General features: G+C 38.6%; 4 protein-coding genes across 4 annotated transcripts; 1 reads left to right on the top strand and 3 right to left on the bottom strand.

Moving 5' to 3' along the window:
- Positions 1-37,124: 37,124 nt before the first annotated feature.
- Positions 37,125-66,446, bottom strand: LOC139729925 (WD repeat-containing protein 7-like). Its single transcript, XM_071640842.1, has 24 exons — positions 66,167-66,446; positions 65,273-65,467; positions 64,294-64,400; positions 63,050-63,128; positions 62,218-62,392; positions 60,982-61,049; positions 59,711-59,830; positions 58,834-58,979; positions 57,273-57,378; positions 56,287-56,455; positions 55,804-55,886; positions 49,477-49,648; positions 48,359-48,579; positions 47,768-47,963; positions 46,243-47,117; positions 45,081-45,262; positions 44,611-44,708; positions 43,136-43,498; positions 42,537-42,737; positions 41,991-42,177; positions 41,014-41,284; positions 39,790-39,972; positions 38,169-38,273; positions 37,125-37,310 (listed from the first exon to the last, which is right to left on the bottom strand). The coding sequence occupies exons 2-24, from the start codon at positions 65,429-65,431 to the stop codon at positions 37,125-37,127; spliced, it is 4,452 nt and encodes a 1,483-aa protein (XP_071496943.1). The 5' UTR covers positions 65,432-65,467; positions 66,167-66,446.
- A 3,553-nt stretch (positions 66,447-69,999) lies between these two features.
- LOC139729924 (transmembrane emp24 domain-containing protein 3-like) lies at positions 70,000-77,223 on the top strand. The gene is made up of 3 exons (XM_071640841.1): positions 70,000-70,311; positions 74,568-74,816; positions 75,780-77,223. Exons 1-3 carry the CDS (start codon positions 70,147-70,149, stop codon positions 76,008-76,010), a joined length of 645 nt encoding a protein of 214 aa, XP_071496942.1. The 5' UTR covers positions 70,000-70,146; the 3' UTR covers positions 76,011-77,223.
- A 4,957-nt stretch (positions 77,224-82,180) lies between these two features.
- On the bottom strand, positions 82,181-89,386 carry LOC139729923 (uncharacterized). The gene is made up of 10 exons (XM_071640840.1): positions 89,354-89,386; positions 88,611-88,697; positions 87,810-87,929; positions 86,858-86,992; positions 86,558-86,614; positions 86,080-86,166; positions 85,339-85,452; positions 84,239-84,370; positions 83,384-83,425; positions 82,181-82,480 (listed from the first exon to the last, which is right to left on the bottom strand). Exons 1-10 carry the CDS (start codon positions 89,384-89,386, stop codon positions 82,181-82,183), a joined length of 1,107 nt encoding a protein of 368 aa, XP_071496941.1.
- Positions 89,387-103,289: 13,903 nt separating this feature from the next.
- On the bottom strand, positions 103,290-127,823 carry LOC139729936 (uncharacterized). The gene is made up of 16 exons (XM_071640857.1): positions 127,656-127,823; positions 125,062-125,150; positions 123,773-123,856; positions 122,167-122,267; positions 120,331-120,443; positions 119,115-119,269; positions 118,330-118,426; positions 116,933-117,088; positions 113,747-113,835; positions 113,087-113,170; positions 112,391-112,491; positions 111,506-111,618; positions 110,569-110,726; positions 108,238-108,334; positions 107,219-107,292; positions 103,290-103,730 (listed from the first exon to the last, which is right to left on the bottom strand). The coding sequence occupies exons 1-16, from the start codon at positions 127,821-127,823 to the stop codon at positions 103,637-103,639; spliced, it is 1,773 nt and encodes a 590-aa protein (XP_071496958.1). The 3' UTR covers positions 103,290-103,636.
- Between the last annotated feature and the right edge of the window lie 2,465 nt (positions 127,824-130,288).

Genomic DNA, 130,288 nt, shown 5'->3' with positions numbered 1-130,288 from the left:
CTTATCTTTGGCAGTTTGCCAGTGAGCGTTTTCATTAATATTTACTCAACAGCCATCAAACGAATTTGACATGAAGAACGCATCAACGCCTTCATACATCTCATCGCTCATGCTTGACCAAAGACTCTTTTCACTTCAGTCTGTTTTCAACGGTTCCATGACATTGGCTTCTGCGACAATTGCCCCATGAAATATCTGCACGCGAAGCCAAACATAATTTCTACCTACAAGTATAACCATAGCTCTAATCCTAACCATCACCTATCACAACCCAAACCCTAACCCTAAGTGCTTGGAGAAAATAAGACTGGAGTAATACTGTAGCAAGAGCAAACAAATGTCGTGTCACCGTTTTCGACATGCCGACACACGAACCAGGTTTAATCAAGAACTGATGAAACTGTGACCACTATATTCTACAATGCATCTTTCTGGATGTGCGGTTTCTTGTCAGAAGGTTTGCGAACATATTGTTTTCGCTTGAAATAATCAATAGCTGACTCTCATTTCTGGAGTTAATCTAGTGCACGTGATGCAACTTTTCTTCTTCTTCTTCTTCTTCTTCTTCTTCTTCTTCTTCTTCTCCTCCTCCTCCTCCTTCTCGCAGAAAAATCGGGAGACAAGTATCCAGTGATCTGGTATCATAGCATTTTCGTCCATCACCAAACTGGAATTGGTCCCCAAAATCAGACTAACAAGTAGTGATCTAAAACATTCCTTGAAAGTATGATTTAAATCTTCGTTCGTGCCTTTTGTTTCCCAGTTACATGAATCACTGTTTTCATATTTCAAATGTGAATATAACTCGAATTCAGGAACTGACGTCTGGAGTTAATAGCTATTACCTCCTTTGTGCAAAAAGTATGGAAATTGCTCAAACATTTATCTTCCTTCACAAGCGAATTTCTGATATCGAAATCATGCCGTTGTCAAACGAGAAGTGTGCTGAAAGAAGACTATTGGCAGTTTCACTGGAAGTTAAAAACACACACACACACAACAACAACAACAACAACAAAACGAAATCCCTCCTCGCTCGAAATCAGGCTGAAATTTGGCAAGAAGGTCAATGTCAACGAAGTTATGATCCCTGCAGAAATTCTCAGGGGAGGAACATTATACAAATATGCGCAGACTTTGCCTCGTGGATTCATGGTCACGTGCTTGTATTTATCACGTGCTCGTTGTCAGAGCGACAGACGTGCTTGCCGTCTGCTGAAAATACGTTTGTACTGCAGCAGCCAGAATTTGAAATTAAATGTTCATGGCTACAAAAAAAAAGAGCTAGTTTCGCAAGGTGACATGAGTGAGCAACATTGTAAGGAATTCTGCCAAAGTCGTTAGGACATCAGACGTTAAAAGGAATACATCCGCTCTCTAGTCTGATCGCATGGCACAACAAAAAATAACCAACAACAAATGTTGTGTCGAAGACTCTTGTATCAGCAATGATAAGTAGGGATCGGGTATAGCCTTTATTAAAGTCTTTACTCACATTCCAGTTAAAGCAACATGGTCAAGCTATTTTACGACCTGTACCTACAGCAAATCGACCAAAGTGTAGTACGTCCTTTTGTGTGTGATCTGTTTTATTCTATTCTTTATCGTTCTTGTAATGTCAGTATCACTCTATGTGCAAATCTATGAGCGACTTAGGATCAGAGGACATGGCCGCCTTATTTGGTTTGCATAATGTGAGATTGCGGCAAATGGTTTTGTTTCATGGAAGTATAAATGTGAAACGTTAAAATTCCACCACTTGCCATATTTTTATCCGACTTTAAGAAAGTTTCTGCAGTTCTACTACTTTGATTTGTCCAATTTCTTAAAATTATACAATAGTCAACTTAAAAAAGAAGAAGTCGCATTTGGATTGAAATGTATGCATTGTAATCAGTCCTATCAGAGCCTTGGAGGTTGAAAGCCGAGGTATACACAACAATGAAATAAAAAAAAAAGTCAGTTATTCTTTCAAATTGCATTTCCGCTGCGAAATGAAGTACACATCTTGTTTTGCAAGTAGGTCAGCCGGTATTGAGCCATCAGATGAGCAGTGGAGGTCTGTCTGTTTCGATGTAAGAAAAAGACTGACACAAAGAGACCAGTGTCTATAAAGGAATATGACAAGTATATGCCAGGACTCGGAAAGAGGACTTTACCAGGGCACATGCACTCTGAAAAGGAGAGAAAGTTCAAGTTCTTGTCTGTCATCTCCAGCCTATCTAACCCCCTCTTGTCGAGTCTGCACTGTCATCCATCCACAAGTGGTTGGGAACCATGTTTGTAATTATGTTACCTGGCCCTCTCGCCGATCCAGTTATCGTATGTAGACGACCAGTGCCGAAAGTCATCCGTCTGGAGGTTCAGGGTCAATTATTTGATGGGGGGGGGGGGGGGATGAGTCATGCGATGCGAAGATGAAAGCGAGCTGTCTTCATGATCTTTTTCCCCCTCGCTGTCTCTCTCATTTCTCTTCCTCTTCTATACTTTCAAGACCATTTCGACCGTGACGTTATGCCCTCCCCGAGTTCACGACGACTTACGATCTCCTTCTTCTCCTTTTTTTTAAGAGATACCCCTCTGTCACTGTGCGACTCTCCATCTCATTACCGCCCCTCCTCCCCGCCCCCTTCTCTTTCCATTTTCCTTATTGTCTTTTCTGCCCCTTTAAATTTCTTTGCAAAAATACTCCACTATTTTCATGCCCTGTTATACTTAATATGACCGCTATCATTCTCCTTTTTCACGAGAGTTGACTTCGTGGGATGCACAACATATCTATAAATATAATAGAAGCGAAACTGCGCGTTATCATTTATGTTTCCCGCTGTGTTTTGTTGTCATACGCTCCTATTTCTGGTAGCACACCTGGTGAGTCCGAGAAACCTTAACAAAGTGCAATGATTCAGCTATAGCTTATTACACCCAGGAAGGAGAGGTTTTCACAACATTTCTGTCATTATTTTGAGCAGAAATGTTTTGTCGGGAATTCTTTATTCCTCGCTGTCGAAAACTTCCAAAGTCACTGAGTAAACATTTCCCTAAGACTAGTTTCTCACACTATGATAAAAAGATTTGGATAGCCAATAAGTTCGCTCTCTTTCATCGGTGAAAATGTTTTCCCCTATCTACTCGCTATGAAATTCAATCAATTCATCCATAAAAATCCTTAACACCTCCTATACAGCATCTCATCATTGAAACATCTACAATGGACACTAAGGAACAAAATGTCACTCAATATTCCCCCGACAATCTGGAAATTATTTGCTCTCCATCATCCCCTGCTATGATATAGCGTGTAAAATGTACACATTATGAATTCCCACAAAGTGTTGAGACATGCGATGCGACACCTCATTACTTATTTTCAAAATTACACAATATGATATGCGACTTGATCAATTTCAAGAAAGTTAGCAGCGTAACAAAGATCTTGATATTGAATATAAATATCAATGCAATGCATCATGACTCAAACATACAGATAAACAGAACCACACAAATTTCATTAGAATAGGATATACAATGATAAGTAGGCTAAATGGAATTTTAAAATTTCATGTCAACTATAAGAATGTCTGTCTTGAATATGTTTGTTATGCAAATTAGATGCAGTGATTCACTGCATCACAATACAACATCATTTTGGGTAGTACATCATTCATAATGTTTAAAAGATATTATGATGATTTAGCAGTGCACTGTACTACAACGCTACAAGCATTTGATGTGAGTGATATGCTACATTCTCTCCTTTTTTCTTCTTTATTCAAAAGTGAAGTTCACTTTGTTACACGAGTGAAGTCCTGTAATCTGAAATGAAATGAAATCTATGAAGCGAAGATTTTCATGCAGGTCGGTGCATTGGAGATTTGTCAGGCTATTATGTAGCATTATCACCTCATTTGCTTTACATTCCTGTGTTATTTTTTTTTACCAAAAGAGCTGTTGTGTGAGAACTTTCCGTGCAACTTTAAATTCACAATCATTCTTGATTCATGCCCTCAGCATTTGAATGCCTATACCTTTCTGTTTCATTCGTTTCGCTCTCTTAACACAGCCTTAGAGACTTCGTGAGAGTTTCATCTCAGAGTAAAAACAAAATGAATTGTATGGCACCGGGGAGACGTGTATGCATACCAAAGGGAAGATAGCGATTTCCGCTTGGAATTCTGTTGCCGCCATTCTGTTGCAGCAAGTATTTTGTGTCTTAACATGCTTAAGAAAGTCATCAACGACATCATACTTTGTGTTGATGTATCTATGTGCATGTGCGTATGAGTGCATATTTGAAAACAGACAGGGGGAGGGGGGAGAGGTCAATATACATAAGGTTTCTCTCTCGCTCCCTATCCGAGTCCGAGGAGAGGGTGGCCAGCCAGATTCTAACTTCGTCCACGATTGCTGTTCAAATCTGACGAAATAAAAAGGCCCGGGCTGTTCACCAACACTCCACGGTCACCATGGGACAGGATTTTATGTGTCTTGTCAACCCTGCCAAATCACACTCAGGGGGAATTTAAAGTTAATGTCACTGTCTTTTACAGAGTAAAGTCAAACAATTAGATCGGTAGAATTTTCATTTCATTCGGACATAAGTGAATACAAGATTACTTTTCTTCCTGTTCATGTAACATTCAGAAATTTAACTTGCAGACAATAAATTTCATGAAGAAGATCGAAAGTGTGATGTCAGAGTGTCATGCAGTGGGCGTCCTTTGAAAAGTCGTTTCCCGCACCTCACATAATCATATATAGGAATTATGTTAAGGAGAACGTTTTTATTAATGTGCATAAAACTGTCATTACTGGGATGGGGGCGTCAGATCACCTAGCGGCAAAGAAGTACATAAATGACAAAATGTAAAGAAAACAGGACAGCTGTTACGATCCGAGTTTGAGGAAGAAAGTAATACATCACGATGTTTTTACTAAAAGCGCGGGTAGTTATCGTCACCTGGGAAATCAAGTCTTTAATTCATTAAAGGCCCTGTTTAAGAATGTTTCTGCATGGTTTGATATATCCGAGATGCCCGGTCCTATATATTTTCAGAGCCTACACAACATTTTTTTTTTTTTTTGCAAATATGAATCAATGAAAAAAGTTTTGATGATGATGCGATAAACGTCGAAAGCTCCAAGAATGAAACTCTGTGAGTGTTCGGATTACCATACTCGATATTTTCCACCAAACAGTGGCATAAGAATAACTAAACAATCAAGTTTAACAGTTTATTCATATAGTGATATGTTCACAGACCTCTTGATAGTGATAAGAACGACGATAACAATAATAACTATTGGCATAATCTTCAAAAGTTTCGTCAGTTGAAAGTTTGTTGTTGTTGTTGTTGTTGTTGTTGTTGTTGTTGTTGTTGTTGTTGTGCTTTTCAAACATTATCATACAACTCAGTCAGCCAGGCAAAGTTATAATCTTCTTTCTAACTGAGACGCCGCAATGTTTAAAAAGCGTCTTTTAAAAAGTTTAAAAAATAGAGAAAGAGGAAAAAGTACGTCCACGTCATCTGGAGCGCTTTCGCTTGAATGTCATGTATGACGCGCCCTCTAAAGAAGATTACAATATAGATCGGATCTGATACAGCTCGCACACAATCTGTGTCGGTGGATGCAGTCTTATACGATAGCATCTGTAAGGCCGTCCCATTTCCTTAGAGGTACAGGTGTAAGACCCCTCCCATAACCCTCCTATCAAACTTGCACTGCATTTCACATGAATGTGGCATATATGACGTCAGGTAAACATGTGCCAAAATAATAGATGAAACAGTGAGCTAAAATTATTCAAGGACGAAAGGAACCGAAGGCTCTGATTTCTTTTGGTGTTTTTAATCATATCAAGATTAAACTTGTTGTGTTGAGTTACATTAATTTGACGTGGCTGAGAAGGAGGCAATCGAATACATGTACTTTAAAGGGATAGTACAGTATTGATGGAGATGAGAATTGGGCTTTTAACTTTTTGCGAGATACCAAGAAAACACTTATGATATAGTACAGAGCATACCATTTTGAGAGGAATTCAAAGTTTATTTGAAGAAAATCGGGTGTGGAATGACTGAAACATCCAAAAACAAAGTAAAACAAAGCGATCGTAATAAATTGTGGGTCCCACACTTCATTAGCATTGCTCTTTTTTTGGAAATCTGAGCCATTTCAAAACCAATTTTTATCAAATAAACGTTGAATTCCTCAAAGAATTACATGCTCTTTCATATTTCATGTAGGAGGTTTCTCATTATCGAGTCACCCAAAAATTTTAAGAAACCTGAAATTAGGTCTCAACCAAAACTGTACAGTCCCTTTAAAAGCAAATGATTACTGGACAAAGTCCCTTGAAAGAACTGGGTAATGAGGAAGAAGTGAAAAGTTTGATTGCAAAACGGGTTAAGCGCTATTTCAAAAAATTCTGAATTAAACCCATCATCAGATAGAGCAAAATACCACCTTTCCAATGATAACGATTCCAATGAATATCCTTAAAGGTATAAAGAAAAGGCCCATATTTTCTTATCACTTTCTTTTTTTTACAGATATAATCGCAATATCTCAAATTTACAAAAATGGAATTAACACATTTTGCGATGAATTTCTTCTAGCATTTACACCTGCTCTTGCCAATGGACTCGAACCAGGTTATTTCATGAGTCTATGATCTTAATATATCCACCAAACCACAGCAGTATTTTGTTTTCTCATGGACATATGTCTCATTGGACATGAGTCTTCCTTTTCATGTACTTTTAAGTTATAGAGCAACAGTACTAGAGCCTTTAATGTTTCTATGTAGGGTGTTTATATCCATTTTGAATCGTTGAAAATGATTCGCTTATTCACCACCACAATAGGGGGATGTTATGGCAGGCCTATAATATTACCGTAATTCGCGCTCGGCGTGTTCCTTTTGTCATCGGCTGTGATGGAGGTTATAGCGAGGTCAGTACTCAGTTGGAAACGTGTACCTCGCGTAACGGAGGCAATTCTGTATATTCGGACCATCCTGGTGGTAACTCGCTGCGGCGTATCATCGGAAGAGTTGCTATTTTATCTATCAATTAGTAATCATCAATATCACCAAGGTTACCATCACAATAAGCTATGGTATCTGACACTTTGAATGAAAACACGGTAAGCGAACAACAAAGAACAGAGTTTAAACTTGGCACTTGCAGCTGAAATAGTCGCAGATGGGGTAGATCACCCGTAGTATAGTTACCATGGCAGCAATAGTTGAAGCTGGACAGTGATATCAGGAGTAGCCATTTTTTTTCCAACAGTAGAGGAGGTTAAAAGAGCCAAAGGAATTAGCATGATGATTGTATACATAAGTGACAGAAGTAGTAATAGTTGTTGTCGTCGTTTTAGTAAGTAGGCCTATAGGTAGTATAGAAAACGTAGTAGTAGTAGTAGCAGTAGTAGTAATAGTAGTAGTAGCAGTAGTAGTAGTAATAGTGGTAGTAGTAGCAGTAGCAGTAATAGTAGTGTAGTAGTAGCAGTAGTAATAGTAGTAGTAGTAGTAGTAGCAGTAGTAGTAGTAGTAGTAGTAGTAGTAGAGGTCTAGTTATTGTTGTCGTTGTTGTCGTAGTCGTCATCGTCGTCGTTGTTGTTGTTATGTTGTAGTGATTGAAGTGGCTATGTTATTTTTTGCATCACTAATGGTAGTATAGCAGTAGCAGTGTAATTATGGTAATTTATAGCAGATGCTACATTCCGCGTAGGTGAGCATACGCCTTTTCTCTGCAGCTATAAGAATGTGTCTGCACTTGATTGCGGCGCGGGGACATATTAATGTAAACCTTAAGATTTCGCTCGTCCGTCGTGGCTATGGGGGCCATGTTCGGATATCTGCATTGATAGGGAAGTTCGTGAGGGGGAAATTTCGTCTCCCCCTGCTTTCTTTTACGTTCTATGCCTTTCCCTTGTAATCCTCAGTCGAAATGTCAAATTGATAGTTTCTTGGTTCTTAAATAGAATCAGAGTAAACCCAGTGGAAAACCCTCAGTCTTATGGAGCTTGAGGTCACATGAGCAAACTCGAGTGTTGTCCTTTTTTTAATGAACACGTTAGGGTACTACTGTGGTATTTTTGAGGAGGTCGATATTAGCTGATTTAATCAGGAATAATGACGTAAGACGCGACAGACACGACCACGTGTCTCATTATGTTCCCATTCGTCTTCGCAGTCTTCTCCACAGAATATTAAAGTGAAACAGCTCGGATTTCTATTTTTCTCCGAAAAGTGGATCACTCTTTCTTTTTCTTTTTCGATGAAAATTAACATGGATTTGCATTTTTTTAGTATTCATATCGTTCACAAGACGAGGCAACCCAATATTGTAATAGCACAAAGAGTGAGGTTCATCTTCTGATTCTCAAATTTAAATTCTTTAAATCAAGTTTATTCCAGAGTTTGACATCATTCACTGTTGTATTATATACAATGGTCTGAACAATAACATTAAACATTATTATTTTTCTTGGAGTAGCAGTTGATACAATGTAACTATTAAATGTGTGAACCACGCCATGCACAGCTCAAACAGCTGAGCTGAACAGTAATTTATTAGTCTTTTTCAAAGGCTCTATAGCGCTGTTGTCAGCACAGACTGTTGGTGAGCTAGGGAGCCGAAGCCGAGAGTGCATCAGCTGGGGTCCGACTCCTGGCTGGTACGCATATGTCTATAATGTCTACAGCGTGACGACCTTCTACTTGCTTACCTTGCAATTACTTAAGCGAAAAAAGCTCTTGACAAAAAGCTAAGTAGTTATTCTCTTATAATCTCATAATCACAAAACAGATGTTTTATCTATTTCCATTACTAAGGATTGTAAAAATCTAGCTTTTATCGTATACGCGAGTAGTTACCGAAGTTTAAATGTCCATGTCAGCTCGTCTTTGTTGTGGTTTAAGTACTCTAGAGCAATTTACAAAACGACAAGTTTCATGGAGTAGGATAACGGAAAAATAGATACAGTTGCTCCGAGATGTCAAATGGAGATATGATGCATCCATTCTGTCGTAATTCCGTAATTCGTAATCCTTTATACGTCTTCGCTTCCTAGCTCCGTGGAACCCGTAGCGGCGCGCGTCGGGGTCAGCAGCGGCCCTGCTGGGTCACCCTGCGATGCGTCTTGGGAGATATAACAGCGGAGAAGCGACTAGATTCCTGTCTGGGTTGATGGATCCCTGTCGGGTGCAGAATTGACAGCACCATCCGTTATCTCCTCCCATCCCCTCCCTTCCTCCCTTCCTCCATCCATTTCTACTTAGGGGGAAAAGTAAAGTGAGGATGGTTAATCTATAATTATGTACATTGCTGCATGTATCTAACACCGGTAAGCCTATTTTCGTGCTCTTTTAAAGTTTAGAACACTTTCTATCCCTTTTCTCCTTCACCTTATTTCATCCAACCCGAGTAATCATAAAGTATGTTACCAAGGGGGTACTAGGTGAGCCTGTACCTCCTCGATATTATACCAGTAACATATATCATTGTTCTTGTTTCAACACAATGGAGTGACGACATCAAAAATTTTAATGTTTTCACTTCGACACTAGTCGCGCTGGTTAGTGTCGACAAGTGTATCGAGGTTAACGCTATGACTTCAACGCTAATGGTCCACACGGCAGCTAGATCTAATCCTATAATAGAGAGAGTTGAAGTGAGGTATGGGGAACAATGACTGACATTAATTAATCATGCCTGCCTCGATGATCGCGATCAATCAATCATGTCTGCCTCGATGGTCGCGATCAATCAATCATGCCTGCCTCGATGATCTAAAAATCTAAAATCAATACTAGCGACTTAGGGTTTTCATGAATCGGGTATAATAACCGTCTCTCCTGCAGCGGGGTGAAGTTTCATTGAGGATCCGCCGCAGTTTGATGGCTGACAGCCGACTATTAGTAGCAAATAGAAGCCACGTGTAATTAGTATACCAGTGACGTAACGATGTTACTCAGTACGATCATGGAGCTCCATGGTACCGTGCACGAACTTAAAAGAAAGGGGATAATAATTTGCGGGTTTTCTATCGTATCATCGAAGCTCAAAGATCATACATTTCTACGTTTTTTTCCATTTTAATACAGGATACTGATATTAATACTCATACAGCATAAACCTACAAATGCATACAGACTCCTTGATATCGACAAGTCTCGAATCCAGTGCACGGTTTGCAAAATATCAACATCAGGAGTCAAAGTAGTGTTATTCACAATACACACTAAACTGATGTAGAAGTGAAAACATAAACATAATATACACACACATACACATGCACATACTCACTCATGCGATATGACATAATGTGATGTCCTTCGTCTGCAGCACATGTGGTTTGTTAACAGTTAAATTGCAACATCCTTGCAGAGAACTTCCTCGAGAATTCATAATGATATCATGACCTAACGCAACTTACATAAATGCACATGGTTAAATAGATAGACGAAAATGCGGCTTCATGACTTCCGAAAGCCGTCATTACAATGTCACCTCTAGTCTTAGCCAATTGATGATGGGTGTATGGATGGAAGACGAAAGGACGCTGGTGTGACGAAGAAATTATGTTACGTCTGAGGGATGTATATCTTGTATATCTATCTACTATATGATGCATATATTTATTGATCAGTTGTCATTCACAAAGACTAGTCAAAAAGTCATGACTCACTGCAATATTTGATGTTGTTTTTTGTTTGTCACCGTTTAAATCATCCAGTGAACGGAAAATCTGTAATGACTAATTGGATAAGTGACGTCATAAATCGCGTATGGGATATGGTTGGGGGAATTATCAATGCCAATATTAGCACTGTCGTCGACAAGCCAAAAAGAAAAAACAAAAGAAAAAGGATATTTTAGAATTAAGGATAACAATGGAAACATATATGTCAATATCAAACAGTAATTATTAAAAAACCCAAGGATATCATGAGAGAATATATAAGACAACTGTAACATAGCAAAATGCAAATTTAAAGGCGAGAGAGATTTTCACAGGCCCTCCCCCCCCCCCCGCAATACTATGACTTAACATTACCTTTAAAGCGATCGTCTACCTCTTCATTACACAGTTTACGCAATTTTGTTTCCTTCTGTTTATCAATTATTTGTCTGACTGCATTTCTCGGAAATTCGTTTTCTCAGGTAAATATGGTTTTATCGCACGTTTTGGATTCATCTTTAGTTCATATCGTTCGTCTGTAGTCGACGTTTACAAAAAAAGACAAAAACAAAACAAAACAAACAAAACACGCTCCCCCTCCCAACAGCATACACACATACACACTCTGCTGCAAACAGGATTAGCAACATGGCCTTTTTTAGGTCAATCAATCGATCGCGAATCGAAACAGTCGATTACGATCAACTTCCCCGTCAAGTCCATGAATACTTGACTTCGGATGGGATCAATTTGACGCAGGGATGTGTCGCCTTTGGTGGCCGCTATATATTCAGTCCTGTGGAGTCCCACAGGAAAGTTTGCAGAGACAACGATCAGAATGTGATTCCGAGTTTTCTCGATGCCGTTTTCTTTTCTTCAAATGAACAAGAGATAAACATTCTTCAGTGCTTTCTACCATCATCACATGCATGTTCAAGGAAATTGCACGTGTTATAGAATAACTGTTTTGAGAGATGCACGTAGAAACAAAAACACACGTGATAACACACGATTTTGTTTTTCATCGAGAATTAAAAAAAAAAAAAGAGTTGGAAAGATCCAAAATCAATTTGCCGATGTAAGTCAACTGAGCTTGACTCCACAAGGTTTATCGTTGTCTGTGAAACTGATACTTCCCTGACCCATCCATATTCCTACGTTTTATTTTGTGTTTCTTCTTTCTGTATGCTGCCCTTCCTTCTCCTTGTCCTTTCCTCGTACGTCGTCTTCCTTGTTTTCTGACTATCAACAGGACGCATTTTATGGCTTTTTATGTTTGCACTTTTTTTGAGGGGGGCGGGGAATGTGCCTACATTGAAGTTGTTTGCGTAGCGTAGCATCATGTGCATTTTTTTTCTCGTCTTCGTTGATTACAATAGCTATATAAGCTGGAAATGTAATGCCACTTTACATTAAAACAACGAAAAGTTGTGGTTTATTGCCATGGTTTCGCTCGTGTTATCTCAAATGTCCTTATGTCCTAGGCCACGTGATTGTGTTACAATTTCTTTTCTTGTTCCTTCGTACAAATGTAAATGTACATTTATTCTGTTTCATTGTCTCTTGACATTCAAGCGGTCGTAACTTATCATTATTATCTGATATTTACCGATTTGCCGTCTACGTTTTTGCTGCCTCAATTCAGAGCAACAGTCAGTCTTGTGGGCAAACCATGTACCTTAAAGGTCGTCGAAAAACGATGTATGCGATAACATTAATTGAAGTGTTCCCATTGTGTGACGTCAACTCTGAAATGTATACCCCGGCCAACACACGTGGCAGTCATATCAGTGTCGCGGTGAGGTTACGTGTCGTGCTATGTAAACCTGTGTCACAGCGATGATAAGATTGCGATTTATTCTTACCGGACCTATGCTAGCGGTGTTGTCTAGTTGTTGCTACCGTGTGTGTCTAGAATGTTCAGAGATGCATAGGAATACATATCAGGTAATCATAATTATTATGGAGGTATATTTAGACTATTTGTGCTTTCCTGTAATCATCATATGTGTTTTTAAATCAATGTGAAGTATACTCTCCTCTCCTTTAAGCAAAATAAATGTTCAAATACAAAATGAAATTCAAATGAAATTTTATTTCCAATAACACATGTTTGTTGTCGATACAGATTCAAAGAAGACAAAACGTACAATGTATTGAAATGTGATTTGAATTTTTTTTTTTGTAAAGAAATTTTGTCAAATCATATGAAAACTGAATGGGGCTTTTTGGCCACGGATAAGTTCATCGGAATTCATAAAGGAGTAGCTTGTGAGGAATTGTTATGAGTGTGTTGTATATATCAACACTATCAAATCTACAATATGAGCTTCCTTTCAGAAAACGAAAGAGAAGATTGAAGAGAGAAGATACCAAAGAGATAAAGTGACAGCGAGACTATTAAAAAACAGACCATGAAGGGAAATGTTGAGAAAGTCAGAGAGAGAGAGAGAGAGAGAGGACGGAATGAATTAATGAAAGAGCCCTAGATCAAAGTAAGAGAGAGAAAAAGGGCTGTGGAGGTGACCAAACCTTGTCTTGGACGCGCTGCCTTTCCTTTGTTGAGAAGCGCCTGAGAATGACCTTCACCTAAACTTGGAGAGTCGCTTCTGGTTGGTTGCCGTGACCATGACGACATTGGCGACAACGCTGGCTGTATTTCTCCACGGTTGATTAACCACGCTCATCTCCAAACAGGATGGACCGGTGGCCGGATGGCGGCCTTGTTTCCATGGGAACCGAAAATCTCGAAACCTCATCCACCGCAGCACATTCTGAGCTACGCCAAGCAATGTCAAGAAGGTATGAAATAATATAATTATGGTCAAGAGTCTGTAGAACCAGTGGGCAATGTCGGTCACAACATAAAACAAGGTTACAGGAAAGACAAAGGAAAGACAGCCATTTTCACTTCGTCGGAAGTTGATAATCTAATAATCATGATAATTGCGTTTTAGGGTCACTGGGAAAGACCTACCAAGAGAGAGGGAGCGAGAGATGGGGATGGGGGATAGAGGGAAAGGAAGGAGGGGAAGAGAGCGAGCAAGCAGGGGGAATGGGGAGTGTCCCGAAACCACTAAGGGTAAGGTTTCAGCTCCCTGCACATCTTTTCGTTACATAATAATCAATCAGGATGACAAACGTGTAATCAACAGAGGAAACATGTTCACATTGATACCGTGTATGAACATCTTTTGCTGTTACATTTAGTGCGTAAAAGAATCTCATTACTTTGCAACTGATGAACAAATTGCCCTGCATCGACGTAGATTTTCGTCAGTATAGGGCAATCTGTTCATCAGTTGCACTGAAAACAATTCGACGGAAGAGTTTCATCTCATTGGTTTTTTTTTAATGCAAGAATGCAATTAGCCCATACACTGTGTTGATTAAAAAGTACATTTTGCAAGTGATGTGATCGTTTCCAGCCACGATTTCGTCTTCCACTTCCTTTTTCTTGACATGATCGTACTGGGAGTTAGCGTTTGCGTTTTTTGCTTTTGTTTGTTTGTTTGTTTGTTTGTTTTGTTTGTTTTTGTGGGGATGCTTTTTCATGGATGTTTTAGCGGCGAACCAATCGATTAGATGATTTGTCAACTCTGCAATGTAGGGACGCCTGAATTGTCTATTTTTTGCTTTTGCACAATTTAATCTTTATTCAAAACAAAACAATTTATGGCGAAATGCCTTCATATCATTGGAATATTACACAACGGGAAGCAGCATTCACCATTAATACGTTGCTTTTTCAATAGGTTGTTCTGCCTGTCTCTTCTTTCCTCTTACCATCTTGCTGTGTCTCAGATCATCAGTCTTTCACTTTGTTTAGTTTTCCTTTTTTTTTACTACTTCTCTCCAAAAAAAATCGAGTGAAAATGTTCACTCTTTAAGGAGTGAATACAAAAAAAGAGTGAAATTAGAGTGAAACTGGAGTGAATTTTTAGTGAAAATGTTCATTTTCACTCGTTTTAGAGTGACGTCAGGGATCACTCCAAAATCTTCGAGTGATCCATGAGGTCACTCAAAAATGAGTGAAAATGAACATTTTCACTCGAAATTCACTCCAATTTCACTCTAAATTCACTCTTTTTTGTATTCACTCCTTCAAGAGTGAGTATTTTCACTCGCTTTTTTTAGAGAGTTCGTCCTGAAATAGACTCGTCTTAAATTTACACTCATTTCTTTACGACAGTACAACGTTTCTCTCTCATAATAATGTGAACTTTCTGCAGACTGTGCAGTGATCGCAACATGCCAAATCATTAACTGCTTTACTTGCTCTTGTTCTTTTTCCTGTCTGGCTTTGTTCTGGAAACTATCGGATGTGTACATGGGTAAAGTAGGCCTACACTCAATGATTACTCTTTACATTGTATAGAATGGCAATCTATTGCCTTGTCCTGTATTCACGCACACACACACATATGTTATGATATTCTTCATTTAAATTTCATTCAAAGTCAGCATCATTTTCACAATGAAGCGAGTATGAACAAAAATCAGCAGCTGTATTTTTCACTTGTGCTGCTGAATCACAACTTTGTGCAAATCATACCACGTATAAAAAAATGATATAGAACCTCATGGTACAAAAAAACACTATCTTGATCAACTTGATCAAGCTAATTAATATCTGCTTCACTACACAAATTGCACACTTGAGAATACAGCATTTCACCAACACCTGCAGTAAACTAAAATCTCATGATTGAATTAAGCGAACGAAATTCGTAACTTTTTAACCTTTCACCCTATGCCCGCCATAATATCTGCTTTTGTTAGGCCTGTATACACGCACACGCACACGTACACACGTATTTTTGTATTTGTATCTATTTGTCATATATCTGTTATCATTCCATCTCCTACTTTGAAGGTTATAATTATACCAATCTTTATTTCCGTTTTTCTCTCATACTCTCGCATTCTTCCTAGCCCTCTCTCTCTCTCTCTCTCTCTCTCTCTCTCTCTCTCTCTCTCTCTCGGTCATTCTGTCGCCAAGTGTGATAGAGCATGACAATGGCGTGGTCGCTCAGGCATGCATTAGTTCATCTGGCTGTCATCATCATCGCTATCAACGTCCCTCTCCTGGAGACCATCATCGAGGAGTCCCAGGAGAGGAGGACGAGGAGGCGCGTCTCTCCGATTGAGTATATCATCAGATTTCATGCCACGATTTCAATTTTCCCATCAGACATGTCCGCAAGCTCGTACAGCGTCGTCCACGTGATATTGGTACTGCATCGTATACGTGGGTCAAGGTCACTGCATCCAGTCAAGTCAAAGTAGTTGAAACAGGGTAACTCACATCTTGGCAGCCATGTTAGCAGCCATTTTGAAGGCCATTTCTCTTGCCACTTTGGCATGATAAAATTATCAGCCACATATCTATGTTCCTAATGAGTGTCAGACTTTCATCTCTTAAAGGGGAAGGCTAGTAACTGATCAGTGGGAATCAGTGGAAATGCTGGAAGATGATTGTTCCAATCCTTATGGGATTCATTCAAGAGTTCATTGTACATCTATTGTTGTGTGAAAATGATTTGCTTCAGAATGGTCTCATATTCAAGTAATGTGCAGTTTAATGCTTCCAGGTTAGCGTCCCTGGTCAGTGACGGAGCATTAATCTGCACATTACTTGAATATGAGACCGTTCTGAAGCAAATCATTTTCACACAACAATAGATATACAATGAACTCTTGAATGAATCCCATAGGGATTGGAACAATCATCTCCCAGCATTTCCACTGATTCCCACTGATCAGTTACTAGCCTTCCCCTTTAAGATGTTACAATCGACCCTTGAGTACGCTTGAAAACAACCTTGGAAACATAATTGGGTAATTCATAGATTTTGATATTGTGGCAGCAATTTTGGACGCTGCTTACTTGTTTACTATTTTGTCTGCAATTCGACAAATTTACTAAACTGGAATGTGAATAAGATTTGAATTGATAAACTCATCAAATTTAGTTCTCACGTCCATATGGCACATTTGTTGTTGTTAAAGATACGGTAAACATATTTCAAATAGAATATTCAAAAAAAAAACGAAATTTTTGAATTTTATCTGAAATTTGCACAATATCATGGCATTAAAACATTTACAAAAGATGCCAACACACGACGTAACTCAATGTATACCGATAAGGAAAAATATTTCAGTTGACGTGTGAAAAGCTATGAAAAGAGAAGGGCAAGCAATTTCGGAGATATGAACAAGCATGTAGCCTATACCTCTTCGATGTTGAGCGATGTTTGTGCCAAAGTTATTTACAAGACGTCTGGACAAGTAATCCACCGTAATTTCCCGTGGACGAGCTATGTCTCTCATCCCTCAACAAGATCTCTCATCCGTTAGCCTCAAATTAGCGATCCCTCTTTGAACTAGACTCAAGTGCATTCAGTCGTAGCTTGTACCATGGACCTAGGTCCATAGAGGACTTCAGTGAAAGCCATTAATGTGTCACGAGCATCACTGAATCCCCAAAGTCCATAGCGGAATTCACAAATTTCTCGTCGATAGAAATACACTGCAAGCGTGCGTGAGTGTGTGTGTCTGAGTTTGTGCTCCTATTTTTCCTCAACAGAAAAGTTGACACTAGAATATTCGTTGATTTATCGATTTTTTTTCAGCTCTATTGAATAAAATTTTAACATGAATAGGGGGAGCTACAGGTGTTCATTCCTTTCTTCTTCTTCTTTTTTATTTGTGTGTGTGTCACAATGCGATTTTACCTGTGTACATGATGTATGTCCTCCACTCGTACCTTGCATATCCAGGGTATTGTGTGTGTTTGAATTGATACTGTTTTTCGTTTCGTTTTGTTTTGTTTTCATATTGTTTTGCTCCGTTTTGTTTCGGTCATTTAATACATCATCACGATGCATTTGTTTACTTGTATTACATGTTCTTTTGTTATATTCGAAGTTTGGGAAAGTGTTAAATGAAAAACATTAGTTTGGAAGCCAGGCAAGTATGGGAGGATGGTGCACAATGAAAGTGTCAGAAACTAATGGGGACTGTCGTTTGGTTAATATACTACAGATATGAAGGATTAGCCTCTGTAAACCCGCACTCTGAGTGACCAGAAGATGCTGTTCTTATATTTCTTGATGATGATTTACATGAATTTACTGTAACACCATTAAGTCTCTATGTGTATGGATCATAAACAAACAAAAACAAACTTCAGACAACAGGACATTGTGCATTTTTTATTAACAGGAAATGACGGAGCACTTCAAGCCTCACAAACAAGTTCATCTTCTTTCACGTCACTTGAAATTGGTCAGATCTCCAACTTCCCATCCATGGGCTGATTGACAGAGAATTCCTCACATCTGGCTCCATTTTTCAAAATGTTCTCTGCTCATGAGTTTTACATGATTATCCTGAAATTGAGCCAGCGATATGTTTGCGTTCTTTTACAGACCGGAGGTTCACATTTTGATGAGTAGCTATGATTGACTTGCTCAAAGTATAGTTTTGGGGTCAAATAGGGAAAACGCATAACTACAAACATATCTTTAACTTGTTTCGGAACCTCACTAGCAAGCCGTAGATCATGCAAGGTTAGGGGTTGTACCACACATTTTCCTTTTCGAGTCACAAGTTTTATCCGTCGCTGAAATTTCTACAGCATGCAATATCTATCAGTAGCCGATTTTTTTTTTATGCCTCCGCCACGAAGTGGTGCCGGAGGCATTGTGTTTTCGGGTTGTCCGTCCTTCAGTCCGTCCGTCCGTCCGTCCGTCCTTCCGTCCGTCCGTCCTTCCGTCCATCCGTATTTGTGGACAGCATAACTAAAAAACCTTTTGAGGTATCCGAATGAAACTTGGCATGTATGTGTATGAGGGGGTGCAGTTGTGCCTACCAACTTTTGGGTGCACATGCTCAAGGTCAAATGTCAAAAGGTCAAGGTCAAATGCTCAAAATTTCATTATTTCCCATTTCCCCCATATCTTATGCAATGTCTAGAGATATTTTCTTGAAACTTAGTGTATACATGTAATACCCAATTAAAATTCTCTGATGAGAGTTTCGGGTCATGAGGCCAAAGGTCAAAGGTCAAAGGGCAAATGAAAATGTTAAAATTACACTTCTTTCTCCGTATCTTGGCAATGGTTCAAGATATCTTCATGGAATTTAGTATATATGCATGTATACTGACTGGCAGTGATTATCTAGGGAATTTTGGGCCCATTGGGTCAAAGGTCATGGTCAAAGGTCAAGGTCAAGTCTTCAAAATTTGACTATTTCCCTCATATTTTTGCAATGCCTGCAGGATTTTTTAAAACTTGGTGTATACATGTATTTATACCCAATAGAGATTCTCTGGGAAGTTTTTTTTTTTTGCCATAAAAGGTCAATAGTCAAAAGGTCAAAGATCAAGGGAAAGTGCTGAACTTTACTTCTTCCTCCATATCTCGGAAGTGGCTCAAGTACTTGTCTTGAAACTTAGTACATGCATGTTCTGCCTGACAGTGATTCTCTTATAAATTTAGGGTCATAGGGTCAAAGGTCAAGGGTCAAAGGCCATGTGAAAATGGTAACAGTTTACTCGCTATTCAATACAGAAATTGCACTTTCTCTCCATATCTTGAAAATTACTCTATGCATAAACTTATAAAAGGGTTAAAGTCAAGTAAACGTCCTCAAATTCCCAAATACACGCTCTCCCATTCATCCATTAAACCTAGGTCAAGGAAGGTGAGCATTCAACACATTTGTGACAAACATGTCATTTCAATATTTTGCCAATTATGTGAAACTGTCATCATCACACATTGTCCACATGTACTATAGACCTATTCGGAGAATCATGCATTATGGCGGAGGCATACCAGTCGCATAGCGACATTTCTAGTTTATATATAAAAAACAAAGCGTTATCGATATTATACTGGCTTTATGAAAATATCTTTCCCCATTTTTTTCTATTAATGAGTACAGGATAAAGATCTTGATGAAGCTCTCACATGTCTTCACTGTCGTCATTGGTGAAGGTACATAATCCATGTATAATGAGCAGGACTTCTGAATTCGATTTTCAGAGCATTTGGGAACACTTCCAACAAGTTTAAAATGGGTTTTGAAGATTGTATACCATCGTTTGTACTCCCCATAACATGCTAGATGATTGGTCGGTCATTTCTCATCATCTAGTTCTTAATTGGTGTCGCTGATATGTTTTACTTTTCATTTTGCCTTTAATCATTCATGTTTCCATGTTTTGTTTTGTCTTGTTTTGTTTTGTTTTTATTGTTGTTGAGTTGAAAGTCGACGGCCAATGATAGGTAATAGCTAATCCGGTTTACAATGAAATATAATAATAATAATAATAATCTGTAAATATGTTGTGTTTTCTTTTTAATAAGTACTCTAAATCATATTATGTTATTTATGGTTTCTTCGGAACGATCGTGAGGTTTCAGAAAGAAGTTGACGTTTGCAAACATGCAGACACTGACAGTATAATCATGGATTTTAGTAGTACTATAGAAGAAAGAAAAGATAATTATGATAGTGGCGGCGGTAGTAATAATTTCAGGTGTGGGAAATCTGTACTGTATCTCCAGTGGCATCAGGGAGGTTGTCTGAAGAGAGCCAGGTGCCATCATCACCGAATCTTCGGCACGGATCTTCCGCTGTCTTGATCCACTTACAGGTACATCCCTTATTCGCCCACCTTGTGACAATGTCCATATACATGACACCGAGGATGATATTTATTATGTTACGTTACACAAGACTAGCTGTCCTCCCTCGCGGTCGGGTCATCCTGTGAACGCCGAAACACGCCCTCCCGAGGACCCGAAAGCCTCGCTGGGCTCTTCGGCTCATAACAGGATATCAGCGAATTCCGACCACGAGATTTTTGAGGGAGAAAATAGAAATGGGTCCGTTTTATCGAGGGATTATACGTACTCAGGGGGAAAAGAAACAAAAAGAAGAAGAAGGAGCTAAAATCAAGAACAAATAACTTCCTTTGTTACGCTGACAGTGAGAAAATTTGCTATTTTTGCTGCGGAAGGGCCATGTCCACCGATTCATCTGCGACACAATTCTGCAAATCATGACAACGGCTCAAGCCAAAAAACTCTCTGTTCGTGTAATGTGGTATTTTCTTTTCCATTCCTTTACTTTCTTTTCCAGTGAGACCTTGCTCGAGATATTGAATCAGATTTGTACTTGTTTAGTTTCTGCAAATCATTCTGACAAGGAAATGTGGCATAATAATGCTAAATTGAACAGGTTGAGGTCACAATTTGTCACGTCTTTGCTGCATCTCGGTCGTCAATCTGTTGCAAGACTTTCTCTTACTCCAGCAAGAGAACTGTTCAGGAACTGTTATCACACATTGAAGAGATACTTCTATAAAAATATGTTATCAGATTTGCCCTATCTTTAAATTGATCAACTACGAGACTATACGTGGTGATGATGAAGATGATGGCACACAGTTGTGATGATGAAAATGTTAAAAATGTTTCTTAGGTGAATCATGTTCATGAGTCGAACTACGCGTATACATCCTTCAGTTTCGGATTTAGGTTTTCACCTACATGGTTTATTTTGCGTTTAGTGACTGATTCTCTTCGATTGTCGTGTGATGTTTGGTGTTTATACAAGAGAAAACAAAAATAACTGCATTTGTCTCATCACTTTTACAACTTGGAAAGCGTCTATGTCAGAGCATCATAGGCATTTTTACTCACGAATAAGTAGTAAAGTCATGAATACTTCAGAAATCAACGTGTAAACCCTGCACAATGTCATTATCATGATTTATTTAAAAAAAAATATTAAAAATACATAAGACTGATATGATAGTAGGACCGGGTTCGCATGACAGCCTCATACATCAATTAGGAAGAGGAAGTGTTGTTTAATTAGTGCCAGAACCACATAATCATGTAGGCCTATTATACACAACCATATAGGCCCTATCCACGCATAAAAGACTTGGCAAATATGTTCAAATGATGTAATTTCCTATCATATTGTGCGCTCGTTGTATGTTAAACTATAATAATTGACAGCTATTCTTCACAAAGCTCCGTTCTCTGAAATCTGAAATCACTCGCAGCAGCACGACGTGTCAGCATTCGATAGTGTACCTCGAGACGAAATCCCGACGGAGCTCAGGCTGTGAGAGATCGAGGCTTGATGACGAAGCGAGGGAGAAGGGGTATTGTTACCTAGACAACACCTTGAGGAAATCTGCGTGACATCTTCAAAATGTCATGGACAGATAGATAGGGTGTGTCTCGGCCGTTGAGATGAGCTCTCCAAATGAGATCATGTCAACGAGAGATTGTTCGTTTCACATTTTTCTTTTCGTTTCTTTTCCTTTCCCAACTCCAAAAGATCCAAAACACAGCCGGGAGACCTTTATTAAAAGTTAACCCTTACTCTCATGTCACGTTCATTACAGTTTAAGTTGGAATACTGTATCCAAGAGAGAAGGTAATGCAATTATGAATTAAAGACATGTTTGAATATAAAGGCATTACTATATCCCCGCCTCACATAACCAAAACGGTCTTCAGCTACCTCGCTCCCAAATAACTGCATGAGACCCTTCACATACAGAGCTGCATCAGCATAATCATAATGATATACTGCATATCTAATGTTTTTAAGTAAACTTCTTTTCTTTCCGCCTTTAAGTTTAACTTGAACAGAATCGAAATGTCTCTTTCATTATTTTGTTTTGCTTTTCTTGTGTTGTAATACTTGTGAACCTGACCCCCCCCCAAAAAAAAAATGCAGTTTATGTAATCACATGTTGCGATATGTTGTACCATTCTATCATATGCTTTATCTACAGCTGTATGTCACATTCTACTATATTCACTCTCATTCTATGAGTGTTATTATCTTCTGTATGATCGGAGTTATTGTGGTAAGTTTTTACTATCAATTCACTTCAGACGAGTCTATATATGTGGTTTCTTTTCGATTCATTCGCTGATGATCAGATTGATGACTATCAAATCTGAGAAGCTTTACTACAGAACGACAGCAGGATGGCTTTCTTCAGCTAACACACGTTATTTAAAAAAAATGATAATAATTGATATAAATCATACTCCAAAACTGCAAAAAAGATGCCGTTTCACGTACTTGATGAGGATTGACACATTTCTAATGATAATAGACACATGAGTCGGAAAACTTGTCTGTCACTATCAAATTCATAGTCAAAAATCCTAATTAAATTATGTCGCAATGGCAACTTAATAATAATTAAAGTGTTAATGTCCGTAATAGGGATAGAACATCCGTTGAACACTCTTTCTTGGAACAAACCGCAATGAAATCTCAAAGTCGGTGGTAATTGCCATTAACTTCGGAGGACGACTGGATGTTGCAACTAATCCGAACATTTATTTAGTGGGCTTGCGCTATATGATAAAAACGCCTTTTTGCCGTCAAAGATTAAGTTTCTCTGCTAATAGTTGTCTTCATTCAGAGTGACACGGCTCGGAACTTGGCCCGACCTCAGCGGAAATATGGCCATGATTGGGCGCGTAACTTCTCTCAGACAACTCCGGCTAATTCACCGTGACTCCTTTAAGACAACACATTAACCTCTGTCATTAACTCGTTTAACAAACATTAAATCCCAGGGGAGGATTAAAAAAACTGATCTCATCAAATCCAATGTCCTTAATTTAAGAGTGTTCCGGTCACTTTGACAACGTCGTGCAGTGAAAGCTTACTCGGAGTGATGTGCACAACAAAATAATAGCCTGCTTATCTGGACTGATACATGTAACTGCATGGACGTTTATGTTTTTCCTGCATTTCGTCGAGCTGCCCTTTGATATCTTCAAGAGAGTTTACTGCATGATTTCCTTTACTTTACGTCTGCGGTGTTCAGATTGAATTAAAACGAAAGTACCAAAGTTGCATGAAGTGTAATTTTCTATCATATCTTAATCTTCTGTGTAGGAAGTTTTTCATCCTCTGACACGTTACTATGTATCCACCTACTTTTGATTTCTATGTGGCTTAATTCGGTGCAAAACTATTTTGCAGCTCAGTTCTGTGTTGGTGTGAGATGTCTCCAAAATACATTCAAAGATCGCGTCACTGAAAAGACGTAAGATGTGAGATATATTTTATTGTTTCACTAGATGAGATAATTAAATTACTGCACATAAATAAAAAGTCTCATTACTAGTCATTATTTTTCTTTATTGATTCTTATCTTTCATTTTCTAAGCAGTGATAAGATTCGTAATCTTTCAAGATTCAAGATTCAAGATTCAAATTTATTTTCATTTTTATCAAATAAACAGAGAAATTATATACAATGTATAAGCAATTACAAAAAAAAAAATCTTAACAATTCCGTCTCATAAAGGTAAAAAACGGGGGGGGGGTTCATAAAGTTGTATCTCCCTCTCTTTATTATTTTTTCTTGTTTTCATCTGTTAGTTGGTTTTGTTTGTTGGTCTATAGATGTAGGAAGGGTCTCGCAGGATGCTGGGGAATTCAGGAGCGCCGAATTCAGCGGAGCCGATTTCATTTGCGAGACTTGTCTTGAATTCTGATATCTATCGATATGAGGTATTATCATAGACCAGGGCCGGATCTACTTCTAATCATATTGAAAATGATAACCATCCTGTAACCTGTAAACTTGATACTGTAGTGAAATAAGAAAATCCTCCCCGTTTCACGTTATACCGTCGCCCGTCGAAACGGCTTCGCTAGCCAAGCTGCGTCGAATGATTTATATACCTCACAGCGGAAGTCAACATGATTATTTCTTCCCCGAGAAACATTTCCTGATGAGAAGCAGTTGACATTTCTCTTCCTGGTAGAAAACTTTAGAAACTTTGGGAAGAATTAATGATTAGTGGGGCCGGGTCTAAATTGACGGTGACGGCGGAGCTAGAGGAGGGGAAAATGTCTATCGATGTCATGACTGCACACCGCGGGCCTGATGGAGAAAGGAAATTAAAGGGATAATATAGTTTTGGTTGAGATGAGAGATTCAGATTGTAACTTTTTTGCGAGGTAATTAGAAATCATTTATAAAATATCAAAGAGCACACAATTCTAAGAGGAATTCAAAGTTTATTTGATGAAAATCGGTTTTGAAATGGCTGAGATATCCAAAAACAACACAAAGCAAAGTGGTCCTATTATAAAAAGGTGGATCCCCCTTTTATTATTTCCTCTTTATTTTGATTATCTCAGCTATTTTAAAACTAGTTTTCATTGAATAAATCTGAATTCCTCTTAGAATTGTATGCTCTTTCATATTTAATAAGAGCTAGGTTTCTCATCATCTCACACAAGGAAAAAAATTGGAAACCTGAAGCCCCATCTCAGCCAAAACTATATCATCCCTTTAAGATCGAAATGAGGGAGACTTGAAAATAGCAGAGAGCAAATGTTACAACATTGAACCGGATTGTTTGAGCGTTGCCAAGTGGGCCTTTGAGTCTCCAAACAGATGCAGACGATTACGAATGCGACTACTCCCATTGAAAATATCGCAAAATTCGTCAGCAAGTAAAGGTAACATTCACGTGAATTATAAAAGGTGTATATTTGACTTTAGAGTCCGGTTAAATTGAACACCTGTCCGTGCTCAGTCAGAACGGGAAGCAGCATGGCATAAAAGCAAATGAAAAGACAAATTCCACTGACGAAAAAAAGAAAGAAATGAATGCACAGCTGAAAATGACATACTATACACACAAATTAATGTGAACCACCGCATTTGACATAGTTTGCAAAGACTATCATCACACACACACGTTGTTCATAAGTGTTGAATGTCTGAATGATAAATGACAAACAAATGTTTCTCTCCCCTACAAAGTTTATTGCTGATTCAAATTGTGTGTGTTCAAATGGTATTCCTTGATAATGAAACTGTTCTCCACAAAGTTGACAAAGTTAATTGCTGATTCAAATTGTGTGTGTTCAAAAGGTTTTCCTTGATAATGAAACTGTTCTCCACAAAGTTGAGGGTAGCGGATAATTCTGAAGTAGGTGTAATGCTTATTTCATGTTTAAGATAAGTATGTAGGAGCCAATACATACAACAGTCAAATATCATATTATGTCATAGCTGATTACATTTGTTCCATTCTTCATGTGACTGAGAGATGCTTTCAACACGTAGAGAAACCAAACAAACAGAATAAAAAGAACATTTTAGTCGTTTACTCTGCACTTTATTATATCGTGCACTGTCTTATAGCTGAAATTAACGCACTCTTTCCAGGCACGGCTGTCATTGTTGTTGCAATTCGGGAGCGATTCAATATAAAACCAAGGGTTAGTTACCTTGAAATGTGGCTCATGTGATAATAACTCTCTGATTTTTCGTTATATTTGAGCGAGATATTGACAATGCCTTTTAGCTCGTTTTGTATGTAATTTTCACATCTTCATTGGACATTGATCCACGTCTTTCTTTTATGGGCAGAAGATGAGATTTGCTTGTGAATTACGAAATATCAAATAATCTTGAACAGCCATTCACACCGAGGTTTGTTCTTTCCTTCGTCTTCGATCAAATAACCGTGCAACGCGAAAAAAAAAGAAAATAAAAAAAAAAAACCGTTTACTGTATTTCGCACCAAGATATCGAACAGAGTGCAATATCAGATTTGACACGCATTTTTTCATTCCTGAAAATGTAGTAATGATTTGAATAGTTGTTCATAAATGGCGACAGGACGGAAAACCATGTTTTTCATGTTTCCCCTCTTCCTAACCTCATCCTCTTTCCACCCTCTTCCTTGCGACGTTCCCACTCCATCCTCCTTGCTCACATCCCAGGGAATGAGACCCTCTTTTTCTGGCTGACCGACCTTCACTCGCGTGGGAGACGATTCAATTTCTTCTTGCTCTGTTGCTTCAGCCCTTTTTACACTTGTGTTTCTTAACCCCGGACTTTCTCTGACCCAGAACTATCGTTAGTCCCGTGCCAATTTTTTTCAGCTTTTTACACTCGCCAATTAGTCCCGTATTATCTCTTGTCCGGGGCTAAGGAGAAAACTTACCTTTTTACACTCGTATTTCTTAGCCCCGGACTTTCCAAACCACATGAATATTCATGATTACGCTGTGTACTGTACACGTACACGCACGCACCGGCAGCACTTGATTACCTCGTTTCTGATTGGTCAGTGAGGGTCGGACTTCGCCTCCGTCGCTTAGCCCAGGATTATTTTTTCGTTCTGTTTACACTTACTTGCATGGCACCGCAATTGCGGTGCTAACCCTGCTATTTTGCAGGGCCAGATAGTACCGGACTATCGGTGGGGCTAGCCCACTTTGGCAAAAACGAGTGTAAACAGAAAGTGGGCTAAGGATAGTCCCGTACCTACGGTGGGGCTAAGGCCCCCCTTAGCCCCACCGTTGGTACGGGACTAAGCAAAAATTTACAAGTGTAAAAAGCCCTTTAGTTGTTGTTGTTGTTTTTTTTTTGGGGGGGGGGGGTATCGAGATTTACTGCAGGAGTCACGAGGAGTTGAACTGTAGTGGGCCTTGAGGCGAAAATCTATTGCATGGTAAGGTTAACTAAAAGTTCAGAGTAAAATCAAACTAAGAGCACGGCGAAAGTTTCATTGCTAGAAGAACAGCATCGGAGGCAAACTTTAGAATTGTGAAATTTAACTCGTTTTCCAGAACAGGAAGATCGGTCACAGTCACTCAATCAAATTAGATAAAGTTTCAGATTATTGGTCTGACAAGTTTTCCATTCGCTTTAACGTAAAATATTTACAAATTTTTCTTCTGTGACATGCGTTGAAGACAGGGAAGGCAAATTCTTCCCATCTTATTGTTCCAGGGTTTTAGCAATGATTTAGCAATGACGATGACTTTGCAAAGGGGAGAGATTGCAGTTGCAGAAATTTCGACAAATAGAATTATTGATAGTAAAACCAAGGAGGTACTGAATGGGCTCACCTAGTACCCCCTTGTTAAAACTCCGTTTGTTTTGAACTCCTCAAATCATTCATTCTCTTTTTTTTTTTCTTTCTTGTCTATTCGTGGTCTATCTCTTTGATTCTTTCTCTCTTTGCAAGTTGCGTGAAAACACATGTAAGCAGACATGTTTTGAAAGGTATCCAGGAAGATAATCGAGATTTTTTTCCAGCATGGAATATATCCATGGTTACCAGTCGCTATCCTTCTTCGTTTGCCTCTGTCTCCCTGTTTTACCGTTCTCTCCCTCCCTCACACTCTCAGCCCCCCCCCCCCTTTCTCTGATCTCTAGCTCCCTCTCACTCTTTACTCCTCTGCATCCACTCCGCATCTTCTTCCATCACTTATCGCCTCTCTAATGAGTGGTCCGGGTGGTAGAGACACGACGAGTGATAAACTTCACTCCAGAAAATCACTCGTTCACCCCGCATCAACTCTCCACAATTCAGCACATCTGGTCCGGTATAATAGCTTCCAAACTGATCGCATGATGATCAAATCTATACAAAGGTTACCGAAAATTGGTGTAATACTTGCTCCAAGTCGTTTCAGACTGCCCCCAGAAGAGTAATTGTCAAAACAGTTCAGCGATTAAATCAATGTCCACATCATTTTATCGTCTGCTTCATTTCTCGTGCGAATTAAAGGAAACCAAAACCCGAATATAACTTTGGACTGAGTGAAAGTAACATTATTAGTAGAATATATTATTTGAAGTTTTTTTGAAATGTTTTAAGTTTCAGTGCAGTCACTGCTGGATAAGGACACTACTACAGTTCATGACGTCATTGTGGACAACAATATAAAGAAATATATGGAGAATTCCACGAAATTTAATTTTTCATGGAAAGTACGCGTTCCATCGACATGCTACTGACACATGTTAAGGGGAATGTCATTCCCTCTGCTTTCTGAAAGAGGCAAGCAAAGTGCTCTTTCATAATGCTAGAAAAGTGAAAATATGTTGAATTTTCTGTTATTTTCTATATATTTTTGTCCATAATGACGTCATGAACTGTAGCAGTCTCCTTGTTCAGCGATGACGGCACCGAAACTTTAAAAATTCATAACTTCTGAACGAAATCCCCGATTTTCCTCAAACTTTCTCTGGTGAGTTCAACTAATACTGCCGTTTTCAGAATCCATATCTATATTTCGGTTTTGGTTTCCTTTAAATGCAGTTTGAGTTTGAGTTCAGAATAGACACACTCATCTCGACGCCATGCCTTATCCTAACTTCTGAAGGAATAGCAAAGTGGCGTCATACAAGTGAGTGAAACGTTCTTCCATCTTGGAGTTGACTCTAGTGAGTAGAGTAACGCAAAACAGGTAGAAGTTTTATCATGCCACGTTTACACCATTGTTCCCGGGGCCACCGTGGACGAAACGGAATAGACGTAACCCGTTCCATCACGAGATTCGGAAATCCCTATAAGGACCTTGTACAGCCCCCCCCCCCCCCCCCCCCAACCGCCCAAGGGTTTGCTGTATTCAGTGGGTTAAGTAGACTGTCATCACTGTATCACGTTTTCAAATTGGAGGGTCGGGTGCCAAGTTTTTGAGTCGCTATGCTATGGATAAGGAAATCTGTCCGACACATCACTTGCGATCTTATCTATCCTCATCTGTTCTCGACATTTTTACTACACATGAATAATAAGCTGTAAAGTAAGTTGAGAGGGGAAACGGTTGTGTTCAATGATCGGTCATGTTCAATGATCAAGAAGTCAAGATTTTTGCGCAAAAACAGAAGAAGAAAAGAAGAAATGATCATAATTCGTCTTCACCGAATCCCAGTTCCACTCGCCTCCTGCAAATCTCTTCACCCATGGACTGTGGCCTAGGGTCCATGCTCACACACTGTTCAGTCTTCAGAGCAAGGATCTTTCATTGATTGTGACAAAACGAACAAACAGCGATGCGAGCAGAAACGATCAGCTATCCCATCATTCACGGAACGGCAGACGATGGGAAAGTTGAGACAATGATCACGATTAGACCTCCTGCAGCGAACGCGGCACGAATGTATTTGACGGTGCCGAACGGGGCAATATTCTTAGCAATCAATACGTGTAGATACATTGCGAGGAGCAACATTCTACTTTTGTGTGGTACATACAAACTTAAAGGAACCTACTCCGCTGAATCTGATGAGTGTAAAACAAAACGAAGAATTGTGAATGTCATTAAAATTGGACCCCTCCCCACCCCCTCACCCCTTAAAAAAGAGAATAATGGAACTTTCACTTTACAAAGAAGAAGGAAAAAAGGTGATACACGGTCGGGATCCAGCGGGCTAACAATAAAGATGAGGAAATAAGCGCCATCACTTCACAAGACTCCCCCTGGTCTGCACATTAAAAAAAAATAACAATAAAAATATATACATTGTATATAATACGTTTTGCCAATCATTTAGCAAAGGCAACCTCGCTTTAAAACCATTTTCAGCCGAGATTGTGTGATTTCTTCTCCTCATTGCGATCAACAAAAATCGAGCTTCTTTATGGTTTACTTCAGAATCACAGGACTTTTTTATTAAAACACACACACACACACACACACACACACACACACACACACACACACACACACACACACACACACACACACAACTTGGAATTCCGCCTTGCAGGTATTTTGTTCATCATTTAAATGTTCCCCCAAAGAATCAGTCATAACTAACATGACTAAGTGGACACGAATCATCCATTATTGCTGATGATGCCCATCGCCATCCTACGGCGTGTGAGGAAAAGGAAGACCAGGCTGCGGGAACACAAACGTCTTCTCCCGCGGGCTCTTCCCCCATTCCCGCTGAGAAGAGATACTAGTACCACAAGCTGTCTCTCACTGCTGCGACACTGGCTTAAAGGAATGATATATAATTTTGATTGAGATGGGGCTTCAGGTTTTTAACTTTTTGTGTGTGAGATAATGAGAAACCTCTTATGAGATATGAAAGAGCAAACAATTCTTAGAGGAAATCGAAGTTTATTTGATGAAAATTGGATTTGAAATGGCTGAAATATCCAGAAACAAAGAGGTGGAATTCACCTTTTAGGACCACTTTGTTTTACCTTGTTTTGTGATAGGCCTATATTATACTTGTGTTGTGATATCTTATACTTGTTTTGTGATATCTTAACTTTGAGTTTCTCTTCGAATTGTATGCTCTTTCATATTTCAGTGTTGGTTTCTAATCATCTCGCAAAAAGTTAAAATCTGAATCCCCATCTCAAGCAAAACTACACTGTCCCTTTAAACCTGGACGAGGATTTGTTTTCCCCCGACACTTCATGTTCTCACCTTTATTATGTTTTGACGCCTGTTGGAGAGGTAGGGTAGGGGAGCAGGAGGAGGAGTTTGAAAGGGGAGCGCATCGGAAGCCACGGTCTAGACCACTGATGGGTATTATTGTTGTATTCTACAAGTCATCAAAGGCAGCTGGCGATCGCCCTCATATGAGGGAGTGAACTTCAAAATTTTACAGAGCTACGAGTGCAGATTGAGAAGGCCCTGAGAATGCCGAGTCGTGGGGTGTGTCACAGCACATTAATTCTCTCAGGACCACTCCTTCGTATAGCATGTAATCAGCCATATCTTGCACAGTAAGGATGTCAGTGGTAACGGCAGTTATTAGCTAGAAGAGGCATAGATAAATCGAAAGCCACATGGATGGACAGATGAACAAATGAAAAGATGAAAAATTCAATGGACGGATGGATAGATGAATGAGCGCACGACTCAATGAAAGAATGAACGAGTAGATTACTAAATGAATGAAAGCATGGACGGATGGATGAATGAATGGATGGATGGATACCAAAGTAAATGGATGAATGCGTGGATGCATGAATGAATGAATACATAAATGAATGAATAAGAATTAATGAATGGATGGTAGATGAAAGAATGAATTGATGAATGAATGGATGGGTGGATGGCTACATGGATGTACAGGCAAACGAGAATGCATACCAGGTAAGGCATACACACAAAAACAAGGTAAAAGTAGATGCACTGATACTAGTAGTAGATAAATAATCAATACTTGGGAATGGATAGACCATAACACAAATAGGTGAAAAGTTGATGAAGATGTTTACATGGATATATTGGTAGATATAGATAAAGAAAGTTACCATATGAGTTACCCACATTCATCATGCATCAACCTCACTCAAACAAGTCTCCCACCACATTCAATTCTCCTCATCACAGACACCATTATCACACTGCTATTGCTTCATATACGGAGACGTAAAAACAGAATGGATATAGGGGCAACATAATTATATCTTTATATATTCAATACAATGTATACACACCTGTTGATATTCTTTTTTCACATTTACACGGTTTCTTACAAAAGAAAAAATTGCACAAAGCATAATATTTCGTCTATCAATGAGCACGATGCTTAATAATGCCTTAAGACTGTACGTATCAACACAATTGCATAATTGAAGGACTACTGAATGCATGGGTGACCACTTTTATAATATTATTCTGTTTTGCAGTGAAATAGGATATAAACACGTGATCAGAAAGAATTCTACAGCTATTCATTGGTTATCTAAAAAAACAAAAAACAAAAAAACATTGAAAGGTTGTCAATAGCATGTGTAAGCATTCCAAAGACATTTTTTTGGACTCATGAGATCTGAACGCTAAGGGCCGAGTCCCATTAAACGTCACTTAGTGTCTGTTACCCATGGGTGAGCCGAACTCACTGTGTGACCTCCTTTTTCCTTTGGAGGGAGGGAACATATGCCATCTATGTGGGGGAATACATATAATTTGAACAGTTTCTCTCTCTTTCCTGTTATTCACAAATTCACAATTTCAAATTTTGCCATGTTCATATAATCCTACACAGCATCTATATTGTACCTATTATCATAATCATTAGAAAAGAGCCCTAAAACATAATACAATTTTTTTTTGGACAATCCTATACTCAAATCACATAGTACTCGCATATTATATGAGGCTTCATAAGTAGTACTTTACGTCCATTCAATGTATACTTATTGTTTTATACTTCCGGGAAATATTCACAAAAACAGCATCCTCTTAAATTTCATTAACATTTGTACATGAGGTCATCTGTTAGTATTGTCACATGGCCAACCTACCACCTCTGCAAGACAGCAAACAAAATTTACCTTCCATCATTCTTCTGTATTCAGGTCATCTTAAACTCCATAAGAAAACAGATATACATTGTACTTTCATGTTCAAATCAACAGATGATAAAGTGCATAAAAGTCCATTTGCACAAGAAAAGTCAAATCATATATTCATAACTGTACATAGTTGGGGATATGTCATAGTACAGTATTTTGTATACCTCTTTGTCTCTTTGGTTTCTGTTTACTAAGTATAATAAAACATACAGCATTTTCAGTTTTAAATGTATAAAAATACCTGTTGACGAGCATGGGTTTACCAAGACCTGTACCACCAAAGCTCTCCTTAGACAAATGACACATTTTGACTTCAACAATCCCTAACTCTGTTTAAAAAAGAACCAAAAAAAAAAAACCCCACGAAATTGTCACTTATGACCACTAATTAATGATTAAGAGTGACATTATACTTTATGTTCTTACATACATCTGTCTCTGTCAAATTGACAAACAATACAAGTCGAAACAGAGAGTTACAAAAAACCAAAAAAATCAGTTTGATTTCATTTCATTGGGATAGAAATATGAATGGGTTCATGTGCTTTCAATATTTTTTTTTTCTATCCATTTTCAATGAGACAGAAAAGTCTGAAGTACAGCTTTATGAATTAAGCACAGGTGACATGCCTGACGTAAGGCACCTCCAATTAACCTGCAGTTACAAAACAGTAGCATCCATCACTGAAGCACAAATGAAAGATGCCCCCTAAAAAAAGACAACAACACAACACCTCTTTATGGCATTTGATAAGGAATGACAGGATCTGTAGCATTAAGGGGAAACTGTAAATTAAAGAAAGGGCTACAAAAACTGACCCTATCTAAAGCACAATGTCAAAAGTAAAAACTTTATTCTTCAAATAAAAAGTCACATCTCCATAATTACTAGTAAAATGAATGGCTAATAAAACAAGAGAGAGAATGTCTACACAACTTCTGGAGTGAAATTTTTCAAGCATCCACCTCAAAAGTCCGAGATTGGTGTTAATGCTGAAGGACAATACACTAAACCATACTGATGCCACAGTGAAAACCAATTTCAACAATATTTTCCTTTGTGTCCCACGGAGTATTGAATTATCCCATAAAAATGCTATTCTGTCACACAATGCACAAAATTCAATGCCTAATGATTCCACTCCCTACGGTACAAAGTAATTAAAAATGAAATGATTCTAACCATCACTTAATCTTTTCAGACACCATACCAATTCACACCTAAATTACATACTATAAAACAAGATCTTTTCGCGGCATGAAAGTTTCGCCAACTGGAGCGGACGGTCTTTTTCGTGGCATGAAATTTTCGTGAGTTGCCTCTAACATTCAATGCATATAGTGTAGACAAGAACTTTCGCGAGCATTTTATTTTCGCGAATCTTGGCTCTCGCGAAATTGAAATGCACACGAACATTCCTCATTTTACAGTATTTTCTTCACAATATTCCGCTTCATATACCAGGTGCATTACTAATTACAGAAATAGAATGAGATACAGATTTCCCACATACAGTCAAAACACCTTTGTCATATTCAGCAGGATACAGATAAAGACCATTTTCAAGAACACTTATGCACAAGTTGAACGGAGTAATCAATAGTACAGTGGAATGTCGACTTCACCAAACATTTGGCTAACATAGTCAACTTTGGGTTTAGATGACTGGTTTCATCTTAGAATCCTCAACCATGTACATACAACCCCATACTACTCATACAGCTAACAAACAGAAAAGGCAAAAATAGCAGCATTACCTCCACAATCATCTTATAATGACAAAGTAAAAGGGCAGAGCACACATGACTACTAGACAATGGTTGCCATGGAAACACATCTACAACATCGGAAAGAGTGCCAAATTGTTCATCTGCAGAGCGATGAACTTTTGTGGGTGGTGAAACATACGTCACAATGTGAACAATGGCCACACCTCATTATCTTCTTGTGCCACTGGATCACAAATGTTCCCACCCCCAATAAATTCTCATACTTACTCTTTTCAGCTATGAAGTATCATACATGTCTGTAATGTACACATACAAATTGTACACACATTATATTATCCATATATCTTATTGTACAGTTTCTTTGATAGAGTTTCTCGCAACATCGAGTGACATACAGTCCTGTGACCATTACAAATGGCAGCATCCATTACATTGCAGACAATCTAGTATCAATACTGAGAATCGACAGCTTGGGGCAAAGTTTGACATACAAGCAGTTTATTTATTCTATTGGCAGGAAACATCTCTTCCGCACAGAATTTGGAATGAACATCATAATTTCATCCTAGTTAACAGAACTTTATAACACAGTCCACAAACAGTACGTCTGTACTCTGTAAATTGATCATCGTCACTCTGAGTTGTTTAAGTTATGGCTGCAGAAAAGTCTCTTATTCTTTGTCATTACTTGCTCCTAATAATTTTTACAAAAATCTACTTTTCACCCCTTGTCAGCACTTTCCTGTAATATGAGTATTCACTGCATGCATATGATATTTCTGTGTGGTCAAGAGATAATTGCCTGGACAGAGCAATGTGCCTTGATGGATCCAGCTCACAACAAACAATCTTGTAACAGAAAATACATAGGGAAGAAAAATAGGACAGAGACATCAAAGCACATTATATTCCATCATTTTCTTCATGCTTACTCTGACATGGAAATACAAGCAAGAAAAAGCGAAGAAAAAAGATCCAATCATGTATTGCACATGCTCATGTGTTTACGTGTATATGTGTGTGAGTGAGTGTGTGTGTGTGTGTGTTTGTATTTGTAAGTAATGCATTAGTATGTACATGCTGCAATGTGTTCCTCACAAATCTGACTATCCTACAAAGTCCTGAGCATTTTGGGCAAGTACCATGTAGCATTCTGACCTTTGGCACAAATCTGGTCAATGCAGGACCAACAACAACAACAGCCACCACCAACGTATTTGTACCTACCTGGCCTACTAGACAGTTCACTCAATTTTATCCTTAACCCCTTGAGGACCAGCAGATTTTGCTATAACATGCATTTCCCATAGACATCTGCTCGAGCATACAAGGGACAAGTCTTCAATGAGTTTCAAAGGAATGTAAAAAACAAATGATGACACCAATGCATGAACTTTTCCCGCCTTCCGCCAAATTATTCTCTATCCTCACTCGAGCTGTAGAGTCTGTCTCCACAAACTTTGACAGTGCAGGGGTGCATCGTTACTGTTTTCACATAAAATGCATGCATCAGAGTCACTCCTGTGTATTATATCCAGGATACCTTAAAGGCACATGGTCCCAGTGGTTTAGTCGAATGCGTACGCGGGCACACGGCGCAAGTTTCCTACAGAGACCCATGCTATCGATTCCTCTGTAGCACTTATACACTTTGAACGATTTCCCTGAGTCCGAAGAAGTCCGATCCACTGTAGTCAGCGGTCCGATCACAGTTCGGCTCATGATTAGGCTGAGGGGGATGACAGCTTTAGCAAACTTCTTTTGTGATAAGCACATAAGCACGCACCCTCGCATCACTACTGACTGCATGATGCGCAGAGAAGACAACGAAGGCAATGTTACCTAGCGACACCTCCGCGCTTTACTCATGATAACAGCTCAACTTCGGCAATCTTCGCATCAATGCTAACGGTGATCGGTGTATCATCCAACTGCGCCCTCATACCCACCGGGACTATGCGCCTTTCAGCTACCTTCCTTTTATCTCTACTAGTACTCTGACACAGCCAAATCCTTCTTGTCCTCAAAATTATTCTACACAGCGTCGCCACAGTTTTCAGCTATGGTTGTTATCTTGTAGCCAAAATGCTGTGACATGCCGTCCTTTTTTTTCACACTTTATGATAATGATTTAAAAAAAAGTTAAGAATCATTAAAAATATTTGATATCTTCTGGCAACCTTTCTTAGACTGCCCTGAAATTCAGATGTGCATTTCGTCTGCTGGAATAACATGAAGCACGAGTAGTTTTCCCAGCAAAAGGACTAAATCTTTCTTCCACTTCCCTTCTGGAAGACTGCAACCACACAGTGCACTGAGTTGTTGAAGCAACCTTGCGGTGTAATGTAACGCCGCATCTCCACATTCCGTACACATCAAGTCATTTTAAAGTTCATCATCTCAGCGATCAAGAGCTGCATGAGACTAGCATCATCTCCAAGCCAATGCCAAAGCTGGGGGGGGGGGGGGGAGGCGAATATATGGGGAGGGGGGAAATACCATGGAGGACAGAGATAACGCCATCCTTCCCCATCACAGGCTGAACTTGTCCATCGTGCCGTCGATGTAGCGCAAAATGGCCGCCTTGCTGTGCGGCCACGTCACGGTCACCTGGCGGAGCTGGTTGGCGGTGGAGCTTCCTGAGAAGGGCTTGGTCATGTAGCACTTGACGCACTTGGTGGACGAACTGATCATACCTCCGAGAAGGGAGGCTCCGGACTGGTGGGAGAAAATGATAAAAATAGTGGTTCCAGGAAATTTGCTCCTGTGACGATTGCTCCCGTGAAATATCTGATATTAAACCAAACATAGATTCCACCCACAAACATCACCCTTACCCAAATCTTAATCCTCACATCACACTAAACCTAAAACCCTATCACAACCCTAACCGCAAGTCCTTGGAGAAAATAAGACTGGAGCAACTGTCGCAGGAGCAAATGTCTTGTCATCCAGAACAGCATGGGTGATGCTAGCAGGTCTCCGTTTCCACATGCAGGGCAGACATAGAGAAGGTTTGTAAATTCACATCTTGGTCTGTATGGCTGTTGTTTGTTTGTTTGCTATCACATTGAAAATTTGATCATGTCAATGATATGAACCACATACACACACATGCACATACATACACCCTCTCTTTCCCCTGCAAAACTGTATACTCAATTGTTACCGTCATAAAGGAATTTAAAATGGCTTAGGATATACTGCTTTTGTAGCATTCTGGTTTTTGTTATTCATGGTACAAACTTCATTTCATTAAGTACTGAACAAGAAGTTGAACCTAATCAAGGTATTCAGAGAGGTTCTATAACATTTGCTCCTGCGACAATTACTCCCATAAAATATTTGCACACTAAGCCAAACATAAAACCTACCCACAAACATAACCCTAACCCTAATCCTAATCCTCATATCACACAAAACCTAAAAACCCTATAACAACTCTAACCCTACGAAAATTAGACTGGAGAAATTGTTGTAAGAGCAATGTGGTGTCACCATTTGGAGATCATGTACACCTAAGTCCTAACTGTGTACCCTAGGCTAACTCTCTCTCATCACAATTTGATAACTCACCTGCCAGAAGCAGAGCTTGGTGTCGCCAAAGGCGTAGGAGGCGAGATGTTTTCCGTCTGGCGAGAACGAGAGGGCCGTCACCGCCGTCTGGTGTCCAGAAAGTATCTGGGAGTGGGTTCAATGAAATGACAGCCACAACATGAAATTATTCTTCTGTGATTTCCACAGTTAAACACTGATTCTGATATGGACAAGGTTTCAATGACATCATCAAGCCATGGTGAGGGGCAAAAGCTGCATATGGGGACACCCATATGCGTGGGCAAGCGCATAAGCGTTACATTCCATGTCCCATCATCGCTTGTGATTTTATCAGGCCAGTCAGGTAAGCTGGTATGTGGTATATGTACCATGCGCTAAAGCTATGCATTTAATTCACACGCGATTTGTTTTTGCCCCTCAGGCAACGCCTCATTTCATGTCACGGAACCTCGTCTATAGTTGAATGTGTGGCTGAGGAACAGTTATTAAAATCATACATTTAATGCAACACAAAAAACCACCATTTTGTTTTCACATAGATACAATGCCCTTCAGAACAAAATGGACAAACAGACATCCCTTGAAAGGCAGCTTTGTTACACAAGCATTATGGTATTTTACAACATAATATGAAGGAATTGCCAAGGTTTCTTAACCCTAACTAGGCCGGGCTATTTAGGTAGTTGATAGAGCCGGAGAGGCCTCCCAGGCCCCCCCTCCAGATCTCGGCCGTCGACCGCGCGATCGCAGCGAAAATTGGTACACACATTGCCTATGATGTAATCTAAAATACCATGAAGTTAATTTTTGAAAAAAGTTATTATTTACGCTAAATTATGCTAATTCATGCATAATGATGCATGAAATCAGACTATTTGGTATCAATCACAAAATAAAGCTCAAAGCAGGCACATTTTTTGTGTATTCTTTTTAGTGTCCTTATCAAATGTGACAAAAAATTGTGATATCAGAAAAAAATTCTTAAGTATTTTATTGGTTTTTTTAATTTCTTATGTATTTCATTGTTTTTTCGATGAAATTTGTCCGCGACATCGCTCCGAACAAGAAAATATATTATTCATTGATTTTAATCTATGAAACACCAAAATAATCATGCTTTTATGAAATTTGCCTGTAAGCACAGTTTGCATTGAAAATGTACATGAATTCACGTTTTTGAGCAATTTTGGGTCTGACATGCATGTACGTACAAATATTTATGCGTAATTTCGGAACCGCGCGCCCAGGCGTCGCAAATTTGGTGTCAAAAGATGCGAGAGACTTGAAAGAAAAAAGTCATGAAACGTCGCGGCGATAGCTTTTTGCGATTGCGATACATCGCGCGGAACGTCGAGGGGGGGGGGACCTAGTTAGGGTTAAAGCAGTTGGCAATTCTACATGCATAACTCTACTCACAAGTAATTGATATAAGTTTGATTAGATCTCAATTCTACACCAAATGTTCTAACAACCGAAGACTGTCCGGCAAAATCACAGGGGGCAAAGGTACCTTGGCTTGTATTCATGCATGAATTAGTTGTAAGGTCTGCTTTTATATTGTCCTCTTTTTCTACATTGAAATTTAAGAGCATGCCATGGATAGTACAGCAAGGATGGAAGGGGGGGTGGGATGACTGACCTGCGCCTTGCCACTCTTGAGGTCGTACATGGTGATGGTTCCTGCCTTGGCGCCCACGGCCAGCCGCTTGCTGCTGGGGCAGTAGCTGAGCATGTTGAAGCGGCAGATGAGTGGAAAGACCTCCATCAGTCCCTTGGCCTTCACCTGGGAGATCTCCAGGCAGAACACCACGATGTCCACTACCTGAGATGGACGTCGGAAAGATAAAGGAGAGATGGGGATGGATCGAGTAGAGTGGTCAATCTCTTCGGTTCTGGCGATGTCTTTAAAAAAAAATCAAAGCTGTTCCACCTAGAATCTTTCAGTCATATTCAAAGAAGATATAACAACTGCGAGGCAGTGATTTCGATATGTAACTAAACCAGAAATGAATGACGCATAAAGTTGGAGGAAAAGAACTTATTGACTGTGTCCTAATCTGGGACATATTTGACTGTTTCAGATTATCAAGCAAAGTTGTCCTTAAATATCACACATATGAATTAGAACATGTATTACTTATTACCATAACAGTTATCATAACACTAACTATGTAAAAAATAACAAGCTAAGTGAAACTAAATAAACAGTAAACTAAAGGGGACAATAACGGAGAGCTTATTGAACTGTTTTTATTCCTTCTTGGCACACAAGGAAACATTTTGAATTTGTCTTTACCCTTGATGATCACCACAACTTACAGATGGCAATGCTGCTCTGCCTTTTCTGCAGCTGCATGCAACTCTTTATTATCTGAGTTTTATCAATTCACAATTCCTCGTAGCATAGTTCCAGTAAAACAACATCAAGGGAGCATGTTGCTATACAAGTAGAAATTTTCTCACTCAGCCAAGTAAGATAAATTCCCCATGTTTTTAATTCTGCTAGCTGGATCAAAATATTAATATCAACTATATCATATTATATAGTAAGCAAAAAATTTGTGTGCTTTTACTTTGGTGGCACTTTCATGTTGTGCAAAATTTGTGAAATTTCTACTTTTACTGTAGCATAGTGCACATCTATCATAATGAAATCCTCCGGACCAGCGGATTTCGTTCATTATATCAAAATTTTGTAATAGCTGAACAGCAAAGTATATGAAGATATATAGATCATACTTTTGGGACCTGAATTTTTACTATGTTGTAACGAGAGTTTCATTATAACAGTGTTCCTCATAATGGGAGTACATTGCATTAATCATTCACAAAAGCAGAGGCTGTATGCCTGCAAAGTGGTCACCTCCACTAAAAGGTCGGCGACGTCGTTCTGCATCTTCTCAATGAGGAGCTCGATGATGCGGAGGATCTCGGCCTTGGCCTTCTGGAGGGGGCTGGTGTTGAGCACGCTGGCCGGCACCTGGGCGTTGGAGGCCATGGCCTGGTGCCGGGCCACCTCCTTGGCCATAGTGGTGATGAAAGTCGCCGGGCGTGCCGTGGCGATGAGGGACAGGGCGTGGTGGGCGCTACGACAGGAGTCCGCTGCTGGAGTGATGGGCAGGCCACTGGAGATGCTGCACATAAGGGGATGTCCATTGGCATGGAATGCATTCAGACAATCCAGTATTACATAGAGCTGATGTTGACACATCATCTGGATTTATTGGCATGAGATTAATTCTTAGACCAGGATCACATAGCAATTTCATCATTACAAACTTCACGCTCTCGTACTGCTTAGTTATACAAAACCAGCACATGGTAAAAATGATCAAATGTCATATGTGCTGTGCTGGTCATCTCATAGCAATTATACTACCGCAGTAAAATGAAAACCAAAGTGATTCTAAAAAAATTTCAAAATATCCTAATGATATCCACTACCAGCAGCACTTTCTTGTTTTATTGTAAGATTATTATCAACACTGCTATATCCATAATCAAAATCATCATTGTTCCCATCATCATTATCAATATCAATGACCACCAAATGGACAATTTTTATCAGTCAACATCATCATTACCACCATATCACCTGCATCATTTCTTTTATCATCATCAACTCATGGTCAAAATTGTAGATATACATTTGTATTACCACCTTCCTCATCATTATCACTGGCTCCACTGCAACTCCTTGACATCTCTGTTAACATCAATAGAAACATCAATCTTATCATTCCTTAAATCAGCATCACCGTCACTATCACCATCTTCTTTGTCATCATCACCATCATCACGTTGCCATAACATGAGCACACATTCATCCCTGATCCTCACCAAGCCGAGTAGAGGGTTGGGTCACAGCACAGCTCCAGGAGACCCAGCAGGACGGCAGACACGTCTATGAAGGGCTCCCACACCGTAAAGCCCCGCCCCATCAGGTCGATCCCCGCCCTGCGGATGGGTGTGTGGGCGGGCAGCTTGTTGCTGGGCGGCTGGAGCAGCAGGAATGCAAGAGCTTGGGCTGGTTTTTGTGTCAAAAAAATTGAAAAAAAAATATATGTGTACAAATCTGATACAAATTCTGCAAAGGTGCCTGTTCTGACCCTCAAGAAGAAAACACTATCACATCATATCTATTCAAAAGTAAGAACTGTGAGGCTTGTAGCCATTTCCAATAGGCTACTCCTAAAAGGAAGTGATTGGTAGATGATTTTCTTTTTTCTTTCCCCCGGGCTCCACACATATACACAGCCAAACACATATATAACATGCTTCTGAACATTACTAGGTCATCCTCCAATGACAAAAAAACATAACCAATGTTTTATCAACTTCAACTGCTTCCTCCATGAGGAAACAAAGTTACACAAAAATCCCTACCTGTATGTCTCGCCAGCGAGTAATCGGAGAGCCCAAAGCCCTGCTGGATTGGACGATTGCTGGCATTACTCGGCGCCCTCTGTCTGCTAGGCTGGATCTCCGCCCCAAACTGTGCCCCCATCACTCCCAGCATCACTATGGCAGTGGCCTGCTTACGACGGGATTCAAACGAGGATGATACCTTGCGGATTGGAGAGTCACCTGAATGTGTGCAGACGTTTACAAGAGAAATTATACAAAAATTGATAAATCCATACATCATATTCACTGAAATATATATCTGGAGTCTAGCTACTTACTTTCAAGAGGTAAAATGACTTATGGAATCAAACAAAGATTATCAAGGACATATGCATGATTGGGGAGCACAATAATGTAATATTATGTTTTTTTCTAAAAAAGCTTCAGCAGATTAAACTTTCTATAATGACAAACAATTAGGTGAAAACAATAAGAACTGCTAATTTTTTCTTCACTCTCTACATCTGTCACACAGGGGACTCTTAGCTCAGTACCAATTATGCAAAGAGGGTTTTACAAACGTCCATGTCTTACTGAACTTCATTTCCGAATGACATCCCTTTTGCAATTTTGCACACCTGATAGAATCTCTTCCTCGTTTTCCACCTCGGAGCTCTCGCTGCTCCCTGAGTCCGGGTGATCCCTGCCCATCCCCCCGCCGGCCAGTGGACTCTGCCCGGTCTGCATGGGGGCCGTGAGGCTGACGGATGAGTCCACGTAGTGGGGCAGGTGGGGCGCCCAGAGGTTGATGATCTCCTCCCGCCCGTCAGTGCCGATGCGCTGGAGCTCGGCGAGCAGGAGGGCCTGGCTGGCAGAGCGCACCTCCAGACACCGGTCCTGCCACCGCCGGGCCAGCATCTCCAGGTGAGGGGGCTTGTAGTGCACGCTCCCCAGCAGGTCGGGCAGGAGGACGCAGTGGAGGGCTGCCAGGAGGCTCCAGCCTGAAAATGCAAAGGGCATTCACCACGGGGTTAACATTTACATTCAAAGAAATGACAAACTTCATGACTTGATGAATGGAATACTTACGAATAAATCATCAAACAAAACCACTCCATTACTTAATGAATTAATGATGGAGTGATCATGTAAATAGACACAGCAATCAATGCATTCAACGACATATCGAGTATGACTAGTGCAACACAAAAACTCACTTTAAATCCATTTGTGACCGTGCACCACAAAACAAACAAAAAGTTGCACCCCTTGATTTTACGCAAGGATTCAAGAAAGGTGAAATGGGTGAACTGAGTCAGTTTTGAGTTTTCCATATTTTCTGAAAGAGCTATTCTTCTTCTACATTATTCTTGAGTTTGGGATCATAAATTGAATGGAAAAAGCGGGTTTTCACTAGCTTTTCTACAACCCCTTTTTTGGTAGAGTATTGTGATCAGGTTTTTCTTAGAGGCCCCTTTCATTTCTTGAAAATCCTTTGCACCCTCTTCACTTTCAACTCAAATAACTTTTGAAAGGATGACGCTACTACTCTGAAAGTTGAGAGTTATCATGGTCAGAATGTGGTAATAGACCATGCTCAATTTCAGCTTTATCTGATAATCCCGTAATTGTTGGTGCTACAGTGGTTAACATCATGTTTTTGTCCCATTCACGGTACAGGTAACACGGCTTAGTAAAGATGAAGCACTTGAATAGACCCTGTACTTAGAGCCTCTTTTCTCAGTTCACACTTTCCAGAGTGTGTGCATTCCTTCCAGTATTTATATAGGTTAGGAGAATCCATTTGAATTGAGTTATACATCATCTTAAAACTTAGAGTCTGCTCTTTTAGAATCTGCCCTTAACTAAAATTCCATGTCTGGCGACTTTTTGTTTGTTTTGTGGTGCAGGGTCACATTTGTTGTTATCAATCAGATGCAGCTTCTAAGGGTCTTCATACTTCTCTCTTGCAGATATGACTATCAATACAAGATTTCCATATCTGAAACTAATACATTTTTCTGTCTGACTTGGATTGTGTGTGGACTCATGGCATAGAATCTTCACAGAACAAAACAAACAAATGAAATATTGACAAGATAATTGTGCTGACCTTGCTTGATTTGAGCTTGCTCTGGAGTGAGGTCAGCCAAGTCATCTGTTCCATTCTCCTGGCCGTCTGTCTCATCCCTTCCTCCCTTGCTCCTGGATCTGTGTGTGACAATGTCAAAGATAAAACAATCTTTACACAATATTGAAAATTGCCTTCCATATTGAACAATCCTTCCAAAACATTCTGGGATGCCAATAAATAGATTAACACGCCTGGCAATAAGATGTAATGTTATTGATCTCACAGTAATCATATTCTTTGCCTGCAAAGGTAACATGAATGCTTCAACGGTTATCCTTTCATCTTATAACCAAAGATGAAAATTTCCTTACCTAGCATCACTTCAGTGCTTGAATTTTTACTCTTTAACACACAAATACCTTACAAATCTTTTCACCCTTTTCAAGAGCAGTTTAAGAACAAAACTTTAAAATCACTCGAGCCATCCGGTCGTTGGTACCATGCCATACCTCTTTGCCTTGGGCTTGCGCAGGTGTGACAGCATGACAAAACTGGCATTGTTCATTCCCATGAGCGTGTTGGCCACGGAGATGACAGACAGGAGGTGCTGGGTGGTGACTGCCCGAGACAACTCCCAGTGGCCCAGGTAGCCTGGCTTGGGTTTGTCTGGGGTGGTCAATGAGGGGGGCTCCTGCAGGGGGAAAATTAGGGCCAGCTGTAAAATATTTCCTCATTTTCTCTTTGTCCCATTTTTAGTCTGACATTGTCAGACAAAACTACTCAAAGGCTGCTAGTAGTAGGGACTGAAAGGAATATTTCCAGCACATTACAGGACTTTCAACCTCTGCAGACATAAAAAATACTGCTGCACAGTAAAGAAAAAAAAGGGGGTACATATATTTCAGCTAAATCATGGGGAAAACTACACATACCTAGCATGCCTGGTGAAATTCAAAACCGAACAGAACACATTTTCAATTTAAAAATCACATTCTTTTATAAGAAAAAAACCCAACGTACTTTAATGTTGTGAACACATATTAGTTGTCAGCTCTGAGATTACCACAGAAACATGTCAAAATTATTCTACAGAGTGGTGGAGACTAACAAAGTGTAAGGTGTTATTAATACGTAGCCTATCAAAATATACTTTTAAAATGGCTAAATCCATATTAAAATGAGTTTGTTATATGCTTGAACAACATTGTTTGCATTAGTGAATTTCTTCCAGCACTGCTCACGTACCTAGCTGCACTTGATATTGAGTATACAACCTCACATGCAAATGTGGAACTACATTCATTCTGACACTGTTCTGTTGCCATATTTGACATCTATTTTTTCTTCTTACAACGATACCTTCAAATCAGCATGGAATTCCAAAAATTTTGACAGATAATCACTTGATGTAAAAAATTTTACTCATAATGATCCTTATGAACATATATATCTAAAGACAGAATGAAATACAATCATGTACATTATAAAAGAACACCTAATTCCACTACACACAAAAGGTTAAAACGCCCTTCCAACAAAACATTGACAAGTCCACTATATCAAGACTGCTGGTAAAAGACAAGATTTAACATCAGTTCTATTTTCATGATACAGCAGAAATCCTGTTAGACACGCACCAAAAGGATGAAATTATAAAGCCATCATGCTCACCTGGTGGCTTCTTTTCTTCAATTCAAGGGCTTCCTTGGCCGACATGGTGCTGGGATCTGGAGAGTGGGCTGGTGTGGCCTCCTGGGCCATCAGGTGGTGCCAACCAGGCAGCATGAGAGACATGTGGGCACCATGAGACAGCAGACCAAAGGAGACGGGACAGAAAGGCTTCAGCAGTCCCAGCTTGTGCGCGCAGATGTCATCAAGGGTTGGGTCCAGACCCCAGGCGTGCAGGCAGGACATGAACAGCTGGGCGATGTCGAGGGTCAAGTGGTTGGACTCCAGGGTCAGGTGCTTTGGCCCCTTGCGCCTGGCTCCCGTGTGCGACTGGGAGGCCTTTGGTGGCCGCAGCGACCCCATGTCGTCGGAGTCCGAGTCGCTGTCTCTCATCTGCTTCTCTATGTGCTTGGAGATGAAGCCCACCACCTTCTGGGACAGCTTGGGCGATTGTCCCGAGCCGGCTTTGGCCATCTGAGCCGCCATCTTAGCCATCTCCCCCTGGGCGCCCCTGTTGATGATACCCGGTATCAGATTCTTGTCCGTTAGCAGCTGCACGATCAGGTTCTCCGCGTCGAAGAAGAGGACGTGGAAGTCCGGGTCCTTCACGTTGGACTTGATGGCCTGGATGGTGAGGGCATGAGAAGGATCCTTGTTTGCGATGTCCCCGCTGTTGGGGACGTTCAGCATGGAGCCCTGGGCGGCAGCCAGGAGTGTGCGGTGTGCTGCATTCTTGATGGCCGTCAGGCTGCGTCGGCGGAAGGCCTGAGCGATGCTCTGTGCTGGGGTCAGCATCATCTCTGTTGTGATTCCCGAAGCATCACATGCTTCAAGTATGTCTTCAGCTGTACTTCCTTCTGCCACCCTATCCAGATGACCTGCAAACAAGAAAGTTATCACTTTCACTAAGACTTATTTGTCATTTCATATGATACTCAACCAAAATCCAAATGATTAAAAAAAAAAAAGAATTCCAAGGAAAGAAGCATTGAAACTGAGGCACCTCACTGTAAAATAGTTATTGGTGCTGATCACCTCTGTACCGATAATCAAGGAATCCAAAGCTTATTACCAGTTGCCTATACTTGCTAATAGTCTTCAAGTTGTAAACATATATCGCAGACACATAATATTGCATGTCTCCCAATACACTCGAATCTGACTTTACGCATTCAAAACTTTCAAAATAATTCTACAATCTAAACGCTATTTCACAGTATGAAACTACACCAACCTTGTTACCTACATCTAGCAGAAAACCAAATTCAATTTGGTTCAGTGGTCACAGTGAAATGAGGATCTTTGTAAAGCATGTCATGGGTCCGTTTCTTGCAAATTCAGCACCCGGATGCTCTTGGCATCCATATGAATGAAAATATTTTACTCACAAATGACAGGGCAACCAGTGCGGTGTCAGAGAAGGTGAAGAAACAAGAATCTTTCCTTTGTACCCATGCTCTGTGCTTGTGCGTACTGTGTAGCAAATTCCCATAAAGAGACAATCGAACTAAAATTGCGGCATTCTCACCCGTCTCCATCTGCCAGACAAACACACTGTTGTCCTCCAAGCCAACGATGAGGAAGTCCTCCGCCGGCCGCCACTTGATGTGCCTGATGGGGAACAGGTGTCGGCTGGCAAGGAGCATGCACTTCCTGTCCCTCAGACTGAGGAGGGCCACCGAGTGGTCACTGGCCACAGTACACACACAGGTTAGGACACGAGCCTGGAAAGATGCACGGCCGAGAGAAGCATACATTTGAGATACAGACCTCTCTTCGATTAAAATTATCCATTCAAATGAAGTAACTCTGTTTAGTTGCCTGTTGGGGAAGTTAAGAAATAAGGCCGATCAATGTAACTTACGATAACTTTAAATAGAAGAATCACATTACAATACTAAAGCAATGGTCAATATCAACATATTCTTGATGATTAACTGCTTTATTCCAACTGTCTTCAAGTTTACAAATGCACATCAACTTCTGCTGATGAGCAGATGCCATGAAATATACCTAAAATGGTCTGATAATAACATGGTGTCTACCATGACTTCGATTGCTCAAAGGATCAACACAAGCTGTATTCACAGTCTGTCCTAGAATGAGTCAGAATCCTTACATTGCACTCCGCTGGTGGTACGACGATCCTTGTGAGCTCCCCACCATGGACACAGAACGTGTGCAGCATGCTGCCGGCAAAGATGTCCCAGAGGCAGACGGTGAAGTCGACCCCGCCCGAGACCAGGTAGGCGGGGTCGTAGCGGGTGTGCTCCTGGTTGGGGTACATGAGACATGTGATCTTACCCTGGTGGCCACGAAGGATGCGATGAGGGGGCCAGCCTAGGATGGTCAAAAATCACACAATTTGCTCAAGTTGTTAGGCATAATGGACTGGTGACAACTACAAGCATAAATGTTTTGACCTAAATCATCGGAAGTAGCTATAACGACAGCATAATGTAATGGAATCCAATCTCGACCAGAGAAAAAAGAAAACATTGATATCTGAAAAGCAAATTTCTTGACACACAAACTCATTGGTCAGACCTATGATGGCACTGAGTTAAAGAATTGCATTTTTAACCACTTTAATTTGTGAATTTGTATATCTACCTATATATCATGAGTTCCGTGAATATGACACATGCGCAACACTTTCACAAAATACCTTCTAGGCCCTGGCTCAACGAACCCTCCACAGTTGCAAGTTACAACATCTGCAACTCCCAACAACTGCAGCTACCATGGCAGCAGCCAGACAACAACCAACAAGCACTAAAGGACTGAGGATGTTGCCTTGATACTGACTTGAATTTTTAGAGCTATGCAATAAGAGCCAACATCCTCAATGAAACAAACACCATGGCCCCATTTTATAAATCGCTACAATCAAATCAACTTTATATGCTGCAATGGCAAGTGTCACGGTAATGACAAGAATCCTGCTTCCTGCTTGGCTGTTGCTACGGGAAGTTGCCATTCTAACAAAGAGTTGTTATCCTAACATCTTCCATGAAATGAGACCATGGGACCCTGGTAAATGGTTAACTTGTCCTCCATACAGACCTCTTCCTCCATACCTGCCTTTCAATAACCAAATGCCAATTAGTCCTGCATAGTATCTATGGGAATTTCAAAATCTTGTACAGAACAGGTTGAGAGAATGAAAAGCAAAAGAGAACAAAGACAAAAACACACACGCAACAAAAACAAAAAATATGATGGAGAAGGTCTCACCCCTCCTGGCTGTGTGAGGGCCTTCAAGGAGTTGAGCAATGGCAGTCTGCACAGCAGGAACGATGGCAATACTCCCATCCTGCCTCCCACAGACAATCCAGCCCTGGCTGGGGATATAGACGCTGGCTGTCACAACCAGATGCTTCTCCTGGGTTCCGTCACTGGCCAGATTCTGAAATTACAGAGATTAAGATCACTATTAAGAGCATATGTGTGGCGCTCCGACAAAATGAGTCATAAGTCGCACGGGGAGTTTTCCCGTAATGAGCCGAAAATGAAGGGGAAGCACTGCTCGGGTCGAAATTTTTTTATAACGGATTTTGATTCTTTGATGTTTTATCTGTTTGTACAGAAACTTTCAGCGTGTAAAAATGAGTACAAGTGTCCCAAATCACAGTTTTTCTGAGACAATTTTTTCGGTTACATTTTTTTTCGAACGCTCGCCTTTGCGTTGCGTTTCGCACCTATTGTTCTTGTCCGATCGAGACTCCGCCTCCGTTGCTAGGGTGTATGCTAATGAGGCATTGCTCTTGAACCCATTGAAGACAAAACAAAGCATGGTGCGCGCGTCAGCGTCGGCGGCCAAGCGGCGAGGGCTTTAGAATTACGCAATAATAGTGAGCTGACCAAGGCTATCGATTGCACGACCAGCGGGTTTCGTTGGATACATGCACTCAATTTCATGAAGTGGTGATTGATGTGATGCACAAATCGCGCTAAAAAAAAAAAAATTAATTCCAACAAACGATCACGCAAAATGTATGATACTTTATCTATGAGCTAATACAATGATCACAATCGAGCTTGAAACCTCTTTATGCGTGTGTGTAATTTTACAACGGTTATGAATTGGCCCCATTAATGAATTCATTCAAATAATCATAACTTTTGTTCCTTGGTATGTGACTTGCTGTTTAAAGTTCATCTCTGGAGGTATAGTAAGGCCTAAGTTGTCAATTATTCTCGTTTTTATAAAGTCAACAATTCGTGTGATAATTCGCCAAATGTATGTAATGCGTACTTTTATTTCCCTGGTTAATAAAACGTATTGCCCTATTTCTTATGATGGTTTGGGCCGTGACGGCATGGAGAAAAATCGGAAGACAAACATAATTAATGCCCAAATAACTTGTGTTCCCTTTGTAGGATATTCTGACTCTTGTCATCTGTGTCTTTTTTAGAAGTAGGACGTATTTGAAAAAGGGACAGAAAGCTGTGTCGCTACTCAAAAGTGTGCTTCTTCATTTTGTTTTGTTTTAGAATCAGAATGTTTGAAATGATAGCTGTTTGTCGTGTATTGCGTGTAGCTGACATGTGAGAGGTCAAGTCTGCAAAGAATTTGGCTAACAGCTTTGCGAAGGAGTAGCACTGATTGCCCATTGAATTGCGTATTCTGAGGAATTTCGAATGAAAGAACTCGGACGACACTGTTCACGCCTTGTATCCGAGTATTACAAACACCGCATCAACGAAGCCTTAAACAATGAAAGGTAAACTTCCTGCTATCAAGGGGTGGATAATCACGCAACCAGTATTCTTTCTTCGCCATTGATAGCAGCATCAGTGACGGAATGGAGCAACAGTGTTGGAGGATCGGCATTATGTCTGCTAATTTGTAAAAGAATTTTTCAGTCCCCTTTTGTGTTCAGGCCCACAGTCAGGGACGCTAACTTAATCTATCTCCTACAAGCTATCGTTACTATCTTGAAACGTGAATTTTATGAAAGGCTAAAAGTGATCGCGGAATCAGTTCTTCTGCGTGACAAATGCAGGCTTTTATAATAGCATACCAAGCTTTGAATCGTTTGCCTGTATAGAAAGGGCGGGGATACACACTTATCGCAATCATCCGGATTTGAGAGTGATACACTCTACTTCTTTTCTTCATCTTTCCCCCGACAAAGACCATGGTAATTCAAAACAAACAAACAAACAAACAAACAAACAAACAAGCAGTTGCATTATATCAGAACGTACAGAATTTTTGTGTTTCATGTATGTATACAATTTTGTAGGTCATCTCTTGATGTATAGTAGGCATTTGTTGTCCTTTTTACAGCGTTTCCTAATAAATGCCTATAGCGAAAACCCAACACAACTTTCATCAAGGAGGGAAGGGAACTTAAATTTAAATATAACATAGTTTACAGAAATCAGACATGTAAATAAGGCAATCATATACATCCGCACGGCCGATTGTAATCTCTTACTTTGATCATCAAACATGATCGCCTGCATTTACGTGCTTTTTTCTAATTTCTTGAACTTTGCCTAATTTTCTCTTTTTTTTAAACAATTGCTCGAAACATTTAAAAATCGTAACACAGTCTGCTATCCCACAACATGATATTCCATTTTATTCGTCACTTATTGTTGGTCGGGTGACGCCAAATGTTGGAATCTCGAGCGATGATATACGGCATTTTGTTTGTTGGTTTTCGTCTCATCGCTCAAAAGAATTTTGACTACAATTACAGAGGTATCATCTACAAGACATAACTGATGGTTTACAGAAGTGATCATCAATTCAGTAAGGATTAGTCAAGTCATGAATTCACTTTACCCATCATGTCTAATCGAACTACGACATTATTTGGGTAACCGCGCCTTTTTATTCTCATGGTTCAAACTAATTCTTGACATAATCAAAACAAATAATTATATAATTTCTCAAAATACTCAAAAGATGGCCTAAGTCAAAACTTTCTACGAAGATTGCATATACGGCAATCTTTACTAGCCTAAACAAGCTATCAGTTCCCCCTCTGACGATGACTTCGATTGCGTTTTGAACTTGTATCGAACTACTTTCAAAACAGCTGTATTACCTTTATAGTTCGATTAATAAACCAGTCTTTTGAATTCATAACCAACATTCGTAATCGTAACCATACAGTAACATAATACTGCATGTCAATACAATTTGGAAAATGTAAATGCTATAATAGCAGCGCAAAATAAATGCGTAACGATTATCTTCATACATCCTAATTCCTAAGTGATGTCGCTACGAAAATGACACATGGTTTGACGACTGCTTCAAGCAAATAAAAGTAAAATGAAATGGGATATACTTCTAATGATAGTACCACGCCGTACAATGCATTTCACTGTATTTGGTAATGTTTGGTTACGTTTCTGTGCGCTTTACGTACGGAAAATAAAAGGCAGATTGATGCTATTAACATGCTAACACACAACGCATTCAAAATGTTTTTTGAAATACACCGTGTACAATAATGTTTTAGTATACGGTTTGAAACTTTGAATTTGCGAGTCCTTTATAAAGTTATAAGCATGGTTATTACATTATCAAGCAAAAATTAAAGTATTTAGGGATTCAGATTTGCGCAGAAGACTAACAGTGCTATATATGGCGATCGTTCGCTACAGAGACAATCCTCTTCAATAGATATACAACGCAATTCTGTTTTTATGAATTGAAAGAGAAACGAAAAGAAGTCAACTTTTTAACTTCATTTCGCTTTCTCACCAATTGAACTTGATTTGATCTGCCATGCATGATATCGCTGTGTGTTCTATTAATTCTATTAAATTATTTAATCGGCGTGCTTGTTTTTTATGCAGAATATCACAGGTTTAATTCATTGAAGTTCATAATGTTTGTACATATGGCGTGTTCGTTGTTTTGTATTTTCATTTTCATAATATATCATGTGTCCATTATCTGATTCGGAGCATGTACTGGGAAAATGTAATGTCTCCTGCCGGTATGGATAAACTAATTTCTAGTCCCTCCCGGCTTGAAATGGAAATGGAAAAAAAACAACAACCGAAGTTCGACTTTCAGTAGATTTCAACCGTTTTGTATAGTGCCTGATTCATGTAATGGACACAATTCTTTTGCACATAAGCAATCACACAACTTTCGGGAATAGATGTATGTCTTAATGATTGTATATATCTCGTGGAAGAAAACTCGTCTCATTGCCTGAATCTTAGCTTCTTCCTGTTCAAGCTTGCGTGAAAGAAATAGTTGAAGATCAATCGCAATTATCAAGAGAGGCACATCCTTAAAAATAAGCACAGGAGTATTGAGACACACTACGAAATAAAAACGGGCCTTTTATCACTATTGACAACGCATGATATTGAAATGCTTTTTTTCCCCTTGGGGAGGGGGGGGGGTAATACAATGATTATTCTGAAGGTTCGTTAATCACACAATGAATAATATGGTTCGCTATTAGCTTACATTCGTTAACAAGAAAATTAAATGCGGTTCCTTTCCGGTGGTTCCTTTACCCGAAAGTAATCAAGCAATCATTTTTCTAATAAGGTTTGTGAATACAAAACAAAGTGAAGAAGGCCTAAGTATTAATTCCGAATATTTGTCAGTATTGCTATCTATACTCTACTTCTCAAATGCAGAAAGATTGTAACTGCAAATGCGATGTTAAAAAAAATAGCTTAAGCTACAAGTTAATGGTTTTTTATATGCTATGGTATTACAAAAGTGACTGAGAATAAGAAGTATATTTATGATACAATCATTGTAAACCCAACGTGAAGCTGTCAAGCCTACATCAACCTTTGCTTCTGTATACGTATAATATGTGCAGCATTGGCAAGCGTGATAAGCAATAATTACTGTGCACGCAACGCCTATAAAGGAAATGTGCCTAATATGGCGGGAATTTAGAATGTTACGGCTGTATACAGCTGCAGCAGAACAGACGCGAAAGCAGTCTTTGATGCTCTGCAACATTACGACCATGTGCGTAATTTGAAATTTGAGGGTTTTTAGTACACGCAAAGAACACGATCTCAAAAGACGACTATCGTTAATTAACTTCATTGACTTTTTCTACCGATGCTGTCTTTTGAACCCCCGCCTACAATAGGTTCTCAGGTTCTATTTAGGTATTGGTACTTGCTATAAACGCATCCTCTTTAGTTTCCATTGACAACAACATGGGAGGAGAATGGAAGCGATGAACGCCCTCGCTAAAAGACGCTTCTCGTATTAAAAGACGCATTGCGTGCCCGCCTGCAATAGGTTCTCAGCTTCTATTTGGGTATTGGTACTTGCTAAATGCATCCTCTTTAATTTCCATTGACAACAACATGGGAGGAGAATGGAAGCGATCAACGCCCTCGCTAAAAGACGCTTCTCGTAAGACGCATTGCGTGCCTTTATTTTCTTTCTACTGTTTCCTATTGTTTGTGAGTTAAACACTTGCGGCATCAAACCACAACGCAGCCGACACACAACGCGTACCGACTCATTCATGCGGCGGCAGCGGCACGGACACAAACGCGCCGAAGTTTACATTCGGGCTGCCGTATTGGTCAGAATCGTTAATGACAGACCTGCCCTGCGATTGGTTGATTATCTTACATACCCAAGCTATCGCCTCATACGGTAGTGCGTGCGATGGGGCGTAAACGCCGTCGCTAAGCAGGACTGTTGTATTGTTTCGTCCCGTGAAAGAAACAGGTTATGAGCTTGAACATAGCCTGAACTTTGAGAGCGATTTTCTCCGTTATTTAGAAAATGGACTGACATCATAAACGTAGTTAATATTCGTTTTTATGACCTATAGGAATGTCGAAATGAGTCGTATTAGATATCAGTGTAAAGCTTAGAATCTGTTGAATTCACATATAGGCATAACTACGATTTCATTTTTTGTGACTTTTGACTCATTCCGACGGAGCGCATCACATATAGGAACACAAACACACACAACAAACACACATGCATGCACGCTTACAGACACGCCAAAATGCAAACAAGCACACACATAGAAACACACCCAAATGCATGCTAACTTCTAATTTACACTAGGTGGTCACTGTAAGCTCATGACACCAATATATTTCATATTGAATTTATCAAAATGGAGAGCTTGAAGTTATATTCATTTTCGAATTGATGAAAATATTCCTTCAAGTGGTTTTTTATTGCAACTGATCAACAAATTGCCCTAAATCAATGTAAATAATGTACTTATTTACGTCGATGTAGGACAATTCATCGATCAGCTGCAACATCCGTTTTGTTGTCATTATCCAAGGAGGCAAGTCAAACTCAAGCCATCAAAAGGCAAAAAGCTGCAAACTTTAAATACATCACTTAAGTACTGAATGTTTAGTTTGAACTTGGTAGATGTCTTATGTTCAATGTATCATCATAAATAAAGGTAACTGTTAATATTCTTCATATCAATGCTTGGCTGGATTTAACCTCTTTCAGTTTCATGTAGACACATTTAACAGTATCTATTAACCTATCCTCAGGATAAAAATCACACAACACCAATAGACAGGAGAAGTTTGGTGAAATGAGTGCTGATCTCTTACCAGTTGATCAATGATGCCGCTTGGTTTGGGGTTGCATGACTCCCAAGTAGCACTGAGACTATTGCTGGCTGTGGGCGGCATCACTAAAGAAATAAAATCAATGCAAAATGCCTTGACATTACATTGTCCCCACTAAAGCACATTTTATCATACACGAGCATGTTTATCCTAAATCATTCACATTATTTCCACAATACCACAAAATTTCTTTAGACATATCCATTTTAACAAAAATATATCTATGATGGTATCTTGTTACATTTCACATAGCATTTACATTAGAGAGAATTTAGTACACAGATTTAGCATTAAGGGTATTTGGTAATGCCAATAACTCATTATCATTCATTTTCTAAATTGTAAAGATACATTTTATGTCTACCACAAAATGGTTTTCTTCAAAATATTTTTTCATATATTATACATTCATCATTACGGCAATTATTATCACATCTCTATAAAATATGCCACCAAAAATCTAACCTGGCAGAGTATCAAATTCCTCTTGTTTGAGGTAGCTAAGCTCCTTGTCCGATACTTCCGGAATCTTCCAGATGGTGACCCTTCCCGAAGAATCCCCACAGGCAAACAGCTTGTAGAATGGACCCCGTCTTCCGTAGAAGAACGTCATGGCAGGTGAACACGACAATGGCTAAGAAAAAACAAGACATTAAAAATCTATTTCAAAAAAAAGTGTATTTCTAAATATCTGAAAACACAACTACATTACTACAAAACACAAATATTTCAACACAGCAGATAGAAACTGATTGTATATCAAATGCAAATAATCAGAAAAATAACAAGTATTGCTATGAAGACTCAAATGACTGTACAAAAACAAGACTCTATCAAGTAAGGTTTACTACCTTTGTCGAATACACTTCAAATTCTGTCTGATTACATAAAAGTCTTTTTGAAATTTGTCTAGACAGCTTTCTGGGCATAAAGGAGAACATTAAGTTGATTACCATTATTACATAATGACTCCTTTAAAGTAAGATATCAAACATTCATATATCTAAGAGATTCGTGCACTTGCATTACACACATGAAGTAGCCCTAATTATACATAAAGACTGAATACAAGATTCTATCCTTCATTACAGTTCTCCTTTTCACCTAGCCTTTACACAACGCTGCACACTGGCACAGGTCAGACTGTCCCTGACCAGTTTTTGTGTTGAGACTGTTACGGAGGTTAACTTGGCCTAACGAACCATCATAACCACCGAAAATCCCCAGACTCTCAAACAAGGTGTTTGGTCAATCTCGGTCATCTTGTCGAACTCTTTATTTTCATATTCCTCCGCGGAACAATAAAGTGCCCAGAAATGATGGTACAATGCACATGTATCTCTAACAAGACAAGCTGGATTCCGTGGCTATGATTTATGGCTTATCATATACAAAGAAATACCTTGATCATGCAGGAAGCACAAAGAAGGGACATTAAATTCTTGACATACCTTCTCAATGGGAGCCTCCAGCACACAGTAGAGGAATGGTTTGGTAGCTGGGGTGCCGGGATTCTGGCCAATGCTGCTTCTAAAATCATCGCTCTCTGGAATACAACTAGGTGGGAAAGAAAAATAAGATGTCAAGTAATCAAGTAATAAGTGGTCCACACAGGATGAGGGTGTGCCTTCCCCCACAGTATCAAAGGAGCTTTAGCATTTAAAGGGATGGTACAGTTTTCGTTGAGATCGGGATTTAGGTTTCCAGCGTGTTTTGATGATGATTTTTTTTTAGATTATGAGAAACCTCTTATGAAATATGGAAGAGCGTATAATTCTAAGAGGAATTGAATGCTTTTTAACATTTCATAAAAAGGTTTTTAAGTATCTTGCAAAAAGTTAAAAGCTGAATCCCCACCTCAACAAATACTATAGCCATCCCTTTAAGCTGTGAATTGTGTGGTCTGGTACATTCTCAATATAATATTTTGGCTTATTCTGATAAAACTAGAAATGTCGCTACAGCGACTGGTTATACCCCCGCCAAACAACATTTCATAAGCTTTGGTCAAAACAACATTTCATAAGCTTTGGTCAAAAAACTGAGGAAGTAGTTAAATCCGCAAGATCTTTCCTTGATCTTCTGCCATTAATATGCCGTTACCATGGCAACGTACTTTCGGGTACTGTCGAAAAATGCGTCTTGCACATCTACAACCAAAGGCACACATCTGTACCAAGTTTCATGGAAATTGGGCAAAAACTGAGGAAGTAGTTTGCAACACAAAATTTTCCATCATTTTGGCTCATAATATGTGAGCTGTTACCATGGCAACATACTTTTTGTCACTGTCAAGAAATGTGTCATGCTGACCTATATCCTAAGACAAACATTCAATATGAATTCCATGAGAATTGGAAGAATACTGATGAAGCAGTTTTGCCATGAAGCATTTTGCCCTATATTTTACCAATAACATGCCGTTACCATGGCAACGCACTTTTTGCCACTGCAGAAATATGTGTCTTGCACATTAACATATTCAGATGAACATCTGTACCTAATTTCATAAAAATTGATCAAAAACTGTGGGAGGAGTTCGCGACGCAAGATTTGTACCCATTTTTGCCCATAATGTGCCGTTACCATGGCAACGTACTTTTGGGTACTGTCAAAAAATACATCTTGCACATCTACAACCCAAGGCACACATCTGTGCCAAGTTTTATGGGATTCGGTTGAAAACTGAGGAAGTAGTTCGCGACGCAAGATTTGCAACGGACCGACCGCCCGACCGAACGCCCGACCGCCCAACCGACCGCCCGACCGCCCAACCACCCGACCGCCCGACCAGCCGCTGATTCCTATATACCCCCTTCAAACTTCGTTTGGCGGGGGTATAAAAAAATAAACCACTGTCCCAAAATATGCAATCTAAGCTGTGGAAATCCACATTTTTTTGGTCTTGTGTTTGATGTTTGGTGTTTAAGGGAAGTTTGTTTGTGGACAATCACACACACACACACACAAGCACATACATGCACACACACACTCACATATCATTTCACTCACTTTGAAGGAAGCTGATAGAGATATCCCTTTCCCTGGTTACTCCAAACCAGCACTCGGTCGGCCGCGATGAAGTCGCCCCCTGACCAGTGCTGCCCTTTCTCACAGTACTGGACACAGAGCTGAGAAAAGTCCCCAGCATCACAGATCTTGGAAGAGAGAAAAACAAAACATAAGAACAAATTTGCCATGTTCAAAAGAAATGTGACACAGACTGATCCAAAATTCTTGATTGGACTAATAAAGATACACCCTTTCTACAAAGTTTTACTACTTTTTCAATGTCAAAAGAAAAAATTGTTATATTCTGATTCTGATTTGAAACAAAACAAGTGAAAATATCTCTGAGGCAATTCATAGATACCTTTTACTGCACTCCTACAAATCCAATACTTTAAAGAGATGGTGTTGCTCTTTCTAAGACTAAGAACAAAAGCAAAATAATGACTTGGGAAACTTTTCATCTGGCTTTGACCTTGTCAGCCAATCCTTGCTTCTTCTGGTTCCCTTTCTGTAGTGATTGGCACAGATGATTGACCTGAAACTAACTGTCCATGAATAAGTTTTGAGTAGTCCTCTTTATAATCCTTGCCGTGTCACAATGGCCTTCACAGAGATTACTGTACTGAAACTTGCTCAGTTTGTCTGCTACACTAAAATTCCTGCCAAGTATTGGGGGGGGGGATCAACAGCTTGCCAGTGTTACTAGCCTGGTCATTTATGGTCATTACAACACCAAACATCAGGAACTATTATGAAGGCTTTCAAAACAAGAGAGCTTTTCACTTTAGAGTGGCACTCAATGGGAAAGTGTACTACCAGTACAGGGGGATGGAAGGAGTTGCGAGGGTTGGCGCAGAGGTTGGCCTTCTGTTCTCACCTGCCACTGCTTACTGCACACCACCAGGACAGTCCTGAGAGTAAACGCACACACAGCCAGCGACTTTGCGTTCCGACAGCGGAGCTGCTTACATTCCTCCTCATACTTTGGCTCCGTCTCCTGGATACAAGCAATCAATGTCACACCAAAACAGGTTTGAAATTGCTTTCCCACACATGCAGCAAAGGAGGAACAAAGTAACAATGAATTTCAACATTCCTGTAAATGGAAGTGCATCTACCTGTGATACTTCATCTAATTACCAAGCCATACTACAGAAATAAGGCAACCACCAATACGAGGATAGATTAATATTAAAAGGAATCATTCTTGTGTTTCTCGGATCTTGTGCTGTAAAGGCAGCCACAAATGATACTCACAAGCCCAAATTAAAAAAAGAGTTTACATCAATTCCATAGTTTAACTTCATTCCACGGACTGAAACAGGTACAGCTGTACACATGATATGTGTACCTTGCACATGTGCATGTATTCATCATAAGATGTTGGTCGGCATATGCAATTTTGCGCACATTAATGCATTTATGTAATCAGCATTGGCATAAACCATGGGCTAGACTGCAAAGGCTACCAGCTATCGGATACCATCTGACCAAAGTAGGCTGGCCTTTGTGTGCATGAGGGGCCAGTTGTCATGATGTAGTGCACTTGTACATCTATTCCTTCACCTTCTAAAATCACATCTGACTTTAACAAAAAAGAAAATAATCAATTAAAAGAAGAATTTGAATTGTTGCAAGATTTTTTTTTTTTTAAATTCATGTTCCATATTCCACACTTAATATTCAGGTTTCATATTCCATTTGATTTTGAAATAAAATATGTTTAACACAACAGTCAATTTCAGACATGATTTCACAAATGTATAAGGACATATAATATAATGATGTGTAATCATGACGTGTAATCAAGATGTATTTCTTGATAAGGTAAGAGTTTACCTCCGTAAGACTGAGGTAAAGGTCACAGAGAATTCTTGGGCATTAAAAAAAAAGATATTTCTCCAATTACCAGTAGCCAGAAAAAGGAAAAAGAAGATGATTCAGTACAGGCTCTCATACTAAGACAAGTGTCCATTCATATCACTTGCCCCGAAGCAAGTTGTAGTAGCCCCAGACAAGTGTGTATGCAGCACCCTGAATTGCTCCTTATTCTATACTCTGAAAATTGTGACATCTATATGCTGCATATCAACCTCCCTAATGTAATTTCAATGATAATATGATTGCGGAAACAAGATAAAAATTTACCTTTTCATTACTGCACAAGTTCCAGACCTTTAGCATACCAGAAGTTGAAATACCGATCACTACATCCTCTGCATCAAGAGAACAAGGGAAAAATTATTAACTTCTTTACTATCTTTGGTACCCTCAACACCAATCATAAACTATTCTGTCCCTGAATGTCATCTTTTAGACATCTCATATGTATTATCTACTATTCAAATAAATATTTCCACTGAGTAATATGTCACCCCAGGGAATAATTTCCCTGCATGAAATAAGAATGGCAATTTTAGTTAATGGAAATACATTTTGAACAAAATGGTGTGCAATTCTATGTAATGAAATTGTTGCATAAATTACATATAATATAGCAGTCACACCAACGTCTATAACAAATTGCTATGGGATACCAGGAAAACTATTCCCTGCACCTCAGCATTTTTTTTCTTTCTTTTCAGGGTAGATTTTTACAAGACCCTGTACCATGGTCAAAGCAAACATAATTTTAGATAAATTTTGCATTCTGTTGTTCAAATAAAGTATTGCTTTGTCAAAATATGGACACAAGTGCGAACAAATTTGACTTCTTAGCATGGTGAACATCAGTGTTTGTGATGGCATGGACTAAAAAATTAATCTCATTTTGTCATCCAACAGATCCATCACATGACAATGAAATGAATTTACAGTCATAAACAATTTCCCACATTAAACTACATGTACATGGAAAGCTTTAATGAACATAATTACAAATACATTTGCCTTAAAATAAATGATGAAGCCATCTAACAAGCCAGTTCAGAATTATATTCTGCTCTTGAGCCGATAAGTCATCCAGGAAAAATGAACATGAGACAAAGAGTTGAAATTTATAAGCATTATCATGTCGGTTTCTTTAATGTTGCAGTAATACTATAGAACATTTCTAAACATTCAAGGGAGCTTTTTAATATCAAAGCAAGTTGGATTGCATAACTGGGTGATGTGTAGCTTTACAACCATTGTGTTTCAATGAGTTAAAATATGGGATCATTTGAACCAGCACTGACCACAAACAGGTCTATTTGGCAAAAACCCATATCAGCGCTAAATTATTATCATCATTTACTCTGCAACATTCTGTCAATAGTCTGTCATGATGTATTTCTCTCAATCTCATGATTTCCACATGGTACATCTTTGACAAAAAACGGCTGACAAGAGACAAAAATGAAGTCTTCAAATGTAGAAAGCAGGGCAAATTTGACCCCGTCCTACCTTGTCTCTTCAGGGGACGGACAACGCAGAGGGCGGAGATCCAGTCCGGAGCGACCTTGGAGGACAGGGTATAGAGCAGTTCCAGGCTGGAGGCATCCAGTATGTGTACATCAGGGTAATACCCCTGACAGATGATCCGCCATTCCCTGCTAGACCCCTGGGTCACCTGGTATGGCTGGGCGGGAAGTGTACAGGTGCACAATTTTGTTTCATTTAGACTCCAGGCATAGACAAATGTTCCATTTAAACAACAAATAAATTTACAAACTACATGTATATGTTCTAAATATAGTTTTGTTGTTAGTTGTTACCACATTTTTCCCTTGTGTTATTTTTTTTCACCTATAAGCCCAAATCTAAAGAGGAAGTTTGGACTTAAATAAATCATTAATGCATGGTTTCCAAGTAATTCTTCATGTAGTATACAGGGCTAGGGGAAATATTGTAATCCTCCTAGATGAACTTTGATGTCATGGAGTGCATGAAACTAAATACGTCTAAACATATACTATGAAGAAATATTTATAGAATGATTACAGTCATGTTATCAGAAATAAACAGATCCTTCTCATTATTTTACTGGCAGAGATACAAATGTACTCCTGCATTGTCAAGCACAGCACCGACGGTTTTAGTCTCAGACAATCATGACATATTTGCTACTAATATTTTGAATTTGTCGCAACATATAACGAAACCTCGACAGTTTTTAAAGTCCTCATTACTCAGCTTTTGAATTGGCCTCCTTACTGATATCCAAATAACACAACATTCTGCGTTCATGCCCAATGTTGTTAAAGGAACAGACATATAAATGAGCCAGGATATTTACATGCATGTTGAGATGTACACCAGAAAGTTTAGTTTGCTCTATACATCTTCCGTCACAGACGTCCCACAAGAAGATCTCTCTGCAAGTGTTAAACATACGCATGGGGAGATAAATATTATGAGCATAATTTGCGATAAACAATGAATTTTCTTTTATTAATCTAACACTAAATGCGTGGGTTCATTGTAAGCAATGCACAAGATACAGAAATCATGCTTCCCAAGCAACACTTTTCATCAATGCCAAATCTACTGTGAACTACATTAGAAAAATGTTCTGTTAAAGGGGAAGGCTAGTAACTGATCAGTGGGAATCAGTGGAAATGCTTGGAGATGATTGTTCCAATCCTTATGGGATTCATTCAAGAGTTCATTGTATATCTATTGTTGTGTGAAAATGATTTGCTTCAGAATGGTCTCATATTCAAGTAATGTGCAGTTTAATGCTTCCAGGTTAGCGTCCCTGGTCAGTGACGGGGCATTAATCTGCACATTACTTGAATATGAGACCGTTCTGAAGCAAATCATTTTCACACAACAATAGATATACAATGAACTCTTGAATGAATCCCATAAGGATTGGAACAATCATCTCCCAGCATTTCCACTGATTCCCACTGATCAGTTACTAGCCTTCCCCTTTAAACATGGTTGACACATTCATATACTGTATCACTAAAAAAAAATTACATATTATTATCAAGTATGTCGCTTACACTGCACATACACTGTATGACAGATTTTTGCAGTTTCACTTTCCATACAAAAGGAACCAAGAGTATTTCTCATAGACCAAATGAGAAGTAAAAATAATTCAACTTGACATACATTGTAGTAACAGAGATCATTCTGTCTTTGGGCAATAAACATTGTATGACTAATATCTAAAATCTACTTTTGACTAATATCTAAAATCTACTTTTGAGTACAGGCTTTAACCTTGAATGAAATAAGTCTCCTCAAATATGAACTGACAGTGGCTTTTTGGAGATGGAGATTCATACATGGCGCTTCATCTTGTGCTGCAAGTACTGTATGTGTTACGAGTTTTCTATTTCAGTGGTGAGATTTCATCGACATAGTAACAACTTATGCATGTATGCATGTTTTGATTTGATGACGAAAGGCAAATTCAGCAAAGCAATGAATGAAGTGACTGAAACAGAGGGTGAAGCCTTTCACTTGTGAAATGACAGTACATTTGTGCATTCCAGTCACAAAAGGACAACTTCTGACATGTCTCACCCATTCTCAGCGGCACTGACAAAGCTGGCTGACTCCCAGTTCTCATTGGCCCGTGCAAGGCACGTAATCGACGAAGAGTGTCCAAACAGCATGTTCCTTGGCACAACCTGAGGAAAGACAGTCCAAAGACAAACTGACACAACTTAAATTTATGGAAATTACTTGTGATGTTCTTAATTCATTTACTGTACATACATTTTATTGTCACTTAGAATGCTCAAACTTACCGGTATACTGTACCACAGCATAGCTAAAAAAAAAACATTATACAACATACTACCATCAGGCATAATTACTAATAAAACAATGAAGCAGGTCCTAACGAAATGATTGGTTGAGAGTGTACACATAACAAGACACTTATTTTGCCTAACATGTAATCTTGCTTATGACTGGCCATTAGCACTTTTGTGTCGCGATGAATGATCGGGTGAGATTTCATTGTTTTACATATTTGTGATGTGGGTGAGTTATGAAAGAAAACAAGGATCTGCATCATCATGTTATAAAGCAAATAGTACACATCATTTTGTTTGGGCACTAGTATAATTACCAACACTCAGTACCTTGGAAAGAGACCTAACATCCTCAGCTAAGTGTACTGCCTCAAGCATGTTTAATTGACAGTTCCAAACTTATGTACAATGTACCTTGTGTAGGTAATTCTTACTACTGCTCTCACTGGTGTATATTATTTGTATGAAAGAGCTTTTGCTTCTTCTAAAATCACTGTGTTTCAACAAATAGCCAAGAACAGAGAGTTAATGGCCAATTATTCTAAATAATCTTTGTAGATGAATACAATGTGGACTGTATCATCTATGCGAAAAGCAACACACAGTGAGAAAAATGAAGCAACAAATTTGCATTCCTGGAAGGCACAATTGCACAATACATCTGAAACTGTTTGAAAGTGGTGTTTAAAATCCTCTTGGGGAAAAAAACAAATCCTTCGCCCGGCGAAACTCATATTCCAGACCTTCATGTTATCATTGAGGTCCCACAGAATGATCTGTCCATCGTGACATCCCGTGATAATGGTTTGCTGGTCACTGGTCACTAGTACAGCAGACACACAGTGGGTGGGAGCCGTCTTGCCCCACAAGACGATGGGCACCACAAGCCCACTGCTCGTCATCTTGGAACCGGCAGAACGGACCTGCTTTGTCCTGGCCTTTGATGAAAAAGAAAACACACACATATCAACACATATTAGTAAAACACACAGATAAACTGGCAAACTTAGTTCATAGTTGTATGAAATATGGTATGGATGGTTGTATGAAATATGGTATGGATGGTATGGCAAAGCTCCACTGTGAATGGATTTCATGGAGAGAATTTTTTCAAGATTCAGTAAATTATGAACTACATGTAGATCTATGGTATGGCCATTTGGGGTCTGTGTATGGTGTAAAAAGCGTTTGCAGTTACAATATCGTCTGTTGAGAATGAGAAGGGCGTTGAGTTGTCTCGAACACTATGGGTTTTGTGACAACTTAACGCCCTTATCATTCTCAACCGACGATATAATGACATAATGTTTAATGCATTTGTAAAGTTAACCATGACATGGCAGTGCTGCAAACATGAGTTATTCTTGGTGAAACAACTCACCATTGACATCGCTTAATATCTCTTAACCTAATAACACTCCAGTATATAACACAGTAACACTCAGATTTAACACTATTTTAGTATTTAGAATCATTAACACATCATGATTTACTTCCTGGCAGACTCGCGACCAAAATTCTGTCACCAACACGGAACACACGATGACAGACACTACTCCAGTGTAGACTAGAACTTTGAGGATCTAGTAGACCTCTACTACTCAACTAGTTGTAAGTAGAGATCAAGAGGATCTTACCTTGTGAGTGTTTCTTGTTATTGTTTATCCACAAGAAGACTGTGTCTGGTGTACAGACCGTCTACTACAACAGCACAGAATCGGATTCGATTCCACCAGTCCACTACATACTAACGTTAGTAGTATTCCACCACCCTCCGCGTCAAGATACAAGACCGACCGAGCATCAATCGAGCGGCGAGTTATCTACGACCTCCGTTAAAACGATGTTCTCTTTGACCATCAAAAGTCGCAGAAATTGCTCGAAAACTCAGAGTTGTCACTCACGCAGCATCTTCTGGTTGATACTACATGTAGGTTCGCTGTCAACCTGCTAGCGCAACGCTGCGCTACTATACTACATACGCTATGGAGGTACACGGACGGACGCGGACGGAGAATCTCACACGATCAAGACTGTTCTGCTGGCACATGACAGGCGCGGAGCAATGTATGAAACAGCAGCAGCTACCGGCCCATCCCCGCCCCCAAAAGCCGTGTGTGTGGTGGTGTGTGTGTGGAGATAGAGAGGGTAGAAGAGAGAGAAGGAGGGAGCGAGCGAAGTGTGTTTAGTGTAGTGTCGGTGTGTAAAAGCTGCTCACGTTACTAGTATCATAACCAATGCATGCGCTAACACACGTTTCCCATGAGAATGATCTCTTCATCCCAGATAGGAAACATCCTAAAGATGACTGATTCCAAAACAAACGATTCATGGATGGAACTACACCGTTGCAATACCGGTAGTAGCAGAACCTGGGAGGTGACAAGACCTGAAGTCGTACCCCGTCGCCGATGACGCAAACAAGATGATGTCTGAATAATCATTTCGGAAGGCGGCGGGGGGGGGGGGGGGGGGGGTGGTGGCTGGAGGCGGACATGGGGGAGGGACTGGGGGCTGCAGCCCCCCCCCCCCCCCCTCCCCCCGTTTTGGGCTCATTAAAAAAAAAAAAAACACGTATAGGGCCTCCGGGGGGGTGGGTGAACCCCTCCCTGAAAAACGTTCTCCACGGCCCCTGTGTGATGATCAGGGAAGTGGTTCTCTCCCAAAGAGATTTTTCTCCTTCCCTCTTCCCACCTCCCTGGGATGATCATGCGTTCTTTCTCTGGACACCTGCAAAACCCGGACACCAAACAGGCAACACATCCCCGCCCACTCCTGCAGGAGGGACCTATGTCAAGCCCTGTATAAAGTCTCCAACCGCCCCCTGGCCCCCTTCAAAGTCGTATGTGCATACATTGCCTATATACACGTATACCTAGACTGTCGGGCCCTACAGCGATGACCGGCTTTTCTTGTCCAACCAAAATTACAAGGTGAATCACCACATCAAAAAGTTTGATCTTTGTGATATAAGTGTACTGGACATCAATGAATTGTGCAAATAGGACCTCACTTTGATAAGTTCACCCGATTCATTTGTGGGTTGAGGGAATGCAACGATACTAGATATATAGACGGAACACATCGGTGAAAGTTTGAGGAAAATCGGACAATATGTTCGAGTTATGAATTTTTAAAGGTTTTGTACAGCCATTGCTGGGTGAGAAGACTTCTACAGTTTATGATGTCTCATATGAAAAGTGATAAAACATAAAGAAAGTGTTGACGAAAATGAATATATTCACTACATCCTATATTCACTTTTCTACAATAACAAAAAAAAAAAATGACTTACTTGGCTCTTTCAGAAAGCAGGCCAGGGAAAAAATATGGGCCAATGGGACATCATCCTTAGGTCAGTGAAGTCGATGGAATGTGACATGTACTTCACATAAGAGATGGAATTTGTGGAATTCTCCTTATATTTTCTTTATCGACGTAATATGAAACGTGACATGGACAAACTTTATATAGGGAGTAGTCTTCTCATCCAGCGATGGTAGCACTGGAACTTTCATAACATTGTGAACAGATTGTCCACAGTTTTTTCAAACTTTCATTGATGTGTTCTACTAACAAGACTAATATTGCTACATTCACTCAATCCACACAATGGCGTATATATACTTGCCCTTTAGATACGTCAGGCTATCGTTATCTATTTTGATGAATTTACTGACTGGAGATATCAGCCGTGATGGGGAGACGTGGATGACTATAAAAAAAAACATATATCTTGAGTAATGTGCATTATGCCGTTAGAATCGACTGTATCTATACCTATTGCTCTGCTACGTGATTCCACAAAGATTGTTCTGGGGGCATTTAAGCGTTTTGTGAGATTTTTTTTTATAACAAACTTTTATACGCTACTAAAATCCTTGGATCAGATTGGCTAATAGAACAAATTTGTCCGACAAATTTTTCGTATAAAACGCTTCATGAAATTCCCCCTCCCCCCATTTCTGTATATAGCTTAGGATGCTTATTGTTGGCAGAATATCGGGCACCCTATTATAGTCTGGATCTGCCCAACTTGTGATAATTTTAATGTAAATACATGAGTATCCATTTCCCAACTCTGTTCTAAAAATTCCTACATCACCTTGGCAACACAATACACAATGTTGATGATGGTCATGAAATTTTAATCGTACCTTACAATGGTTATAAGTCATGAGTAAACCAACTCCCGATTAGGTTCTTCCAGCCCAAGATGAAGAAAAGTGAAGGTGGAGTCACAGATGGCGTGTGGGAAGCAGTCCATTATTATGGTACAAGACAAATTCAGGAAAAAGTCCACAAACGTCGATAATAAGCTAAAGAAATCATCAACTCCGTATCAGGGCAATTCATACCCCCCCCCCCCAGCGAAAATACTTAACCCCTGGTAAATATTGGTTAGAGTGAGGTTTAAGTGAAGATTAGGGTTATATAGGGTTAGGTTTAGGGTTAGAGCTTGGGTTAGGCCCTAGGATCAGGTTCATGATTAGGATTAGGGTTAGGGTTAGGGGAAGGGGAAGGGGTAATTGCCCAGGGGTGATTGCCCTATAAAACCCCATCAGTGCATGTGCTATAAGTGGAAAACCTGCATCAGATTTTGTATCACCTGCATCCAGCACCCACCAGCAGTCTGAAAAAAGTTACCCAGTACCAAGGAGAAGGCCGTGAATGAATCGTCGATAATGAATTGTCGCAGTATTTGAGGAAAATCATAGGCCTATATCTTGGAGGTGTAATATCAGGTTCGTGCAACTTGAAATATACAACTCAGAAATATCGTGATCATTTTAGTTTGTTTAATAGGAGCAATATTGTCAGCAAACTCCTTGCAAACCAAAACTTTATGAATCGTAGGTCATTATACAAACAGTCTTCACTCCTTCAGTTCTGTTGAGCTTAGAACTCATGGTAAGTCAACCTATGAGCCCCGGCAGTAATTGAGTTAGAGTGATAATTGCAGGATATCATATTTTGGGGTCCAGGGCAATACCCCCTGAGCAATTACCCCAGACCCTTCCCCTGACCCTAACCCTAATCCTAATTCCTGAACTAATCCTAACCCAAACTCTAACCCTATACCCTAATCTTTACTCTAACCTTATCACTAACCATGCAGTATGTAGTCCTTCGGGGATCTATTGCCCTGATCTACGCATTTAAAGCATATAACATAAGATTTGTAGCTTCATGGCATAAAGGCCGAATCGGAACTTGTGAAAGCATTGAACTTGGGCTATTAACATGATTGTTGTATACACGGACGTTATCGGGGACTGGCGCCAACTCTGTGGCATTTGGGCTTGTCACAACCTACGCTAGTTCGTAGTCTGAGTACTATTGGCGATTACTGGAAGGCATGTGGCTCCTTCTCAATTCGTCATAATACATGCACCGAGTGCAATGTGCTTTTGCTCGAACGCCAATACAGATCTGCCACGTTGGAATATACCGCAGCTGCAACTATGTCACCGGATCATCTTAGCCGTTAGCAGAGAAAAGGAAGAAAAATGATATTATTTAAGGCCTGATCTTAGTTGAAGTTTCTGCAAATACGAGTGGAAGAACAACTGAGAAGTTGTCCTAAGTGAAATACCAGGGAAGGTTTGCAATCACGATGTCGGAAATACCGTCTTTTTTCATTGTCTTTGTGACGATTCTCGTCCTAACGTTACTTGCTGCTACGCATGGAGTGGAATTGACTTTTGAGTTGCCAGATAATGCGAATCAATGTTTTTATGAAGACGTGGAAAAAGATGTGAAGATAATCCTGGAGTATCAGGTACAGTACTGACCACTGAATGTCTATTATTTTCATATCGGTAGTGATAAGAAGACGGATATATTCGTTGTTGTGTAGATCTGCAATCCTGCAGTTGGAACAGCAACTAACAGTCCCACTAACTACTATTCATGTTAAGTAGAATCTAGATAGAGGGCAGTTACACTCGCGACTCGCAAGCGCTAAGCGCAAGTGGACAATTGGAATGAAACCGCCCATCTCCTGCTTATTGATCGCGTTCTTTACACAAACAGCATCTGTTCTGTAAATAACACCAAGGCATCAAAATGACGACAATGCTATAGAACTCGGAACTGAAACAAAAAGAAAGATATGTTGTCAGATTTTTAAAAAAGGGATAAAAGTGACTCGGTGAGATAAAATTAAAAAGATGACATAAATTTACAAACCGATTATCCCAGGCCACTGGTGTACATTTTCTAACACTGAGTAACAGTTAGTACTGTATACGCTATATATTTTGCGGGGGTTTTATTTTCGCGAATTACGCGAGTCGGAAACTATTCGCGAATTTAACGACACGCGAAAATATTACCTTCCAAAATGAATCCCTTGCCTTGATGATACGAAAATTTCAGTACTAGTAGTATACCATGTCATGGCTTACCGAACAGACCATATACTAGTAGTACTGTACTGGCTAAGCTTGTTTACGTACATATAGCACGTCCACGTCTACTTTACGAATACTGTAGAGAGCCAATCCATTATCGCAAGGGGACCACTCGTCAGAAAGCTAGCGCGATGGACTTAACCACTTCAAAAATGTTGAATTCTAACTTACTAGACCCTAGTTAGCAGAGTTTGGTAAGTTTTTTTCATGCAGTGTATAACTAGTATCATTCTTATTTGCTAGTAAGTTGAAAATTCACACTTTCTTTGCCACTTCATATTTTCTCTGGTCCCCCAATCGCGAATTTAACCACTCGCGAAAATGTGTGACAGCGGCAATTCGCGAAAATTTATGTACGCGAAAATTATAGCGTATACAGTATGTGAATGCAGTAACGTTAGTGGTCCACTACTCATCCACCATTTTTTTTTTTTTTTTTTACTTTTTACTTTTTACTTTTACCTAAAGTTACTTTTATTATTACTTTTCCGGAACAATGGCAATGCTGTACGTTAGAGCCTGTTCATCGATCAGTTTTCAGCTGCTCTTGATCCTTCCAATTAATAGATCTATATAGCCTGGGCTAATCTCATTTAATCCATCACCCTCGGCCTCGCGCAATGGCTGTCATGTATAGAATCAAGAGTACGCATGGGACGGGGTGCAATGCGCTGGAACATTCGAACATGAATACAAATCAAGAGAAATTATGAGGGGGTTACAGGTACAGGTAAATAACCTAAAGAAACAGGAGGAAAACAAATTGAAGAATATCCTAACTAGTTTAGACATGTCTTTGCCATTCACAAGATTTACATGCTTTATCAATGAGAGAACAGGTGGTCGATTAAAATGATGAGCTTGCACCAGCATACAGTAAAAAATGTCACTTGCGCGTTTGTCGCCGAGAATTCCACGTGTACGATACGAGTCAACAATCTTAGCCCGGGATATGAATCTAGTACTGTATTTTCTGCTATGGTGAAATGAACTTAAGGGGAAACTGAGGAATGTTTTCTGAGATACAAGGTATTTAGTCAAAAAGCGGTCAATGAGTAATATAATACAGGTCCAAGCATACTATAGCACATTGGTATCTATTGTTCTAAATTGTAAACTCCAGTAGGCCTAGTAAGAGTATACATTGTACCTGTGTACTATAGAGCGTCCCATGGTTAGAGGAGGCCTAACTTAAACTGTTTTTTACAAAATTCATTGACTTCAAGCTTCTAGAAATTATCCATATCCCGTATTTTTGTAGAGCACATGCTGCACCATTTACCCTCTAAGTAACTTGATTTCTTTTACAAGTGCTGTATCACTCTATACGTTGCGAGCTGCCCGTAATTCGACCATAACGCTGTCCAAAATTCGACTGCCTGCTACATGGAGAAACTTTATATGGTTTGTGCAGGGTGAAACTTTGGTGCCGCTGCCGATACATTCTAATTCTATAAGGTTGTAGTCCACCTGTTGCGTAACTGTCATATATTTAGGTAAAATTGTGCGTCCACAGTAAGCTTTGCAGTGAACAAGAAAGAAGTCAAGTGTCAAGTTACTGTATGGGTGTGTTATCTCGGGTCAGGTGCTCTGATTTCTGCTCTCATTTGGAGAGGATTTCAACGTCTTTTTTTCAGGTTTCTGTGTCATCAGCATACAGTGTATTGTAACTCAACTGATTTCAATCTCTGGAAGATGCAGGACATGTCTTATAGAGGATTATGATTGATTTTAATAATAATAATAATAATAGTGGCTACTTGTATAGCGCACAGGTCCACTTTTCAGTGCTCATGGCGCTTCAAAAATGAAAAGATATCATATATTTACATGCATATACATATTCAAACATTTCAACAAATAAGAAAATGGTAAACAAAAACAAATATATACCAAATAAAGAATACAACATATACCAATTAAAAATGCAATATTGATCCAATATTAATGGCATACAGCAATTACAGTCCTCAGTATGAAAGGAACAGATAAGTTTTAAGTTTGGATTTGAATGACTCTGTACATGTAGATGACAGTTCCCTTAACTGAAGAGGTAACTGATTCCACAATTTTGGTCCCATAATGGAAAAAGCACGATCACCATACCCATGTTTTACTCTGGGTGTTTGGAGTAAGAATGTATCTGATGATGAACGTAGCCTTCGTGTCGGATTGTATTTTACCAGATAATCGTGATTTTGTTTGTGCTGTTTTTCTTTATATGACTGCTCTTGGTTGCCATGAAACACAGAATATTGATCGATATTCAGTTTTGTTTGCGACCCAGTTATATTTTTGTCTCTGGGTTTCAGATTCTATGTGTAAGACATACAGTTTGTATACTGTATAACATTTACTGATTAGTATTTCACAGTTTTTGTTTTCGGATGTTGTTTTTTCTGTAATTCATGCTTCACATTATTTGATAGTATTAATGAATTTTGATATAAATGTACATTGCACAGTGGTGTATGTAATACCACACAAGGACTTCTCAGAGAAAGCACTGGGTCATGGAGTCTCAGGGTAATGGTTTGGGGCCATGGAATAGGGCTTGGGTGCAAAGAATACATTATCATTTATTTATTTATTTTTTTTTTGTGCTGTTGAGATATACTCTGATAACACTTTTTTTGTACACTGGATTAATATTTTTTTTTTTTTTTTTTTTTGGGGGGGGGGGGAACGAATACCCATTCGCCACAATGATACACTGTATTTCTAGTTTGTATGTACAATAATCCACCTGTTGTACATGCTGAATTTGAAATTGTATAATTTCTTTTCTTTTATGTGCAACTACTCCCTGATGTGCTTCCTTAAGTTGGTTGGAGAGGCCCAAGGGTCATAGTGATTTTGATTGCTTTTTTCCAACCCGGCTCCTTAGGGAAGCTCAACTGGGAAAGCCTGACACTTTGTTTTCTTGTGTTTTGCTTGTTTTATTTGTTTCTCTGTTATCACTTGTATTGTTTTGCAAATGCCAAATAAATAGATAATGATAATAGTCTTCAAACAATCTTAACACTTGAAATGATGTGATGATTAAACATTAAACATTAAACATTAAACATTAAACATTAAACATTAAACAAACATGCATGTCTTGCCAACCCTATGACCTATGACTGAATTGAATGTTTTAGATTTTGTGATGTAATATTTTTAATTTATTATATATTGTATTTGTTACTGGAACATACAGTTGTACACAGAAAAGGAAAGAAGGAAAAGAATTAAGAGAACTTTTCAACAAAATACAAATATGATAACATTATTGAGCATTTGCAATACGTCACACTGCCTGTTATATTTTAGTTTTTTGGGGGTTTTTTTGTATTAAATGTATGTATTTTATGTATGTATAGTATAAAACTCATGTTAAGTTATTTCATGATTTATATTCTTCATTTATGCACCTCTATCTTTATGTATGTCCGAAAACAAATTTTATGTATATTTTATACATGACAATAAATTATCTTGAATCTTGAATCTTGAATTCTGCATACTTTTTTACTTTAGTTACTGTTGATACCCCAGATGACATGTATGTTCCCATTTCAGTGAATCTCACTCTAGAGGCAAATTAATTATCCATGTTTCTCTTTCATGCACACAACAGGTTGTGACAGGTGGCCAGTATGATGTCGATGCAGTATTGAAGTCCCCCAGTGGAGCGGTGGTGTACAAGGAGAAGAGGAAGCAGTATGATACCTTCACCTGGACCGCTGACCAGACAGGCGTAGTGGAGTTCTGCTTCAGCAATGAGTTCTCAACGTTTGCCCATAAAACCGTCTACTTCGATTTTGTCGCTGGGGATGACGACCCCCTGATCCGAGACATTGGGGCCCATGCGACAGCATTAACCCAGGTGAGTATCTTGTCCTGGCCGTCTAACTCACAACTTTAAAGAACGGAGTCATTTCAGCATCCATCAATGTAGCAATATGACATTATCTGACACACTTATTTGAGAGCTCAAAAGTATCATCTTCAGACATGATGATGAATAGATGTCATTTGCTGTTTTGAAGCATGTTTGAAAATAAGACAACTTACAAACTTTTATACATCCCAGTATTCAATTTTGGGCTGCAGCTTCTCCTTGGCATACAGAGGCAGAAGACATCTTTGGATGTCCAAGAGAAGGGAAAAAAATATATATATGTATTTATACACATTGTATATTATGATGAGTGACCTTTATATTTTCTTGTGGATTGTACGCGGGTAGATTGAACCAAACTTGGCCACACTTTCTGATAGCAAAACTTGAGAACATGGTTAGATGAAATTGTCTACAGATTTGCGGACATGATATAAAGTGCAATGTACATATCTGTTGTACATTTTATATTCATTTTGAAGAATTGTATATTTTGAATAGTTTGATACTTTGCAATACAGGTATATGAAGATATAATCTACCTTTTAGAACTGGGGAAAATCCTCTCAAATACTGAGTACATTTTGTCGCTCCAACCGTTGCATGTACCCTTTCTACATTGTGAAAATTTTGACAGCAATATCTGTCCTTACTTTTCTTTGGTATGAGGAATGTTCATGTCATTTTAAACAAGCAATCACATCCTTTTGTCTGCAGCGCTATGCAAAAACCCAGTTTCTTGATGTACATTTGCTATCTATCATTCAGTTTTCCTCCGTGCTCCTGACCATCCATTGGCTTCAGTGTTTTGGTTTCAGCAACAGATGGGTTTGCTAAGCATAGAGCTTGTTCATACATGATGTACACACACATATACAGTTTGTACTTTTAGTTTTCTGATCAGTTTTGTTGTGCATATTCAATTTTTTGTTTTCTGCACCTTTGCAGCTGGAGACATCGTGTGTGACAATCCATGAGGCTTTGAAAGCAGTCATCAACTTCCAGACACACTACAGATTACGGGAGGCCAAGGGCAGATCGAGAGCCGAGGGCCTCAACCAGAGGGTTCAATTGTGGTCTCTCGGGGAGTTTATCTTAATTCTTATCATAGGTATTGGAGAGGTCATTGTACTCCGTAGCTTTTTCTCAGTGTCGAAACCCAGGGCTGGTAGGATATAGTTTTCCATAGCTGTGCATTTGTCTGTGTGTTTGTTGTTTTGTGTCTTGGTTAAAATGTCCACCTCCCTGTACTAAGGCCATAGATATTGATTTACTGTTTTGGTCTTACACGTACATCTATATTTTTCACCATATGAATCCAAAGTGTCAGTGTGTAGCGGTAGAAGCTGTAGTAGTTAGAGGCATATGTAACTAAGCAAGAAATTCAGATGAGATTTGCATACTTTATTCTGTACAGTGTTGCTAGATGAAAGATAAATCCTCATCTTTTTTTTTCCCCATCTATTTTGATTTTTTTCCCTTTCATCGAATGCATGTTTTCACCCGGCCAGTAAGAGGCTCTTTCTTAGACATTTGAACAGGGATTGGAAAACATTTGTACAGAAATTTTGTAAAGCCAAAATATTGAAACTTCACAGAAATACTTTAAGACTTTATTATGAGACATCTCTCTTTAATTAGGAGATATACTGTAATTGATGTGTTAATTTAACCATAACTTACAATGAGTAGAAACTGTATTGATTTTGGCATGTATTGTGAAATGTGCCTTCAGCAAATCATTTTTGACAAAAAGATCATGACAAAATTATGTTAAGGGTCACATTTCAACATCGATTTGTACAGCATCTGAGGTCACTTTGTCACAAGATGTGACGCCAAATTGATTTACTGCTTCAAATTTGAGAAGAGTAGTATGTTCACATTTCTGAGAGGATATGGTGGTTTAAATGTCTAACATGTGTAGACGTATTACCGCAAGAGCCTATGTGTATTGTTGTATTGTGATTCACTGTGCCGTGTGTATGCAACAACAACAAAAAAAGAATAGTATTAAGTGCAAAGAGATGCCATGTCATTCTATAAAGTGCTTGTTTTCTTTTAGTGTTATGAGTATTATCATGATTCATAGTGTTTCTTGTTCACTACAAAGTTTATAAGGAATATACCTGCCCAATAAGTATGCACTAAATACCATATAGATAGATGTACAGTACAATGTTGTATTCCTGCAGAGTACAGACTGATTTTAGAAATGCAGTTCCTGTGATATAAATGGTATAGTGCAGCATAGTATCTTACAATACAGAAGAAGAATTATTCACCAGAGACCACAATTGCTGACTACTCCAAAAGCAGGTATTTCAGGTGTCAGTGGGTGATTTCAACTTTGGTGCTAGTGCTAGTGCTATCTCCCATCCAACTGCCTTAAATCGAGCTCCCATCAGTAGGTAACGGAGCGATACCATCAAAATTATCGATCCCAACACCAGGTGCTAGCATCGCACCACGAAGTCCGCGAGAATTGTGTGACGAAAAAAATTATCGCGCGTGATTACAATCAAATATTAAAAGATGCAGCCATGACTGCTTAGTTATAGATACATAATGAGGAAGATAGTATAAAATGCCACAAATTTCGTTCCTTTAACAAAATACATTTGTACAACGATCTCAATTTTGCTCCCAAGTTCAGATTTATGTAGCCATGTCCAGAGCATTCTTGTACGTTACATGGGGGACCATTATATTAGCATAGACTTTGCACATAAAACGTGCATCTATTGCAGAAGTGAATGCAGGTCTAGCAGGGCAACGCAAACACCAGCACTGAACTTGAAATGACGAAGAGGAGAATTCCTAGGGCTAGTGTTAGTCAGTCAATGGGGAAAAAGCACGTAAATGACTAACACAAACAACAGAACTCGGTTCAGCAGACGACATTCAACACTGAACCAAGCACCAACTACCAGAAATATGTCATGATTTTGAGATCAATTCCCAACACCGACGTGATTTCAAGTTCGGTTTTATCGCTGATGCTAGTGCTGAGATAGCACTAGCACTGAACTTGAAATCACCCATTGTGTGTCAAGAAACTAGTTTCCTTACATCGCCAAGGAACAAATGCATTGTTGGCCACAATATTACATATTGTATGAACTTCACGGTTTTATGATGTGTCGAAGCTACATGTATATATGCATATTTCTTTCTCTATGGCATGGTGTCGGGCAAGCCTGAAGTGAACGGTCGAAAATCTCCAGTTGCATGAATGTCAAGATATACATTTTTGTACTTGCAAAGTGTTTCTCTAGATACGGCTGATGTGATCTTTGGGCAGGCATTGATGATATCATATGGACACTGTCTTGGTGGGGTTATGTGTAAAATTTTGGATACACTGCAGAAAAGGCACTGAATGCCAGGGTCCTTTGTAGATTTCCATTCCTGTTGCCTGAGTATTGATGTTCTCTGATAATTGTCTGTAATACACATTTCAACTTAGAACATAAAGTGGTTGAGGGGTCAGGGATGAACTCTTATTTTTTTTCCCTGGTGGCCCATTTGGGCCACTTAAATCTTAGAAAAGAAATATTGGTAGCCTGAAAAAGACTGTATGTAGTTGCCCAAGTGGCCCATTTGGGCCACTTAAATCTTAGATATGAAATATTGGTAGCCTGAGAAAGATATGTAGTGGCCCGAAATCAAAGCAATAGAAACAATCTGTTTTGAATCTTTGTTGTTTGTTCGAGCCACCAAAAGATGAATTTGGTAGCCCGACACCAATTTTAGTGGCCCTGGGCCACTGGGCATTGCTAATGTTGAGTTCGGGGGTTACATTGTGCATGTATGTTATTTTGGTAGATGATGCATATGCAAGCAGCACGATCAGTGGTGTCTTGTCATAAATATTTGTTGTGTGTTTAAAATGTGTGTAGTTTGGCTGATTGGTCTGTAATTCTTCTTCACTGTTTGCTTCTGTGGTAGAAGAAAAAGATGAATCTGATATTATTAGTGTCTTTTGCAGTCTTTTCAGAGATGTAAATGTCATTCTACCTTGTTTGAAATCATTTATTGAAACTTGTAAATAGACATGGAAGACACCTATTTTGTATAGTAGGCATGGAAATGCAGTTGTGTTTTTTCCCCTTTAGTGTAATTGAGTAGATGTATCTAATTCTTTGTGATTATATCTCATAACGTACACATGCTTTGTAAATTCCAAGCATTTTTGGCATGTCAAATTGTTCCTCGCTGTTAAAGTGATTGCAGAACGTGAGAATGTGACAAAAGTGTATATAGGTACAAGGAGGGCAGTTTGTATGGCGAGTTCAATGTCTTTAGCAAATCCTTCATTTTAATTCACCTCTGTATTGATGACTATTTGTAGAGCACTGTTGTGTAAAAGTAAAAAGAAAGAAAAGACAGAAAAGGCAGAACTAGAAGGATATGTTTGATGAAGGTAATTGTGGTAGAGCACATTACATGAAATACTAGGTGGTGTTACAGTTACATATGTTGTGATTTTGATTTCATCTTTGTCGGTGTAGGGAAGAACAGCTCTAGGGCATAGATTTTAGGTTTGCTTTTGCGAACCTGTGTATTGCAGATGTATCATAGTGTTCTAGAATGGCGCAAGTGCACAGACATGGACCAAATGGGACTTAGTCATATTGGGCTTGTCACCCATTCAATGCAAATCCCAAGACGGGGTGACAGGTGGAAAAACCCAACAGGTGTCTAGGTGTTGATGTTGTGTATCTCTAAACACCCCCCCCCCCCCATCTCCCCCCCCCCCCCCATCTATCTCAAGGTCATAAGGGTTCATATTTCCATGACCTGAGCTGCTTGAGCTGCTGTCTGAACCTCTTGGATACATTTTTTTTTTTCATTATGGGATGAAAACTCATCCACAGCATAGAGAAGAGATTGTTTAACGAAAGGGTAGAAGTCATTTTTGGCATGTATAATGAAGAATAAGACACCAGTAGATAAAGGGAAGATGGTGGGGGGGGGGGGGGGGTAGAGAGGGGCTATCCCTTGCCTGTCACACTTTGAATGAAAGAACAAAAGCTCACATGTGCTTAGCTGGTCCATATCTTCTGTGATCTGTGAAACACATGCTGTTTCACCAATGGAGCATAGGACAAAATTCAGCATGATGATAATATACTGCATGGGAGAGACTCAATATGGGGGGAAGTTTTGCTTTTCGTGGCAAAGACCTAAAAATCTTGATTGAATCATTGATCACATTCTCACGTCAAAAGATTCCTCAAGGTTTTTAACCAAAGAGCAGGGTCTGTGAGATGTTCTTTCCTTCTTTTTTTTCCCCTGTACTTCAGATGCAAGCATGGTAAATGTACAATTCAAGTCAAGTCCTGTGTAACAACCATACTGTCTTGACAAACGTAGCTAGGTCATTTTACACGACTTGAATGATAAATACATGTAGCAGGGAATGTTTTCAGCTGATTAAAGATGAGATGATTTGGAATTTGAAATTCTGTCTACACTCATTTCTTTGGTAAGTGTCCTTCTTGGAGCATTTTTTAAAGTCCTGTGGTGAAATGATTATTGATCACTGGTACAAAATGTATATACAAAAGTGTACAGTATAGTGATTAGCAGGGACACTGGTCGTCGTGATCTGTAGATGAGTCAGTGTAAGTACAGTGCACTCCCGTTATAACGAACGCGGTTATAACGAAAATCAAACGAAAAACAACGGCGCAACAATTAAAGCCCAAACATTATCCGCTCAAACATTATCAGCCCAAACATTAACCACTACAACTGTATTATATTTTTATTGTTCCAAATTTGTTCGATTATAATAAAATTTCGATATAATGAAAGAAAACTGCTGGTCCCTAGGACCTCGTTATAACGGGAGTCGACTGTAGAACTCGAATACCATTGCTCATCTTCCTCTCCATCACTCCCCCCCCCCCCCCACACACACACACATACATACACACACACGCGCACAAACTCGTGATTATTCTAACCCCATCTGTTTACATGTATTTGAAAAAAAAAAAAAGCATTATGCTGATTCCTGCCTTTCCTCTTGAGAAAACAGATAGTTGTCAAAGTCCAATTAAATTCAAGGCAACTCAAGAGGGTCTGAATGATCAGAAATACCGTTTACGTCTGAATGAACAGAAATACCGATCTCGAATGTCTGGCAAAGAATCACATTGAATGTGAATTTATTTGTAACCCTTGCCTGTCATATATATTTACACTTTTGAAGAAATCCAGTGTTAATGCAGACGTTTTCCTTGACAACTTCTCACAGGCCTATTTTTTTTTTTCGTATGCAATATTGTACGAGGACATTTTATCGGAGATTCATTGGGACATGCACTTGTGACATCATAGCTTTTGCCAAACAAAATTAAATTGATAGACCCGTGCTTCTCAACCTTCTCAACCCAAGGCCCATTGACTCCATTACATTTGAAGCTCAGTTAGTTCATACATTGCATACAGTTTTTTTTTTTTTTTTTTTTTTTTTTTTACTTTGGCCGATATGGCGGCCCATCTGTGAGAGCTTCGCGGCTGCCTGGTTAAGAAGTTCGGATTTAGACCAACATCACTGTTTTGTGAAGATGTATAGTATAGCCTCAAAATTATTACCATCTGTCCTATTACATTGTATACGTCCTACTTCAATGAAACGTCTAACCTTGCAGTTGGTCTTTTAGGTATTCCTCTGCTTATCAACTTAAAATGGAGTTAAATATTGGGCTACAAGTAGATCCCTGCTAAAAGTTTCCGGGAATGAATATCACTTGCACATGTATTGGAACATCGCTCTGGCGAGATCCCATCTCCATTGTAGATTTCATCATTTCTCATTCAGCCCTGTACAGCGTCCGACGTTAGTTTTACATAGCAATTCGCACTGAAGAGACGGCTCTCTGAAACAATAATTATCCATCGGTCTGACGAATATCGTCTGTGTGATCTGACTTTTGATTGTCAATCTTCAAAATCTTGTCATTTCCTGCCGTTGCAATCACAGTTGTTACTAATTGCCACATTAACGTCTGTAACCACCCCCACACAACTACATGTACTCTTTATCTTTGATGTAGTAGCATACAAAGTGTAGTCTAATCTGATGTTGAACTTCCAACATCCAAACATTCAAGTTGACGAACATCATCAGCAGTTGATATACGGGATGTCGGTCAGCAATTAAGTTTTATTTCATGTTTATGTCAACTGTTTTTTACATCGCGGATCCACATCGCGCACGCGTTAACACCATGCAGATAATTTTGTCTTTCATGTTGTTATCGCAATCACTTTCCTCTGCAATCAATGGCGGCAAAAGCAATGTCCATGCCATCGGCCATCCAGAATCGGTTCTTTTATAATATCACACATGTCGTGGAGTTTTTTGCGGAGTCCTTTCCCTCGCCAATTTTGTCCTTCTCGCTCTCGTCGTATTTTCCCGATTTGTTCTCCGTCTTGTCGCTCACCGTCGTACCGTTAGAATTGCTGAGGTGCTCGTTGGCCGTCTCGCGGTAGACGAGCCCCCGCGCGTTGTTGAAACTCGCCACGCTTCCGCTGTCCCAAGCCTTGATCTCTTCGACCTCGTGTTCGTTGACCGTGGCTATGAAGATGCGAGGAACCTTCTTTCGATATCGTGGATGATGATTGAGTTTGGACTGGGGAAAAAAAAAGAACGGGGAAAATTATGGCACTTGACTTCAAATATCAGAAATTGTCCACATCGTCGTAATTTTCCTTACCCGGGCAAAACGTGGCATATACGGTTTAATACATATAGTAAACTACGATAGCATTTTGTATCTTGTATCCAGCGTCATTAGAGGGGTACATCTATAAGCAAAATAACTAGGTTGTGTTGATTCGATTAGTATTTACATGTATGTATACTGCCAATTGAGCCAATGAGGTCAGATTTTACCTCGGGCCACCGTGCAAAGAGCAGAACAACAAATGACAATTACATTGCAGTGTTAGAACAGACATCGGTGAATGCCAATCGCTGCGTTTAGGTGAGAGACTTTGGATACCTTTTTGGATTTTTTTATTATCAGTTTATAGTGATTTCATGTGCACGTCGACTGGCTCGAACGTCAAGACGTTTAAAAATATGGTCTGCACTTCCAGATGACCAGATCGGTTATGTCGACTGAGAAGTGATAGCGTCATGTTTCATGCCACGGTATTCATATCTTCTTCTTCTTTCTTTTTGTTCTTTGCATATGTTATAGCTTGTAACACTGTGTGTATAATGCGTGTATTTGAACCTATGTGGACCCCTTTGAAAGCCAGCCTTTGGCTGACGTGGGAGTTCCACCCCATGAGTGGAAAATAAAAAAATTGAATTAAATTGAATGCTTTGTCATAATACACGTAATCGACATATGCGTCGAGTCGTCTCCTCAGCAAATATTGTGCCATTTTGATAGGGTTCGGTAATTGTATTAGACAAGAGAAGTTGGCGAGAAACTCGACGCTATGTCTCTCTCTGTCCACGTCACGTATCCATCGGCGCAGTGATGACTTCAAATTTATTAGATATCTTAATGTATAAGACTTACCTTTGGAATATCCTTGGCGACAATCACTTTCGGCTCCATCGTCTAGAAAGACAAAAGGGTGATTTTAGATGACTTAATCTTGAAAGATTTAACAACCGTATTAGGCCTACAGAATATCAATTTCGTCATGATATTAAACGATCTGTCACGTTTTGTTTTTAATGACCCAGCAACGTACTTCACCTTCACCAACTCGTGTAAAGATGATTATTAGGGTAAAATAGTGATTCATAATAATTGTAAACCGACAAATCTCATACTAGTAAGTCTTCTTCCGATCAAGTGATATCCATGTTGGCTGTTCAGGACAGATATTCATACACAAACCAAGTAATTATATCATTGCAATTTGAAATCTACTGAGGACCCAACGCTGTTTTTCAAAAAAAAAAAAAAAAAAAGAGATAAATATTGGGGGCCCTTATTACAAAACCACCATCACCACCACCACCCACAACAACATCAACAACAACAAAGAAATGTATCCGTTTATACCCGTCCGGTTTTTTGTTTTGTTTTGTTTGTTTTGTGTTTTGAGGGGGGATGAAAATCGTGCTAACATTTGTCATTATAAGATTAATCACGCTGGCCATATTATTTAGAGCTAAGTATCACTCCACGGTTAAAAGAAGGGACTACATTTATATTGTGCATAGGACAATGTGTGCATTTTTTTTTTATTTGTTATAATACCATGGTATAGTCTATATTGTGTTCGATGAATTATCCTTCCCAACTGGGTGAAAGTCAAATTGACATATGTACCGTCTTGTATCATGTATTTTTCTTTTGATGGAAATAAATTAGATATTGAATTGAATTGAAAGGACTATGATATGATATTAATTTAATTACCGTCTTCTCCAGCTCGTCTTTGATGACGTAAATGAGAGCGTCAATTTCCCGACACGGCGCGCTCGCCTGCAGCTCCTCGGCCGTCGACAATGCCGTCAGTTCGACGATCTCGTCATCGCTCTTGTTGAAATTCTGCCGGTGAATAAATGTTAAACATTTTCGTTTGCATTTTGCATAATTTTACGACATAGATATACAGTCTCAGTTCAAAATTTTATTTTGTCGCATCTTATCTCAAAATAACTCTATTTTTCAGACACAATTTGTGTGTATCAATCTTTATACTTTACTGAAGGTTTTACATCTGTTTCTCTGTACATGACGACACGGTAGTGTGCGTCTTTTTTTTTTTTACGGCGACGTACTATTATCTCATTTAGTGATTCTGCGGATGATAGCGTGCTAAGTTTTTTTTTTTCCTAACTTTGATTCATTGACGGATACAAATGAGACGGGAGGTGTTTCATAAAGATTTTCAATCGATCTTAAATTCTAAGGTCATCTTAAAATTAGGCTAGACTGTGTGACTTCAATAATATTCTAACTTTTAGTATAAAATCATAAGAGTGAACATTTTGGATAATTTTTCATTCAGGTATAAACAAAATTAAGTAAGAGACAAAGGATTTTTTTCTTTATTTTTTTATAATAATTCTAAGCGGATTCTGAAAACATTAGATAAAACTGAAAAGAGAAACCAATGGCATACCATAATTTTAGTCGATCTTAACTTTTTAATTCGACTTAAATTTTTTGTGAAACACCCTAGTGTCATTGGCACATTCAGCGGTATGACCCAACGTCACTTCTTCAGGGGTCGTTCTCCTTGCCTATTCTTTTTCATCCTCGTTCATTCAAATTAAAATTATTACTCGATCGCCAGCACCTCACGTAAGACGACGATTTTTTTTTTTCCAGAATAACTTAGTTTCAACGCTGCTCCTGTATGTACCATAGTTCTTTTAAACAAGTATATCAAAAGCAGATCGGTTCTTCGATAGATGCATAACTGCGTAACGAAACAAATTACATGTACATCAGTAAGGGATTGATTCACAACACTGTAATTTTGCCAATTCGAACAATGATTCCAATATTACCAGGCAAATGGTGTCGCATTCAGCGCCTCTTTCCAACAGGTGTGACGCCACGGAGTAACGCCTTCTCACAATAGCAAGGATTAGAATTGACATTGCATAGCCCGTTTCTCCATCCTGGTGAGGTAAAGACATAGCGAGAGGGTGAGACGGTCACAATTATAAAGAGTGAGAGAATTAAGAGAATATCTCATATCATGAGAATAGAGAAAATGTCAATTAAAAATCATCAAATGAGGTTTAGTATAGTCGTAATTTGCAAACATGCTTTATGTGAGCTTATCGTTCCACTTGCTCTTATTGTGCGCAGGAATACAATTATGCTCTTAGGAAGGAGTTGAATGTAATAACAATAAAAAGAATAATGATGATAATAGTAATAATGGTAATAATAATTATATACATGTATATAAACATATATTCACTAGTTGCTATTAGCATGTCTCGCTTTTCAGCAGGTCTTCGTACTCTTTCATAATACGCAAGAAACAAACGTGACTCTATTTGGCGGGATTTGGAATTTCTTGCTGTCTACTTCAAAAGCACGAACCTGAAGTGCTATCATAATTATGTATACATGGTCCTTTACATAATGCATAGATGATCATAATCATACAAGACACAACCGCGTAATGACATTAACAACATGTTTATTAATGCTGCGAAAGTCACAAGATATTTCGATGTAAGTGATTTACCAACTACCAATGACTACCATGACCAAACACGAACGTCAGTACTTACCGTGTGTACGAGATTGACGTCCATACCGTGTGAGAGAAGAATGGTTACCGAATCTACATCTCCCTCGCGAACCGAATCCACCAGCACCTACAAGCAAATTTTCGTAACAGTCATTCTTCTTTTTCTTCCTTTGAATGCATTAATCTGTCTTTCGTATTTATTTCTATCATTTTTGTTTGTTTGTTTTTGAACGGGGATACTGATGCGTGTCTTCTTTCTCAAATGGTCCAAAACAGTGATTAACTATCCTATAGTCTGCTATAATATGAACACAAATAACAATAGGAGGAAATTATTTTCATTACATATATATATATATATATATATATATATATATATATATACATAGTTTAACATGCACAAATCACATGAATTGATCTTTGGTTTATCAAGAAATTAGTTCATTTGTTAGACCATATATGTGTGTTATAACAAGCCCCTAAAAATGAGAGGCTAATAGTATATTCAAACGTCTTACCTCGTTTGGCAAGTCCTTTGGCAATTCGACTGGAGCAATCTTCACTGGCTCTTTGTCCTATAAGATGAGAACATAATAAAGATACACTTGTTATGAGCAATCTGATGTCGATACCATAAGATCACATTGACATTATGAAGCAGCACAATAATTGTTTTGACTATGTGACAAAAGTTCCCAAACCAATATCACATGTATACTATATCAATACAGCCATTTCTTCTTCTCTTTCTATATACAAAATATGTGCTGATACATAAATGTAGATAAAGATATATGTGCGTATATCACTGTACTTACCTTAATGTCCTTAAGCCCATCTTCGAGGGTACTGAGCAAAGACCCAAGATTGTTGCTCAGTGTAAATTCGTAAAGCATCCGTGTCGTAGCCAGCGCGGAAATTTCATACATGCATTTGTTCACTCTGTCGTAGTTCTGTAGTACAGAGAAGAGGAATAGCAATTTTCAAGAGTTAATCTGCAATGCGAAATGTTCATCTGATATTTGATAAAAGAAACGTCCAATCAGCTGACGGACGACGTTTGTGTTACTCATTTTCGCGTACTTGTATAATCACCTTCTGGTTAGTTTGTAATACCTTCAAATCACTCAATGACATTATACGGTATATGATGTAGCAATGTTAATTAAAAACGTGTTTGTGGACTTTCTCTTCATGTCCTAACCATATAATATTTACCTGGAACACTTTCGAACAATAATGTAAGTAATCTAAAAGATATACTGCCAAACCAAGACACACTTTCTAAAAGCAGATTTAATGCAATTATTACTTTTGTTCGCCCTGGCCCATGTGTTGCTCCCCAAATCACAGATAAACGTCGGATTATGTCAACTGTGTCATTTCCATGTGTGTATGTTTTGTTTGGCTAAATAAAATATGATGATGGTGATGATGATGATGATGATGATACTACTATCGTACAACCACCACCACCACCACCACCACTACTACTACTACTACTACTACTACTACTACATGTACTACCGGTACAACTACCACCACCACCACCACCACTACTACTACTACTACTACTACTACTACTACTACTACTACTACATGTGCTACCGCCACCACTTCTACTACTACTACTACTACTACTACTACTACTACTACTACTAATTATAATGATGATAATAACAACAATAATAATAATACTGATAGTAATTTTAATGATAATGATAACAAAAAAGTGTTTCAAAGTAACCAAGACGACTGCATCACCCTCACCAGAAAGATAGTGTCGATGGCCGCTCCTGCCTTGATGAGTAGTTCAGCGATCTCGATCTGGTTGAGGGAGATGGCGAGGATGAGGGCCGAGTGCTGACTCTTCCCGCCTTCTGCTTCAGCCTGACGATGGGGGGCGAGTAGAAGGTAAACAAGAACGGAAGTACTATTATTTACTACTCTTATTCTATCGTATACAGTTAACTATTTCGTACTCAAGAACATTCGTAATTTTCTCATGTTATATTGTTATTTTGTGTGGAAGAAGAAAAACATTAAATAGACTTTTGAAAAAGAGAGTTTAAAAAGTAACTTTAGCAGTTGGCACCATTTTACGATTTTCTTCATCAAATTGGCAGATCTAGCACAAGGTATTGATTGCATCATTAAAACTGACAAAATAATATATATTTTGTTTTTGGCAAATGACGTCGATTATGGTAGACTCGTCTCTCTGGGAAAACTCTTTGTAGGAGAACGACACTATGTGCATTTTGTAAACTCTTTCTAATCCATCTACATGCAGGGGCAGATCCAGGAATTCCACCACTAACATGCATGAGGAGAGAGAAAATGTAGTTTAGAGGGTTGACGGAAAGACGCGGAGCTGTAAAGTAGAAAATGCGCTCCATACTACAGATAAGAGAATATGATATTTCAAATGAATTAGGAGGCAATAAAATGATTTCGAACGGATTGATCGGTCAAACTGGGATACAATACTATGTAGAGACTTTAAATAGATGAAAGATTTAGACATAACCAGGTGAGAGAGAAACAGAAAGAGAGAGACAAAAAAAATACCTGTTCCACCATGTTTGGACTTGCACCAGCCTTCAGCATACGTTCCAGTGCTATGATATCTCCTTCCTCTATTGCACGCTTCATAGCCTGTATGAAAGAAAAAAAAATCACATTAAGTAACAAGACATCTCGATGGTAAATCTTACAGGAAACGAAGCAACGTTTAGCATACATCTTTATCTATATACTATTTATAATATGTACATCTCTCTGAATCACAAAATACAGCACCGGTTTCTTGAAGAGGACGGAAAAATATATGAAAAAAAAAGACTGCGGCAGCTGATAAAATGGGTGAATTCTTTGTCTTAATAATGGCATTTTCAAAAGACTGCATATCATCAAGAGTCAAAGAATATGCAAACTGAAGGAGCAATTGATCAAAACTCTATAATCTAAAACATATCTGCTGGTACATCGAACAAAGAGCAAAGTTGAGGTTGTTGCCGCAGTTGATGAAATTGTGATTTGAATGAAGACAAAGTGCATATAATGCTTTGCGAGAAAATTTCAGTTTATAGAATGTATGAAGGGAAAACAATGAACGGAGAGAAATGACTGGCTAAAACAAACAAAGCTGAAAGAGTTTAAACACGAACTGCACCAAAGGACGAATCAATGAAGAACAGAAACAACATGACAATGTGTTGTATACCCTATACCATGCTCCAAGAACAATCGAATTAAAAAAAACCCTAAAGTCCGGAAAAAGAAGAAACGAAAATCCTGAAAACAATACTCACTGATGAGAGGAGAGGAAACTTTGAACTCGTCATCTTTCGTTGCTTTAATTTGTCTCTTCAGAAGTTGTTCTTGTTGGTGTTGCCTTTCCAATGAGAGAGAAACATCATGGCCGAGAGTGTGTCTTCAGATCAGCGTTCTCCACACATCATCCGGGACACTCGAGATCTGTAAGGGTGGGGAGCATTAAAATGACACTTATCGTTATAAAGTGGTATTATTTTACCGACTCAGACTCTATCACAGAATATGATATACGAGAGAGTCAACTCTTTCATGTCTTACAAGCCTTCTGTGCCGCACGCTGTTTTCCATGACTCGACTGCAGTCATTTTTTAAGCCATTCCATTTTCCTAATTCTTTTTGATAGTGGTAATTTGTACCAAGACTCCGTGATTTAAATCTAGACTTTAATGTTGTTTCTACCCCTATAGTCAAATTTTTCTATTAAAGTCTCTTTCGGCCACCTTCATATACGTAATTACTATGTAGACAACCCTTCACCCACTTTTTACTCTTCCACATTGCAAAATTTGCAAAATTGTGGTATAGGCTATATTCACGCTTACCTCTATAGCTGATATAGTCGGCATGCGGTAATTAGGGTCCGTAAACAAAAGTAATGATAATATTCAACAGTCCTTATAGTTAATATCTTGAGTGGTGACGACAGATACTAGATATTCTGAAATTTTGCCCTTTTTAATGTCCGGAGACAAGCGATTCGTATCACAACTTTGAAGGATCCAGGTGAAGTTTCAGAAAGTCATCGAATGCGTACAATTTCAATTAAGCACGGCCCTGCTTTGTTGAGTAACAGAAGACATTGCTGGGGAAGTGGAGGTGACACCTATTCTTACAAACGACAAGCGAACGATCGATGAAACTACATTTTGAACTCTCCGAATTCTCATTGATTTTGCTGGGGGTACCGAAGGTCAGAATTACCTGTAAGCCGTGGTTCAAGTAGATGACTACTATACACAGAACTCTAAGTCACTGTCTTCGTTGTATTACGAATCGATTTCTTCACACCTATACAACGGCCTATAGCAACGGATGTGCCTATACGCACGTTGCAATTTGATCATAGTTTTATGTACAAGGTTATCCATCACGTGAATGCAGACGTAACATGAGCGCATTAGTGTATAAAATTAATCTATCGACGTCAGCTCCAAGGATCTACGCATCTGCAACACAATGTAGGGCCTACGATTGATAAAACATTGACATCATCGCATGTTGCTGTTTGGTTTGAGGCTGGAGATACTCATGTAGCGACACCAGCATCGTCAATAGCAAAACATTTATATTTGATTACCAGCGCGAGTCAACCAAATGAATAAGTTAACAGCTTATGTTTGATAAATGAAGTGGCAATGAAGTTTGCTTTTACATGTATTGGGAGGTGTGGGGCCTACGTAGACAAGAATGGCAGACAAAGTGTGTACATGAAACACAAGGGAGAGTGACATCACCTCTGTGTGTCTATGTGGTGATGAAAGACAAGCTGCATCTTAATCAGTTCTATCAGAGGGCTGAGGATGATGTCTTTTTACCTTCATAATCATATTGCTTACAATTATTATATTCCATTCAGTTGTCGGATTCTTACAAATTTTAATACTTCAGTTTTTTTTCATACTTTTGTGATATACTCTATGGTATACGAATATTGTATCCTGTATCTGTAAAGCATTACATCATTGTGCTAAAGTGCGAGTTTTTCTAGTACAGTTTTTGGATTCCTCCCCGTTTTAATTAGTTTTCTTTGTGTGTCTTTGCTTGCTTCTGAGCACACTTAATTTTACCAGCAGCTTTTGTGGGTCCGGTCGTTGAAACAAACGCTCACACTCGCTTCAAGTAGAGTTTTACCGTAAGATCCGTATTAAATGCATGGGTTACGAACCCCTGTGCTGTAGTGAGTCAGGTAATTCAATTGAAAATGCACTGAAACACAAGTGCATGATACACAAAATAACTCCTGAATGTAGAATTGAGTCAATTGTACCAATGGCGTTGTGTGAAGACAACCACCAACGAACGCTCTACTCTGTGTGATTGAGCGATTAATGTCATATACCTCCTGTTCTACTCTGTACGTTATACCCCAATCAATATCATATCCAAAGTTTCCTTTCACACTATATTTCGTGATAGCAAAATTAGAATCTGCTATTTTAGGATAGAAAGGGCAGGCGCCGTTTGACTCTATAAAAAAGGAACAATAATAACTTTAGTCGTGGTCTCCCTCTTAAGCAAATTACCGGACTTTGTTTTCATTTCCTCTCTCTTTTTTTTTTTTTTTTTTTTGGGGGGGGGGGGTTGGTGGAGGAGGGGTTGTCATTAACAAAGATTTGAAATCAGGTGTGTCATTATAGTTAAGGCCTATAATTCCGTTCGAACTTATGGATGGAAGTATGTACTCAAAATATGCATATAAATCATCTCATATACTGCTCCCATATCAACAATCGAGAACACAGGTTCTCTTGCATAATAATTTTTGTATTATAGTGGTGATGGTGATCAAGGAGAAATCTTTCAAAATATCCAGTAACGAATGTCATGAATATCTTTCGATCCTGCTACCAATGTCCATCCATCACATTTTCAAATGTATTTGTCTCTTAAAGAAAACACTAAAACACACGCAGGCACGCACGCACACACACACACACGCACACACACATAAAGTGATTTTAAAAAAATCAAATAACACTTGTAATTGTTACCCACACAACAACTCAATCGATCGCTGATAAGTGTATGTTTGGTCAGATCCGGCTGGTGGCTTTGAATGTCCTTCAAAATGTCACGCTTTGTTTAAAGGAGAAATGCTTGTCGATAGCCCCCCCCCCCCCCCCCCCACACACACACACTTCCGAGAATTGTGGCAATCACTGATATTGGTGTACAGGGGGTCGTTTTAAACAATGTGACAATGATAACATTGTACCTTCCTTAGGAGTCATGTGTGTATGTGTGTGTGTGTGTGTGTGTGTGTGTACGCGTTGATATCGGTGATTATTTTTTATTTCTATATAACGATACATAACACCTCATCTACTACTCCGGATAGTTCTTTTTTTTTAGATTAATCAATATGAAAGATTATATATCATAAAATTATTTACGATCTCGTAGTCTAGATCGTTATCGACATTCAAAATTTCTATGCTATGATATATGATATACCATAAATACATATGTAATAAAATCCTCCCCCACAAACACATACGCTATATATCACAGGTATCTGAATGATATGAAATATTACCATCCAACTGTTAATTTTAACTGTCAGCCGACCGGCATGAATCTGTCAATAGGCCCTATAGTACGTGCAGATTGATGGTCAATAGATAAAATTCCAATACTAGTTTAGAAGAGGTGCAAGACAGTAAAGATGATGTTTGTTCCCCTTAAACACTGGACCGCTTTACACTCCGTTCCAAACTAAAAAGATATACTCGTAATGCACCGTTTTACCCTAATCCCATTGTTGGAAACTAGGGATACTCACAAAGCAAGGTATATGTTAGCGCACTTTCAGAAATTACTCTCGCACTAATTCCTGGGCAAATAAGACCGAAGGATAATCACTATCCTTGCAAACACTTTTGTCGGACCTGAAAGAGGATTTCGAGAAGGGATAAGTCCGTTCGAAAGGTCATTTATATCCTATATAATAGAGAGAGCCCAGATGCGGCAGGGGACTTAGGGAACCTCTTTGTAACAAGCCGAACATTTCGTTACTCTGCCTTCATGATGTTCGGGTGCAAGTGACGTAACAGTACCAACAGTTATACATCATAAAGAAAGAAATCAACGTCTATAATTATGACAGTGATGTATGGGGATCGTTATTTCAATGATTTCGCCACTGCTTCGCAATCTTTAGGGAGTGATATCGAACTTTCGTCTGTTCATATACACAGCATTGTGTGTAATTTTGTTTTTGTTTTTCTGTACCATTCAGGTTGATAAATCAAACTTTTCACATGACATTGTACACTTATACCAATAACATTGCACTCAAAATTACAACAAAGCCGTATTGGTAGAATCGTGGATTATGAAAATAATATCATATAATGTTTTTACTTTATAGGTCATGACCTGTACAAGACACCCTTCCCAACTCCCCATTTTCAACACAACGAAGTTCGATTTTCCGGGAATTGAAATGCCCTCATATGGTGGCAAAATGTGTTTGTTTGTTTGTTTGTTTCTAATGACATGACATTTCTTGTCAGCAATCAGCTTAAAGATTATAAGTCACGATCTTCGAAACCAGAAAGGAATCACTTATAACTATCCAACTTTCAGGGTCAGACTCTGTTTGACTCCAGACCTGTGGATCACCCGTATAACCAGTCGGTAGTCCAAACAAACTTACCTCGTGCAGGAGAGAATAAAGGGAATCCTTCACGGAATAGTTCGCCAAATTCACCAAGAGTGTTGCTTAGAGGGGAAAAGTTCTTGTGTCCGTATACGTCGGTAATTGGTGTAGGTTAGTTAGGGATCTCGTATAGACAGTCAAGAAGACAAGTGTGTTTCTATGGTGAAACAGGACAGCCTTTGAAGTCTGCTTACTGCCCTTAATGGTTCCATTCACTGGGCCCCCTCTGTGATGAGTGCTACAAAGCCTCACGCCCTTCCCCCTTTGTGGGCCAGGACGGCCGGGACCATTCATAAACACCCCCCTGTGGATTTTTACTCTCCGAAATCGATAACGGTATTGTGGTTGTCTTGGAGTTAACGGGACATCTCATCTACTGGCAATGCATGGTCCTCGCGACGCGTTCACACCTCCTCCGAAGTCCCCATTCATTCACCCGATCCTTCCCCCGAACTTAAGATGTATTATAGCAACATTGATGAAGAGATAATAGTGTATGTCTAACATTCATTATATTCGAAAGAATGCTGCATCGCTCTGAACATGTTTCTGCCGAGTGCTGAAGATTCATGGACCCCTATATAGTGGGTCAGCTGGTTTAGCTGTTCAACCTTCGCGTACATTGATTTCTCGGTATATAATTCCATCTCATTAGATTAAAACCGTCCAGCTCGGAGATCGCATTGGATTACTCAAAAGATGGTTTGATTAAATTCGCCTTCTTTTCTCATGTTAATCAGAGCAGCGAGAGTGCCCGCTGCTCAAGAAGATCTGCAGCCAAGGTCCTCCCACATAATCTCCTCGCTTCTATTATCATACGAAGAGAGAAAGGTGAAAGAGAAAGAAAAGAAAGACACAGAAAGACACAGAAAAAGAAAAGAAAAGACACAGAAGCATATAAGTGGTAAATTATTTTGAGAGTGTTTGATACGAGAAAATAGAGGAGACAGAGAGAAAAAAGAAAGGGAGACAAGGATAAAGAGAGGGGAAGACATATAACAGTCAGTGGAGTATATATGCGAAGTAACCTGGACAAACATATACGTATAGATCACAGAAAGTATACTTTTCATTAATTGTCAGTCAAGAGCAACATCCTCTGAACTCTGCCATCCACAAAAGTTTTGTGTATGTGTGTATGTGTTTGTTTGTTTTGTTTTGACTTGTACGCGTGCTTGACAAGATATTCAAATCATGTCAGTAACAGGGTGCAGGTATATTACAAATGACTCATTTCAGTTGTCCTTTTTTTTGTAGTTTAAGAATCAAAATAGGCCCGAATTACGATGTGTGTTGGTTTTTTTTTTATCAAGAAAGGTATGCAATGATATACATTGAATGCACATGTACCTCATGGTTTGTATCATTGAGCTTGTTGTAAACTAAACAGTTAATAAGTAATCTATGAAATTCGTGATGATTTGAATGAAAATCAAATAGAAATCACGGGAGGAAAAGTTGAATAAGCAAAAAAAAAAAAAAAAGAGAGAGAGAAGTAAATGGTAGGATGAAGGACTTCAAAGCACGCGACGACAATATGCCCTATCGAACGCAGGAAGAGATTTGAAGAGTTTCATCGCAAACGAGTTAACTCCATTTTTGTTCATTTGAGATATATGAGATTAAAGCTACTAGAAACGAAAAAAAAAAGGGAATAAGAAAAAAAAATGGTATGGGTCTACATTCAATCATTACCTCAAAATAACCCTTCTTATGTAATAATTAAGTGAGGAATCAAAGGAAAGGACTCTACTGGTTTTGTTGCTCTTTTATCTGATGAAGGACTTACTTTAATGTTTAGAAATGTCGCTCGACCATTTTGCGATCGAAACCTTCATTCTGTTGTCGGACATAATTTTGTATAGCATGACATCTCCAAGCTTTGCTCCATTGACAATCAATTCGTGGAAAATGCCACATTGGAGATGGAGTCCGTTTTAGACAGAAGAATTGTGAACACTTTGGTATATACGGTCAGGAATATTGCTAAATGGTAGTCGACAAAAAACACCGCGAAAACGCCGGAAGCAAACGAGGTTCAAACAATCTAGTAACCAATCAATATGAGGCGAGAAAAAAAGAGAGAAAAGAAAGAAAGAAAGCTTGAATACTTTGACAAGAATAGTAGCGTGTCTAATAATAACACTTGTAGCGATTTTGAGTTCACTGTTGAGGATAATGCGTGTCAATCAATACAATTGAGCAACGTCGTTCTGTTTGATTGCCATTTAGCTACCATGGCAGCAATGAAAGGGAATGGTGTATGTTGACACGTCACAAGAAGAATGTGTAAGATGTCTATAAAATCAGCGAGAACAGATATTACTGGTGACATAACGTTTAAGTTGACTTGTCAATTAATTTAGTTTAAATTCGAGTTGGAATCGCGCGAGTTGGGAGCTGTTAAAGAGATATTTTGAAGCTCCAACACATAAAGCGTGTGGTGCAAAACGTTGTCGGTGTTATAGGAGCATATCTATCAAAATGGTAATTACCACTTATTCAACTCTTTTCATTAAATCATGAAGCACTACTTTTTTTTCATGAAAGGTCACTCTAAAATAAGTCACAAATTTTAGATGCATTGAATGAATTCGGGAAACAAAACCCACACACAGCAACAATCGTTTGTTTTCGTGTTCCATGTCCAGTGAACTCTGGTAACGAAATCCTAAGACCTGCCAATTTTTACTTTTTTGTTATGTTTTGTGTATGAAATGTTTGTTTGTTGTTTTCATCAGCCAATGGGGTCGATGACTTATATACATGTGTTCTATTTGATATTCTTAATCATATTCAATTGTAAACTTGGAGAATAGTCGCAAAACCGTCCGTAAGATCGTGTAACTTCTAAAGTATGATACAAATCTGAATGAATGAGGTAATTATGGTTATGCACACCATGGATTTAAGTTATTCATAAGCAAACTGTAAAGTCTTTCTTTGAAACATTAGTCTTCACGTCATGAAATTTTCTAAATTCGACAATACACGTATACACAATACAGATACCTTGTCTCTTCGCAGGGTCGTTAAAAATAACCCCAAAACAAACGCAAAAAAACCCCGAAGTTTCGATAAATTGTCCATGCAATATCCCCACACTCTCTTGAAGAATGTCTCTCCTGACTGGCGTCGATGATACGTTTTGGGTCATGCCGCTTCGCGTTGTACAACTGCATAACAAGTGTTTGGTTGTTGTTTTTTTGTTTTGTTTTTCTAACTCATGCATGTTTGTCCGCTCACGTCCATTCTGTACCAGGAGCATACGAGTCCAATTAGTAACGATTATGTTTGGCAAAACAATCGGGGAGCAGTCAAGGAGAGCGGAGACACATGCCGAAGAATACGAGGCGAAGAAAGGAGCCAGCAGCGAGAAAGACTCCCGCAGAGGTGCGCCCGGACAACATGCCGGAGGATGTGGTCTCGGATACGGGCCGTTATCAATTATTCATATGGATTGGGGCGACTCATTCTGCACAAAGGCCGAATTTATAGGCTGGGCGTTGTTAACGAGGTAATGGTAGGTGCGCTTCCTCGCCTCGAAAGATTTAAATATCGTTTAACGTGGACTATACAAAACTACATTTTGGATCAAAAATTCATCCGCTAGTGATTGGCTGAAAGAGCTTCACTTGATTAGGTCCTATAGGTAATTTCAGTTATGTTAGAATCTTGGCATGTTTGACATTCCATGAAGTACTACATTGTATTTGCAAAATGACGTCACTTCTATGACGACATTCGGGGGCTGCGCCCCTCAGTGAATAGTTCCTTTCTCTGCCCAAGCAGTTTTAACCAGAATCTCTCAAGGCGAAGTATATTTTATAGGGCCCTCCTATACAGACATTCTTTGAACAGGCCTGCTTTATAATTGGTATAATTTTGTATTGCTACCTGGACCTCAAACAAAATAGCTTGATAAATCACAGCAAGGCAACGCCATTCATAGCGCTGGAGTTTCATCACAAAAGAAGACTACAAGAGAGACAAAAGAAATAAAGACAAATAGATTGAGATATTAGGGAAAGAAAAAGAATAAAGCATAGTGACCACCAATCAGAGGAAATCTCATACGGTTTGCGCCATAATAAATGCCTTTCCTCAGCGTATTTTGATACAAACCAATCTTTGTTCGCAGAAGTCGAATAAACTCTCTCGATGCTTAACTCTTTCATTTTTTTTCAGTAACGCGAGCAACTTCCGATGTTAATTGCAGTTCATTGAATATGATGTGTTTATTTACAGTAGATTTCCAGTTACCCTGTTTTTTCCCATTATACGCTAAACATTGCTGCATATATAATAGAGTGTATGCCTGCATTTCTTATTCACATTTCACATATCATGATCACACGGCATATCAAACCAACACGGCAGATCTACAACCAATATTTCGGATCTTTCAATGAGAGATAGGAATAGGATAGTTAAACAAGCATATAGGCCTACTATTTCCGCATCAGATTAATACGAGAATCTTTTTCGCTCTCGGCGCGTAAAGAAAACTCGGAGTATACGCACTCCTTCCAACGCAGAAATTGGTTTTCCTTGTGATATTTCTCTCCCCCCCCCCCTCCCTCCATCTCTCTCTCCTTCTCTCTCTCTCTCTCTCTCTCTGTCCCTCTCTTTCCTGTCTCTCGTCCCTTTCTTCCTTCCCTGAAAAAAAAATACGAATAGAATTCATGTTTATTCACGTATACGACACGTTTATATGAACATTATTGCTCAAACTGAGGTTTTTCTCTTTCATATGACCACTTCGTCCCTCCTCATGTGTGAACAAAGGTCATTCTGTATTCCGTGTGTGTGTGTGTGTGTGTGTGTGTGTGTGTGTGTGTGTGTGAGTGTATGTGTGTGTGTGTGTAAATTTCATCTCATCGAAATTATATATGGCACGGAATTATCTGTCACTTGCAAACACACACACAAACACAAACACACACGAATACACACACACAATTTTTGCAGCTTTTGAAAAATGTTCTACATGACAGTTACAGAGCAAAAAACAAAAAACTATCTTTCCTTCCTCATCGTAAAAACAAACAAACAAAAAACAAAACAAATCCGAATTGAGGCAGACATTTTAGACGTGATGTTTGCAATTTTAGTGTTTTATTTTTAATTTTGCCGTTACTACTGGCAACTTGGTTGTATACAATATCAATGCCCCTTCAAGATGGACAGTCCCAAATGGTTAAAAGGAGACAAAAAGTGTACGGTAGGAGCAAAGAGTACAAGCAAGCTGTGACATCAGAACTGAAGATCGGCAGTAATATGCACGCGCATTTAGGTATGGTATATCAGAATATTAAAGTACACGTGTAAGTATACATGGAAAAGACTCGATACTAAAAGAGGTACAACGTCCCAACAGTATTTCAGGCTTCATGATGTCGGGGCAAGGTTTGGCTTGCTATAAAAAGTGCCTGTGATCACATCATTTGATTTTGTGGCATCACGGACCTAACACTTATTGCGTGATGCCGCTTGACATTTACACTGAATTTGATATAATCATAGAGTACAGTCAAATGAACGATACTGCAGAAGTTTCATTACAATCAGATATGGAAGAGAAAGTTGTGAAGTATTAAACATGTCACTTTTTTTTCATCAAACAGTGAGATGGGTCGCGATCCTGTGTGCTGATTATAGGTGATGATGTCATCACGTAAACAACACTCAAATTGATTTAGACATGATTTCTAACAAAAGAATTATATTCATACATTCATATATGTATTTATTTGGTTGGTCATTTTAGCAACTACAGTTCCTGCTCCCTATGAAACCACCATTACCAGGGTCTTATACACTGCAATCATTTGATACGAGTCATAGGCCCTACAGAACATTCTAGTCAACATTTCAAAAAAGACAGAAGAGACACTAAATTTCAGATTTGCATGCACATTAATGGAAAACTAGTACTTGTATGCGGTGACAAACTCATTTGTAGATGTGGTTGTAACTACATTACAGGGAAACCTCGTTACAAAGAGGATCTAAAAACAAAAACAAAACATGACAATTAGATCTTGTTATATCAGGTTTCTCACAATATCAGGGTAGGAAAAAGACGCCCTTGGACAAGATGTTTTTACCAACTCTTCATGTCCCTTTTGAACCAGGTGTACAAACTTGGGTAATAATTGGGTAATAATAATGACAGGGCCCTCTGGTAGAGCAGTGGTAAACCTGAAGAGGCTATACCCTGGAAAAAGAAGACCTTTACTACATGTTATCATCATGAAAATGAAGAGCTGGGACCTGCAAATTCACTGTCTTGTTATAAGAGGGTTTTGTCATATCCGACCTCTTCATCATAAGGTTTCACTGAACTGCTTGATGGAATATATGAATCTTCTACCATTCTGTCTGTTTGAGTATATTCTATAGAAAAAGTGACACTGCACTTCAATTCAGAGCAGAGTCTGTGCATTATATATATATATATATATATATATATATATATATATATATATATATATATATATATATATATATATATATATATAAAACCTACTAGAAGTAGATATTACTGACAGTTGCAAGCCACATTATCATAAAACTGTAGGTACCACCATAAAACCCTTTGCTTCTACTGGTCATACACATGCTGTATTCACACGTCTATATAACAGAACTGTAAGCCAATGTAGAAGTACTGCAGTTGTGTCAGCCTTTCCAAATTGGGCATATAAAGCAAATTCGAACAGGAAATATTCTATATAATACATTTTGAATGAAACTAAGAAAAAATAAACAAGTACTGCCTATGCCACATGAAAATATTGCATAAAACTATGTAATCAGACTTCAATACAAAATAAACATTATCAGATGTTACCTTCTTGCATCAAATCATGTACTTGACAAGCTGTGTAGCATACTTTCACATAACCACTAACAGAACAGAAATAAAATCAGATTTACGAACAATTTAATGCTAGGTGATTAGACTATCCAGCTAATCCACAAATAAAGTCTATCTAAGTGCTATTGCCATTCACCCTAATGTCATTTGTACATCCATATGTATAGATACATTGGTAATCACCTTACTACAACACACACATATACATACACATCTGCATACAATAAAACAAATCAATGAAAAGGAGCCTTCATCAAAAATCTAAAATCCCACCAGATCAGCTCAATGGGGTTTTATCAAACACACACCAGCACTTGTGCCTCTATTGCACCTAACATTGGGAGAATTTACCTCCACTGCATCAATTGCATTTCAGCCAACATGATACTCATTGTACTGTTATTAATGACAGTTCCTGAAGAATTTCTAACCAAGTCCAGAATTTGTCACTCAGCCAGTGACCATTGGAGTACTGCATTTGCTTGAAGAGCTATGTCTAATCTGTTAAGTACAGGTTATATTTGTCAGGCACCACTACTTTGTTAGAACTGCACTGACTCCAGAACTTTCAACACACATTGTTGTTCTATTTTGAATATGAATCTAAAAATAACAAAGAAAAAATATACAAACAGATTTATAACTGTGTAATTTGACTGTTCATACAAAACAGGATTCTTAGTCTAACAAATTTACATTGCTAGCATACATTGAAACTACTGCCAAACACACACACACACAAAACGGCAACAACAACAACAAATCAAACTCAGGGTAGGTAATAAGTTTCAGAGGAATTCAGTTGAGCATTACAGTACAGCCTTCTTATCGTTAATTTACATTACAAGATTTTAATTCACTTAACTGATACGGCTACTCGAGTAGCAAAATACTTTAAGATGTCCTTATATCCTTGTTGAACATTTAAGATGTGATTGATATGAAATAGAAAAATAAGATTATCTGGCAGACATACATGTTGCAGATAATTTCCTTTAGTTTGCTACTGAAGCATTTCTGTGAGGATAGCAAGACACACAGTACTCTGACATAGAGAAGAAAATCAAGGAATGTTGCACAAAAAAGAAATGCTGATATCGCTAACAGCGCTGCTAGGAGCAAGTGATATTATCCAAAATCAATGTGGACAAACCCCAGGCACTTGTACAAGGAAGAAACTATTGCACTGTCAGCCTACATCACACAATTGGTCTGGAATGTGCAGAAGTGATACACAGTGTACTACACTTGCAAGGTGTAAGTAATGACACAGTTCATCTCTGCTTCAGTTATCTTGGGATTGTTTGCACAAGACCAATTTCTTGAAGAAAACAAAAATTATACAAAACTGTATCTGACATTTTGTGCAAGTTGTTTTATACAACAACTAATCTAACAGCCATATTCATATCGACTAAAAGATTTGTGACGAGTTTTGGATTTCACTCATCTTTCTTGAATTTATATATTTTAATTTTTCATCACCTACTTTTTCATGTCTATACAACTATACAGCCATAAGATACTACAGATATATTGAGGAAAATGATATCTTTGCAAAGGGATATGATGTGTACCACTAATATTCATTAACATTTCTCTACTAAGTTCTATGAGGTTTGTAATCTCAAACACTGTTGGAAATGTTTGCACCAACATTGTACGAATATAACAACCTGCTTTTTTACATACTTTTATAGATATATTGATGTATACTTCATGGTCAAATTACCTCAATATGCACATTTTGTGCTGATAATTTGGCATAATTTAAAAAGTTTTGACTAGAAGTCTTTGATATGTTTAGTCTTTGATATGTTATAAATGATATGTGTATAAAATTCTCCATAATATGTCTGAGGTAGATATTGGCAAAATATGGTAGATTATCTCTTACATCCAATGCCTTGCTGTCATTTCTTTGCTTTATTTTCTCTCACACACATACATGTATACACACATTCACAACCCCTTCCTCACACACATAACACAAATACACCCCCCCCACCCCACACACACACATAACCACATGCTCCATGACTAATAAGTATGCTTATATCCTAGAGCTGATTATGCGCAGCTATTCTGTTCACAAAATACCAGTAAATTCACATTTTCTACTAACACTAACTCTACAGAGAGATCACAATCTAGTCCAGTAATATATTGCTGTCTCAAAGTGCTGCTGACTGATACAACCACTCGACACTAATACATATACATGTATACATAAATTGAGAGTCCACAATTACACATCTGCATAAGATTGCTACATTGCTTTAACATGCCATTTGCACTACAAACTTGCAGTACCCTTGGTATAACCATAAGGCCTTTAACTTTGACCATGTAATCTCAATAGTAACTTGTATGGCAAGTTAAAATAGGGAGGTTTGCGTAGTAAGGTAACTGTGGTCAGTGGCCAAAAGTTAGTGCAGCTGTGTATATAGTGTGTGTAAACACTTTCTGTGTAAAAAAAAAAAAATAAACAAATGTCTAGCAAAAAATGGTGCTTCAAAATAAGTCATACAACATTTCAAGACACTAATGCACTAGGGATACATCATCCTAAATGCTGATGGGCAGCCCCTGAGAAATACATCGGTAATTTTGCAAGTAATTTTTCACGTATAACATGAGAACATGTCATGGTTGCATCACAGAGAGAACCTTTGAAAATGCAAATTTGGTATGAACACTGTCAATAAGCATCCATGACAGTCACTCATCATATTTCCTTGCTGAAACCTGGATGTCGTTTAATCTGCACATTCGTTTCTTTATCCTGGCTCCCTTGAAACTTTTGAAGACATACAATCGTATTACAAGACTCCATTGGATAGCCATACCTACCATCCAACGTGGGTTTTTTGGATTCTATGTATTCTTTGGCTATCTTTATTTTTTCCCCTACATTAGGCGAAAGACTTTGATGAAAGACCACTTTGATGATGGTGACTTCATTCACACAAAATGCCTCTGACCCACTCCTCTTCAAATGATGAATGCCATGACTGTAGTAATGCTGTTCACCAAAAATTCACCAACCTGATGTGTAGCACGCCCTCTTGAGGTAGTCGTAGGTATTCTTCACGGACAAAAAATGAGGAACATGGGAAAGTTTGCTTTCAAGTGCTTGCAGCAAAAACAAAAACAAAAACTCAGTTGTACCTGTCTTCTATGGCAAGGTAATTTGAGTGTATCTAATTCCTCCAGGAGAGCGAAAACTACTTTTTCATTTGTTTTAAAATTGCCTTAACCCTTTGAGGATGGGGTGATTTTGCTACAGCATGCATTTCCCACAGAGACCTGCCCAAGTATACTTGGGACTCATCCTCAACAGGGTAATAAGAAAACAAAACAAAACATAACATGGCCTTTTATTAAAGATGAAGTGCATTAGTGGATGATATGAATATTATCTGATGCAGCAAGATAATATCAATGCACTTTGTGCCCAATACGAACAAACTTTGCTTCTCCCTGTTGACTTTGAAAACTTAATTTATATGGCCGTCATATGAAGAGCTGTACATATCATCACTAGATAAGTAGGGTTATGTGAGAGGTAGTCGAGCAAGTGTGATAATTTTATGTTGCCAACTATCCACTTCAGAGATATGGGCATCTCAGAATTCACCAGAGTCTTAAGATTTCTTGTGAAACACGATATGTCAAATTTTATTTCAAAACAGTATGGTCAGCTAGATATAATATCGTACTAATGTAGTTTTATGAAAATAGTTTTTAAGTTGACCTACAGGGAAGTGTGGAGAAGATTGGACAGTTAAAGACACTAGGTCAATTCAACATCCTAAAGTGACAAGTTTATTGAAAAACAAAAATCAGTTTCAAGGTATTCTTAGACATTGAATTTAGGACTTATCCCACAGACATTCATGATATTGATTTTTTTCTAGCTATCCATCAATTTATTTATCAATCCATCCACTTATTTCTCTCTCTCTCTTATTATCCATCCATCTATCTATCTATCTATCTAGATCTACTGTAAAAGTGGAAATTTGTTTGAAATTTTGAAATTTGTGGAAAGTGTTGAAATTTTCGTGCATTTCGCGCAACCAGAAGCTAGCACGAAAATAAGAGCATGCTATTAAACATTTTTGCTTGCCATATGTTCCAGTAGTTAAAGGACAAGTTCACCTTCATAAACATAAGGATTGAGAGAATGTAGCAACATTAGTAGAACACATCATTTAAAGTTTGAGGAAAATCGGACAATCCGTTCAAAAGTTATGAATTTTTGAAGTTTTTGTGCAGTAACCGCTGGATGAGAAGACTACTGCAGTGTGTGAATAACTTAGATGTCACATGCATACAACAATATAAGGAAAATATAAAGAGAATTTCACAAAATTTCATCTTTTGAAAAAAGTACACATTCGTCCGACTTGTTACCGACTAATGTTATGGGTAATATTATTCCCCCTGCCTTTTGAAAGAGGCAAGTCAAGTGCTCTTTTATTATGCGAAAAAAGTGAAAATATGTTGAATTTTCTTTACATTTTCTTTATACTGTTGTACGCATATGACTCACAAGCTGTAGTAGTCTCCTCATCCAGCGGTTCCAACACAAAAATTTTAAAAATTCATAACTTTTGCATCGATTGTCCAATTTTCCTCAAACTTGCACTGATGTGTTCTACTAATATTGTTGCATTCTCTCAATCTTTATGTTTATGAAGGTGAACTTGTCCTTTAATGTCTTGTTTCCGTGGAATTAAAAACACATGAAACTCTCTTTACCTGGCTGAGCACGAAAAATTAGTCGCGCAAAAATATCTACTTTTAACGTATCTATCTATTTACCTATCTATTTATCTCACCATACATTTATTACCACCCTACATACATGTAAGCATCATCTCCTTGTAACCATGAAACATGAACTTAATGATTTCCACATACATAAAGTCGTAAATATCATGCATAACAAGTATGTAGCTGTGCATTTACACATTCCATGAATAATGCATTGACTGTGCAACAATTTTATTTCCAGGCAAAAATCAACCAAACCTAAAGTAAAGCAAAAACAAAAACAAAAGCACCCACACCACAAACGGTTGTCAAACTCACTTTCATAAGTGATGTCCAGTATACTGAAGGGCCACGTTCTTACAACTCTTGTTTCCTTTTTAAAGCATGCGAATGAACAAAAGTAAACATTTGACTAGCCAAAATAGGAGCAAAATAAACACCTTCTGCAGAAATTCAACATTTGATTAGCCAAAATAGGAACGAAATAAACACCTTTTGCAGAAATTAGGCTTGAATGAAGCTTTTGTACTTATGATATTAATGCTTCTGCTACAATTATATGCAGTACCACTCCATAATTAAGTTGACTCCAACAAGGACAGTAAACATGGAGAAGAATTGAAACTTCACTAAAATATGACATAAAATATGGAAATTATGTGATCTTAAACTTTAAGCAACAGTTGATCACTGGGAGCACCGTTCTGTAAAAACATGCATCAAACTTTAAAACCCCTGACTTTTCTCATTCTACCTCATATTTTGATATGACTTTTCCTACACTGCTGGTTTTTACTACAATTGTGTAAGTCAATTTTGAATGTGGGGGTACTGCACTCCACTCACGTTAGCCCTCTTTTACCAAGAGTATTTGACTGGTCAGCTTTTTTTTTTTTTTTGGTTATACATAGTGCTCACAAGATATCAAAAGTTTTTGTTAGCCTAGAAACGCTGCTCACAAGTTTTCTTAAGCATGCTAAAAAAATAACAACAGCATACTGCACTGATTGCAAGAGACTTGCTTTTCCTAACAGCACAAAACTCATCCAAATGAGAAACAGCTGTTGCTCTCATGAAGAGAGATTGATTTATTCGTGGAATTCTAAGTCATTCTGAGATAAATGTGAAGCAGAAGCCAAGAGAGGGAAAATGATTTTACTCATTAAATCTAAAGTTAAGTTTTTATGTAATTCATTGCTAGAATTCTACATTGAAGAAAATGTCTCTTTCTTTGGAGTCCTAAGTTTGTCAGTTACCATTGTTCATTTTTGTTGGACAATTATAGAAAGGTTCCAGGTCATTAGATTAGGAATTGATCCTTAAAACTGGCAATACAGTTAGGAAAAATTAAAGTTACGATTTCTGTCTCAAAGCAGGACATCGGTGCACTTTTTCTCATTGGCGCAAAATGAATGAATTCTACTCGTTCAATCTACTCTGTCCCACATATAGGATATGAATGAATATTCATTCATGCAAATGTAATGATATTCAGCAATCCAGGATTGATGGATTAAATCACCAGAGGACAATGAAGTGCATGTATGGGTAAAGTGATAACATGAAAAGAGCAGGAAATTGCTGGGATGAATGAAGTTAAGAACTTGAAAAATAAATGGTGGTTGCAAAAAAAGAAAAGAAAAAAATGAAAGGAACTGATGAGGGGAAAATGATAAAGCAAATATGATACTGTACTTAGATTTTCATAAGAAATTATGATTAGCAGTGCCGGAGTGCTGATTTTTCTTTTTGTTTTGAATTCATGCAAATAGTAATGAAAGAATATCATCATACCTGGTGTACCCAACGTCCGAGTCCAGTGTTCTGAGGCGAACCTCCACAGGGTAATGAGAGCTGACGGCCATTGCCTGTCATGAGCCAGAAAATGTTTACAGTCTGATGAACAATCATATCAGCGTGTGATGAGAAAACATAACTCGAGACATACGATCTAAGACAACTAGCATACCTGTCATTCATTTCTAAGCCACCATAGCACAGGAAATTCTCTTTTTTTTTATCCTGTACTTGTGATATTGGGGCAGTGAACCAATGCCAATGTAAAAACTTAGTATGCCCACCAGTTAGATTCTGGTTTACAGCTCAAAAAACACTGGGCACAACAGTGGCAGTATTCATGGACACATAAAATTGGGACACATAAAATTGTAAGTTAAGGGGAAATTCCAGACCACTTAAATCTAGTCTGAAATGAAAGATTAAAATTGTAAAAGCACAAGCATGAAAATTTGATCAAAATCAGATAGAAATTAGGGAAGTTATGAAAACATAAAGTTCTGCAATTTTTGCAGAACAGTTCTGGAACAGTTGATGAGAATGTAAAAATATATTAGCTGATGATGCCATCACCTCACAATCTTCCATTGATCATGTTAAAAAAAAAAAAAAAAAAAAACGATAAAAATTCATATTTTTTGCTGTAAAAGTGTGACACACTTCACAGTTATGATCACTCAGATATATCACCTGGGGTGTAAGACTTGCACATAATTGCATTTGAAAAAAAGAGAGGAAATTTCCAGATTATGTTTACACACTATATGGCAAGTTATGAGGTGATGACATCATCATCTCACTCATTTGCATATTCATATTGACTGTTCAAGAAATGTGCTTTGCGAAAAATCAGCAAAACTTCATAATTTCAAAACTTCCTTAATTTATTATACAATGTTGATCAAATCTTCATGGTTGTGCTTATAAAGTTTTCTTCTTTTTCCATCACACTAATTATCAACTGCTCTGGAATTCCCCTTAAACAGATGCAAAACATTCAATGATTATGGTCTTACAACAGTCTGGTTGAGTCCGTAGGCCTGGTCGAACCGAAACACTGAGGCAGAATGTGGGAGCACACCTCTCTTGAACTCATCCCCAGTAATAACAATTCTGGTATGAAGAGATCATGCAACAAAAATAATATAAGGACTTCAGAGCAACTGAAAGATGGCATGGTAAATCCAAGGTTTTTCTAAATGAGTACAACTCTTGTAAGTCATTAGGTATGGAATCTAAGACGAGAAGAAAGTATCTTTGGCTAACCATTCACAAGGAGAGAGACCACATCATCATATGATAACAGGCTTTCAAGCGGGATAATGTAAAAAAGTAGGAATAAAGTAGGAACAAAATCTCTAAAAAAGTAGGAAAAAGTAGGGACATAAGAGGGAAAAAGTAGGGCATTAAAGAAAAAAAAGTAGGAATAAGTCAGGACATGTGCAGGCTTTTTGGAGTAGTTTTCGTCGATACTCACCAGAACTCTTGATGTTACATGTACTTAATTTGTACTCACAACCCTGCTGCCTCAGCCTCACTTTTGCTCCTGGGAGAGCCTGGTAATTTTGAGCGATGATGAGAGCTGATTGAGCACTGCTCCAAGTCCTAGGCTGCAATATCAGTGGGATCAATCACATCTGCACAGGAGCAAAAGCTGAGGCTGGCAGCAGTCTTGTGGTTGATTGGTGTGTGTTATCCCTCTTTCATGCTGAAGAGGCTCTCCCCACCAGTAAGAATCTGCAACTAGAGTCTACTCATCATTTCTGAATATAAATTATTCAAGTAGCCTTGCACACTTTTTTTTTGCGGGGTTTTTCACCAAAAAAGTAGGAAAAAGTAGGATTTTGAGCAAAAAAGTAGGAAAAGTAGGGACAGCAGTAAAAAAGTAGGAAAAAGTAGGAAAAGTAGGGCCACTTGAAAGCCTGTGATAATCAGTAGGAATTTCAGAAACATAAACACGAATTATTAATCTTTGTTATTACATCACCAAGGAGATTTTGTTGGCGATGATATGTTCGTTTGTTTGCAAAATAACTCAAAATAACTCCAAAAAATGGGAACGGATTTGTATGAAACTTGCAGGAAAAGTTGATGATGATGCAAGGAACAGATGATTAAATTTCACTAGTGATCTGGGAATTTTCATGAATTTTTGAAGGATTTTTAATCTTTTGGCAAATAGGGTCAATGAACTTGGAAGTTCAAGGTGCACATATTTGAGGTTTGCATATGCCCACTAAAGCAGGTGCTCTGCTCCAGGCACTGTGCTGCAGGAAGCTGATGAGGTAAACACAAGGCTTCTTCATTATTAGCAGGATTCACACTTCCACAAATCTCAAGATCTGGATCGAGATTGTTATCCCATTATTTTGTTTGCATGAATGTGGCTACAGGCATATTGGGCGACTTTCAGCATGCGCGTATGGGAGGAAATGAGCTGCATGGCAGAGGTCTGCACTCTCCGAGTGCTTTTTCTAGTTTTAACTGTGAAATCTGAAAACTGAGTGCAAGGGCTTTACCATTTAGAGTCACACAGAATCAGAAACTATTGAAATGTTGTGTCAAATGAATCCACACCAGTATACAAATAATGAATGTTTATGAGTGCAATGGACAGAATATTTCATGAGGTGAGAGATGTAACGATCCATTCAACGAGTGAATAGATCAAACATTTCATATTTCACCGAATGAAATATTCTGTCCATTACACGAATGAAAAACATTTATTCTTTGTTTTATATAACGCCTAAAATAGATCCTCGTCATTTGATGTTTTATCAATTTAGAAACAAGAGAGAATCTGAAATCATGCGAGTGCTCACTGAGCGCTTTATGCTAGTGCGCTGTCGCATAACCTTACACACTGCAAACGCAAGCGTTTTACACGCATAGTGTGCCGGGCTCTCAGCGAGCGTGCAATGGAGCAAATCGAATGGATCCAAAATTGCACGATAAATGGAGCCACATTTGCACGGATGATGATGTCATAGTGAAATGGGCTGAATGATCAATGTCAAACAACCAATCATATGACAAGGATCTTTTTAGGCGTTATATAAAGAGCTTTGACCACTCTCGTTGGGTCCACGGGCATTGTCAAACCCAAATATTGATGCAGAACGAGGGGATACAACCCTCTCATGCTTTCCCTAGTAACACTGATAATGATAGTTGACCCATCAGATGTCTAGAGTTATAAGATGTGTGGCAATGGAAAGGCACATATCTCTCGTCCATACTAAACAACATTTGTAGTAACTGCACAAATTGCTGAAAAACATATTCTAGCAGGAACAGAGAAGAGCGCCTGACGTAAATTTGCACAAAGTTGGAGAAACCCTTACCTGTCGTAGGCACAGTCCGTGTTGTCAGTCACCGTGGTGTCTGCGTCGTCATCGACGAGCCAACAGAATCGGCTGTCAGTCTTCAGACGAATATCCTCCCAGCGGCTGTTTGGCACGTATGCACAGTCTGCGGCTAGGTCTCCCACAAACATCACATTCTAGCAAATGCCAAAGCGGAATAGAGAGATGTCATATTTGAAGTGATCTAATGATCACTTCTTCCCTCCCCCCCCCATATCAATTTCTTCTCTGCTCATTTCTCTTTATTCCTTCTCTCTTTTGATAGTATCTTTCATGCTCTATTTTACAATGTCAACTGGATATTTCCAAACAATATATTCCAGGTGGGCTTCTTTACAGGGAACTTCAACTCTTGTATTTGATATGGACACTTTAATATGGAGTATGTGCGATAAAAAATGAAAGCTGATCAGAAGTGCGGTGAGTTAGCTCAGTTGTTCCGCTTTGCAATCCAAAGGACCCCGGTTCGATTCCTGGCTTCCACTGAGCAATGTTGTGTGTAATCATACTGTCCCCTCTAGTAAGAGGTAAAACACTCTGTCCCTCGGATAGGACATAAAATGGTGGTACCATGTGTGAGAGAGTCACAACTCATGCATGTAAAAGACCCTGCTTCATTTATTCATCGCAAAAAACAGGGTGTTTAACCCGGTGAAGTGGTCCCGCCATACATCCAAATGGACCCCATGGAAGACCAGCTAGTGAAGCTGAATACGGGCTATCCAGCCATCTTCTTAGATGGAAATGAAATAAACAAACAAACAAAAGAGAGATGAGACAAAGCATGAAACAGAAAGATAGAAGTGTGCATCCATAGGTAAATTGACAGATTGTAGAATAGATTCATATATACTTGGTATATGCCAATGACTAGAGTTGGATCCTTTTGGACTCAAGAAGACAATATTTTTCTCACCTCTGTGCCATACTGCTGTCTAATAGCAGAGACAGTGTCCACCAGTGCATCTATCTCCTCTGGAGCTTGGCTTGAAGAGCTTTCAAGCCCAGCAATGACAAAGTCCTTCAAGTCTGAATCAACGAGAAGACCATATGAAAAATTCAGAGGGCATCTTTCCCTCACCTCAGCAAACCCTTGTATGCAAGGATGCCACTATTCACACATCAAAATCAAGGAGATGCTTATGCCACTGTTTACTATTCGGCAGCAGTGATTAAAAAAAAAATGTTTGAATTATCACATTTGATCCATAAGTATAGTTCATGTGCTTCACAAAACATCCTACCATATAAAATTTGGCAATAAAGCTGTAAATATAAGGACATATCACTAATTAACTCAATAAACCGTAACTGAAGATGGTTTATTCTCGAAACGATTGTTCACATTTTGTATATTTAGCAATATTCAACATTGACTATACTACTAAACATTTTTACATTAGTTGTTTCTATTCCTAACTCCCAACTTAGAACTATTTTGAAGCGCTTCAGCTTTTTTTTCTTCATCTGGCATTGCACCTAAAAAATCACGAATTTTAAGGCAAGTGAAAAAACTGTTTCATTTTTGCAACAATTTTGCAAAATAACATCAGCATTGGCATCAAATAATGTAGAAACATTGTTTTGGATTACATAACTAACTGCAGAGTTTTCTAACTAAAATCAGTATTTCTTGCTTTACAAAATTGAGTTAGATTTTTTAATATCTGCCAACTGAGATACGAGGTGTTGTCGACCAAGGGACGACATACTTCTTAGAAGGTAAAAAGCGATGAAAACATTTGTGGAACCCTTTCACATCCTAATCTTCAGCATGATGTCAGAATGGGGATAAACTTACAAGAATTCCTGGATCTGAAGTGGGCCATGAAGGGTTCTCTCTGGAAGACATCGGCGGTGTCGTCATAGACGGCACTGCTGATGAGTTCCACTTGGCTGGGTCTGTGGAGGTAAAGAATGCCAAACAACATTGACATCGACAACCTGAATCACAAAAATCACTATTGCATGACAATACTTCTTTTCAACCAAAGAGAATCTCTTCTTTTACTTCTTTTCAACCAAAGAGAATCTCTTCTTTGTCGAAAGCTCTTGCTTCAACAGAAACTGTTCAAACATTGTTTCTGTATACTGACTGCAGGTTTTAAAATTTCTCCCCCCCCCAAAAAAAAAATAAAAAATAAAAAAAATAAATAAATGAATGTTTCATGTTCGTTCACCTTTCTGAATTCTTGGTATAACAACCTAAATGACAAATCATTTGATCATCCACTGTACATCATGACAGTTACTGCAATAGCAAGTATTGACTGTCTGAAACATATTCATGAAAGGCAAGTTGTGACAGAAAAAGAATTTGTTTCACAGGAATTATGAATAGATATTCAAAATGAAATCATTGGAAGATAAGAAATATGCAACTGCATTGAATGTCTGAACATTTCAGAAGCCCTCACTTAATAGAAGCCCTCATGAAGAAAATGTCCTAGCTTCTCAGCAATTCTTCAGAGAGATATTAAAGCAATTTGAGCATTACCTGTAGAAGTAAGCATACTGTTGCATCCTCCTTGATGGTCCAACGCGCTCACTAACAATACTCTGAAAGGCATCAGTGTTGTCCCTAGAAGAACACATATAATAGTGTGACTATCACATGCACATGACATTCTGCTATGGCTGTTGTCACTAGCGAAACACCAGAGTTTGCTCTCACTTTGATTGCATAGCACTATAAACAAAGCAAAAAACAAACAAAACATGGAACAAATTCTACTATAGGGTGATGTGTTTGCATATGGGTGCAATAAATCTTTCATAGTTGCAACATTCTTGCTGTTTGCTTTTGTCTCTTTTCTTAGGATGAATTGAGGTTGATAACTGAATAAATGAACATAAGAACAACCCAAGTCCATTACAGAAAATTCAGAAGAAAAAAAAACCCAAATTTTTAAATTTTTCAGTCAGAGAATGTTATGTATACAAATTGAAATGTCAAAGAGTCACTTGAATGATCATCTATATTTGCATTCATTTGAAAGGGGTCTCCAAAGACGGCAGCCCAATTTGAACTTGGGCCGTTTTTACATGCAAGTATTCAATTACTTTCTTTGTAAATGGAGGGATTGCTGGGGTTCAAGGTTGCATAGTTAGTGCTTGATGCACTCATACAATAGAGAACTCATAATCATGGACCAACCTGTTACACCAGTCCAGCAACTGTTCAATGGCACCACCAGATTGGTCACGAATGCCTTGGATCAATATGAGGTCATAGCGCTTCACAATCTGTGACGCAATAGATCAGGGGGGGAAAAAAAATTGGTGTTGTTGTCATCAACACAGCCCAAAAATAGTACTGATGAAGGGAAATTGACCTTTAATAGACATACGGGTTCATTGAATCCAGAAATATTATTTGTACAGCATTAGTGAAGGCTGAGAAAAAGAAAAAGAAGAAAAGAAATCCACTTAAGAGTCGAAATTAATGAGAGTGCTTCTGCTTAACTTTGACAGATTTGATAGTGCGATGTGATTATGACTGGGAAAAACATTTGGCGGCAATACATCACAAAGTTGAAGGACACGTACAATTGAAACTCCGCTCAACACCCACAAATTTCATCATCAAAATGTGTTTACGTTAAAAAAGTTTGTTTGTCTCTCTCTCTCATAAATACTCTTCTCTCTAGATTTTATCTTGGTATTTCTTGTCTTCTTCCATATACGCGCGCATATCACTATCTGTCTATGTATCTATTTGTCTGTCGTTTCAATTGTCTGTCTAATTATTGATACTGATTATTTTTCCAGTCGTCTGAATAGTCATCTACATGACAACAAACGCCTCTACCTTCACATTTCATACTGTGTGTGTACATACCTTCTTTTGCTCTGTCGTAAGAATATACAAGATCATGTGATTTTCGGTGTTTCTTACCTAGATACATAAGAACTTCACCCAACTGCATAATCTGTCTAGCAGTGCCTATTAATCTATTTATTTATTAGTGTCTATCTACCTTCCTGCCGGCTGCCTATATGACGTCCCAGACAAGCTTTAAATAGCTTATGACGATCCACACAAATATATATATGACATATTCCTTGCAAACTATCTATATTATTTGTGCATTATGTGTATGCATTTTGTGAATAAATAAAATCATTTAAGTCAAATCAAACATGATAAAGGGCCTATGCAATATGAAACGCATGTTAACTTGTGCGGACTTATACTGCCATGATCGTTAGTTAAAAAATTCAAATATTTGCAACTTATTTCAAAATATTTTTCTGCTACATTTTTTCTTTCAGAGACGGTACTTGGATCTGCTCACAAAAGCTTCTAAGCAAAGAGTCTGTCATCTGTCTATTAATGCTACTGATAAACTACTAACAAAAAAAGACATTGGAATTAACCTTCATACACCCTTTAAACTCACTATTGCATAAATTGCATGTTTCCACGTTACTAATTGATATGATAAGCAAACGATATTGTATGAAACATCAAACTATAGTGATGTTCAGTTTAGGGGAAGGTGCATTCAAATGTCTTTTGTCATATCAGAAAGTAAGCAATGATCGACCGCTGATGACATTGAAAGAATTTTTGTTTGGAAGCTTCTTTTGTGGGCGGATCCAAGTAATAATAATAATAATAATAATAATAATAATAATAATAATAATAATAATAATAATAATAATAATAATAATAATAATAATAATAATAATAATAATAATAATAACTAGAAATGTCGCTACAGCGACTGGTTATACCCCCGCCAAACAACATTTCATAAGCTTTGGTCAAAAAACTGAGGAAGTAGTTAAATCCGCAAGATCTTTCCTTGATCTTCTGCCATTAATATGCCGTTACCATGGCAACGTACTTTCGGGTACTGTCAAAAAATGCGTCTTGCACATCTACAACCAAAGGCACACATCTGTACCAAGTTTCATGGAAATTGGGCAAAAACTGAGGAAGTAGTTTGCAACACAAAATTTTCCATCATTTTGGCTCATAATATGTGAGCTGTTACCATGGCAACATACTTTTTGTCACTGTCAAGAAATGTGTCATGCTGACCTATATCCTAAGACAAACATTCAATATGAATCCACGAGAATTGGAAGAACACTGATGAAGCAGTTTTGCCATGAAGCATTTTGCCCTATATTTTACCAATAACATGCCGTTACCATGGCAACGCACTTTTTGCCACTGCGGAAATATGTGTCTTGCACATTAACATATTCAGATGAACATCTGTACCTAATTTCATAAAAATTGATCAAAAACTGTGGGAGGAGTTCGCGACGCAAGATTTGTACCCATTTTTGCCCATAATATGCCGTTACCATGGCAACATACTTTTGGGTACTGTCAAAAAATATGTCTTGCACATCTACAACCCAAGGCACACATCTGTGCCAAGTTTTATGGGAATCGGTTGAAAACTGAGGAAGTAGTTCGCGACGCAAGATTTGCAACGGACCGACCGCCCGACCGACCGCCCGACCGCCCGACCGTCCGCTGATTCCTATATACCCCCTTCAAACTTCGTTTGGCGGGGGTATAATAATAATAATAATAATAATAATAATAATAATAATAACAATAATAATAATAATAATAATCATAATAATAATAATAACAATAATAATAATATTAATAATAATAATAACAATAAAAATAATAATAATAATAATAATAATAATAATAATAATAATAACAATAATAACAATAATAATAATAAATGAAAAAAATAAAGAGGGGAAAAAAGTAATAACTTCAAGAGTTTTGGTTAACTCCATGTGCCATCATCAATGGACAAAAAACTAAAACAGTTTGTGATGCTACAGCAAAGCAACAATATAAAGAAAACACAAATAGAATTACATTGCTACAAAACTGATCTTGCAAAACATCAGGATTGAAAGGAAAAAGCCAGCAACATTGGTATCTTTTATTTAAAGTTGTGTGTTCTAGCACACTGGGGCAGAAATCCACATCATAGAAATCTACATCTTTGAATATCACATAGAGATGATATCCAAGAGAACAAAAAGTTGATTACCGGTATTGAATCATCACTTTAAAACATCATTAAGTTTACAAAGTTTGCATAAAAGTAAATACACTGTAGTAACTAGTATCCGGTATGATAGTCGATGAATCGTGAGAAGTACAATCACCATACAGGATTATTGAAAATGATCCCTAGATAATTACCTATAATCTGCAAATACATATGATTGCACACAAAACTTTGGGAGTTAGGTTGAAACAAACATATCCGGCATGGTTAATACATGTGCAAACAATCAAGCAAACAAACATATCAAAAATTAAAGTTTGAATGGTCTAGGTTCCTCTCACCCTGGACAGAATATCCATGACATGGTCCTTGCCAGCTTTGGTCACACCAAATGTAGGAATGTTGAAAGCTCCGATGAACAGGGACTCCCTGCTCGTCCTGAACTCGCTGGGGAGGAACGTGAGCTCAATTGGGTAGTGGTCACTCACTTCCACTGCCTAAACCAAAGTCAAACAGTCACACCGCCAAATTATCAAAAGTATTGGTTTACACAGTTTCCAATTTCGGAAAAAAAAAAAATCTGAGCTGCAAAGTTCTACATACTGCTAGAGTCTCTAAAATTGTCTAAATATAGAGCTATGAAAAAAAATAATGAATTAAGGTTGCAAATAAGCACTAAATGCTGCAAAGATGTGAAACTCTGTGAGGGACCTCACCACTATACTCAATATTCTAAATAGGCAGTAATGTACATGTATAAGAGTAAACCAAGCAGTAAACTGCTTTTTAGTACAGTGATATTTTGTTCATATACCCTGACAGTAAGTGCATAATTCTTAGTACAAAGTTTTACATGCTGAGGTGTCTTTTTCATGCATTTGAATATCATATCATCATATAGCCACACCAGCAGAGATTTACCTTATTATTTTTACCATAAGACTTTTTCAATCAACCTGCCACAAAAAAAAAAAGAGATTTGTTAGTGGTAGAATGCTGATTGCTTACATATTCAACTGCCAGGTTTGGAAAATCTGTTGGATTACTTCTTACTATGCAAGTTAGGAGGCAAACATTCAAGTATGCTGTCAATGCATTGTACATCACAATAGTGGCTGAATGTATCACATTAATTGTAGATGTTCAGTGGCAGATCTGGGGGGTTGGGGAGCGGCGCCCCCCCCCCTTTAATTTTTGTTAGATTCAAAGAAATAAAAAGAAGAAAATGAAAATCGGTGCACCCTTTAATTTTGTTTGTCAGGCGATAAAACCTGGAAGTGCACAAAAATTGCATGGGGGAGCCTTTTTTTTTTGTGGGTCAGCGGAAGAAACCCGTAAGTGGTCATCTGTTTTGTTTGTTTGTTTATTTTTTTCACTTTATTAAACCCGGAAGTGGCACCAGAAATATTCCCCCCCCCCCCCCCCCCCCCCCTTTACGGAATTCCCAAATCCGCCCCTGATGTTTAATTCAATGAAAAGGTTTAAAGAGGCAACAGGTACAGAGGCAGAATGACAGCTGCAAACATACTACAACCTCTTTACCTCCAACTACAGGCACAGATACAAACTTAACAGACAGACAGACATAAAGACAGACACACAGATATAAACTGACACAAGCAAACACACATACACACACCCCCAGATATAAACTGAGACAAACAGACACACATACATACACACACACAGCTGTAAACTGAGACAAACAGACAGACACACAAACACATACATACTGTACCTGACTTTGGTTCAGACCGTACTCCGCATCGAACTTAAAGACTGTGGCCGAGCAGGGCAAGATGGCAGATTCAAGACCGGCACCGGCAATCACAAATCTGGGTTTAAGATGTCAATCAAAGGACACATGCAATACATACGTTTGATGTACAGATAAATGAGTGAGGGAGGGACATTCATTGCTGTACACTTTTCTTTTCCAGTCACAGATTACCTCTTCCACACCCCATAACAATAATAATAATAAAAGTGCATAAACAATGTCTGCCCTCTATCCCTTGATAAAACAATGATGGAATACTTGTGGAAAATGCCCCATAATACTTCGAGGGGGGGGGGGGTGTTCTGGGGAAAAAAGTTTTCTTTAAAAAAAGAGTTTCTTGGACAAGGAGAGCTAATATTAACAATGGATGTACGCAGAGGTATGAAGACATGCTTAGCACACTTGATTTTTATTGAACGATGCAGAAAGTCAAGCTTTATATACTATCATTTACAGAAGTTACAAATGGACATGGACACAAACAATGTCTACTAGGCCTCAAAAGGTGTCTGGCCTCTGGATTCACAGTGAGGCAGTAAGATCCCCCTGCACCCCTTCCCCACCCCGCCCCCCACCCCCACCCCCACCCCCCAAAAAAGGGGGGGGGGGGGTCAAGTGTGTGTGTCAAAAAGCCTTAAGGGTTAACACAATGCAAAGTTATTACTTGATTTAAAACAAATGCACACACAAACACGAAAATTAAAGCTGATGATTTCATTTTGGTCTCATACGTCTCTCTATACCTGTCGTAGGCGCAGTCAGTGTTGAAGACGGTGGTGTCCACGTCATCCCCCAGCAGCCAGTGGTACCGGGGGTTGGTGCGCAGCCGAACACTCTCCCAGCGGTAGTTCGGAACAAAGCTGCAGTCACCATTGAAGTCCCCCGTGATGATAACATCCTAATGATTGAATTTTTATTCATTTTCTCGAGGTAATCACTTTCTGAAGAGTCATGCGCCTATTCTGCACAATAATCTGGAAGGAACTACTCATTCATATTACAGACCTCCCAACTTTTCTGACCGAAAAATAGGAATGATTTGGCTCATAAGTAGGAAAGAAAGAACAGTTCCCATAGGAATGTGCACAAGTAGTAAGATTATCAAGAAAGATAGGAAACTCCAATAGAAACAATTGTGCAGAATGGTCAAAATTCTGATTTTTTTCCTCCAAATTCAGAAGGGTTTTGAAGTCTTTTATTACTCTTGAAACCTGCGTATATCCAGTTTTCAGTTTACCCTCATTCATCCATTCACAACATGTACCTGGTATCAGTTACGCATACATCATGTCAAGGGATTGTGTCCTTTTCAATTGAAAATCAAAGCTTGTGGAACTCTCTTTAACATTTCTCTTCAACTACTGTGACATGAATTGTTGTAGCCTTTTCATCCAGCAAAGTCTGACACATTGATTGAAGAGTTGAAAATTCATAAATTTGAACATATTGTTTGATTTCTCCCAACTTCATCGATGTGTTTTGTCATTTTTTGCATTTGCTGAAATCACTTGCAACAAACTTATGGTAAATAAATAATTCCTCTTTTACACCGATTAAGAAAGACTAAAAAAACAACTATATATAAATACATAAATACATACATACATACAAATATATACATATACATACATTTACATGTGTGTGTGAGTGTGTGTATGCATATCTTCACTGGGGTGGCAAGACCTCATATCTACAAAATGTCAAATGTTCAGGAAAGCACAAAAAAAGAGAGAAAAGAATGGCAGCCAAAGCAATATATCAAATGGAATAGCCTTTCCTTTAAAATGCCGTGGTGGCTTATTTTGGGGGTAAGACAGCTAGGATTTGTACAGGACATCACTTAAATTGATTATCTGACCACTAATCCCAAAAAGTCATTTTCACCAAAATTTGATATACAAGGTCTTGTCATCCCAGCGACAATATAAATGTGACACAAGCATGATTTATTACCATTACCTGCACATTAAGCCTTTGCTGGACATCCTCATCTACCTGGACAAGGTGGTCAATCTCTTCCCACGCAGAATCTGGCCTGGTGTGGATTCCCACTACGGCAAACCGTTCAGCAGCTACATTTCACAGCAAAAATTTCCTAGGGTCAGTGGTTATCTGCGTTATTGCGCTTCTTGTTCATTGTTTCAGTTCATGCTGTTTGAGCATAGAGTAACCTCATACAAATTCTAGTGAAGGATTGTACCAAACCCTCACAGTTACAGCTAAAAATGAACAATTTCTTTGAAAATACAAGTAAAACTGGATGCCACATTGCTTGTACAACAAAGTGTACGTAAGCTGACATATTCCTGGGATAACAAACCACAAGTGTTAATTGCTAAAATCTTGATGCAACTTTGTAATGAGGCATAACCTGATACTGGGTACTTAACAGTTGGAACTGACGGCCCCGGCAGCACGGTCACACCATGTGGTGGGAAGGCTGGCCTGGCTCAGATATATTTGAGAATTGTGTATGGCTTTGTCACTAAACTTTATGTTAAAGCACAAACGCAGCCAAAAAAATCTTGACTGGAGTTGACCTCTACCGATTTGCACAGGCTTTGATGCATATATTACCCTGCATCACAAAACCAACAAAAAGTCGCCGGACTTTGATTTTTAGTGAAGGGCAGAATCTAAAAGAACAGACTTTAAGCTTTCAAATGATGCATAACTCAATTCAAATGGACTTCCCTAACCCATCTAAATACTAGAAAGAAAGCACACACTCTGGGAAAGTGTGAACTGAGAAAAGAGGCTCTGAAGTACAGGGTCTATTCAAGCGCTTAATCTTTACCAAGCCGTGCTAGCTGTGTGATGAGAGGGACAAAACACCGGATGTAAACAACCGGAGCAACAACTATGAAGGGATTATCAGATTAAGCTGAAATTAAGCATGCTCTATTAACACATTCTGCCCATAATTAATGTCAACTTTCAAAGCAGTAGCATTATCCTTTTTAAAGTTGTTAGACTTGAAAGTGAAGAGTATGCAAAGGATTTCACAAAATGAAAGGGGGCCTCTAAGACATACTGTAGCTGATCATTCTACTCTCCCCCCAAAAAGGGTTGTAGAAAAACTGCTCAAAACACACTTTCTCGTTCATGTTATGATCCCAAAATTAAGAATAACGTAGAAGAAGGAAAGCTCTTTCAGAAAATATGAAAAACTCAAGATTGACACGGTTGACCCATTTCATCTTTTTTGAGTCCTCATGTAAAATCAGGGGGTGCGACTTTTTGTTTGTGTTGTGATGCACGGTCACATATATAAGAATATGCTGATGGGGCTATTTGTGTTCTTTAGAGTGAATGAAGTTTGCTTCTATAGGATCATGCATCTCACTCTTAGCAACAAATTCGTACAAGGTCTTTAATAACTGCTTTTAACTTGAGAAGACTGGAAGATGCCCTGGGCCAGGAAAGAATGCAGGACAAAATTCAAAGTGCACTTCTGACTCACATTGTGGTCAAAAGTTTTTTCAGAGCCACCAGAATTAATGCTGTTAGTACAATGCTGTTTAGACACCTGTTCTCTTGATATGTATTGTATGATTGTCTGAGTCACGATATTTCATTGTCTGTTTTTCAAAGTATTTTATTTGAAATATAATGATGTATTATGTGTTCAGATGCATATTATGTTTAATGTAGAATAGTAAATATCCCGGGGGGAGGGGGACAACTTGACAAGTGACAGGTTTATTCCTAGGCACAAAAAGGGGGTTCAGGAAAGACACACTTTTGGTGCAGCAAAAAAAAACAAACAAACAAACAAACAAGCAGAGTACTCACCTGTGAGGCTTGACTGAAACAATGCAACAAATGGCTCCCTCTCAAAGACATCGTCTGAGTCACTGGCAAGGTATGAAGAAACTAGCTCCACCTTGTTGCTTCTGCAAAGGATGGGGAGGGGGAGGGGGAAAAGAGCAACAGTTCTTGAGAGTGCAAACAGTGTGGTTCTCTGTGTAGCAACCATTGGTAGCCACTTAGGTGTTGCACCATCAACAGAAAATCAAGAAATGGCACTCTTTGAATAAACAAACATGAACAAGCGAGAAATTACATTCATTAGCAAAGTGAATGTAGAATTGGTTTGCTCAAAAACTAAATTCCCTCATGGGGTTGAAAGACATTATTATCATCCCTTTCGCATGCAAATTTTTGAAAATTTGGTGAGAAAACCTAGGTATTGAAGAAAACACTATTTGGAAACCTCCTATAAATTTTGAACTCAAGAGGGTCTTTATTTGTTGAGTTAAATTGACCGCTAAAAATTACAAATCTAAACTACACTGTACTAGTCTAGTTTTACAGACCTGTGTGATGCACTTATGTAGTTCATGTAAGTGGTGTGTTGTTATTTGCCATAGATAACAAAGTAAAAGAAGCTAGTGAATTCTTCCTTTCTGACAGCTTTAACATGCATATCTTTTGTTCGAAGTATAAGTATCATAATACAACCACAGGAGGACTGTATATGCAACTGTGCCTGGTACACAAATGTTATAGCCTTACAATAGTCTTATCATTCTGGTGGAATATATCATGTTCTGTGCTATTTGGGAAGGAATGCAAAAGGGATGGCCCATCTTTAACACATAACGGCCATGACACTATCTTGACTTGGGCTACCTATTTGCTCAAGCATGGTGAGCTTGATATTACGCTTTTAAAGGTATACGGCTTATCATCCTTTATGTCATGCAACAGCTAACACATGAAGGGCATATCTAGTTTCCTGGGGTCTATGTCACGAAAGTCTTATGAGACACTTTTCGCTCATGAAAAACACACTTATGTGAGACTTCATGGAATGTATTTTACTTCTCTTTGAAATTCTCTCATAGCTACATATGAGCAAATCTGACCATTCTGAGCTTCATATACATGTAAAGGCATTTTTGTGATGAGTTTATGAAACAGACACCTGATCCAATTTGTACGTAATCTTGTACAGCTTTCATGAAATAATTTCGTCTTGATCAGGTATAAATGATCTTAAAATGGCGTCACATTCATGCAGATGTAAGAATTGTCCTTGCCTTTCCTGGAATGGATCATGCACTGTCCTGAAAATTAGATACCAAGACAACTCGATAGCAGGGCAGAAATAGGAATGCTGATAATTACACAGAACAGTGACAATACACAGCCCAGTCGCTGTATCATGCTGGCGCATGAAAATGCCACATGCATGGCGTCTGGTTGGGCTAACAGAACAGTGAAGTCCATATAATTTCAAGTGTCAACTACATGGAAATTGAATGAGAATGCAGACCTACATTCAAGAGTGACACCGCAGTGCATAAAAACATACATGATGAGCATGACACAACATAATAATCAAGCATTTAAGACTGTTACGGGTACCATCATTCCAAAGTAAGAAGTTGCTAACCTGTACATGTAGGCATACTGCTCCTTGCTTGTGGTTCGGCCAAGGCGTTCACTGACCTCCATCTTGTACTTCTCCTGTGCCACACTGCATGAGAGAGAATTTGAGTAATACGAGATTGACAAGTCCAACCACACACACAAAAAGAACTTTGACAATCATGCATTGTCATCAGTGCTACATATCTCTGATTCACTAGAACCAAAGAGAGACAGAAAAGGGGTCAAAGGGAGTACGAAATAATCAAGATCTGTATTTGCCACATATTTTGCAATTACACTGTTTTGCTAACTGGGACTTGTGAGACAATTTTTGTAAGTGCTTGAAAGATAAACAACTTAGACCAAAACAAAACAAAACTAAACTAAACTAAACAAAAACACACACATATATGTAAATCGGCTTATGAGCACTAAAACTATGATGCAACATTTCTTTCATTTCTCTTTCTTTTTCGTCTGAAAAACTGAAACACGTTTGATTCGTAGCAATCTCATGTTTCCAGAAATCTCTTCATGATCAACCCAAAATTGAAATACTAATGTCACCTAACAACTGCAGAAATTTGTTATGCTTTACAGTATCAAATATATGAATAGATAATTTTACTGTCATCCTTATGATACATGAACATGTGAAGAGTAAGTCCATATGTTTACAGGAGACTTCTACACTTAATGACGTCACTATGGACAATACAAAGAGAATATGAAAATTCAACATATTTTCCCTTTCCTAGCAGAACAGTAAACTTGCCTTATGTCATTCAGAAGCAGAGGGAATACCACTACCCTTGGCTTAACATATGTCAGTAACAAGTTGATATACAATGTAATGTGAACTTTTCATTAAAAAAAAGATTAAATGCTGTGGAATTCTCCTTACATTTTCTTTATATTGTTGCCCATGATGACATAGTGAATTGTAGCAGTCTCCTTATCTAGTAACGACAGTACCAAAACTGTAAAAACTCATATAACATTTGAATCGACTGTCCAATTTTCCTCAAACTTTCACTAATATGTTCTACTAATTTTGCTGCTTTCACTCAAGTCACATTGATATTTGGGCTTTGGTTTCCTTTAACTATGCAAAGTCCTCTTACTGTACTTATCATCACAAATGTGTTACAGCATATTTGCATCCATATCTTACAATAGAAGAAAGCACACTGCACACACAATACTCCCATTTGTGCCAAAAGCTAATTTTGGCAGACAAGGCACAAAATACAGTCTAACAGACCTTGACCTCTTGGCTACAAGAACATTGAATCCCCATGAATGACCAACCTGTTAACCCTGTCGAGAAGAGTGACAATGGCTGTCTCGGAGCTATCCCTGATCTCTTGCAGCAAGACCAAATCATAGCGAAGTATAATCTGAAGAAAGAAATAATTCAAAACGCATCATGTGTTGGAAAACATCAATATCGAACACTACTGTCTTGTCTGACAAAAAACAAACAAACAAACTTAGAAATATCACCGAAAGTTAATAATATCTCACTCTAACACTTCTGTACTGACTGCAACACATTTCCCATTATCCTCTGACAATGCCTTGTACCTCTTTACACCATGAAGCCACAGGAGTGCCAAATTTCTTTTGAATTGCTTCAAAGCTGGATAAATGTATTTGCTACTTCCTGATTTGATTTTGAGGCCATCATACTTCCACTGCATACTCCTGAAAAACATGTCCTGCATAACTTGACATCACAATCCCAACATGTGCCAACTTTCTTTTGAATTGTTTACAAACTGGCGAAGAATTTCAATCTGCAGGGCTTTTTCCTGATTTGGGAGCCATAATGTGTTGTTTCAATGGCAATGCATTTTCCAGTACTTCTGACAAATTAGTCTTGCACAACCTCACATCAAGTTTTTCATGTGTGCTAATATTTTCAATCACTGAAAAACTAGATAAGTATCTTGAGCTCCATGACTTATACAATGTACCTGATTTTGGGGCCACTTCTACCATGCCAATGCAGCTTCTGCTAGTGTTGAAAAATAATGTGCCTTTCGTAACTTTACTTCAAGCTCAACGTGTGTGTCAAAATTTCTTTTGATTCACTTGAAAACTGGAGAGGTACTTGACCCACAACACTTGCAATGGATCGCCCAGCCAACTACACACCGATTCCTCTATAACATATTCCCCCTTCAGACTTTGCTAGGCAGTGGTATAAAAATAGAACACAAGGTCACTAATCCAATTGCTGAAAATACAGTAGTTACACAGTGCAGCTTGAGAACAGGAAGGAGATCAAATAATGTCAAGTTTGAAACAAGTACAGAGTGTAACACTGTTCACCAAGTGCTCTCTGCACTGAAGGAAGTATCAATGGACACCAATGCAACTGCATGTATACTACCAGTATTAATTGACATTTGGAACTTGGAAAAGGTCTAAGTCAGAGTTTCTGGTACATGTAAGCACATACTACTTCACCAGCACTGCAGCAGGGAAAAGTGTTTCTATCCAGCTCTGAAAATTCTCATTCATGATTACAATGCTGCATAAAATGAACTCTGAATGCACTCAGCCAATTCATTCATTATGTTGATCCTGCCTATTGTAAACACATCCACAGTAAATTTGTAGCACGGAATGCCTACCAATAGCTGATATAATTCCAGGAAACATGAGTCTAGTGTTGATTCAAAGATGAATTGTGTAGATCTGTTGTTATGATAGAGATTTTGAGGGGAAAATATGACTTGTGAAAGAGTAAAATGCAGAGAAACTATACTAACAAGGAAAAGTAGAAATTATGCGGTGCGTAATATATGTCCCCGCCGGAAGTAGCATTTTGGAGCAAAATGTACAATACAGGTAAAAAATCAAGGTCAAAGGTCAAAGAAGTCAAAGGCCAAAATTCTGTGTAGAAGTTTTGAAGCCCTCACCTAGTGCCATCACATAAAGCAAACGGAATCGAAATCGGGTTAGAAATGGCGAAGGGGTAGCATTTTGTAGCCAATGTACAATATAGGTCAAAAATCAAGGTCAAAGGTCAAAGAATTCAAAGGTCAAAATTCTGTGTAGAAGTTTTGAAGCCCTCACCTAGTGCCATCACATAAAGCAAACGGAATCGAAATCGGATTAGAAATGGCGAAGGAGTAGCATTTTGTAGCAAAATGTACAATACAGGTCAAAAATCAAGGTCAAAGGCCAAAGAAGTCAAAGGTCAAAATTCTGTATACAAGTTTTGAAGCCCTCACCTAGTGCCATCACATAAAGCAAACGGAATCGAAATCGGGTTAGAAATGGCGAAGGAGTAGCATTTTGTAGCCAATGTACAATATAGGTAAAAAATCAAGGTCAAAGAAGTCAAAGGTCAAAATTCTGTGTAGAAGTTTTGAAGCCCTCACCTAGTGCCATCACATAAAGCAAACGGAATCGAAATCGGGTTAGAAATGGCGAAGGAGTAGCATTTTGTAGCAAAATGTACAATACAGGTCAAAAAATCAAGGTCAAAGGTCAAAGAAGTCAAAGGTCCAAATTCTGTGTACAAGTTTTGAAGCCCTCACCTAGTGCCATCACATAAAGCAAACGGAATCGAAATCGGGTAAGAAATGGCGAAGGAGTAGCATTTTGTAGCAAAATGTGTAATATAGGTCAAAGGTCAAGGTCAAAGGTCACAACTGAAATTCTGTGTAGAAGTTTCAAAGCTCCCATGTAGTGCTATCATATAAAGCAAACAGAATCAAAATTGGCTCAAAAATGACAGAGAAGTAGCAAATTGAACATTTTGATCACACACGGACGCACACACGGACACACACACGTAGGTCCTACGGAGCCTGTTTCATAATCCCCTGCTCGAACTCTTTCGGTGGGGTAAAAAAAAACACATGATTAAAAAAAAAAAAAACAATTACCTTTACTATAGTGTCAACAGCAGCATCATTTTCCAATTTTTTCTGTCCAAATATTCTCAGATTGAAGGCTCCAAGTCGCAGAGATGCATCAACACTGACTCCTATGCAAATTGAAAGCAGGTACGCAACAGCAAGCAGTCCACTGCAAGAGACAGTCTTGGCCGCCATATTGATGAGCCGCTAAATACAGGGTCACAAATCAGCTGTCTTACTGTGGTCCAAATACAGAAATGAGTGACAAAACATAAACATAAAGGGCAAGTCCAAGCTATTTTGCACTCAGTAACGCGTGGGACATCACAAACAAATTAAGCCCTATATTTCACAGTTAGTTATGAAAGCTCAATTGTTTGGTTGTTTCTGGTAGATACGTGTAGTAGGTATCTACACACAAAACAACAGAAATAATGAGAATTATTCATTCCATAATTAATTTATGCTATTTTATTCTCAAGTAATGCGTGGGACCAGAAAGAGGGCTCTTTTTACTTTGTTTCTCAAATATTGTGAAAATACTTGTCACACTAAAAAAATCATTGTAAATAACTTGTTACACATCTACTTATTGACAAAACAACATGATTCATTAATATTCATCTCTCTGTTTTCTCTCAAGGTTAACTTTAAAACGATGGTATAGTAACGCGTGGGACAAGTAACGCGTGGGACATTTTTGTCACTATAGGTAATATTCTAAAAATGGCACATTTAGTTGAGAAAATTTTTAAGTTTGGTATTTATTTTAGCCAGTAAGAAAGATACATAATATTTGACCCCATTTGCTTAAAGAAAGGCCTTATTTACCACTTCATAAATCAATTATCATAAACAAAATGATCCATTTAGCACATCATCTTTATGGAGGCTATGCAAATCGTCAGATGGAAATGGATACAAGTTAGGCTGTTAACCATTAGTAATTCAACTGCTTGAAACTAGTGTCTTATTGCTCCCTAAAATGCCCAACACCACCTGAACATTTGTTTGTTTTCTTATAGTTTTATGCTTAACCATTTTTGTTTTCATAATAGAATACGTAATTACATATTTTGAAAGAGGTAAAAGGTCAACAAAAGTATGTCAGAATTATTTCTGTGACACACCATTCTCTTCGTAAAGTCATAATATCATTTATAATACTGGTCATGAAGGAATACAGTTTTCATTCTGGACAATTTTTGTACATGCTCCATTTGCAATAGTTAAAGGACGTTGGGGGCTGGGTGGGAGGTTTGGTCCTTTCCATTAAAACGCAGAGGGTATCCGTGAGAAAAAAAAATGCAGGAAAGTGTAGGGGAGACCGGGAAGAAATGGGACATTTTTGCATCATCATGAAAGATTCCTTGTAACTTTAAGAATATTTTGTCAAACTAGGTCACGGCTGCCAACTCTCACGCATTGAGCGTGAGACTCACACATTTCGGTCCGTTCTCACTCTAAAACTTTATTTCATTTGCATGCATTTCTATTGATCTCACTCATTTTGACTCCTAATGAGATTTTTCTTTGTAACTAGTTGTCGGTTGTTTTCGAACACTTACAAAATTGTCTTACAAGTCCCAATATGCAAAATACTGTAATTAGGAAATATGTGGCAAATACAGTCATGGATTATTTCTCTCTCTCTTTGTCCCCTTTTCTGTCTCCCTCTTGGTTCTGGTGAGTCAGAGGTAGTTTGTAGCACTGATGACAATGCATGATTGTCAAAGTTCTTTTTGTGTGTGTGGTTGGACTTGTCAATCTCGTATTACTCAAATTCTCTCTCATGCAGTGTGGCACGGGAGAAGTACAAGATGGAGGTCAGTGAACGCCTTGGCCGAACCACAAGCAAGGAGCAGTATGCCTACATGTACAGGTTAGCAGCTACCTACTGTGGAATGATGGTACCCAGGGGCGGATCTAGGAATTCCGAAAAGGGGGGGGGGGGGGGGCACAAATACAAATAGTAAAAGATCCCTGCCAATTTTTCATCCCTGCATGTTAATATCAAGCAATTTTATTTTCAGAAGTTTGCACACTATAATATCAAAATACCTATTAACATAGTACCCTGTATAGGACCTACCTGGTACCAGATCTATAGTAAGTTTGATATTTTACTGACAAGATACCTGTAGAGCTGTATAGTGGTTAATATGTCCATTTTCAGGTGTACTGAGGCTCATCTTTTTACTGATATAATTTGATTGCTGACTGGTCAAGCATTTTTCAAGTTACATGAGTGTCCCATATTTCTCCCCGTGTCCCATTTCTCCCCGGTCTCCCCCGTGCTTTATTTCAGGAGAAGGCACGAAAAGCGCGTATTGTGAGAAAGGTGTCAGAAACATGAAGAAAAAAATCTCTGTCACTTTTACCTCATCCTCTTGCATTTCTACGACTAAATTTTTATCAATGACATTTTTATCTCTGGCATTTTGACCACTGACAACTTTACCTCTGAAATTTTTACCACTGACATAATTATTTATCTCTGCCATTTTTACCTCTGCCATTTTTACCATTGACATTTTTACCTCTGACATTTTTACCTCTGTCATAATACCTCTGCCAATTTTACCTCTGCCATTTTCAGGTACCTCTGACATTATTACACCGAACCCCACATCCACCCCTTCAGCTTGATGGGTATAAGG

The sequence above is a fragment of the Diadema antillarum genome, unplaced genomic scaffold, assembly GCF_040938485.1.
Source record: "Diadema antillarum isolate AM-2024a unplaced genomic scaffold, OU_Dant_1.0 seq00000271_RagTag, whole genome shotgun sequence".
In the NCBI taxonomy this organism is placed as follows: domain Eukaryota; kingdom Metazoa; phylum Echinodermata; class Echinoidea; order Diadematoida; family Diadematidae; genus Diadema; species Diadema antillarum.
The sequence above is the reverse complement of the archived record's forward strand: the minus strand, read 5'-3'. Positions and strand labels throughout refer to the sequence as shown.

Coding starts and splice junctions, on each gene's coding strand:
- LOC139729936 (XM_071640857.1), bottom strand. CDS start 127,823: ATGGCGGCCAAGACTGTCTCTTGCAGTGGACTGCTTGCTGTTGCGTAC. Junction 120,444..122,166: donor GTTTCAGTCAAGCCTCACAG/GTGAGTACTCTG, acceptor TGTGAAATGTAG/CTGCTGAACGGTTTGCCGTA. Junction 118,427..119,114: donor ACTGACTGCGCCTACGACAG/GTATAGAGAGAC, acceptor TCTTAAACCCAG/ATTTGTGATTGCCGGTGCCG.
- LOC139729925 (XM_071640842.1), bottom strand. CDS start 65,431: ATGACGAGCAGTGGGCTTGTGGTGCCCATCGTCTTGTGGGGCAAGACG. Junction 49,649..55,803: donor GCGGCATCATTGATCAACTG/GTAAGAGATCAG, acceptor CTGTAATTTCAG/AATCTGGCCAGTGACGGAAC. Junction 47,118..47,767: donor TGTCTGGCAGATGGAGACGG/GTGAGAATGCCG, acceptor TCTTGTTTGCAG/GTCATCTGGATAGGGTGGCA.
- LOC139729924 (XM_071640841.1), top strand. CDS start 70,147: ATGTCGGAAATACCGTCTTTTTTCATTGTCTTTGTGACGATTCTCGTC. Junction 70,312..74,567: donor AGATAATCCTGGAGTATCAG/GTACAGTACTGA, acceptor TGCACACAACAG/GTTGTGACAGGTGGCCAGTA. Junction 74,817..75,779: donor ATGCGACAGCATTAACCCAG/GTGAGTATCTTG, acceptor GCACCTTTGCAG/CTGGAGACATCGTGTGTGAC.
- LOC139729923 (XM_071640840.1), bottom strand. CDS start 89,386: ATGACGAGTTCAAAGTTTCCTCTCCTCTCATCA. Junction 88,698..89,353: donor AGTTTCCTCTCCTCTCATCA/GTGAGTATTGTT, acceptor TCTTTCATACAG/GCTATGAAGCGTGCAATAGA. Junction 87,930..88,610: donor GTCCAAACATGGTGGAACAG/GTATTTTTTTTG, acceptor CCCCATCGTCAG/GCTGAAGCAGAAGGCGGGAA.